We start from the raw sequence: 144,179 nt of genomic DNA on the forward strand, positions 1-144,179 counted from the left end.
TTACTATTACTATATATGCATGCATGTCTCATGAGATGTTACTAAAAAGTAAAAGAGAGGCGTAAGAAACCAAAGGAACATTCAAAACAAGTCGTACAACAAAATAAAAATGACATGTCCAAAAAAACAAAAACGATAAAAAGACAATCAACTGTATTGCACTATACTAGTATATAAAACTGAAAACTGATATACATGAACTCTATAGTTGTTAATGTCTGTGTCATTTTGGTCTTTTGTGGATAGTTGTCTCATTGGCAATCATACCACATCTTCTTTTTTATATCTACCAAAAACCGATGTTAATCTTAGGTGCTTCGGAAAGGTAAATTGAATGTATTTTGCTCAAAATGTCATGGGCACTCGCCGTGTTGCTCATGTTAGTACAACCCAGGTGATGAGTCTAATTCAGTAGTTCACATTCGAGGAAAGAGGACGGGATTGTAGTCACGAATTCAGTAGTTCACATTCGAGGAAAGAGGACGGGATTGTAGTCACGAATTCAGTAGTTCACATTCGAGGAAAGAGGACGGGATTGTAGTCACGACAAATAGAACATATAGAGGTCACCTGTAAAACAGATATTCCATAACGGTTACCCAAATTGTTATGGAGTGCGTTAAATTTTCGAAGGGATTATTTCAACTTCACTTGGAACTCTTGGTTAAATAGCTTCCCCTCTATTGATGTCATGATATGATCATGTTCAAAACGTGATAGGAAAAACATGCTTTATAATATTATATCAACTAGGGTATATTTTATATTTGCAGGCGCTTCTGGGATGATAACAAAGAACATGTAAATTGGGAAGGTGAAATCATTTCTTTTGTCATAAAACTTTGTTCTCTACCGACTTTCATTTCCAATTTCAGATTATAAGACAGACTGTATCTGTTGTATCATTTTGTCGGTTGAAAAGTGGCATTCAACATATATATAGTTGAATTTATGTAAATATTGAAACCCTTTTAGAAATCAAACACGTATGAAATTAATTAAGGGGGTAATGGCTCTACCTCTTTTTGATACACTTCGATAGAAGTTTTAAAAGACGACATCAAAAGTAATTGCCTTTTACATATGTATACAACGGACTCAATCCGCGACCTTATAACTTTCTGTATTCTGAACGGATTTTTTCCCAAATAAAATATTCAAATTTTAAATAAATCGGCACGTACATGTTTTCTGGTACGATCGAAAAGTTTAACAGACAAAAATGAAATAAAAAAAAAGTTTGCAAGCTAAAATACCAAAGGGACCAATACACAGAATCGTCAAAAAGCAACTTATTTGTTTGTGGGATTTGTTACCATACTTTAAGTAAAATTGAACAAATCTATATAAAGTTGAGGAAAAGACAATTCACCACTTAATTATATCATTACCAAAGATGTGGATTTATCTGGGTTGTAGTATTGCCCACGTCTTTGTTATATTATTGTGAATAGTATGGCAGGCACAGTGTATTCCATTTTATGAATATTCTCAAAATTATATCTCAAGAAGTAAAAAAATAATGATTATATCTTATCAAATTCGAACCCTTCCACAAAGCGGACTATACGTTGCTTAAAGCAAACAATGTGTTTAATTTTCTTTAAACACGAGAAACCAAAACGAAAAGGGTAACTAGATTTTGAAGTCCTCCTCTCTTTCTAGATGGTAATTCCAGAAAACACATGTACTCTAACTTTGTTGTGCATTAATCATATCATCATGACTTAGCTTAGGATGTGTCTTAACTTCTAAAGCGTGTTTATGACTCTTGAAAACATTTGGTGTCGACTCTACTGGAGGAGTTCCATTAATAACGTGTAGTATGCGCAAAATATTAAACTCGTACGTTTATAGTGATTCTCATCTTTATACCTGCTGGAACTAGAAAATAACTGCATACATCAACTTAAAAAATTGTTTAGCTGCTATGATGTCTTGTAAGTGGTCATTATAGCACATATATATAAAATGTATATAATATAACTGAATCTGGGTTCACCATATCGCATCTAAAGTAAGATGTTAAGATATACCTTTTCTCCCACATTTTTTTATTAGAATTTTAAATTCATAAAGTGAGAATGACGTATGTTAATTGTGTTCCAAAGTTTTTTTCCATAGCAATATGTCATGAAATGCACCAAGAAATTATTGAGAACTAACGATATCTCTTACCTACGTAAAAATCTTAATAGCTTGACAGTTACACGATTCAGGTGCAACAAAATACAATTCTTTTACTAAATCCAATATAACAAAGGCAGCTCAAAACTTACAATTTCTTAGATAATTTTGCAATGCATGTCTGGAAAATTTTAATGAAATGCATAAATCAATATTTTAAAGTCAAGGTGTGTTTCTTCATATGAGTCTACTTTAGTCCTAGTTTCCCGTAGTATAAAGGCTTATATCTTGCCCCAAATTTAGTCCTCATTTGAAAATTCATAATCATTCAGTTCTATTTAAAATGAATTGCCATACGACATTTCTAATGCATGATTAAATTAATCTGTGAAAAGAGAGATATAACAAACTCAATTAGAGCTTGATATAACGTATTGACATTTGTCTATTGTTGATGAAAGTATACTAACTAGTTGTTTCAAATAAAGAATTATGCACATTACATTTGTTGTGTATAGCTGCATGTGGACATATATAACATTTCTAAAGTTTACCAGACAAACATTACTTTTAGGAGCATAGTGTATTTCATCCCCTCCTTTTGACATTAAAAATCATAATTTTGCTTAGAAAATCTTTCAATTTTTTTTTAATAGCTGCGCTCGCCAGAAATTTTCCAATACTTGATAATAACACCCTCGTTCCTTTGTACCTGATTCCGCCATTGATTGTATTTCATATCAATAGAATATATAATCAAGAACTCTTTTTGAATGAACTGAAAAATAATTTTCTGGTCCTAGTCTAAATGAAAATGAATAATCTGGTCGCCTTTATGTTTGATATAAATATTCTGACCACATCAAATTTGCCAGTCCCCCACAGAATAAAATGTTCTTCCCCTTATGTAAAACAAATTGTTTTGTTGTCAGGCCTCCCTCCAACAAATCGATCTTGTAAAGTTGAGGCCAATTTGATGCCAGAAAAAAAATCATCGCCAGTCAAAAACATTATCATATCGCCTTTGGTATATATTTAAATTTTATGCACTTAAAACTTAATGTCTAAACTATTTAACCGTGTGGTTTTGATTAACACAGATGGGATAATATTCTTGCAAATTAAAAAAAACCTTTTGCATTGTATAAATTTAATATTCTTTACATCATAAAACTTATATCAACATTTACAACTGGGTTTACAACCAAACAAATGTCTACTCTCATATTTTTAAAGAACATAAATTGACAATAATAGAAATTTACATATACATTAAAATATTCAGTGCAAATTTACACAACAATATGATAAAATATTAAAATTAAACTAAAAATGATAGTGTCTGTCCGTTCAATCGACTATTCATAACTTCTTATGTGAACCATTTGGGTGTAAATAGCTTCAGTGACCAATAAAATTATGAGAATCCCGTTTATCAAAGTTAGAGAGTGCATGTACCTAAATGTTCTACACAATTATTAAGGAATGTTCTTTTTTTTATAAATATTTTCAAATAGTGTTTATTGGTATTTAAACTTGATAGCAATGTTTGCATTCAATTTATTTTTGTTTGGTAAGAGTGAAGAAAATTCCAGAAAAACCTTTCGATCACAACACATTTCTTGAAGTGTTTTTTCATTTTTACAACTTAACGTAGTCTCATATTAACTGTTTTGTTCCAAATGCATAAAACAAAAGTAACCTATCTGTTTACAGGTATGAGAAAATGGCAAAAAAAAAAAAAAAAAAAAAAAAAACAGAGAAGAAAAATCATGTTAGGAAGTGTCAGTTCAAGTATACACAACTTTAATGTAAAAAAAAACTACTAGGATTATAATTCCCAGTCAGTACGATACACATTGTTATTTACAAAAGCAATGGCGACTATGAGAGGCGGTACCCTAGGAAACTGATAGTCACAAGTAATGGTACCGATCACGTCGTTGAAATATAAACATATCTTTAATAGTTTAAGTGCGCGACATGCACGTATTTTTTTTAGGTTAGCTCCTTAAGAAATGCTCTAGGAAGTTTAAAACAGTAAAAGAATCCTTAAAAAGGAACAGAACAGAGAAGTCAAATTTATATAATGCCAACTGCTTTATCGAGTTGTTAACAAATGTAATGAGTTTCAATACAAAAATATATTATTTGTAAATTAGAAAAGTGACAATCAATACGGGGCGCCGAATGGGACTCTTGTGGTTTTGTACAAAATTCAATTCTGTTATAACAAAATCATTTTTGTCTTACAAAACTATGTAATACAGACTTGTTTTATGATTTTATGAGAACTTCATTTTTGTCATGACAAAATTCATTTTTTTCATGACAAAAGTCAATTTTGTCAAAAAGGTATGCAAATATAAACTTATTTGCATACAAAATTGACTTTTGTCATCTGATATGAAAATTAAAACACAAAAGTCAATTGTGTGAGACAAGATTCAATTTTGTGAGACAAAATTGACTTTTGTGACACAAAATTCAATTTTGACAATTTTGTCACACAAAAGTCAATTTTGTGACGACAAAATTGACCTTTGTGACGACAAAATTGACTTTTGTGAGACAAATTTCAATTTTGTCAATTTTGTCTCACAAAAGTCAAATTTGCATGTGTAACAAAAGTCGATTTTGTATGCAAATTAGTTCACAGAATCCAAACTAAACTAATTTGCATACAAAATTGACTTTTGTCGCCCAATTTTCAAATTAGGTACAAAAGTCAAGTCTGTGTAACAAAAATGAATTTTGTCATGACAAAAGTGACTTTTGTCCACTGAAAGATAATTTTGTAAGACAAAATTTTAAATTTGTAGTATGCTACAAATTTTGTTAAACTGAACTCTTTTTGTTGAACAAAAGTCACTTTTGTCGGTACAAAATTGAATTTCGAGTACAAAACCACAAGAGTCCCATTCGGCGCCCCGTAATCAAAGAGTTAATTAATTAACGCTCAAAATTCTAAAACTTTTTTATCTTCGTTTTTTTATGAATTGATACAGATTTTAGTTGGTATGACATGTGTTCCGGGAATAATCCGTAAAAAGGTACATGAAAACCAAACACAAAATCATCTAAGAGTACAAAAACCGAATGGATCAAATCAGAATAGCCTAATTCATGCAAAGTCAACTTCCCACGAGGGAGATATAACCTATAAAAACCATAACATGAGCACATGCTACTGACATCGTTAAATAGTACCCCAGGGACTGACATGTCTTCAAGCAACGGCAATGATTAAATGTTAGCTAATTCTTTAAATTTACAAGCATTCAATGTTATTTAAACCTAGACATCAAACCCGGACACAGTATAACCTTACGTACGTTTGTGAAGTCACCTCATCACTTGGATAAAACGTATCGCTTTCGCTACCGTACATGTTCTTATTGTGATTTAGCTTAGAACAAACAACCATATTATTTTTCTATGGAAAGATATATTCGAGACTATCATGAAAAACAAAAGGGATCTGTCTACTAGCAAGCCATATTGAATTTTTACCGAAAAATGACTCTGACAAGATCTCCATGTGACATAGCAGCAAGCTATAGCTATATACATCTATCTTGAAAATATCATTCCAATATAAGTAAATTCTTAAAATTTATGCATTTTGTGTTGTTTTTTTTTTTTATCGTAGAATTAGTCTACTAGTGTTCTCTGATATAACAAAAAAACAAAACCAAATGTATTTTGATTACATGCTAGTGAGTAAAAAGGTGTATATAATTTTAGTCCATTCGCCAGAAAGAGAAGCGTAAACAAATAATAATGTGGGTCGATTTATGTCCATCTCCAATTCATGGTTTCTTATTGTCCACCTTGGTATCTTCAAAACTTTTTCTTGTGCTGTGAAAATAACATGTCGAGAACAATAAATCACAGCCTAGCCAATAAATTATTGCTGATGACTTTTAAGACGCTCGTTCGTTAAGTGTAAATAGAATGTAACAGTTATTTACGATAAGTCGATTGATAGTGTAAATAGTTACTGCCTTAATGTCCTGAAATGGCATTTCTCAGAGAAAATATTAGCTATTGGTCGTAATTGACTCATCAGATGGAGATTGCTTGGAGCCTTTGTACAGTAATGTCATTGAACACGCGTCTTTTGTTTTTTATATTTTATATTAATTTAATTCTAACATACTTATAGCTGATTATGCATGTGATTTTTATGAATGTTGATTCTAATGTGAACCAAAGTGCACCTTTGGGTCGTTCATATGGGTATCTGTTTATATTTGATACAGGAAATGTTTTTCAGGTTAATATTATTCTCGTACTTTGACTCGGTTTTAGTTATAATCATATGTTTTGTCCACTTAATTCTGTTTGTCCTTCAATGCACTTTATTAAATGACAGTTGAAAATCGCTAGGAAATCGCGGAAACTGAGCATACCTCTTTTAAAAGATCTGTTTTCAAGTATCGTTAAATGAATCTATTATAAATTAGTGATATGATTTATAATAATACAGCGATGTTTTGAAAAGTTTTCCATCGATTTTTCAATCGGGACAAGTAAATTTTATTGCCCTCTCCAAAGTAAATAAAACCAAACGGCATTTGCCTCATAAAATGCAGTAATTATATTATACTGCATTATAGAAATAATATGTTATGCACAAACTACCTACTCGAACTATAGATGCAGACACATGTGATAAGTTATGCTAAATTGTAGCTTATGTTTTTAAAAGCATTCTTACTTTGCCGTCCTGTTTTATTTTCCTGGTTAATCTATGAATTATGGCTGATGGAAAATTCATTAATTTTTGAGGTGGTAAAATGAGATAAAGATCCAGCTGTATTTGACAAATATGATTTATGATATGATATCTTTACCGTTCCTTAACGTATAACTCGTGTTAACCGCCGCTTTTTGTCATGTTTTTATGGCTGTTGTCCTTCATTTTGTTTGTACGTCAAACTTACTTGAAACATAAATTATCATCTATGTCAATTTGAGTATCCCGGAGAATTACATGATACTTCTAAAAATGATTGCCGAACTCTAAAGTATGTGTATATGTTGTTTATTAAGTATTTGCAGCTTACTTTTCTTGTGTTCATTTAAAATACAACCACTGCAACTTATAGATAAATAAAGGCAGTGGCGTAGCTGGGTCATTTTTACGTGTACGCCCGAACTTTGGCGAGGGATATAAGGGGTGCCAACCGCTCAATGTTAAAGCACCTGCTGGTAGTGGGTTCGAAAGGGACGAAGCCCCCGAAAGCTATCGAGAATGAGATACCGTAATGATTCCTGTCGGTAAAAAATCATTGATAGCAACATACTTTTGAATCTAAATGGTTTGTTTGTTTTGGTTAAATTTTGTAATATGTTAACTTATTCATCGTGTTAAACTGGAAGCTAGCCTAATGCGGGTCATTGGTTTTAGAGAAAACGTCCAAACCAATATTACTTTTAAAAAAGTTTAAAGGGTGCCGTGAGTGAGCATACAATCGACAAAAGCACCTTTTAATGAGACGAAAACAAATATTTCAAAGAGGTGCAATATAAAAAAAATCTGGAACACCTGGGATTTCTTCCCTCAAAAAGTGAATCAATTTATCATTCCTTTAAAGGGATTTTAAAAAAATCTAAAACTTTCTTTTGATATTTTTTTCTTGATCTGGAATATTTCACGACAATCTATGAAGGTTTATAAATTGAGCATATAAAACAATTAATTGCGTAAAGAAGAGTCCGACTATCTCAGTGTCTATCAGAAAAGAACAGAAAAATGAACGAAAACAAATGCTTTCAAAATTTTAGCTTTAGACATTAGTCATAGAAAAAGCTTCTTCGGCATTTTCATAAAATTCGATGAAGGTTCGACAAGTAGTTAATGTAATTGAGAAATAACTAAATTATGACGCCGCTTTGTCTCGCTTTTGAGACATAAATCACAGGCTCGAAAACAAATACAAACAGCATATCGAATCTGAGCAAATAGTGAATTGCTTGAAATATAAGAAAAGTACGTAGAATTCATAGTAGATTCAGACTTTTACAAAAGATTCGATCAAATATATTAAATGATCTATTTGAATAAATTTAGTCCCTTTTTATTCAAAATTACAATCCATTGAAAAAAGAAGCACAAGGCTGATGTGCTTTTCACCAGTTTTTCTTATTCTATGTCGATTATTTGTTTTATTTTCTAAATTCAAGTGTACGCCCGGGCGTTTCAAATGACGTAAACGTAGCTACGCGCATGAAAGGACGATGTGGTATGAGTGCCAATGAGACAACTGTCCATCCAAGTAACAATCTTTAAAAGTAAACCAGTATATTATAGGTCAGGATACGGCCTTCAACCGGGAGCCTTGGCTCACACCGAACAGCAAGATATAAAGGGCCCAAAATTTTTTCTCTGTGAGTGAAAATTCAAATTAAGAAATGAATCTGTGAACTATGAATTTCTAAAAAAAAAAAAAAAATGACAGATAAAGAAGGCAATATCAAACTTAAAGTTTTACAAGTTTTAGCTTTCTAAGTGTATTTTTTAAGCTTTATGTCAGATGCTTTAGTTACAGTATATCTTGACAAAAAAGATTCCATAATTGATACATGATAATGTAATTCTTTATTTGCAAAACAGACAAAAACCAATTTTGGTTATTGCAAATGCATTGACAAAACAAACATGATCAAACCATGGAAGTATTATATTGACAATATAATACTTCCATGATCAAACATAATGAAAACTCGACAATATGAGATATGAAGACAGTTATTGTTCTCCTTTCCTTAGTTCTAATGACTCTTTAATAAAAGAAACAACTGCTTTTACATCATTTGGTGTTGATGGATTTAGTATAATCACGAGTTTATCAGTAAAGTTAAGTGTATTAAAATTTACATATATTTGTATATCATATTTTAGAAAGATTTCTCTTTTATTTTTATTTATTTTACAGTTAAAGAAAAAAATGAAATTCATCGTCATTTTACATTTTCTTTCATTTCGTGGTGTTTTGGTATATCGTCATGTTTCTATTAAGAGACAATGATCGCTTATTCTAAATTTGGTTAAAATTTTTCTTTGCTTGGGTGCGATAGGTAGTATTTCATTTGGTTATTTATTTTATCATCAATAAGAGTTTGATAATAGTTCATATAGCTCTTTTTTAATTGGGTTTTTAATATTTTAGTGTTTTAAAGTTTTAGTTTCCTCATGATAATAAGTAGACGGACAACTTATATATCACTTCATCACCGTCCAACATTGATGGTCTGGAGAGGGGATTTGTTCTTTTCCCTTTTAATTGTATAGATAATTTCCCTCTCTTCTATATAATTTTGCCCATGCATTATTATTCTCTATTCTTTATTTTTTTTTTACTTTATATTTCTTCTATTATTGACTGTAAACCGCATACAGACCCACAGCTATGAAGTTTATAATAGTATACGAACAAGATGTTCACAAGTATACCTTTCTTATAGCACAAAATAGACTTTTTTGGTTATATATTTAGAGGAAACAAACATTACATTATATAATATCAACTCCTTTTCTATTGCCATTTATTTCTTTTCAAATACAAGAACATTTTTTGTGAACTGATAACCAATAGTGGCATAATAATTCATATTGAAGAAGTATAATTTAAGATATAAAACCACTACATCATTGCTCCATTTCTTTCTTTGTTTAATCCAGCAACTTCCATCATTCAGACACTTTGGATAAAGTTGTACCAAAATAACCTAAATAATATATATATTTTGAAAGTAAGATGTGTGTAGGACCAATTTTGTGGGAAATGTATACTACTGTCTAACTGACCATGCAGATCCAAGTTAGTGGTTGTTTACCTTAAGAAGATTCTTCAAATAGGGTATATATTCTCAGGGATTGCTAGTCCAGAAACTGCTGACTGAACTACGTTAAATACTATATAGAATGATATTTGTACACAAGATCACTATTTTCTAGAATAACCTACATGTAATATACGACCATGGCAAAATGTTTTAAAACCCAAAATTCAAAAAGATAAAATTCGTAAAAGAGTGTAAACAAGGTGTCCTTAGTACACAGATGTCCCATCCGAACTATCATTTTCTAAGTTCAGTGGACTGTGAAAATGGTGTAAAAACTCTTATTTGGCATAAAATTAGAAATATCATATCATAAGGAACATGTTTCAAGTTGAATGGACTTCAACTTCATAAAAAACTACCTCGACCAAAAAACTTTAACCTGAAGCAGGACAGACGGACGGACAAACAGACACACAGACCAGAAAACATAATGCCCATAAATAGGACATAAAAATAAGAAAATATTTCACAAGAGAAATAAAAGACAGAGGGGTTTTATATAGGCCTAAACTGACGAAAAGGAAGCATATTATATGTGTATATATGTCTCTGTTAATAAAATATAAAAAAGAAGATGCAGTGTGAAATCCATTTCATGGTGCAATGGGTATTGAATATCTTTAAAGATGCTATCACTTCAGATTTCTACCTGTAATTACTAAGATTTAAAAAACAACTGCATAGTAAAAGTATTTGAACCAAAATTGTTAGTTGGAGCATATGATTAACTTCTTATCTTAATCCTTTTTGAATTAAAAAAACACAAAAACAAGTCTCTTTTGAAGTTCTTATACCAAGAAATTTGAAAGAACTACTTGATTATCTAAATCATTCAAGCGCTTAACATTATCATGTTATAACCGTAATTGAAACATCAAAATAATCATTGTCTCCAAACTGACAATGAGCAGAAACTCATAAAAAAAGTTGTTGACCGTAATAATGTAATTTCAGGATAAAATTGTAGAAATTTCTCAGGAAACTCATTAGTGTGCATCTCAAATATGCAAATGGAAAAAAATATGTAACCCTACACCTAGTTTCTGTGGGACTGTGGTCAGTCAAAGTCACCAATGGCAATCACTATATACATACTAGTGTATTCTGAAATATATATTATACTAGTAGCTAGCCACCAGTAAAACAATTGCATAATACCAATTATATGGCAAAGCAAAATGTGAGAATGTTCAAATAACATCAAAAAGGTCCATGCCTGTTTAAAATTACTGTAAATTCGATATTTTTATTATTGGGAAAAATGCGACAGGGTTTTATTCACAAAAATTTAAACTAGCCTTTTGAAATTTTTTATATAAAGTAAACAGTATTTGTCTCAATGTTGCAAAAATTAAAATCGCACCTTAAGTCTAAAATGATCATATTGTAATAATAAATACATGCATTATTTCTGAATTTACAATAACCGGTTTGATAGTCAAAATGCATCTTATTGTAATTTTCTTAATTATATTTACATTGACCAACAGCAATACACTACAATATATTGCAGATCTTTTCAAGATATAAATGTTATTCAAATATTTGTTTGAAAAAGACTGCTGCTCATAATTTAAATGAAAACTGAATGAATAATAAGCGGGTCTAATAATAATGTTTATGGCATAAGCAATAGTTGATATAAATATTCTCTTATGAATAAATAAACACAGTTCTTTATGGCCTTTAGAATATTTCATTTTTTAGTCAATGTTTTATCCTTATTAATATATCTGATCTCGTCTTTTGAGATGGACCTTGATAATATCTAAACCTTCTGTTGGGTTTGTAATGCTTTATCTTTAGATTTTTGAAATTCTGTGTAGAATTATAAGTTTTTAGTTTATCATTTTCCTTTGGCCATGGTAATTTATGTCTGTCTACTTTCAAGATAGGATTTTTTAATTGGACTTTCTTTTTTCAAAACATCATTTAAATATAGTTTTTTTTTTAATTGGCCTTTCTTTTTTAAAACATCTATTTAAATATATGTTTATTTCACAACCATTTATAGAATTCAATCTTTAGTTGCAACCAATATTTCCTGCTTGTTAGAGGTTCTCACAACAAACTGATATTTATACTAACATTTTAATACATTCTACAATGATAACAATGAATATATCATTCCAAAACAATCTTGCACAACATGATAAATAAATAATGAAAGTCATATCAATATGCAACCAGTCACATAATGTTCTCTTTCTGTCTAAAATAACATGGTCTGTAGGGATTTTCTCACATTTGCCATCTCTTGTTGTTGCTGAAAAAAAAAGTGCACATCATAAGTAAGAGTTTTTTTTAAACAAAATTTTAATGATACAAAATGGAAATTATAAACTGCAGCTCTCAAACATCCAACTCTGCACACTATAAGAAGCAGATAAATGATATGCTACTAGCAGAGGGAGATTGATGTCAATCATCTTTTCATGAATAAAAGAAAAGGGTACATGAAAATGTTCTTTTTTTTTTGTATAGATTGGAATTTTTAATTTTGACTTCTTTTTTATGAGTAACTCCATACAAAACAAAAAACAAATTTGTTTAGCAAATTATCAATATTTGTGTGTCAGTGTGGTATAATTTAAAAAAAAATATGAAGCAGCTTTTGCTTAGTTAGCTTAAACAGTAAAGGCAAAAAATTGACAAACTAAAACAAACCAATCTTTTTTTAACTGTGGAATATAGGAGTATGATTACATCTTTGCATAAGACAATTATACGAAATTACTACAAACTAAACTTAATAAAGAATTGAGTAATCATTAACTTACTGTATCCATTAGAATTCTTTTCTGTAACAGAGACATTTCCTTCTTCATTTCAGATTGTACAGTAGAATGCTGACTTTGATGACAATTGTCCAGATCTCCTATTCCCTGAAAAATGATTAAAAAAGTGAGGTTATGTCAATAGCTATATATAATAAAGTTTCTCTAAAATTATTTTCTGTTTCTTGGCTATGCAAAATGTTTCCACTAAGGAAGTATGAATGTAAAACTGCATAAAATTCAGCAGTTTCAGCAGTAAAGGGCATAAACTTCAATAAGGAGTCGACTAACAGTTTTGGCCGTTGTTGACTAATTTGTAGATCTTGCTTTGCTTATCATTTTTGCTTTCAAGTTTCCAAAAGTAACATGACAGACATGAACCAACAATAACTACTGATCTGCAGGCTCCTGATAAGGGACAGGCACTGAAACATGTTTATCCCTGTGACACATAAATAATGTTTGTGATGTTCACCCTAACATGGGACAGTTGTGTTACAGCCCAACCAGGCCTCTACAATAACTTTTTTTTCAACTTGTCCAGTAGGACAAGTACATACCAAAACTTACTTGTCCGAATGAAATTGTTACTTTTTTTTTTTTTTGTCCAAATTTTTTTAACTAAAAATAACCTTTTAACATTTTAAGTTGATTAAAGGAACAAAACAAATTTAAATAATAGAATAGAATTTGATGAATTTCTTTTGAAATACTTTTCAAAAAAATGAGTCAAGTACAACTGAATCTAGTCATGTCACAGGACTTAGGTTCTAGTTTTCACCAATGCCAGTCTCATCAGAATCTAAACATTAGGCACCACCTTATAGGCCTGTACACTCATTGGATTTGTATCCTGTTTTTTTTTTTTAGTTGAAAAAGTTTTATTCAAATGCAATCAATAAAAAGAAGAAGATAAGGTCTGATTGACAATGAGAAAACTCTCAACAAGAGACCAAATGACACAGAAATTTACAATTATAGGTCACCATATTACAAGTATTGTTTTTTTTTTTCTATTTATGATCAAATATGATTTTATGAATTTTATGAAATAATGGTGAATAAAAAAAATTTTGTCTATTAAACTTTGAGCTAAACCTGTCCAGGTAACGAACTGTACTGTAAAGTAACCTTATCTATAAAGCGCAGCATTGATTCGGATCAGTAAGACTAGTTTCTGAGAATAGTATACCTTTAATCTGTTAAAAAGTACCTGACAAAGAACCAGTTAAAAATTATCGATTGCAAGTAAACATGTTATAGAAAAAGGTTTTGCATTTGAATAAACAGAATACAGAAACATGTCAAATTAATATTTGTTTTTGTTTTGTTTTTTGTTTATAATTATACTTTAATCATCAAAGTTGGATGAAATTTATTTTCTGCAGAATAATTGTACTTGTCCCAACGGACAAGCTTGATACAGCTTTTACTTGTCCGACCTTTTTTCCCTCTGGTACCAGACAATCGGACAAGCGTTATTGTCGAGGCCTGCCAACATAAGAACAAACTATACCAGATGCTCCCCAGGGCGCAGCTTTATAAGACCGCAGACGTGGAACCCGGAATGGTTGGGGCAAGTATGGACACAACATTCAAGCTGGATACATCTCTGAATTTGGATTGTGATTAAATAGTTGACACAGCATAGGTTTATGACACAGAATGAATGTGGTCTAATGAACTTAAAAATATTTTCTTTGCTTTTGAGCAATAAACTATGCTGTTGAATATCAATCCTCTCAAAAAAAATTTACCCCCTCTCCAATTTTTCCCCCACCTCCCCCAAAGGGACACAGATGATGCCCCCACTAGCATATAACTTTATAAAAGGACATAACTTAAGAACTGTAAAAGTGAAGCTTCCAAAAATTGAACTTAAACTGAGTTTAGAGGTAATAAGCATTATATACACATTCATTAAATTTAGTTAAGACAAACTTAAGTTAAAGTTATAAGAAACGAGTGAGTGGTGAAAAATAATGTTTATCCAATTCTTGAACCAATGCATGTATATATCATAAACTTAGTCCTCTGTACACAATTTTCTCATATTTTACGCAAATATATCTTATAATCGTCAATTTTTTTTTCTCTCTGTCTGTTTTGATTTAACAAATATGACTGCTCATTAAATGCCGTGTTTTGAAGCCGAAGTTAACCAAATGCCACCTTATAGTAAACAAATAACAAAAAGCATGTGTGTTGAGCACGTGTTTAACATGTACACTCAGATAATTGTTTATTTTAAAGACAGATCCATGTGTATTGCGATCACCGGATTTTTACAAGGAGGGTTACGCTCAGGTTATTATGCATACGGAAAATATGTTGGCAAACTGCTTCCTGGAAAGGAAGCAATGAAAAATAAGTAAACTTCTTCTAAATGTGGACAAATTAAAGAATTTTCTTCAGAAAAAAAATATATGTACATAAGACATAAGTTGTATAATGAAAACTATCAATTTAGTTATAAAAAACATATGAATATTTTTTTTTTTATTTGAGGTTTCTTATGACTTTAAGTGAACAGAAACTAAAAAATTCTTCAATTATTCCACTTGTAAAGGGGCATAACCCTAGAATGGTAATCAAAGTGCTTGTAATCACTGAAAGGTAAAAATTGCTCTAATTTATCAGTTGGTAGTAAGGCCAAAAAAAAATATATGTCTGTTTCCTGTTTCCCGACCGACCCTGACTCAAAGCCCCCGACCCTAGATCTTTTTATTCAATTCCGGAAAAAAATCGTTTCAGGTCCGGAAAAATTCGTTTCCGGTCCGATCCAGATCTGTATTTTACTATACCCAAACAATCAAAATGGCTGCTCCCAGCACAAATGTGATACAATTAAGGTACCGACCCTGATTTTTTTGCCTTGGCAGCAGGAAACAGACATATATTTTTTTTTGGCCTAAAGTGAATATTGCATTGTATATTGTATATATATAGCATTGATTTAAGTTGATTTAACTACTATTCTGGAAAAAGAAAGATAACTCCAATTTTCAAAGAAGACTTCATAAAGTATCGGTTTTAGGTGATTCAACAACCATTCTGGACACAGAAAGATAACACCAATTTATTGTCTTGAAACTTCAAAAGTGCTTGTTTTTGGCCCCTTTTTTGCCATTTATTCCTAGACTGTTTGCCTCATAACCCTTAAAATAAATCCCAACCTTCTACTTATGGTATTAAACATTGTGGTACAATTTCAGAACAATAGAAATACTTATACACAACTTATTGTCCTGACACTAGATAAATGTTTGTTTTGTTGTAATTCCTTAACCTTAGGGACCATAACCCAAAAATCAATCCCAAGCTTCCTTTTGTGGTTATAAACATTGGGTTATAATTTTATTGATTTCTATTTTCTTATACTAAAGTTATTATCCTGAAACCATCCGTCTTCGGACGACGCTGACGACAACTTGATACCAATATACAACCGCAAAATTTTTTGTGGTCGTATAAAAATCTGTTGCAATTGGCTATTAAAGCTTAAAAGATACCAAGTTTTTGTCCAAAGATGACCTTACCTTAGAGTATTGTTCATGCAGCTGTTGAACTGTTTTTAGTCGCTGAGATTGTACAACTCTTGCTTGCTGAAACAATTTTTGTTGCTGTTTGAAAAGTAACTGAAAATAAAAATGAATTTTTAAGTACTTTCACTAGCTTAAAAAAAAAAAAGATCAAGGAATTGAATAAAACTTAATAAAAGAACGGAGTCCCAATATATCCCCCTCCTTGCACATACTTTATCATCCAAGTTACAAGGACAATAACTAAACAAGAATGTGTCCACAGTACATGGATGCCCCACCTGCACTATCATTTTTTATGTTTAAAGGGGACCGTGAAAATGGGATTAAATCTCTAATTTGGAATTAAGATTAGAAAGATCATGTCATAGGAAACATGTGTATTAAGTTTCAAGTTGATTGGACTTCAACTTCATCAAAATCTACCTGGACCAAAAACTTTAACCTGAAGCCAGTCCCCAATCAATATCCAAGGAGAGAAATGAATTAAGGCTTCAGAGCAAATGCAATGTTATATCCATTATAAGGCCACTTTTTTTTATTAGTTGGTTTACGAGATTCTTCTTAAAAAAGGAAGGGTAGGAGGTAAAAAAAAAAAATAAAAATAAAAATACCCGGTAATGAAAAAATATAAGGTAGGAGGTCGAAAAAAAAAAAAAAAAAAATGGAATTAATACTGTTTTTTTTTACCAAAAATCGAGAAACAAACAATGACATTACTCTATAGTATAATACTAACCATGTATGCAGATCATTTCATAAGCTGGTATTAATTCTTGCTGTTTTAAATAATGTGTTACAAGGAGTCCAATGTCAATGTAGAAAGATGAAAGCAGATACATATATGTCTCTGATGAAAGGGAAGTGTGTTTTCCAATTGCATTTATTTTTGTTCTGTGTATTTATTTATCAAAATTAAATCAGGGAGTGACAAATATCCTCATAACATAATACAATCTTATATAATACTCTGCATATATAAACATATATATTGGTACATATAAACATAATTTTTTTTATGCTATTTTACACTGCTAAGTATAAACTTATATCTCAAAGTGTCCTGTGATTGTCCCTTTTTATAAATGTCGAAGAGATATTAATTGTCAGACATTCTATGACAGCAATACATGTTCTGATTTTGTGTTGGGATCTTGTTCACCATATCCCATCTCTGTTCCATTAAATCTTAATGGGTTCGGTGGGAAGATATTTAGGCATTTATATAATAAGGTCAATTAATCAGACACCCATCCCTGGCAGCAAGTTAAAATATCCTTCCCTTTAGTTACATCTGGCAAGGCTATTTTTCTATTCTTTCTGGGACCCCAGGAAGCCTTGCCAGATGTCATAATTATTTGGACAGGTACCTCATATGTTTAATTGAACCAAAACAGCTCCTTTCGACGTGTTTCAAACTTTCTGATCAACACTTGAACAAAAATTGACCCGTTGTCAACCTCAATAACTGTCTGAAACAGGGGTTCAAATTAGCAGTGGTCCGAGGTCCAATAACTTTGCCGACAAAATTCCAAAAACGATCTCAAAAATTATTTTCATTTTTATTATTCACAACTGCGGTGTTAATTTTGTTCAACTGCTAAATTTACACCGAAAATCGCCAACAATTAATGTGTAAATCCAAGTATAGTAAAATCGTATCTGGTCCTCCATTTTCAACTGGTTCCTTTTCACATTAGATCATGGTGAAACGTTGACTAAACAGGGAAGCGCCTTTTTAACTGGTTCCTTTTCACCACATTAGATCATGATAAAATGTTGACTGAACAGGGAACTGCACAGTATTTTCGAATCCACTATGAGGGTCAAGGAAGAAAAGCCGCTCTTTTTTATTTATGTTTTTATTTTCATTTGTACTTCTTCAAACAGAAAAGGGTCGGCGGAATTAAAAAAAATCTTCAAAATCGTTTTTATTTATATTTTAAAATTGAGAAAAATAGGGTCGGCGGATCCGTAAACCAACAAATAAAAAAAAGTGGCCTAATCTATATTTACAAGGGGAATTGTTCTTTAAAAATATTTGATAAGTACTTTATAGCTTTGACTTATTTTCAAAAGTGTCAAAAAGATTGTTGATATAAACCTATGATAAAATTCTGGCATAAATTGAACACATGAGAACAATAACATTGCAATTTCCAGAAACCATTAACCCATATTTTCAAGGGGCACATTACAAATTGATGCACTTATAAGACAATTTTCCAAGGGACATAACTCTTTTAAAAATTATTGACAACACTGATTTTCAAATTCGTCCAAGACATATTGCTAATATAAATCTATGATTTCAGTTTACTAAAATTCTACCAAGAATTGTACACACAAGAGTGCTGATGATGCAATTTTCCATATAATTAACATTTCCAAGGGGCATAATTTCAATAAAAGAAATAATTAATCAGCACTGATTTATCAAAATTACCCAAGACAGACCTAAAACATTGCTGTTATAAACCTATGATACAAGTTACCTAAAGAGAGAATTGTACATGTGAGAGCCCAATCAAAACTGGATGGACACACAGACACCTGATATTTCCAGTTACCCCACTCACAACATGTTTTATATATAAGATGTATTACAGTACTGTAATCGAGCTTGTATAGTTGGCACTTTTATGGTAGATATTCTAGACTCTTAATACATTCAATTTTTGAAGGAAAAAAATTAAAGTGCAAATTACCTATACATGTATAAAAATTTCAACCTGTATTAAAAGGTCTAAAATAGTAAAATCATAAAAATACTGAACTTTGAGGAAAATTCAAAAAGGAAAGTCCATAATCAAATGGCAAAATAAAATGCTCAAACACATCAAATGAATGGATAACAACTTTCATATTCCTGACTTGGTACATAAATTTATTTTCTTATGTAGAAAATGGTGGATTGAACCTGATTGTATAGCTAGCTAAACCTTTCATTTGTATGACAGTCACATAAAATTACCTTTGTTAATATTTTTTTTTTGCATCACAGAATGACAATTAAAAATAGCATTTTAAGACATTTTCAAAAAAAAGATAAGGCCAAAAAAAAATATATGTCTGTTTCCTGCTTCCAAGGCAAATAAATCAGGGTCGGTAGGTCGGGATTTTTTTTTTTTTTTTTTTGCACTCCCTGTCAGATTTGCAGTCAGTTACATGTCATGTTTGGTTAGGGTCCTGTACCCCAAAATGATTTAATCCCTTTAAAGAAGCTTTAGTTGAATAATCCTCCCAGTGCTGACATTTTTTAAACCTTAATTGTAGCACATTTGTGCTGTGAGCAGCCATTTTGATTGTTTGGGCATAGTAAAATACGGATCTGGATCGGACCGGAAACGATTTTTTTCCGGATTTGAATAAAAAGATCTAGGGTCGGGGGGTTTGAGTCAGGGTCGGTCGGGAAACAGGAAACAGACATATATTTTTTTTGGCCTAACTATATGTATTCCATTTCTTTGCTATAGCCAAAGGAACTGATAACTTACTGTTAATTTCTCTTCTTGTTCTTTTGTTTTTTCTATATCTGATTCCCATTGGCCCAATACATTACTTATTTGTCTGTTGTACTCATCCTGGAGTTTTACCCTAAAAGAAAATTTAAAACTTCCCTCAAATATTAGCAAGTATATATATTATTTCTACTAATGAAGTACAAGTGAAAGTTTAACAGTTACCATTTATTGAACAGATAGTTGCATACAGTTTATAGTTGGCCTTTTATGATTTCCCATACATTCACATTATAGTGTATGCTTAATAATTTAAGGCCCTGCAACAAAGTTGTTGGGACCATATAGTTTTACCCTTGTCTGTCATTCTGTCAATCTCCAACAAACCATTGTTGTACGGAGTTTTTTTCTAAACGCCTTTAGATATTGGGCAGATTTTTGGTATATGAGTTAACAATGATGAGATACAGTTCAAGTTTGAGTTTTGTTCCGCTCCCCTAATTTTTGCCGAATTTACAGGCTTTTGACTTTGATTTTTTGTTGAAAATCACAGTAATAAACTTTTTTCCTAAAGGCTTTCAGATATTGAGCTGATTTTTATATGTGAGACTAACATCACGTTTGTTTCCACATGTGTGATTGAAATTGCAACTTTTTGAGACGAGGCCATTCTTGTCGTTTAGACACATCTAGTTTTTTATATTTTCTCTGAATTTAGGGGGCTCTCGGGTATAAATCAAATTTTTTTTAAATATAGGATTACGCTATATTTTTCAATAAATGAACTTTATCTTATGCTGAATAGAAAATAAAATAAAAACATGAGGTAACCGTTCATTTAAGCTCACAATCTGCCTTCAAAAGAAGCATACATATTTGTCAAGGTACTTTTTTTCTGTTGAACTTATAAGAGAAAAAAAAGGATGGCATTTTTGCACCAAAGGGAGATAATTTGGAACTTTTTCAATGATATATACATTTTAAAAGTCATCTGGGGCCAAAACAAATTGATTTTTCTGAATTATTTTTGTACCATATGATAAAGTAACAACTAATAAAGTAAAAAAATAAATTTGTAATGAAAATACAAATGTTTATTTTTTTTCTGAATTTTTATACCCTCGAGCCTCCTTAAGTGCTGTATTAATATTGTTTCTTAGAATAAATAACACTTACTGCTTTTAAGTTTTGATTTGTGTTACACATTTAGTTTTCATATTGATAACAACATAGCTATGCGTTAGTAAATCATTAAATGATCACAAAATCTAAAAATAAAAGTATGATAATTTATCATAAAGCAAAATAATCTTAAAAAATCCTCCCTGACAAACCTTTCATTCTTTTGTGTTGTCCAGATATCTTCTACCTTTTTGTTGGTATTTTTCAGTGAATTTTGAGTCAACTGTTCTAGTCTTTTCCTCTTAGCTACCATAGTTTTTGTTATGTCAGCTGAAAAAGAGAAAAACACAATTATCAGTGAGCAAGGGGTTTTGATTTTAAGCAGACTTATATACTATCTTGATTAAATCTCCCTAAATTTTTCATTGTTATCTAACAAATTCAATTTTTAGTTTTAGTGCATAACCACTTGAATTTTAATACAAATTTAATACAATAAAGTAAACTTAGGTTATAAATTGTGTTTGGTGTATAGGAAGTTTGAAGTATTGAAACTAGAGTGATACATGTCTTGAAATGTTTTGCAATGTGATGGTTAAAGTTCCATAACTCTGAAATCACAAATAAATCGCAACTACAATGTATAATAGAAAGTAAGTCTTAAAAACTGAGACTATAATTCAGTTCATTACAAAAATCTCTTATTTGTTGATCTTGTATTGATGATTATTTTTTCATATTGCAGTTTCTCTCTATCTTCTATAATTTTGTCAAAAACACAAAAAAGGGTAAATAAAAAGATCACCATTTAAGGGCAATTATTACTATAAGAGGTCTGCTAAAGATTTCCACAAAATTGGATTCATTTGTAGACCTTGTCATGCTTATCATTTTTGTTGTGTCTGTCTCTCTTTTATAATTAAAAGATGAAAAACATTTGGTGACACTAAACAGCAAGAATTAAATTAAGAGACCAACAATTTCAGACATGTTCACTTCTTTGTAGATCTAGTCTTTGCTTATAAATTTTGTCACTTAAAGTATCAATTGATCTCTATAATAGTTCTAAAGCTAAAAGGCAAAATCACTTAACATTGTCATTGAAGAGCAATTATTGCAATAAAGAGTCAACTGATGATTTTTACTATTAGACTTAGAAGATTTTAATGGTTGTTTTTAAGTTCGTATATATCTATGATAACATTCTGAAAATAATTATATAAAAAATAAAACACATTGAAAAATTGTAATTTTTTTTTTATCTGGTCTAGTAGATTGTTTTTGTTTTATAAAAAGTTTCATACTTTTCAAGTAATTATCCAAAAATAAATAAAGAACTGGTAAATGTTGTCATTTAAGGGCAATAACTCCTATAATTAGTCTTCTGACAGTTTTGATGTAAATTGACATTTAGTAGATTTCAACATTCTGACAATTTCTTCCCCTGCCAGATTTTATATCAATTTACCCAGCTAGAATTTACCCAGACAGCAAGGCTATACTTTGTTTAAGTCATGTTTACCATGCATGCTAACTAGATATAACACACACAATTAATAATTGTGGCCTGGTTTGGATAAATTCTTGCCAGTGGTTTCAAAGGAAAAGATTTATGTAATAATTAATGGACAAGGAGGAATGCTAAGTGATAAGAAGAAGCTAAAAATGGTTTCATCTGACATTTAATGGTCAATTTAGGACTTTCATCATTTGATGTTATGGTAGATCATTTATAATATTTACAGTTTCTCTTTATCTTTTATAATTTTCACAAGATTATTATCAATAAGATGTCACCATTTATTTTCTCATATAAGGAGTTGATCACCAGTTTTAGTTATTTGATTTATTTAATTTTAATAGAGATAACTTAGGTTTTCTAAAAGGATATACATGACTGAATTTGATTTTCAAAATGTTCAGCATAAATAGTTTTCAGCACAATTTGACTTAAAGAAAACTAAAAAGGTAAACTCACTAACCCAACTATCACATTTCCATCATCAGTGAACCCAGAAAACTTAAAAGATATGTTACTTTCAAACTAGATATGTAAATAATTGTATTTAAGGTGGTACCCAACACTTTCACTCAAATTAATTTGGCTCGTTTAATTTTCATAAAAATTTGATAAGTATTTACTTTGACCCTTTGACAAAAATATAAAAATTTCAAAAAATTTGAACCAACCATTTTGTCAGAAATATTACACTGCTTATATAGCAATTTGACAAACACTAATTTTGATCACTGAGAAGCTTAATATTCCCTTAACAACACAACATAATTAAAACGTTTAGCTGATTTTACAGAGTTATCTCTCTGTAGTGTTAGGTACCACCTTAATTTACTGTGTTCAAAAATAAAGGACAACTGTTCTCTCAGTGAGTTGTCAACAAATTATGCATAGATTCATACCTCCAAAGCACTCCAGCATCTTTTGCATTTCTTGTCTGAAAAATAAAACAACTCATTAATTTGCTTAGCCCCTGAAAACAAATTAGCACTGTTGAAGTCAATGTTCTGTACGAATTGTGACTGTTAAAGTTGAGTTTATGAGTCCAAATACCCCCCCCCCCCCCCCACTTCAGAAATTCCCGACTACAGCCTGATGTACCTTTCCTGGGCCAGGAACCTATAATACCTTGCTTGTTGTTGGTTAATCTTTTATTAATACTCAGCCCAATACTTTTCTCTTTTGAAGTGTTATCCATTTTTCAATTCATACTAGGCATTTTCTAGCTCATTGTTTTGTCTCCTTTGTTAGATAGTTATACAGAATCTACTTTTTTTTTATATAGACACATAAAACATAGAAAATTGAAAATTCTGAAGACCATAATGCATTTTTCATTGAAGGTGGATGAAAGGTTAAAATTATGGTATAAAAGGTTGAGGACCATACAAATTTCTCGTCATTTGATTAATGCAGTAACATCATGTATTTTTCAGCCACAATTCTTTTCAGCAATTCTGGATTGAATATTAGTTTCATTCACAATAGAGGTCTTGTTGCTTTTTTCCAAAAAATACAAAATAATATAAATAGTACCAATAATTTTTGCAGTTGATTTTTTGAGGTCTAAAGTAATTAATATGTGTAGTAGATGGTTCAAAATTATTGAGTTAAAAGTTAAGACATTTTTTAATCAAGCTCATCAAAATAAAGAAAAATAAAACCAGCATTTTTGCCAATTCCCAATCAGAGCAAAAATGTCATTACAAATAAATTATGAAGTCCTTGGGTCTATCATTTTCCATGTGGTAACAAAATTAAAACATTTACCCAACATCTTCATCTGGTCCACCCTCATTCTTCTTCTTTCTTGGTATGATAGGAGTTTCATCTGAAAACATGATATTATATGTAATACAGTTGTTTTTATAATATAAAGCTAAATAAGAAACATGAAAATACCTCAGAAAAATAGTTTTTTTTCATCATTCATGGTTCATGCAACTTTGTTTTTAAAGGTGGTAAACATTTTTTTTTCTTTTGTAAATAATTTTAAAAGGTACATGTAGTTGGTTTTCTAATTTGAGATTTTTTTACATTTTGTCACCACTCATGTCTGTACCTTTTAAAGCTTTTGCATTAATTAAGGAGCATATAATATATCAGTCTGTGTCAAATTGTGACTTTTTCTTCTATATTTTCAACTTAAAAATAGTAAAATAATAATAAGAGGGGGCACTCTCTCTAGATCCACCTTTGGTAAAAAGGCAATGTTGACACACTTGAGATCAATAAAATGTAAAAATAACATACGCTGAAAAAATATTGGAAAAAGTCGAAAAAAAACCAAAGCATCATCCATCAATTTTATTTCAGTTCTGTACAAATAAAGAATGAATATATAGACAGAGTATACTAATATATAAGTTAACAGCATGTTTTGAAGGACTTTATTATCAAGATGCTTGATTTCTTGATTGACAACATACATTGTATTTGTTATGTTCAGAGGACATGTTTTTCAACAGACTGTCGGCATTCCAATGGGAACAAACTGTGCCCCTCTACTTGCTGACTTACTTCTTAGGAAGAAAGATCAAAAGTTAGCAATATCCTTTAACCCTACTTTCAGCTATATAGATGATGTTCTTTCACTAAATAATTCAAAATTCGGTGACTTAGTATGTGGAACGCATCTATCCCATCGAACTAGAGACAAAAGATACTACAGATACAGTTAAGTCGGCCTCATATCTTGACTTACATCTAGAAATTGACAATGAGAGTCAGTTGAAAACAAAACTTTACGACAAAAGATATGGTTTCAGCTTTCCAATTGTGAACTTTCCATTTCTAAGTAGCAACATTCCAGCAGCACCTGCATACGGAGAATATATCTTCCAATTGATACGATATTCCGTGCTTGCATTTCCTATCATGATTTTCTTAATAGAGGGTTGCTGCTCACAAGGAAGCTATTACACCAAGAGTTTGAAATGGTGAAGTTGAAATCATCCCTTCGTAAATTTTACTGACGCCATCACGAGTTGGTTGATCGTTATGGAATAACCGTTTCACAAATGATATCGAATATGTTCCTTACGTCCTAACTACAATCCCCTTCCCTTTCAAGAATGTGACCTACTTAATTAGACTATTTACCGGATTTGTTATCACATAAGCAACACGATGGGTGCCACATGTGGAGCAGGATCTGCTTACCCTTCCGGAGAACCTGAGATCACTGTTAGTTTTTGGTGGGGTTCGTGTTGTTTATTCTTTAGTTTTCTATGTTATGTCATGTGTACTATTGCTTGTCTTTTTCATTTTTAGTCATGGCGTTGTCATTTTATTTTAGATTTAGGAGTTTGACTGTCCCTTTGGTATCTTCCGTCCCTCTTTCTATCCTGGAACATAAAACTACTTCTGAAGTTCTGGACTTGAGATGTACTATTTGTTTTTGTTCGACTTTGAATAAAAAAAGTATTTTAAAAATTCTTTTGCAGTAATTGCAGCCTTCTTTTACTTTAGGGGTCCAGACATTTTTGGACTTTACCCTAGGGGTCCCAATCCATTAAAGTTTGTGGTATGTAATTCTATAAAAAATTAGTTCCCTATATGTGACAGAATATAAGTTCCCCCATAATATTTGTTCCAAAGAACTTTTAGCATATAACAAAAGTTCCATTGGGAACTTTCCTTATATAATATTTTATCCAATGCTATAAGAAAATTTCCTTCAAAAAGGATAAAATATTACATAAGGAAAGTTCCCAATGGAACTTTTGTTATATATGCTAAAAGTTCTTTGGAATAAATATCATGGACCATGTTTTATATAATAAAAGTTCCAGGAATATTTGTTATATTATAAAAGTTCCAGGAATATTTGTTATATTATAAAAGTTCTAGGAATATTAGTTGTATTATAAAAGTTCCAGGCATATTGGAATAATGGCTATATTACAAATGTTGCAGGAATAGTTATCATGGTTATTAAATAATTAAAGTTCCAGAAATATTTATTATATGATCACAGTGCAGCATGCAGTAATAAAATATTGAAAATATGTACAGGTAAATGTCATGTGAGGTGAACATTAATTAAGAGGTAAGCAGGTGTAAAAAATCAAATGACACTTTTTCTTTAAAGGAACAAATATTATGAAACCATATGACATTTTAGTTCCAGGAAAATATCTTATGAAGGTGGAAATAATATAATGTAATGTTTGATGCCAAGAACTTTTATGATCCATAGTTTTGTTCCAGGGGAAACAAGTATTATGCGGAACAAATATATGTTCACACCACAACCTTTATAAAGATTTCGTACAACTTATATAAAGATAACTTAATTAGGACCCCTAAAGTAAAAGAGTACTATAATGCTTTCATTTACTTTAGGGGTCCCACAACCTATATACAAGCCAAAAAACATATGAAGATTATGGGACCCTCTATTTTTCAACAGTAATGTTGGGACCGCTAAAGTAAAGGAAGGCCGTAATTGCATTGAAATAATGTTCTGAGCACCTCTGATTGGACTGCTAGATTGACTGCTCTCTGAACCATTATTATCATCATCAATGAGTTGTTTTCCCTGCTCAAGTTGTTGGTTTCCATCAGCTTTTCTTTTCTGTGCTTTCGGCATCTTGTTTTGGTTTGTTGATGGAGTATAAGAAGATGCAGACGAACCATTAACATCCGGTAGTGCTTTGTTATTACATTACGCGGAAACACAAAGTCCGTTATATATCGTGGAGCTGCTTCATGATGGGTGTCGTATTTGAAGAATATATACTTTTTTATCTATAATTTATGTATGTGCATTAATAATTTTGTCCCAAATTGTAAATAATATCATTTTAAAATATTAGGACTGCGTGAACAAATTCATGCGCGGTTTCTACTTACGACTTAATTTTTGCTCACCTAGTCCAAAAGATCCATATATGGTATTGAAGAATATATATACTTTTTACCTATAATTTATGTGTGTGCATTAATAATTTTGTCTCAAATTATTAATAATTTCATTTTAAAATAGAATAGGACTGCGTAAACAAATTCATGCGCGGTTTCTACTTTCGACTTAATTGTTGCTCACTTGGTCCAAAAGATCCATATATGGTATGAGCTAGTGTCATAATCAGTGATATATTGATAGCCTTCGTCATTCATCGGTAGCAATGCTGCATACACCTCTCTGAAACTGAACAGATTTAAACCAAATGAGTGTCTATAAACCGTATTAGATTGACAGAAATTTTAAATTATACGAATACATACATGTAACCAGCAAATACAAATCTACGGGGAAACTGGGGGTACAGGATATCTCCCGGGTTCCGGCCATGTCCATCCCCTCCTTACTAGGGAGATGATTATTAACGGAGTATTACCGACTAGTACCCTTCGGACCAACGACCCTTCGGACTATTGACCTTTCGGACCAAAGAACTGATCCCTTATGGGTTGACTAGGGTTGCCCGCCCCCACCCCCCCCCCCCATTTTGTAGGAAAAATTTGGTTGATTAAACACAGTACACTCGAAGGAAGCATGACTTGGGCGACCCTCTTCTTAGGCAGTCAGCCCCTCCCCCCCCACATAAAAAACGATCTATCATACACAACAGAAATGATCTGGGAAAAAGACCCGGGGGGGGGGGGAGTAAACATTATGATTGGTTTTGAAGAAGGGAACCTAAGGTGCTTCTCAGTATCCAGTGAATTAAAAAAAAAATACAATACTTTATCTGCATTCAAATACTCATACAAGGACTTACAAGTCATTATATTTTTAAAAGTATAAGTTAAACCACAATGTATACTATAAATGTATTATTTCTGTGAAGTTTTTTTCACAAAAACTGTTTAAAAAAATCGGGGGATGCCAAATGGTATATAAATTCAAATTGCAAATAAATAAAGCAAGAAGCCAAATAAAAAAACTCAAATTTGAAAATGCCAAATAGTATCAAAAATGTATGCCTGCTTGTACTATACAGTCGGGTTGTGGGTTAGCTGGACTTTAAGGAGTAAGATATAGCTAACCACAATGAATGCCCACAGTGAGGCACCTATCTTTTCCTTCTACAGTAACGTAGTTTTAAGTGACCAATTTGACTTGAGGGTTTAAGATAGATTCATGGTATATCGCCATCTTGGATTGTACAAACACAGTAAAAAAACGGTCTAGTTATTTGCCCTAATCTGCAAATTTGGATACAGATTGGCAATGTATTTGGTAGATTGTTTATTTATTATAAAGAAAGCTTAGTGATTTATTGTATAATTCAAAATATTTAAACAAATATCATTTTTTTTGCATTTAGAATTATTTTTTTTTCAAATGAGCCATTTAAGGGAAGATAACTCTTTTAGAAAAAAATTACACTGGACTGATAGCGATTTTTTTTTTCATTTGTAGCAACAAAAAAAAAAACAAGTTCGTTGACATCCTTTTTTCTTTTTATTTTCTTGAAACATATTACAAATCCTATCTTTTCACAATTTATTTCAAAATTCTATCCCATAGATTTTTTTTTTGCAAACAAATGTGTTTTTCCATGAACAATCTAACCAAATTTAGGCAATTTTCAACGACTCATAGCTTAAAAGACAGCACGGTGACTCATACTTTTTATTTTATTTTGTAAAGAGCATAGTAAAATTTTCTTATTGGCTAAGTATAAGAAAATTCTGTCTCAAAATATATAGACTTATGAACTACCTTAAGTTTAACTGAGACAAAAAAAAGATTACCATTTTCCTGTCCACTGATTTTTTTTTAGCCACAAAACTCTTGAAGTTCGTACAAGTAATAGCAGATACATGATACATTAGGAGACATTATCATACCTTATAAAAAGTGGGTATATCGATCTATGAACCCTTAAGTAACACAGAGATCACTGTTTACGTATGTGTGAATCCTAGAAACGTTGTGCACGATGTTCCTACAACACGACGTTACACTAAAAATGCGGCGTCAAAGAGGGTTTTTGACTTCGATTAATTTTTGCAAGTTTTATTCGGGTTTTTATATGTTGTTGGTTGATTCTGGTTCTGTGTTTTTTGTGATATCATTTTATCATAAATTACCTCAAGTTGTGGAAATCAATTCAATAATGTTTACCCTTTAAGGTATTTCATCTGTAAATGCATTTACTGTCGCAAGTATAAATGTAGGATTGATTGATTGATTAATTGTTGGTTTCTTTACTCCGCATTAGCACAAAAAGGCTATATCGCGGCGAGTAATGTAGGAAGGAAAAATGTGACGGAAGTACATGTACATACGGTTTTCCATAAATATTTTTTTTTTAGATGTGCAAAACTTTTATCATAGGATGTTTAACTTTCATGTATATCATGTCATTGTAAAATTTCTATATCTTAATTCAACCCAAATACAAATATATCTGACACTCTGCAAGTAAATCGAAACATTTTTACCCTTGGTTAATTTGAATAGAATTGTATTTTCCCTGGCACGTAATTTGTCGAAATACACCCCTTCAATTACTTGAACCTTGGCTCGAGAATTATTTCCCAAGTCATCTAAAGTTGCTTGCTTAAATTGTTTTACTTCTGATATACATTTTAAAAGATAGAAGTCTACTCCTGAATTGTCCGAAAAAACGGATAATATAATCCCGGGTTTTATCAATTCAATGAAACGGTTTTCGTCGCTGTTTGGGATTAGTCTTTCAATTACATTTTTATATTGACGAAAAGTTCCGGGTTCGCTAGTACGGGAATTACTTTCATCACGACAGTTATCACATGAATAGCAGGACAAATTGCGAAGTAAAACATTCCTTGGACTTGTATTAAGTCTTCAAATATTGGTGAATGCACCTTACTGAAGTGACGACTTTAAATGATCTATTTCGTAGTACTTTCGCAACATAAATTAAAATTCGAATTTTACATTTAGAGGACTGTCTTGGTGTCTCCAATTTGTCTTTGCAAAAGTTGAACGAAGTTTATGTAATGAGATTTTTTTTCCCTTTTACCATTCTTTAAAATAAATCGTTAAAAGCTATAAACGATTAATAAAAATTGCAAAATTTAACCCGTGTCAAATCTATGTTTCGGCCAAAGTCTATAGCAACATGCACTATTCTTTTTTTTCGGCAGCCATAAACATCTTTTTTCCAAATTTCACCACACGATTTGTGTTAATTATCATGAACATTTAATTCAAACTTTTGCACATGTACGTTGGAAATGAGCGTTTTTCGGATTTTTCGACGTTTTCAGACGTTTGGACAAAATGACTACCGTTTTGTAATGTGTTGAAGAATTTTATTCCTTTAAGACCCAAATATGTAGTTTATAAGTAAAGAATCTTGGCATTTTGCACTCTTCGTGTATCTAACTTTTGATTTGATCAATTATAAATAACTTATTGGAATGTCAGTTAAAAAATACACGTAAACTACTTTGAAAAATGAAATATCAACTTGGACAAAATGGCTACCGCTTGAAAAACGACTGTGTAGAGAAGATTTTATAAAATCTGCAATATTTGAACTCACGAACAATGAGGCAAATATTTGTACTTTTGGTAGATGTTATTTTTTTCTTACTCTTTTTATTCATTTTCCGCTATATCTACATATAAAATTCACTTTCAGTCGTTAAGTTCCCGAAAAAACGTCGTTGGCCATTTTTCTTATTCTTGTTTAATATGCAGCCACCGACTCAAATGAATTTTGGCAAAATAACGGCTTTAATGACACAAAGAACCGACACATGCCAAGTTTCCGGAAGATCAGAGAATAAAAAATAGGATCACTATACATAAGAGTTAAACCAGTTTTTTATAAATGTAACGTTGGACATCCGTTTTTTTCACATAGCTTTGTTATTTTAATCCTCAAATATACTGGATATTACTTAGGATATGATCAAGAGCTATGAAAACATAATTTAAAACATATATTGAATTTGTTTTAATAGTGGTTCGTGTTTGCTAACATTTTTATTTTGTTTTGCGGAGGAAATTTCGAAGATTCTGTTTTAAATCCTAGGGGTTGTAGGAACAGCGTGCGTAACGTTAAAATGCCATTTTTGCTGTATGTGTAATATATTGATAATATATGTTGGTCTTGCTTATACTTTTGTCCATCAAGTTATTTTCTCAATTATAGTTATGAAGAAACACGGTGGGTATGGTTGTCCTGCGAGAGAACGTACTGTGCTGGTGATTCGGTCCTGACGGGTGCTGGTGGGTCCTGATTCTGTGCTGGTGGGTTTGTTTACATTGTATCAGAACGGCAATAAAACGAGTGTTTTGTTGCTTAATTTTTCTCTGATGCGTCATAAGTACCATGCAAAGTATATTACAACAATATTATATTGCAAAAGTCGTGCAAGTTCGTTAAACGGAATTGTCCTGACGATGTGCTGGTGATAAAAAAAACGGTCCTGGTTCTGTGCTCCTATGTCCTGGTTCTGTGCCTTTATATTTTAGTTAAACGTGGCATATATTCAAGATCATTGATGCTGTACTGTTATTGACTAATTAACTGTTGTCTGCTTTCTTGAAATTGACATTGTTATGAATCTGTTTACTGTTATTATGAGAGAAAAATTACCCCTATTTTTTATTCTTTTTAAAATTAACTGTAATTTTATTTATTGGCCTGTTAATGGAACCCTTCTTGCCCCCTTTGAAGATAAGAAAATATGTTTACGATTTTCGGGATAACGATCATTTTGCAAGATCACCAAAATACGTTGTAATTTATACAATACTTATATAAAGTAGATGATGTGGTATGTTTGTTGTCAATGGACAAATTTCCATAAGAAACCAAAGGAAATATGTGTTAACAACCATACGTCATTGTACGACCTTCAACAATAACCCATAAAATAAAAATGTAAAAGGTTTTGCATAAAAATGGAGAGCAAAAATATAGAACAAAGGACTTTCTGAACGTTTGAATCATATGTCTTTAGCAGCTTAAAACACATTTGTTTGTGAACAATTGAGTGCTGACTATAAGAATGACAATAGTATTGCGGATTTGTTTGTGTTTTTTTTTTGTAGGGGATGTGGGTAAGTTAGAGCGAGGTTACAGTGGAAGTGTTAAGCTTTGAATAGTTTCCCGTAAGATTTAAAAGTTTTTTTGTCTGAACGGTTATCAGGTATTTTTTTTTTCGAAAGTTCGATAGAACACTAAAAAAAAATTCACTATTTTATGAAAGAGCAGACTAGAATATGCCAGAGAATATGTCAGAGAATGAAGACGAGATAACCTAGAGAACACTAACAAAACTAAGATCTCTTAGCTTTTTCATTTCAAAATTCCAAAATAAATAAATATTTTTGATAAAGAATTACAGGGGAGGAAGTGAACAATGTGTCCTACTTTTCTATATTTAAATATTTTTATGAATAAAAATCAAATGTGCCTTAATTATAATTGAAAATGAGTAAATGGAAAAAATACCCACCTAAAATACACTTTTATTTTAATATTGGTAATATCACTAAGCTTTTAAGTTTAGTGTGTCAAACACACCATCTCTGTAGTAATGACTCCTTACTAAGATATTTCACTTCTCCATTTTTTTTCTGCATTTTTTTATATTGTGAATTCTTAGTATTATTATATTAAAATGAAGCCTTAATTTATATTTAAAAAAACTGAATCTAAAGCCAGATAAATCAAACATTTTTGTTTCCATCTATCCGTTTTCAGGACTTTAACAATCAACGTAAACACGCCTGGAAAGTAAAATGCGTACTCGACTGTCTGTAATCAACCATTTTTAGACACCCTCCTAAAAAACAGGCCGGGATAGGGGTTCAGAGATGCAAATTAAGTACTTAGATCAATATTTTATATTTTCGATTATGGTTTATCTCCCCCTCCTGTGGCCTGTCAATTACGAAAATGTGCAAACTGCAATAGTATCAAAACAGCACAGACAATGAATAATAGAGATATAATTTTGTACATTTACATGTATCAAGGGGAAACTTCTTGCAAAGCATTATTATTTATAGTTCATTATTGTATTTATTAGAAAAAGAGAATTTGGTGAAAATAAAATCACTATTTTTGTAGAAAATTCACAGACCTTTGTACAGAGATTTTTGTTATGTTTAGCATGGGATCAACACAAGGGTACATTATCTTTAAAAATCTATTTAAAAGTATTTGAAACTAACGTTTGCTTTGTTAATTGTGCCTTCAATTTCAAAAATTAAAATATCTCGTAACTTCATATTACCAATTGAGTATAAAACAAGTATATAAGTTTAAAAAAGAAATTCTTAGATTAAACACCTAGATTTAACTTTAAAAAGTCATAACAGTTTACAACAATACAAATCTACACACACAAACAACTGGCTTAATTTCAACTGATTATCAACCCGAATCGCTATAAGATCATAAATAAGCTCACCTGCGTCGAGGGGTCGTGTGAGGTTCATGTATTGTCTTGGCGTCCGTATTACAATTTACTTGACTAAATGTTACCAAATGATTTTTCAAGAGTGAATCTAGGAAAAACAATATTCATCAACAAACATGACCACTGTCTGTTAAAATGTATTCGAGTTTTTAGTTACAGCCGATTCCATTGAGTATGTAGACAAAGGTTATATCTTTGGTTAGCTTGCTTGTTAGCTAAACCGTGAAGTCATTGTTAGGTAAGGTATATTACCCTCCTTTCGAAGTAGCCTGGTCCTACAGACAGAAAGATGTGTCACTTGTCGGACTAGTCTACTCTTAAAGTAGGGTAGTTTACATAACCTAACAATGACTTTTCTGTTCAGCAAGCAAGATAACCAAAGATATTCCCTTTGTCTACACACTCATTGAAATCGGCTTTAATATTGCAAATGTTCAAGCAATTAGGGCAAAACTTACCGAGTAAAAAAAATCAAAATGTCTATCTACCTTGCACATTTCAGAAAATTCAGATCAGATAACGAAACTGGGTCCGGCAACATTTAGAAGCAATTTAAGATTTTGACCCTCACAGTTTCCATTCACCACAAATATTCTCGTTACAACGAATCATTTTAAATACAAAAATACCATTTGCAGCCTTTTGTTTATCTATTAATACATGTATACGGATAAAGTTATGAAAGGCAGCAGGGTCACCAGGGTGAGGAGTCCATGTCATCTGAAATAAATGCTAAGCATAGATCTAGAAAGCGGCAGATAGTCATGACATTAAAAAAACTCTCTTCTTTTCGACTTTTTTCTACACAAATTGACACATAAAATGAATTATATATATATAGTATTGTGGAATTTTTAACTTGTGTTCAATTCATTGGTTACACCTTTTACTAGGATAACAATCCTGTCAAGTATGAACTGGGTAAAATATTTCAGAAAAGAAGGTGGAAACGGAAAGTTTCCGTGCGTCAGGTGCAACAGCATAAGAACAGCTAACATACCTCGTCAGGGTGGAAGCTAAGGCAGCAACCATTTGATTTTCTGGGGAGGGGGGGGGGGGGGGGGCTATGGTTTTTTTTGGAAAAAAAAATTGTTTGTTTCACCCTCAGCTGCCACTATATGTAATGCTAAAATTGAAAGAAAAAAATTGTTTTCGACTTGTCGTGAAAAAAATAGATTGTTTTTCGCCGCAGGCGAAAAAAAAAATTTGTCCAGAAAAAAAAACCATAGCCCCCCCCCAGAAAATCAAATGGTTGCTGCCTAAAAAGTCCACGAAAATTTGATTTAAAACCTTTACTCGTTCCAACAAAGTTATTGAGATTTTACTGAGGATTTAACCATCTACGACAACAAAATTTCTTTTTTTTTAGAATTTACAGCTCTTCTATAAATATATGCAAAGCAAACCATTGATTAAATTGCTTGCTATGATTGTTTGGATGTTTGTAAACGACAGGTAAGTAGTCTGTTTACTATATACTACAATTTGTTTGGACAATAAACATTAACTTCAATTCCTGTCAGTTTGTATTTGTCCAATCAAATCCCAGTATGTATTGAAACTCCGCCTACCTATTGTTTGAAAACATCCAAGCAATTGAAACATAGCATGCAAGTCAATCAAAGTTTTTTTGCATGCTTTTATAGAAGAGCTGTACTATATAATGCAAAGAAGCGTTTAAGTCTTTCGCCCAAAAATACTATCAATTTCTTTTTGTCCTATGTAACTTCCATACCATTTCCTTCCATTCATCGACATGATCATTAAATTGAACTGTAAAATATTTCTTGGTACCTGCTTAATTCCTTTATAAGTCTTATGTAAACATAATTATGACAATAAATGTTGTGAGCACAAGATTCACTGAACATTTTTAAAGTTCTGCTTCATCAAACATTGAAATGTGAACTTAAGTTTTGAGACTTTTTTCATCGACACGATTGGGATTTTTGTATATGAGAACATGGTTTATCTATTAGTTGAAAATGCAGCTTTGAACTAGCTTTCAGTACCTGCAAGCATTCGTTATTCAATAATGTGTGTCTTTGTGTTATTATTTTATGTAATAAATTGTTGTGTTGGTACACCACTGTAACAATGAAGGAGGAAATGAGGAGGATTGGTTGGATGGAAGTGGGGAGGGGTATGCGGAGCGCTAACAAACATGTCTATGCGGCATGGGCTTTGATCATTGTTGAAGCATCAATGTAAGGGGCATTTAATATCTTAATAAACTATTCTTATTTTAGATACTATATATTGTTATCTGATATTGGACGAAAGATGTTGCCCTTTTATGTAATTATTTAATACAAGTTACGATCATTTGAAAACACACATTAAACAGCCAAATGGATGCACAAGAGCTAAAATAGGAGTCATAGATCCTATTGACAACAATTATCTGCCCAATTTTATTGATTTTGTAACATTTGTTTCAAATATGACCAACTTCTTATCCAAAATCACCAGCACCGTATCAGGACCCACCAGCACAATGACAGGACCCACCAGCACAGTATCAGGACATGAATAAATTGAGAAAATGCTAAATTTTAATAAATTGCAATGTTTTTTTCACAAAATAGTTTTGTCGTGTGGATTGCGGTATAGAAAGCGGACTCTATGAGCATTTTTGTTTAATTTTTTCAGTTCGAGATTTTCTGAAATTGAGCATTTTTGTGTTACGCTTACTGAAACAGTTTAGAGGGTCAACTTTTTAATGGTTTACATATGAACCCATAAGAAACAAAATTGAAAAATCTCAACTGTTTTCTTCCATTTTTTATGAGTGAAAACGTCAAAAATCATCATTTTCGTCTTTGTTTACATTTTTTCATTGATCACCAGCACCCGTCAGGACCAAATCACCAGCACAGTACGTTCTCTCGCAGGACAACCATACCCACCGTGAGAAAGCAACCAAAACACTACAAAATCGGCTAATAATCGACATTTAAAGGTCGGTAACTCCAAAATGATCGTCCGATTTTTTCTGAAAATTAATCGTAAGATTATGTATGTTAAACTTTGCTCTTATGCTTTTGATTTTTATGTATGATTTCTTTGCCATTTAAACAGTATTTAGTATTTCCCGCTTTCCTTGCTTAAAATAGCAAAACTGCATTAAAATCCATGGTAAATATTCATCACCGTCGATTACTTATTCTTTATACAAGGCGTTTCTTTCCGTCGCGAAGTAAGGAGAAAATTAGTGACGACTTCGATTGACGTCGGATGTCATAATATCTTCAGTAGCAACGTTGTTGTCGAGCGAATCAGTTTATATTTATTTTACGCACAGAGAACGGGGAAAAAAGAAGTTAGCGTATAATCTAGGAGATGAATCCGGAAATTAAAGAGTTGAGTAAGTATTATTTATTCTTATATATCTTAGAAATTTTATTATTGGATTGGGATATATCTTTTTTATGGGTTATGTTCTTCTTACTTTATTTTATGATGATATGATACCAAACCCGTACGTAACGGGAGGAATTGGGCTGGATTATCATATGATGAAGACACAGTATTCTACATTGACTAGAGTTATAGGGGACGGTTGAGATATCAACAAAACATGTTTAACCCCACCGCATTTTTGCGCCTGTCCAAAGTCGGGAGTGTCTGGCCTTTGTTAGTCTTGTATGTTTTTTTAAAATTTAGTTCATTTATATGTTTTGGAGTTTTATAGTATGACGTCCATTTACACTGAACTATAGTACACATATTTATTAGAGGCCAGCTGAGGTTCAACTCCGGGTGCGGGAATTGCTCGCTGCATTGAAGAACCATTGATACATGACTTCGGCTGTTATCTACTCTTTTGTCGGTTATTGTCACCTTGACATATTCCCCATTTCCATACTCAATTTTATTTAGTCTTGCATTTAATGTGTTTAAGTTATGGGGATATGAAGGACCTTTACAATTACTAGTATAATAAATATTTTTGGTATTTCACGAAAAACGTCTTACACATAATGAAGGTATTACAAATATACTCTTGATTTTAGGGTAATAACTAAAAGTTATGCTCAACTTATTTCCATTATTGAAATTAACAATGAAAAAATATAAATTCAAGAGTTCAAAGTTCGGAGGTCACCGAATTTTTATTCGGCACCATTACGAAAACAGGCTTTAGAAATTGATACATCAGTATAAAAGAATGTGAATTGGAAGATTATTAGACATACTATTTAGGAAATGCTGGAAAAATGGAAAATAAAATCAAACTTAAATTTTGTTTGAATAAACCTACTTGGATGAACCTTGTGAAGTGGACATCGGCTAATTAAACTTTTAGGTAAAATTGTGTTAAATTATGGTTATTATCGTCACATGATCTTTAATATATTTTATACTATTTTCAGCAATGGATGAAGATAATGAGATCTTTGAACGCAACTTGAGCGGGTTTACTCTATCTATATTGCATGCTGCTTGTAGTGAAACGGAAACAGATGCAGTGTCCGTTCAACAAACAAAGGACACTGAAACAGCGAGTAAAGAGGAGATAGAAGCTTTCTTTGGAGATTTCAGAACCAAAGAGCTTGACAGACTAACTGCAATAATTAAAGAACACAACGATGAAGCAAGTAACCAAGAAACAGCGAGTGAAGAAGAGAGAATTTCTTTCTTCAAAGATGTCAGAACCAAAGATTTAGACAGTATGTATGCAACCCTGAACACACAAGTCGACAAGGCAGAGAATCAGGACGTACAAGCAAAACCAGTAATTAGTACAGAGGAGATAATACAAAATCAGGCACTACATACAGAAGAAACAGCTAGTGAAGAGGACCGTGTAGCATTCTTTCAATCAGTTAGAGATGCAGAGCGAAAAAAACTTGTTGACGCATTTGAAAGAGAAAAAATATGGAAAGAACAAAGAGAAGAGAGACGCGCGAAAAAAAGACAGGAACAAATAAGAAAAATGTTTGAGGAGTTTCACAAACCAGCTGTGAGTCCACCATCAGCGTCATATTTGTCACCTGCGCAAGAACCAGGTCCATCCAATGAGCAGTACCATCAGGTAGACAATGATATCCTATTTTGCATCTTATTAAAAATATTAAAATAATGAAAATTATACAACTCAGGATGAATTGGTACGAAGTCCTAAATTTGAACCATAATAATACAATTGTTTCATTCGATCGCATTCAGGCAAGTCGTTGTTTATGTTGATAATGTCAACTTTTTTGTATTTATAATAAATTGTTAATAAGTTAGTTCATGACTAAGTGTATTTATTCACTTGATTACTTGAAAGTTTGTTTTGAATATTTTTAGAAAAGAAAATGACTAACGTATTACAAATGTAATTGCTAAATTATTGATTTCTTTATTTTAAAGTACCCAAGCAGCAGTAATGCTGAATATAATATCATGCTGAAAGCCTCAGTCTCAAAACTCCACGAGAGAGTGAAAGCTTTCGCCGAACAACAAAAAGATCTCCAGCAAAAACTTGAACAATCACATGCCACAAAACCCAGAGCGGACACAGATGAAAATAAAGAAAACAGTAAGATATTTTGAAATAGGACTATTAAAAGTAAGACGTGGAAACAAAAAACTAAAGAGTTTTCTCGTTTGAATTGTTTTACATTCAATTTGTCTTATCGGGGCCTTTTATAGCTGACTATGCGGTATGGGCTTTGCTCATTTTTAAAGACCGTATGGTGACCTATAGTTGTTAATGTCTGTGTCATTTTGGTCTTTTGTGGATAGTTGTCTCATTGGCAATCATACCACATCTTCTTTTTTATATTATAAAGAGGCTGTAAATTCATTTTATTTCGGCAACAACTAAGGTTAAGTTGATAATCTGGCCATACGCTTCAATATTTCAGTGTATTCGAAAAACATTTTATTCTTTCAGCTGAGATGAAATTCTAAGATTATTAATATTTTCTATACTATAAAATGAATTATGATAAAAAAACGGAATAGCTTAGCTGACTATTAGCAGACGAGATGATTCTCTGGGAAACTTAATACAAACTTTAACGTTATTATGATTTCATCAAAGTTCTAACAAATTCCATTATATTGTCCAGCATTGTTATTATCTACTTGTTATAATAATTGTCTTTATTTTGCGATATATTAACTTGTATTATTCAGATTTCATTAATTTAAACCCTTACAATTATTAACGTTAACTTACACATGCAACTAATAACGCATACTAGTATGTGTGATTTGGAAAGATGGAACATATTGACAAATAGAAAAAGAAGGAAACAACCCCCCCCCCCCCCAAAAAAAAACAAACAGAGCTTATAAAATTGCTTTCAAATCGGCCGTCATGCATCTAATAAGGTTATGTATTTCAGTGTTTACTTTTTATACATATAACAATAATTCAACTTCTTGGCAGGGATTTTCTTGTGTGTTACACATTTCCTATACGATTTGCTACTAAATCCCTACTTATATACAAAGAGTTAGTAAAATCGGCCGAAAATAGGGATTCGACAAGATCCTCTATTGATTTTACTTACCTTCTATGGAAACGGAGGGGGTCTGTAGCAACCAATATAACTAATATTATATTTTAACAAGTACGTGAACCAAATACAAAAGATGAAGTACTTAAAAACTATTACAATATATTTAATAGAACACATCAGCATAAAAACAAGAAGTGATGCAGAAATACTTTTAGTGGACAAAACCAATGACGTAAAGAAGACAGGCTCTGTCAGACGCTTTGTAAGCAGGATGTTCAAGGTAAAGATATTTTCATTAGAAAACTTATATTTCTGGTTAGATTATATTGCTTTGAGTTTTTTAATTGTCATATATCCCGTATCTCGTTTCACTACTTTAATGATCTCGTATCTAATTTCACTGTTGTAAATCTCTGTTCATTTGTATAAATTTTGTCTCGTTACCTTGGCATTGACCATTTACAATTAACACAATTGCATGATATTTTATTTTGATAAAAAGATAGCATTTAAATTTAGTGGTTTTTTTTCATTTCCAGAGAAGCAAATCAACGACAGCTGATTTCAGTTCTAAGCAGGTAGACCCAGAAGAACTAAAGCTAGATTTGTCCTTGTTAGACGATAACAAAGAGAAAGCCCTTGAAGAGGAAGGTAATAACCTCAATGTTATGATATTTCAAACAAATCAACGAACTTATATACTGTATAGTATATACTCGTTTGATGTTGTTGTTGTATTGTTGTTGTTGTTGTTGTCGTTTGATGTTGTTGTTGTATTGTTGTTGTTGCTGTTGTCGTTTGATGTTGTTGTTGTTGTTGTAATTGTCCATAATTCTACCAAGGCTTTTGAAAGTCTGAGTATATGAACAGCGTCAAGCGTATCTAGTGAAGCTTTTTGTTCGAAATTGCATGCACAGCTAACGGAAAATCAGTGCCTCCGTGTACTCACCACCCAAATAGACAATCAGTATCGATAGTTTTGCGATTGAAGCACGATTGTAGTGTATATGTGTTGTCATAAAATCATGATTGCAACACCTTACATTTAAAAAAAAAAAACTGATAATCTGAGTTTTTTTTTTTCATTTCGCCTGTCAAACGTTTGGTCTTAAGCATTTTATTGATTGATTATTACGGAAACATTTGTCATATTAGGATCGGTACCATCACATTGTATCGATTGAAATACAATAAAACTTAGTGTAATAATTTATTTTTATAATTTTTCTTTGATTTAGACCATCCAGATACAGCAAGAACATCAAACAGTGAATGGTACACACTCAGTGATATTGAAGAACCACCTAGGCCAAGGCTAAAGCCATTTTTTACTCCATTAAAAGAAACACACGAGACAACAAGATCAAAGCTATCTGGTTCCACCAATAATAAAGTCGCTGAATCAATGAACCAATTTCTGCTCAATGAACCAACCAAATCAGATCCGACTGAAATACCAGTTCACAGTGGTTCTACCAGTAGATTTCAGCGTTTCAGGAAATGGATTGCACGACTTTGCTGCTGCTGCTGCTGTAGCCAGAATGATGAAGATAGGGATACAGCTTGTTCTTGATTTAATGAGATGTTTTTTTGGTTCACTTATTAATTTTATTTGTTTATTTTTTTTTCTTGTGTTCAATTATTAAATTGTTTATTTTTTTCTTTTGTTCACTTAGTTAATTGTTTATTTTTTTCTATTAAAATTTTGTTTTGTTTTCAACCTGTGTTGTTTTTTTGTGTTTTGCAAATCTATGAAAATAGTTTCCATATTTAAAATAAAAATACAGCTCAAAATGAAAATACAATTAAGGTTATCTTTTAACTAAGAATTAGAAGAATGGTCACATCATGCAGAAAACACTCATTTACAAATATAAATAAGTTCCATTTGTCCGGCCCATTTTTTTTTAGTATTAAGCCAGAATGTACAGGTTGTTGTGCTAGCTAATGTCAGTGAGGTCTTTATACACATTACACCACTCGTAAATCAAAATATCAGATAAGAGTAAACAGGAAACAAGAAACAGATCCGAAAATGTCCCCATTTAGCTGTAAATCGGATGAATAGAAAAAATAATATTTCTTTGAACTACATGCACCTTCTAAAAATTTGATTCCTTTTACATGCATATTAGTTCGAATAATTATGACGTCTTGAAAAGCTATTATTTTTTTTTTTATATCTTTGACGCCTTACATCAACGGAAAGCGTCAAAGCAAAAATTTAAAAAAGCCTTCCAAGACGTCATAATTATTTGGACTACATGCATATATATGCTTTTTTTGGTCTAATTTACACATTAACATGCGTGAAACCGTGCCTACCAGTCAGCAATTTTCGTAGGAGGGTGCCCACAGACTGTCTAAGAGGAGGTCCGCTCAAGAGCTGCTTCTGTGATTCTTAAATAATCAACCAAATTGTTCCCTAAAAATAATTCTGTCCATTTCTTTTATAAATATGACTCTTGAATTTTTGACACATCTCTATTCTTTGTTTTGAAGTGTAATAGGCCTTATTATTAAGGATAATCCCTAGACTAAGGTCATGGTTGACATTCATTCTTCACAACCAAGGAACATCAAATGCTACACTTTGATTGGTCGAGAGCAATTTATATGTTCTAAATGATTATACATTATTCCAAGTTCATAATGTAGTACGTCATTTAGTAACTACACCGTTCATGTAAACAATTAATACGTCAATGTCACGTGATCACACACTTTTTGGACTGAGATAACACAAAAAAATTTGGTAAGTTTATTCATACCTAGAGTAATATTTATTATTATTACTATTTCAAAAACAAATTGTTCTCTTATTTAAAAATCAACAGAGAATGTGACATTTAATCTCTGATTTGTAGTGTATAAATGTGTCGTAAGAATATAATTCCACCTTTTGAACTGGTTCGATATTAACGATGACGACCTCTATATTATAAACGTCAATGTTGATTGATACTAGAAACTTGTATAGTGTATTCATCCTATTGATAATAGTCTTTATGATTCATTGCGATTCTACTTAAAAAAAGGATTAAAACTTAGCATTAATTTGAGTACATATATATATATATTTTACAATGTTAGATCTTTCACGGAACTATTTATCAAGCTATTAATAGTCCATGTTCTAGACAAGTAATAGCTTTTCTAAAAAGCGAAGCATTGAGAGTATGTTTTGTCTTTCATAAGAAAATATTCTGTACCTGTGTGAGCCATTCAATTCATAAAGAAGAAGGCATTGAAAGTGTATAACCTTACAGATTATTTAACCGTCTTAACATGTCACCTATAGAGTGGGTAGTTTTTAAGTAAATCTGAGGCCCAATCTTGATTTCTAATATAATAGAAATTTATAATTTGGAAAACAGGTTTATCCTTCACCAAAATAAGACACTGCTTCTTTATCAATGAATATTTTATATAATATAAATGTAATTTCATGGTAAGAATATTTTACCAAATTCAAATAAAATGTTTATTTTTGTAATCTCAGGAAGAGATGTGAATTTATATATATAGGGTTAAATATACTTCCCACAGTCCACCACAACCCCTTGAATAAATTCAGATTTTTGTTAACACAATTGTAATTTCAATTGAACGACAAATTAAAACTGAAGTTACTGTATATTACACAGTAAAATTATGATGTAGGTAAGTACATCTTATGGATGTAATTTTTAATCACGTAGTAGTTAATTGCAATTATAACATGTTGTGAAAGCACACATATTGATGGACTATCGGTCTACTAGGAATCATTAGCTCAGTAGTCAGTACTTACTTCGTGACTGCTGATGGACTATCAGTCTACTAGGAACCATCATCTCAGTATTCAGTACTTCGTGACTGCTGATGGACTATCAGTCTACTAGGAATCATCATCTCAGTATTCAGTACTTCGTGACTGCTGATGGACTATCAGTCTACTAGGAATCATCATATCAGTATTCAGTACTTCGTGACTGCTGATGGACTATCAGTTTACTAAGGAATCGTTATCTATTTATAATATTGTAGTCAGTACTTCGTGTTTGCTGATGGACTATCAATCTACTAAGGAATCGTTATCTATTTAGTCAGTACTTCGTGATTGCTGGCGAGCTATCAGTCTACAAAGGAATAATAAGCTCAATAATTAGTACTTCGGGACTGCTGGTGGACTCTCAGTCTACTAGTAATCATTATCTATTTATTCAGTACTTTGGGACCGCAGGTGAACTATCAGTTTGCTAAGGAATCATTAGTACTTCGTGATTTCGGGTTGACTATCAGTCTACTAAGGAATCCTGATATCAGTAGTCAGTACTTCGTGATTGCTGATGGACTATCAGTCTAAAAGGAATCATTATCTATTTAGTCAGTACTTCGTGATTGCTGATGGTCAATCAGTCTACAAAGGAATTATAAGATCAGTAGTTTAGTACTATGGGACTGCTGGTGGACTATCAATCTACTAGGAATCATAGCTCAGTAGTTAGTACTATGGGACTGCTGGTGTACTATTAGTCTACTAAGAAATCATTAGCCCAGTAGTCAGTACATCGGGACTGGTGCTTGACTATCAGTTCACTTGTAATCATTAGCTCAGTAGTCAGTACTTCGGGCCTGCTGGTGTTGGTCTATCAGTTTACTAGGAATCATTAGCCCAGTAGTCAGTACTTCGGGACTGGTGCTGGACTATCAGTTTACTAGGAATCATTAGCCCAGTAGTCAGTACATCGGGACTGGTGCTGGACTATCCGTTCACTTATAATCATTAGCTCAGTAGTCAGTACTTCGGGTCTGCTGGTGTTGGTCTATCAGTTTACTAGGAATCATTAGCTCACTAGACTGTACTTCGTGACTGGTTCTGGACTAAAAGTCTACTTGGAAGTATTATCTCAGTTGTCAGTACTTCGGGACTGGTGCTGGACTATCAGTTTACTAGGAATCATTAGCTCAGTAGTCAGTACTTCGGGCCTGCTGGTGTTGGTCTATCAGTTTAGCATTCCTGAAGTTAATAAAGACAAAAATTTATATGTAATTGTTATTTTCGTTTTGTTTTATACATTAGGCATACAGGGAAAATATTAATATCATTATGGCGACAGCATGTGGTTTGATCACTCCAGTAGAAAGGATACAGATGATGTTAGAAACAGATGATTTTTCACCTCAGAGTTCAGCTGGTTCTGTTGATAGCGGATTTACTGAAAACGAAGAAGGTTCCAATAGTGTGCAAGACATTCATAAAAAATGGGGAAATTGCCCACCAGACAGCAGCTCGTTACCTCCATGTCGAGTATGTGAAGAAAAGGCCTCTGGATGGCATTATGGTGCAAATACCTGTGAACCCTGTAAGGTATGTTCACACACAAGAAGGCAACACGTTTCAGATTTTGTCGCCTTTAACATTTAACTTTTTAACATTTTTTGATTCGACCGTCAGTGACGAGTCTTTTTGTAGACGAAACGCGTGTCTGGCGTAAATATAAAATTCCAATCTTGGTATCTATGATGAGTTTTTTTTTAATTTTAATTTTTAAAATAAAACAAAAATGACGATCATGCAATAATCTTGCATGGCTGTGCTAACACTTTAGCTGTATTGGCAAAACCTTTTAGAACTTTATTTGTCTGTTTAACTTTCTAAATAGATCCTTACTGACAGGTTTCTTGTAGATGGAATATGAGTCTGGCATTCAAAGTTATAAGCCTGGTATGATGCTGACGATAATGATTGTGATGGTGATGATTTTTTCCCCATTCTTTTTAGTTTCTTTTTCATTTGTAAGGCCTCGTTCAAATTATATGCACATACAAAATCATATCAATTTTTCTATAAAACTTGTTAGTGGTATTTATTTTATTGAAGTAGGAAAACGGAGGGTCGGTTGATAACAAAACTTCACGACAAAAGAGATGATTTCAGCTTCCCAATTGTGACCTTTTCTAAACCAAGAGTAGAAATCTACACTTTGTATATTTTACGGTTGCTTTCAAGAGTAATGGCATCGTTATGGAATATCTGTTTCACAGATGATATCGGATATGTTCCTTATGTCATAACTACATTCCTGTTCCCTTTTCATGACCGGCTTTGTAAAAACATGAGCAACACGACGGGTGCCACATGTGTAGCGGGGGTGACTTAACTGATCCGAGGAGATAAGAGTTTCTGCTCAAAAAGTGTCACACAAAATAGTGAAGGAGTGACACATGTTACATTTTTTATATGCATTTTTACAGGGATTTTTTCGTCGCTGCATTGTCAAAATGAAGAAGAAAGAAGAATACAAATGCCTAAAGGACAAGAAATGTAAACTTGGTGGTGGTAAAAGAATGTCTTGCTCATATTGTAGATATCAAAAGTGTTTGGCAGTAGGAATGTCTCATGATGGTAAGTTTCCGCTGCCTTTATTTTTGTTCATCTGATGAGTTAAGCCTTTTTCAACTGATTTTTATATTTCGTTCTTATGTTGTATTGTTATACCATTGTCCCAGGTTAGGGGAGGTTTGGGATTCCGCTTACATGTTTAACCCCTCCACATTATTTATGTATGTGCCTGTCCCAAGTCAGGAGCCTGTAATTCAGTGGTTGTCGTTTGTTTATGTGTTACATATTTGTTTTTCGTTCATGTCTTTACATAAATAAGGCCGTTAGTTTTCTCGTTTGAATTGTTTTACATTGTCTTATCAGTGCTTTTTATAGCTGACTATGCGGTATGGGCTTTGCTCATTGTTGAAGGCCGTACGGTGACCTATAGTTGTTAATGTCTGTGTCATTTTGGTCTTTTGTGGATAGTTGTCTCATTGGCAATCATACCACATCTTCTTTTTTATATTAAGTCATACGGGTCTAGATTGAAAGTAAAAAGATTATCCGCTTTCGCTTTCGGGGACCTATGGAATGGCTAAATAATTGCAAGTTACATTTGAATTCAATATAATGTTAGATAATACAAGAAATAAAAGGATGGATGGGAAACAGACAGACACGACAAAGTCCGGTCTTTAACTAAGTTAGCCAATTCGTTTGCGTATATCTATATAATAAGATCATGCTTGACACTATATAGACATACTTTGGAGGACATACAATGAAACCTGTAGATATATTTTTAATTGAGTGCCATGACGTTGTTGACTCCGTTGCTCTTTGGTTTATGTGCCATTAAGTTGTTGTCTCTGTTGCTCTTTGGTTTGTGTGCCATTAAGTTGCTGTCTCCGTGGATTTTTGGTTTGTGTGCCATGACGTTGTTGCCTCCGTTGCTCTTTGGTTTGTTTGCCATTAAGTTGTTGTCTCTGTTCTCTTTGGTTTGTGTGCCATTAAGTTGCCGTCTCTGTTGCTCTTTGGTTTGTGTGCCATTAAGTTGTTGTCTCTGTTGCTTTTTGGTTTGTGTATCATTTAGTTGTTGTCTCTGTTACTCTTTGGTTTATGTGCCATTAAGTTGTTGTCTCTGTTGCTCTTTTGTTTGCGTACCAATAAGTTGTTGTCTGTTGCTTTTTGGTTTGTGTGCAATTAAGTTGTTCTCTCTGTTGCTCTTTGGTTTTTGTGCCATTAAGTCGTTGTCTCTGTTTCTCTTTGGTTTGTGTGTCATGACGTTGTTGACTTTTTTATGGCCAGCCTGCGACTCTTTGTAGCGGAAGCGACATATATCGATTTTGCATTCCCTTGATGTCTGTATAAACATTAACGTTGAGTCTATGGGTTAAGTTTTGGACATCAATAACTTAGTAAATCATTTTTTTAATTTTTCATGAATCTTGGAGTGAAGCTTTCTTTTTATTTTTTATGATGAAAAGAAAGTGTCCAGATTAAAATTTTAAAAATAATAATTACATTTTGTTTTTCCATATAACACAGTATAATAAAACATTTAGATATATTCTATAGTTAAACAAGTAAGGAATAATTTCATAAATAGGGATGGATATAAGACCATGTATACCACCTTATTAGTAGTTTTAAGTGGCTTAACTACTTTTGTACTCTATAAAAGCTATTGTTTTATTTTTCTCTTTTATTAATTAAAATATTTTCCTTTGACAATTACAGCTATAAAGATAGGACGATACACACACGAAAAACGAACAAGCAACATTAAGGAAATAAAGAAGATTAAAGTGACAGAAAAGATAGAAGAAAAATCGTCGGAAATTTACGTAGATGATAAAGAAGTTGACAGTTTAGTTGAAAATTTAATTCAAATCGAACAAGAATTTAATGGTGAATTTATTGAACTGTTTGAAGCAGATGGACTGTTGGCATTGCAGAAGACCGTATATGTAGGTTTTTACATTGTTTAATAGTTCATGATATGAGTATTACATCTATGATATAACTATATATAAAAAAGAAGATGTGGTATGGTTGCCAATGAGACAACTCTACACAAGAGACCAAATGACACAGAAATTAACAACTGCAGGTTATCGTACGGCTTTCAACAATGAGGAAAGCCCATACCGCATAGTCATCTATAAAAGGTCCTGAAATGACAATGTAAAACAATTCAAACGAGAAAACTAACGACTTGGTTTATGTACAAAGCAATGAACGAAAAACAAATATGTAACACATAAACAACGATAACCACTGAATTACAGGCTCCTTACGTAGGACAGGCACATACTATACAGATTATACATATTTTACAAATTAATCGCCTAAAATTGATTCTTTCCTCAAGCATCAGGTAAAACTATGTGGTATAAAGTAGCAGGCGAATATATTTATAAAAACAGAGGACATCAAGGTCCACCAAAAAGGAAAGATGAAGAAATACATCACCATGACAAAAAAGAAAACAAAAAAAACGGAAAGTAAAACAACACATGCGTTTAACATAGTGCTCTAGTCGCATCCGATGAATCACTGGCTAGAAAAGTAGTACGGAATGAAGGCTATGACCAATGGAAAATTATTCTTTGTCAATTTTTGACAATAGCATTCAATTTAGGGTAAACCACATAATGATTGCGACCAAAAAAGTTCAAAGTAATAACTTCGACTAAATCATCAGGAATCTATGGTTTAAATTATTGGTTGTTATCTCTTTTGTATTTACATAAAGTCCGAAAGAAAATGCAAGTCATAGAAAATCGTTTCAAGAGAAGCATACTCCGTTCATAGGTGGTACTGGATTGTTGGTAGATAAGAATGAATAGACCATCATACAAACGATGAAATCTTCTCTCTAAAAAATGTTCGGTCTTTGCCAAACTCCATTATTTGAAAACATCCATTATTAGAAGAGCTTGACACTATAAATTTATTACTTTGACGGTATATTTTGTAAATAGTGATCAAAAAGAAAAAACATGCTAAACAGAGGAACAAGTGAACAGTTAGCTAGACTTTCATATTTACAATATATTTGTTGCATTTTGGAGGTAGACTTTTTCAACAAATTGTCGGCATTCCCATGGGAATAAACTTTGCGCCTCTCCTTACAGACCTCTTGAGTCGGAGTTCCTGCAGACACTTGTCAAAAACAAGAATATTTAAGAAGCCAAATCATTTAATTTCAAATTCAGATATATTGATGATGATCTTTCCATTAACAATCGAAATTGTCTGATTTGGTTCAATTAATATATCTTCAAGAACTATAAATTAAAAAAAACAATGGACATGGCTTCCTCCACCTCACATTTAGACTTATTCCTCGAATGTGACATACTTGGTCATTTCAGTACCAGAATCTATGACAAACTATACAATTTTAATTTCCCCCCATGTTAGTAGCAATATACAACTTCATCTGCATATGGAATATTCATTTCCCAAATTATTCGGTATTCAATAGCTTGCTGCTACTCAGACTTTTTAAAGCGTCAAAAGTGTCTGAACAGAAAGTTGATGAACCAGGGGTATGTCAAAGAACGTCTCGTCCTTTTCTTATATAGTTCATCGGCAGAACCAAGACTTGTTGATAAATATTCCATATCAACCTTAACAATAATACTGTACACGGTGGTATTTAAGTATAAATTCTAGGTACTGACGTTGTTTATCATCTTTTATTTGTATCTGTGAATATAACTTTCATTGTTAAAGTCTATTTTTGTTGATATACATTTGACGTGGCTCGGTACTTATACATCCCGTCGTTGTGTTGTTTTGCTATTTTTTGTATTTTGTCTCTCATTTTTGCTAATGTACTTTGTCTATAAACCTTTTGGTGTTTCATATGTTGACATATTTGTTTGTTTTTATAGGATTAAGATTATAACACAACGTTGACTGCTGTCTCCCTATTGTTGATATTTTTACCTATTTTGTCTGTATCTGGTATATCATTGTTCACTCCGAGATTAATCAGAAAAAAAAAAGTAGGACGTTCCTAAGCGTTCAAGAACTCAGAAGTATCAATTATTTGATGTTAAAATACATTACAAGGATCAACTTATGGTAAGTCGAATCCAAATTTGATATATTTATTGATCATATGGACTTCTGCATTCGATGTCCGATTTCAAAGCTGTAGTTAAAACAATTATTATAAACCAAAAAAAACTAATATAATATGATCTAAATTTTTTTTCAGGAAACATTTAAACAAAAAGAGGAAATATTTGGCAAGTTAGGATACTTACCCTCAAATGTGTACGACGAATTTTATAAAGCTACTGGTATAGACATTGATGGTCGAAAAAACAAAATGAGTAAAATAGCCGCTCACATGGATCGATTCATAAGAAATATGATAAATTTTGCAAGAAATATTCCCGGATTTAGTGCGTTGTCGACAACTGATCAGATTGTTTTGTTAAAAGGTATTTTTATTTATCAAGTTATCCCCGCACAATAAACAACAATTCGTCCTACAGTTTATCTGCTTTCTTTACATGAGTTTATCTATGTAAAAGTAGTTTATTTGAAAACACAATGGTGTTTAAATGTGATATATGTTTGTTCTGCAAAATAACCGTTACATGAATAGTTGAAGGGTAAATGTGTTTTTATAAAAAAAGAAGATGTGGTATGATTGCCAATGAGACAACTCTCCAAAAGAGACCAAAATGACACAGAAATTATTAACAATTGTAGGTCAACGTTTTGTCTAGTTGAACTCGTCACATGCTATCCTTTCCGGTGACTTGAACTAAAGGGGTAGGTCCGGTAAGGGCCGATTTTGGCCTCAAATTTCAGGTTCATCTGATGGAAGATTTTGATACTTTTTAAACACTTAAATGTCTTCTTCAGTCGATTCAATTAGTTTTTGTGAAATATTTGAACTGATGTAGTCATTAAAGACGCTCAAATTCAAGCTTAAATATGACAAATCTATCAAATATGCCATAATAAGTCACTTTTCAGATGGTTTTTGTCAAAAATGAAAGTGACCGAATCCGTGTTAACTCTCAACCTTTTTATATGTCTAAAATGATGCTAGTACCCGATACATGTGCATTATATAGTCAAAAGTAGCCTACATTTCACTAACAGACGTATTCTACTTTCCAATAAATAGCTAAAAACTTACAGTTTATCAGTTTTGTAAAACTGCTATATTTTGGGGCCAAAAAGGGGTTTTACTGGACCTACTATTTTAAGAGAGAGACATCCTAAGTAGGATCATAATCAGCCCTAGATAGTTATCTTATTAGGAATCTATATCACTTACATGTCATAATCATAAATAAAAATTTCAAATGCAAAGCCAAACTTTTATTTGGCCTTTAAACCTTTTTTTATTCGAGCGTCACTGATAATCTTTTGTAGATGAAACGCGCGTCTGGCGCAAATACAAAATTTTAATTCTGGTATCTATGATGAATTTATATACAACTACTTGGTTGGTGTCACTGCTGGTGGAGTTTTTATTCCCCGATTGTATCACCAGCCCAATATTCAGCACTTCTTTGTTGACATGACTTATCATTGATATGATCATAATTATAAATGAGCCTTTTACAAAACTTTTGAAATTCTAAGGCTTTTCTACCTCAGGAATAGATTACCTAAGCTGTATTTGGAGAAACATTTAGGAATGTTTGGTCCTCACTCCTCTTCAATCTCGTACTTTATTTGGCTTTTTTACCTTTTTGTTATTCGAGCGTCACTGATGAGTTTTTTATAGAAGAAACACGCGTCTGGCACAAATACAAAATTTTAATCCTGGTGTCTATAATGAGTTTATTTCTAAGTCTGTATGATTTCAAGTCACTCAATTAGATATGTGTAAACGATTATTTTTCCTAATTAAGCAGAATTTTTTGTTGTACGAATCAGTCATCAAAATACATTTTTCTTTCTGTTAACTCTATAAGCTTACCACATACGTAACCCTTCTCAAACTTAGGGTCAAATTAAAGGTTGCAGGAAACGGATTCAAATGAGATAGAAATATTTGCTAGCTTATTCTCCTTTAAGTTTCTGGACATCAATCACTTTGTCAAACATGATCATCCATACAATTTTATGAAAGTTTTCCTTATGGTTGTTAAAAATAATGTATGTAAGAAAGTTTTGATTTGTTTTTGTCGTTTTCCGTATTGTACTGGTATTTGCATGTACCAAGTCATGAATATGACAGTTGTTATCCGTTCGTTTGATGTGTTTGCGTTTTGCCATTTGACTAGGGACTTCCCGTTTTGAATTTTCATTGGAGTTCGGTATTTTTGTTATTTTACTTTTGACTAAATTGCTTCCACTTAACATACACTCTTGGCTTAGTTTTAAAAACCTCAGTAACTTCGTTAAACCATCCTGGTTTTTCTTTAACTTGGACAGAAGTTTCTTTAAGATAAAGAAATCAAATTCTTTTTACAACCAATGAGTCGATAACACCGCTGGTCGATGTTTTGTAACTAAGGGTATCAACAACCCAGGTAGTCAGTATTCATATCATATCATTGATTTATTTTGGTCTGTAAATTTACAGTTTACTCATTTAAATTTTGAATTATTCGAGGCACTATTTTTCTTCTCAATGGCAAAGACAGTTTTAATCGTATATGATACAACTTTTCGGATTTTTCTGCTTTAAATGAACTTCTACTTCGAATTTGATTTACCGTCCAACTGTTTTGACTTAACGAGTCTGGTCTAGACGATAAGTGTGTCCGATGTACCAAATCATAAGCATGTTGTCTTTGATGAGATGATGAGAGACTTAAACGACACATTATTTATCATACCTGAGTAAAATAAATGTTAACGTTAGCAAACTAGCCGTTAATACATGTAGTACTTTAATTTCAATAAAAATTGCCTCCATGCTATATAGTCTGACCATATCTGGAATGTGAAGATGTTGATGTATATTTATTCCGAAAAATAATCAAATTATAATAGTTTTGCGTTTAAATTATCGTTGTATTATTCTAGTTGTCTTCGACCATTTACAAAGGCGCATTCAACAGAATAAAAGGGTAACGTTCCTGACATGTTTTTGTTTGTTCTTTTCAAAATCGTGACATTTTTTTCCAAATTTATGTAAATTATAACATCTTGCTTTCATATAGCTGGATTCCATGAGTATTGGTTTCTTGAATTCCATCGAAGGGTTCATCCAGAACTGAGAGTAATTGTAATTACTGATCCTTCAACCCCCGGTATATTCGGAGCTCACCAGTCGGAAATGAGTTCCTTATTAAACCACAGAAACACAGATTATATGTTTGAGTGTGCAGCAAGTTTAAGAAAGTGTAACCTTTCTGCAGAAGAGGCAACTCTTGCGAGAGGAATTGTTTTAACATTTACAGGTATGTCTTATTACAATTTAGCAATTCAAATATTAATTAAGATATTAATTTTGGTGAATAGTTATTTTACTAAATGGATAGTGGGTGATTCTTTGCAGTAAAGTTAACCAACATTTGTGCTAAATGAACATAAGCTCCTCTGTATTAACTCAAACTTTCAAATTAGATTTATAACATACATGAACGTTTATATGAAATTCAATGGTCACATGTGAAACTATAAACAGTACATGAAAAATCGAACAAATTATCACAATTTCGGACCGGGTACAAAAATTGTCCTTAATTTAACTGTATATTGAATTTTGAAACACTAAGGATTTTCCACACCAGGCATAGACTGTCGTAGCGGTATTTGGCACAACTTTTCTGATTTTGTTCAACTTCATGTTTGATTTGTACTTTCAACTATTTCGATTTGAGCGCCAATGGTAAATATTTTTAATTTTTCTTGTGTACCTGGTATTTTTGGTGATTTTATGGAGTGTAATTCCCATATACATATTTATTGTATTAAATTATTTAATGCTTTTATAAGGCCGCATATCGCGTAAATGTTCTTTAATAGTGCTCTTACTGTGCAGGTATCTATTTGTTTTACCTCGTATGTTTTAAACAATGAACGAACTAACTTAGCCTATGACATTAAAACTTACATTATGATATACAGTTCATACGCTTTGGACACATTGAATATATAAAGTGGTTCCTTTCATTTTTTATATTTAATCTGGCTAATGAATTACTGCTACTCGTTCTATGTCTGTTGTTGTTAAACAGTTAAATAATTTGTATCACGTTTCTGTTCCATAGGGCTGTTTAAATCCGAATTTATGTTGGACATTCTTGTTTATCTCTCGGTTTTACAAATGTCAGTGTTTTGATGAAGTGTGTATGTTCTTTTATTCCACCTGTGTCCGCTTTAAGCTATTACTATCACATTGTGTCCGTCGTTCAGTAACTGTCCAGAATCATTTCCTTTGAAATTACTTAACCGAATAAACAAATCTAGGCTACAATCATATTAGGAGCATCTAGATTATAAAATGTGTCCGGTGACTCAGACTACCAGCCATCATGGCCATGAAGTCTAGAATAGTACATAAGGGTGAAATGAAAGTATTATTTTTTATCTTGTAAACTGTTAAAGATAGAGACAGGACCATAAATGTTCAAAATGATTAGATTTACCTGATCTCCGTTTACACCCAAACTGTCAGGCGTATACTATGTATGATGTCACATTTGTTTAGTAAAACACTGTCACCGTCACTGAAAATATAATCATTTTCCTAATTCGGAAGCGCTGTTTTATCTACAATCTATTTTTTAGTATAAGTTGTTGTGTTTGAGCTTTTAGCAAATGTTTAGTTTTGCCACTTTATTTAGGGACTTTCCGGTTTGAATTTTTCTTGGAGTTCAGTATTTTTGTGATTTTGCTTTTTAGTTCTATTTTATTCTCTTTAATTTTTAGCTCACCTGGCCCGAAGGGCCAAGTGAGCTTTTCCCATCACTTGGCGTCCGGCGTCCGTCGTCCGTCGTCGTCGTCCGTCGTCGTTAACTTTTACAAAAATCTTCTCCTCTGAAACTACTGGGCCAAATTAATCCAAACTTGGCCACAATCATCATTGGGGTATCTAGTTTAAAAAATGTGTGGCGTGACCCGGCCAACCAACCAAGATGGCCGCCATGGCTAAAAATAGAACATAGGGGTAAAATGCAGTTTTTAGCTTATAACGCAAAAACCAAAGCATTTAGAGCAAATCTGACATCGGGTAAAATTGTTTATCAGGTCAAGATCTTTCTGCCCTCAAATTTTCAGATGAATCCGACAACCCGTTGTTGGGTTGCTGCCCCTGAATTGGTAATTTTAGGGAATTTTTGCTGTTTTTGGTTATTATCTTGAATATTATTATAGATAGAGATAAACTGTAAACAGCAATAATGTTCAGCAAAGTTATATTTACAAATAAGTCAACATGACCAAAATGGTCAGTTGACCCCTTTAGGAGTTATTGACCTTTATAGTCAATTTTTAACCATTTTTCGTAAATCTTAGAAATCTTTTACAAAAATCTTCTCCTCTGAAACTACTGTGCCAAATTAATCCAAACTTGGCCACAGTCATCTTTGGGGTATTTAGTTTAAAAAATGTGTGGCATGACCCGGCCAACCAACCAAGATGGCCGCCATGGCTAAAAATAGAACATAGGGGTAAAATGCAGTTTTTGGCTTATAACTCAAAAACCAAAGCATTTAGAGCAAATCTGACATGGGTTAAAAGTGTTTATCAGGTCAAGATCTATCTGTCCTGAAATTTTCATATGAATCGGAGAACCTGTTGTTGGGTTGCTGCCCCTGAATTGGTATTTTTAAGGAAATTTTGCTGTTTTTGGTTATTATCTTGAATATTATTATAGATAGAGATAAACTGTAAACAGCAATAATGTTCAGCAAAGTAAGATTTACAAATACGTCAATGCAAAGGAAATGGTCAGCTGACCCCTTTAGGAGTTATTGCCCTTTATAGTCAAATGTTAACCATTTTTTCGTAAATCTTAGTAATCTTTTACAAAAATCTTCTCCTCTGAAACTATTGGGCCAAATTAAACCAAACTTGGCCACAATCGTCATTGGGGTATCTTGTTTAAAAAATGTGTGGCGTGACCCGGCCAACCAACCAAGATGGCCGCCATGGCTAAAAATAGAACATAGGGGTAAAATGCAGTTTTTGGCTTATAACTCAAAAACCATAGCACTTAGAGCAAATCTGACATCGGGTAAAATTGCTAATCAGGTCAAGATCTTTCTGCCCTCAAATTTTCAGATGAATCCGACAACCCATTGTTTGGTTGCTGCCCCTGAATTGGTAATTTTAGGGAATTTTTGCTGTTTTTGGTTATTATCTTGAATATTATTATAGATAGAGATAAACTGTAAACAGCAAAAATGTTTAGCAAAGTTAGATTTACAAATAAGTCAAACATGACCAAAATAGTCAATTGACCCCTTAAGGAGTTATTGCCCTTTATAGTTAATTTTTAGCATTTTTCATAAATTTTTGTAAATTTTTAGAAAATATTTTCCACTGTAATTACTGGGCCAAGTTCATTATAGATAAAGATAATTGTAGCAACAAGAATGTTCAGTAAAGTAAGATCTACAAACAAATCACCATCACCAAAGCACAATTATGTCATGAATTTATCTGTGTCCATTGTTTAATATGCACATAGACCAAGGTGAGCGACACAGGCTCTTGAGAGCCTCTAGTTTATATTATTATTAATTAATATTATGCAGGATTATTCAGACAGCGGACGACTGATCATGTACTGATGTCAAAGTTACATCATAGTTTTTTGGGCCATTTGTTTTATTTGAGTCTTTTGTAGCCGAAACTCACGTCTGGTGTACATAAGTTAAATCCTGAAACTATGATGAGTTTTTTTTGGCATAGTAAACGAAGTTATCGTCGCTGAAAATATGTAAATTTTCTTAATTGGGAAGCATTGTTTTAACAAGAACCAGTCTTTTATGACTATTTTATTCAAAGTAACAAAATTCCTACTTGTCATCTATGATATTGTTATACCGATTAAAATTTGAAAAGTTTTTTGTATAGATTTTTTAGAACAAAGGTCGTGACGTCTCTCGTCATATACCATGTATACGTTTATAACGTTAAAAATATATAGATATGGACTTTGGCAGATTTTCTGTATCGTAAAATATTATGTTTCAGAAACTTATCTCTAATTATAATGGTATTTTAGGTTTATTATACTTAGAAGTAAATGTGTTGGTGTTCCGTTTTGTTTTCTCTATAGATGATGTGTTTCCTCAGTTGGATTTTGACCCGGATTTGTTTCAGTTAAATCGAATTATGACTATTGAACAGCGGTATAGTAATATTATTTATTAAGACATTTTGAAAGGTATCACCATAGTTTTTACACTTATTTAATTTTTTATTAGATCACGATTTGGTTTATGCAAGACATGCACTATTCATTAGTTTTGATACATAAAAATAAAATAAATGTTTCTGTATTGTAGATCAGTGCACATTACAAGAACCTGAAAAAGTGGAGAAAATACAGTTGTATTTGATTAATTGTTTACGAAATGTAGCAAAGAAAAGTTACAAGAACCCAGACGAAAGACTCTGGAAAATACTTGACAAGTTTACACTACTTCGTAGCGTTTCAAACTATTTACGTGAAATGGACAATATCAAAGCTCAGTGGCCTGTGATGAAAGACCACCCTCTTGTTTTAGAAATAATTGGCACAGAAATTGCGAATCAATCAAAATGAATCAAAAATACAATCCTCTTATTTGCTTACTGTTAACTGTGTGCCAATCAATGTTTTATATTTTTCTATCCATGACCAATTTTATAAAATAAAGATATACATTATTACCTTGTTTGAAAGAAAAAACAATTTGTTCTTATTTTAAGCTGTAACACAACTGTCCCATGTTAGAGTTAGGATTGAGCTCTCACAAACATGTTTAACACCACAACATTCTTTAAGTGCATATAGTACAGTCGTTGGTTCATGTCTGTCATATTTGTTTTTCGTAAATTGTTTTGTTATAAATTAAGCCATTAGTTTCCTTAAATGAGTTTTCTTCATATTGTTAATGGCAGGGCCTTTTATATATATAGCCGACTATACGGTATGTTATTTATTCTCGATGTTGAAGGCCGTACAGTTTCCTATAATTGCTACAGCCTCTTCATATGAAACTTTGGTGGATACTTGTCTCATTTGCATTGATACAACTTCTAATTTTGATATATATCGTCATTTAAAGCCAAATCCTACAAGATTATTTTTGTTGAGCCTGCGACTTTTGTCGCTTAAAGCTTAGGCGGTGGCGTTAGTTTACCTCTTAAAAGATAAATATTTCACAAGATAGAAGACCTGGATCCTTCATACTTCGTATTTAGATGCCTTATGTTATGCAGTTTCCGTCTTTCGTATGCCATGGACGATACAGAACGTCTTGTTAACTACAAATGGAAAAATGAATTTAAAGAACAGTGCATTGAGTGTATTCGTATCAATATGGACAATATCATTCGTTTACAGAATCGTATAAACTTTGAAAATCAAAATTCGTTTGATAAATCGTTGAGCAATTTTACATGTATGATAGAGGACATTATATCGCCTTTCTTTAAAACGATGCCTTATGTTAACAATAAGCCATATAAATCAGCTAATCATTTTGACAAACCTTGGTTCAACACACGATGCAAGGAACTTTATCGATGTTATATCGATTATCTACATGTTTTCAATCGTTCAAAATCAATTGTAATAAAATTAACGGTATCAATTTTCTTGCACCAGATGCGCATTTCGACAATACATGTCTCTTCAGTGATGCTCGTGGCCAAAATATTTGAAATCCAAAGCTTATATAAAAGATGAAGAGCTATAATCCAAAAGGTCCAAAAAGTAGAAACCATACAAACTTAACTTGTGCAAAGAGGGAATATTAAGTTAGGGAACGTCGACTTAAGCGAGAATACCAACGTATAGAGGGAAATGCAATGGACTTTTTTAACGACCGCAAACATTGAAAATGTTTTGGTCGTATATTGGTATTACGTTGGCGTCGTCGTCTGCATCGTCATCGTCGTTGGCGTCGACGTCCGAAGACTTTTGGTTTTCGCACTATAATTCTAGTATAATAAGTAAATAGAAATCTATGAAATTTTAACATAAGGTTTATGACCACAAAAGAAAGGTTGGGATCGATTTTGGAGTTGAGGTCCCAACAGTTTAGGAATAAGGAACAAAAAGGGGCCAACATAAGCATTTTTTCTTAGTTTTCGCACCATAACTTTAGTATAAGTAAATAGAAATCTATGAAATTTTAACACAAAATTTATGACCATAAAAGGAAGTTTGGGATTGATTTTGGGAGTTGTGGCCCAAAGGGTCCAAAATTAAACTTTGTTTGATTTCATCAAAAAATGAATAATTGGGGTTCTTTGCTATGCCAAATCTAACTGTGTATGTAGATTCTTAATTTTTGGTCCCGTTTTCAAATTGGTCAACATTAAGGTCCAAAGGGTTCAAAATTAAACTAAGTTTGATTAACAAAAATTGAATCCTTGGGGTTCTTTGATATGCTGAATTTAAAAATGTACTTAGATTTTTGTTTATTGGCTCAGTTTTCAAGTTGGTCCAAATCGGGGTCCAAAATTAAACTTTGTTAGATTTTATCAAAAATTTAATAATTGGGGTTCTTTGATATGCCAAATCTAACTGTGTATGTAGATTCTCAATTTTTGGTCCCCTTTTCAAATTGGTCTACATTAAAGTCCAAAGGGTCCAAAATTAAACTATGTTGATTTTAACACAAATTGAAATCTTGGGCTTTTTTGGTATACTGAATCTAAACATGTACTTAGATTTTTATACGACCGCAAAAATTTTATTTTTTTGGTCGTATATTGCTATCACGTTGGCGTCGTCGTCGTCGTCCTGCGTCGTCTTGCGTCGTCGTCGTCGTCCGAATACTTTTAGTTTTCGCACTCTAACTTTAGTAAAAGTAAATAGAAATCAATGAAATTTTAACACAAGGTTTATGACCACAAAAGGAAGGTTGGGATTGATTTTGGGAGTTTTGGTCCCATCATTTTAGGAATTAGGGGTCAAAAAGGGCCCAAATAAGCATTTTCTTGGTTTTCGCACTATAACTTTAGTTTAAGTGAATAGAAATCTATGAAATTTTGACACAAGGTTTATGACCACAAAAGGACGGTTGGGATTGATTTTGGGAGTTTTGGTTCCAACAGTTTAGGAATTAAGGGCCAAAAAAGGGTCCAAATAAGCATTATTCTTGGTTTTCGCACAATAACATAGAAATCAATGAAATTTAAACACAAGGTTTATGACCACAAAAGGAAGGTTGGGATTGATTTTTGGAGTTGAGGTCACAACAGTTTATGAATTAGGGGCCAAAAAGGGGCCCAAATAAGCATTATTTTTGGTTTTTGCACCATAACTGTAGTATAAGTAAATAGAAATCTATGAAATTTAAACACTAGGTTTATGACCATAAAAGGAAGTTTGGGTTTGATTTTGGGAGTTTTGGTCCCAACATTTTAGGAATAAGTGGCCCAAAGGGTCCAAAATTGAACTTTGTGTGATTTCATCAAAAATTGAATAATTGGGGTTCTTTGATATGCCGAATCTAACTATGTATGTAGATTCTTAATTTTTGGTCCCGTTTTCAAATTGGTCTACATTAAGGTCCAAAGGGTCCAAAATTAAACTTAGTTGGATTTTAACAAAAATTGAATCCTTGGGGTTCTTTGATATGCTGAATTTAAAAATGTACTTAAATTTTTAATTATTGGCCTAGTTTTCAAGTTGGTCCAAATTGGGGTCCAAAATAAAACTTTGTTTGATTTCATCAAAAATTGAATAAATGGGTTCTTTGATATGCCAAATCTAACTATGTATGTAGATTCTTAATTTTTGGTCCAGTTTTCAAATTGGTCTACATTAAGGTCCAAAGGGTCCAAAATTAAACTAAGTTTGATTTTAACAGAAATTAAATTCTTGAGCTTATTTGATATGCTTTATCTAAACATGTACTTTGATTTTTGATTATGGGCCCAGTTTTCAAGTTGGTCCAAATCGTCCAAATCAGGATTCCATATCAAGTATTGTGCAATAGCAAGAAATTTTCAATTGCACAGTATTGCACAATAGCAAGAAATATCTAATTGCACAATATTGTGCAATAGCAATTAATTTTCAATTGGAGTTATCTTTCTTTGTATAGAATAGTAGTTGATAATATATGTTGGAAATTTGCCAGACATGACTATGATGTCATTTTCTATTTTTATTTGCCAATAACTTTATGTAAATAATTTCATTAGAAATTTGCCAATATAAAATGTTGCTGATGAAGCTTTTTTTCCTTATCTTATCTAAAATGTTTTTAGATAATGTATGTTGGACATTTGCCAGACATGACTATTTACATTTTGGATATTGAACCATAATAGTTTAATATTAAATTTAAAAACTTTAAATTCTAATTTTCATTTCTTAAACCAAATTCATAATGTGACATAAACCTATGTTGTGTCAACTATTTAACACAATCCACATTTATAGCTGTATCAAACTTAAAAGTTGTGTCCATACTTGTTCTCATTTCAGATTTCATCAATAAAAAGAAAATTTCTTCAAACATTTTTTTGACAGGATTAATATTCAACAGCATAGTGAATTGCTCAAAGGCAAAAAAAATTTTAAGTTCATTAGACCACATTCATTCTGTGTCAGAAACCTATGCTGTGTCAACTATTTAATTTTAGATTTAAATAAGTTTAAAGAAGAAATCTTTAATTGATTTGTAAAATCTTGACATTTGTTTTGTGTAAAAAACCCATATAATGTCAAAAATTTGATCACAATCCAAATTCAGAGCTGTATCACGCTTAAATGTTTTGTCCATACCTGCCCCAACTGTTCAGGGATCGACCTCTGCGGTCGTATAAAGCTACGCCCTGCGGAGCACCTGGTTTTATTTTGGGGCCAGTTTTCAAGTTGGTCCAAATCAGGATCCAAAATTATTATATTAAAGATTGTGCAATAGCAAGAAATTTTCAATTGCACAGTATTCAGCGAAAGCAAGAAATCTTTAATTGCACAGTATTGTGCAATAGCAAGAAATTTTCAATTGCACAGTATTGTGCAATAGCAAGAAATCTTCAATTTCACCGTATTGTGCAATAGCAAGTATTTTCAATTGCACAGTATTGCGCAATAGCAAGAAATATCTAATTGCACAATATTGTGCAATAGCAAGAAATTTTCAAATGGAGTTATCTTTCTTTGTCCAGAATGTAGTTGAATCAACTTAAATCATTGTTTTAAAGAATATACAATGTATATTCACTTTTACTACCAACTGATAGATTAAAACAATCTTTACCATTCAGTGATAAAAAACACTTTTTTACATTTTAATATTTTATGATGTATTTAAATGAGTATTTATTGTTGCAAACTCCATTAGAAATTTTAATTGAGATCAGTTTTGGAATAAGGGAAAGGGGAATGTGAAAAAAAACAATTGGAGCGGGGGGTTCAATTTTTTCATTTCAGATTTCATAAATAAAAAGAAAATTTCTTCAAACATTTTTTTGACAGGATCAATATTCAACAGCATAGTGAATTGCTCAAAGGCAAAAAAAAATTTTTTAAGTTCATTAGACCACATTCATTCTGTGTCAGAAACTTATGCTGTGTCAACTATTTATTTCAATTTTATTAATGAAAAGATATTATTTAAACCTTTGTGTAAGAATGTCAAAGTTCTATAAATGTGTACAATTATTGCCAGAACTTTATGAAACTTATATCATAGGATATTCATGTTTATGTCAGCAATGTCTTTGACAAAAGTTAAGGAATTAAGAGCTCATCAAATATTTGTAAAGAATTATGACCCTTAGAATATAATTATAAAGGAAATCGGATTGCATTTGCTCTGATAAGCCTTCATTTCTTTAAGATATTTTATCTTTAAAAGTTTTAAGGAACAAAAAAAAAGTTTTTTTTTTTTTTATTTAGAAATACATCGGTTGAGAGTTGCACAATAGTATATGGTGAAGTTTTAAAATTCTGATTTGGGGTTATATAAAAGTACTAACCATACAAAAGAAATCCGCAAAAAATCAGTCGGATGAAGAAATGAAATAAAAGATGCATTTCACAACTTTCGTATGTAACGCAGTTCAGGAGCAGAAGCGAATATAAAAATAGGACAGGATAACGAAAAGGAGAACAATCTATCACTATACCCCATCCACTGCAAAATGAAAGCAGGGGTTATGCTAAAGTTAAAAAGAACACTTTAACGTTAAAAATTGATTTTACACCAGTCCTCATCGATTTGTCAATTACATTTCAATTGTATCTCCTGAATTTGCATGTAATAAATGCCACTGGACTTTGAACCAGCAAAACATTTTTTTTTTACCAAAAGTAAATAAAACTAAAGGTAATCTGGGAAAGGCATGTAAATATAGCAAAAGATAAAGTGAAGTTAATCAAGCTGTTTCAACTCAGAAAGCCTGTTTATATTATTGATACAAACAAAATCTAGATTTATAGCTCTTAATACGATAAAAACGATAAAAACGAACAAATTGCAAGAATCGATTAACAAATGAATTGGTTCTGATGTAATAGTGATGGTGACTCTTAAATTAAGTTAATTTTGTTTCAACATATATGCAATTTCTATTATAACGGTTATCATAATTTTTATTAATTTAATTCGACATAACGTACATCATAAGCTGGTTCTCGGCTGACTGCTACACTTTGTTACAGAGAAGCGTAATACAAGCGGATTCCAGTTAACGTACATCACCAACTTCAGAGCAGGACCATCACGGTTTTTTTGCCCATATAATACACTCATGGGACCATAATTTGTTCATTTTTCTTGGAAAACTTTGTTCGTGTGTTTGATCGCTACCAAAATTTGATTTAAATATTTACAAATAGGAAATGTACGATGATAGTGTTATGGTACAAAGAAGCCAGCAAAGGTTAGTAGGAATTACCAACAAGCTGATTTGGCCTTTCAATTGTTTCGTTTCCCTGTCATTGGCGAGTTCTAAATGTATGTTGACTAATTTGCGTCACTTTATCGTAGTTAATCTCTGAAGAGTTTGTATGGGCTGTATTATTATAAGTAACTATTATGAACTGTTTTATGCATTTTGACCTTCAATGTTTGTGTTTTTTGGAAATAAAGTGAAGTTACAAGCTATAACATACATTAAATTGGCAAGTATCCGTGCAGCAGCAGTATTAAGAAGAAGATATGTTTCAGAAAAGGAAACATTTGCCGTGTAAACTGCTGGTTCCAAGTCCCAATAAAGAAGAAGGGAAGTCATTTTTTTCTTCTAATTGGCGCAATCGTATGTCTTATTTTTGGTGCAAATGATACCATGTAATTTTAAATCATGTGGCGCAAATGTAGCATTGGGGTAAAAAGTTGTGGCGCAAAAGGATCATTTTTGGCGCAAACGGATCTTTCCTGATTTATTATGTTTATGAAGTTAAGGTCCATTCAATTTGAAATTTAGTTCAAATTGTTCCCTATGATATGATTTTTCTAATTTTTATACGACAGCAAAAATTGAAAATTTTTTGGTCGTATATTGGTATCACGTTGGCGTCGTCGTCTGCGTCGTCGTCGTCGTCGGTGTCCGAATACTTTTAGTTTTCGCACTCTAACTTTAGTAAAAGTGAATAGAAATCTATGAAATTTTAACACAAGGTGTATGACTACAAAAGGAAGGTTGGGATTGATTTTGGGAGTTTTAGTCCCAACATTTTAGGAAAAAGGGGCCAAAAAGGGCCCAAATAAGCATTTTCTTGGTTTTCGCACTATAACTTTAGTTTAAGTAACTAGAAATCTATGAAATTTTGACACAAGGTTTATGACCACAAAAGGAAGGTTGGGATTGATTTTGGGAGTTTTGGTTCAAACAGTTTAGGAATTAGGGGCCAAAAAAGGGCCCAAATAAGCATTATTCTTGGTTTTCGCACAATAACCTTAGTATAAGTAAATAGAAATCAATGAAATTTTAACACAAGGTTTATGACCACAAAAGGAAGGTTGGGATTGATTTTGGGAGTTAAGGTTCCAACAGTTTAGGAATTAGGGGCCAAAAAGGGGCCCAAATAAGCATTATTCTTGATTTTAACACCATAACTTTAGTTTAAGTAATTAGAAATCTATGAAATTTAAACACAAGGTTTATGACCATAAAAGGAAGGTTGGGTTTGATTTTGGGAGTTTTAGTCCAAACAGTTTAGGAATAAGGGGCCCAAAGGGTCCAAAATTGAACTTTGTTTGATTTCATCAAAAATTGAATAATTGGGGTTCTTTGATATGCCGAATCTAACTGTTTATAGATTCTTAATTTTTGGTCCGGTTTTCAAATTGGTCAACATTAAGGTCCAAAGAGTCCAAAATTAAACTGAGTTTGATTTTAACAAAAATTGAATCCTTGGGGTTCTTTGATATGCTGAATCTAAAAATGTACTTAGAATTATTATTATTGGCCCAGTTTTCAAGTTGGTCCAAATCGGGGTCCAAAATTAAACTTTGTTTGATTTCATCAAAAATTGAATAATTGGGGTTCTTTGATATGCCAAATCTAACTGTGTATGTAGATTCTTAATTTTTGGTCCCGTTTTCAAATTGGTCTGCATTAATGTCCAAAGGGTCCAAAATTAAACTAAGTTTGATTTTAACAAAAATTGAATTCTTGGCCTTTTTTGATATGCTGAATCTAAACATGTACTAAGATTTTTGATTATGGGCCCAGTTTTCAAGTTGGTTCAAATCAGGATCCAAAATTATTATATTAAGTATTGTGCAATAGCAAGAAATTTTCAATTACACAGTATTCAGCAATAGCAAGAAATCTTCAATTGCACAGTATTGTGCAATAGCAAGAAATTTTCAATTGCACAGTTTTGCGCAATAGCAAGAAATCTTCAATTGCACAGTATTGTGCAATAGCAAATACTTTCAATTGCACAGTATTGTGCAATAGCAAGAAATATCTAATTGCACAATATTGTGCAATAGCAAGAAAATTTCAATTGGAGTTATCTTTCTTTGTCCAGAATAGTAGTTGAATCAACTTAAATCATTGTTTTATACAATATACAATGTATATTCACTTTTACTACCAACTGATAAATTAAAACAATCTTTACCATTCAGTGATAACAAGCACTTTATTTTACATTTTAATATTTTATGATGTATTTAAATGAGTATTTATTGTTGCAAACTCCATTAGAAATGTGAATTGAGATCAGTTTTGGAAAAAGGGAAAAGGGGATGTGAAAAAAAAATGGGGGGGGGGGGGTGTTAAATTTTTCTCATTTCAGATTTCATAAATAAAAAGAAAATTTCTTCACACATTTTTTTGAGAGGATTAATATTCAACAGCATACAGCATAGTGAATTGCTCAAAGGCAAAAAAAAATATTTTAAGTTCGTTTAACCACGTTCATTCTGTGTCAGAAACCTATGCTGTGTCAACTATTTAATCACAATCCAAATTTAGAGCTGAATCCAGCTTGAATGTTGTGTCCATACTTGCCCAAACCGTTCAGGGTTCAACCTCTGCAGTCGTATAAAGCTGCGCCCTGCGGAGCATCTGGTTGTATCTAAATTAGAGTTTATGGTCCATTGAACATAAAAATGATAGTTATGGTGGGGAATCCTTGTAATAGGGACACATTCTTGTTTGTACAATGTTCATTAAGCTCTGAATATCAGAGAATGTACTTCACAATCCTATTAACATGATTAATCATGTTAATTTCTCATCTTTTATTTTCAATTCTGTTACTTTTTTTCAGAGATGTTGTTTTTATGAAAAATAACTTTGATAGAAGTTAAAAAAAGATGTATTAGAACAATATAACTGGTAGACAACACAAACAAAAATAAAATGATATGACTGGAAAATCATCGCAATGAATACTGATATTGATAACAAGACAGGACCATATGTTAATACCCATGTTAAAGTTGGAACAAAACTTGCACTACAAGATGTAGCTGTAAAGGCACAATCAGAAATTAACCATGGTGTAGATCATACTGCAACAGGTTCAACACACACATTTAAGACAGAATATGGAGAGATGGAGGTATTGTTTGAGTACTCTGATGGAACGTTAGTGTTCAATAAAGATGCACGTCACGAAGGCTCGACAGATAAAGATTCTCTTCTGGCATTGAACTCAACAGCAACTCCTGCGGCAACAAGATGTGAACAAGTTCAACATATTTAATCTGTACCAAAACCAATACGAAGAGTTGCCAGTTCAGGTACCTGTTAACAAAGTCAATTGATTCATTCTGTACCAAAACCAATACAAAGAGTTTCGAGTTCAGGTACCTGTTAACAAAGTCAATTGATTCAATCTGTACCAAAACCAATACAAAGAGTTTCGAGTTCAGGTACCTGTTAACAAAGTCAATTGATTCATTCTGTACCAAAACCAATACAAAGAGTTTCGAGTTCAGGTACCTGTTAACAAAGTCAATTGATTCATTCTGTACCAAAACCAATACAAAGAGTTGCGAGTTCAGGTACCTGTTAACAAAGTCAATTGATTCAATCTGTACCAAAACCAATACAAAGAGTTGCGAGTTCAAGTACCTGTTAACAAAGTCAATTGATTCATTCTGTACCAAAACCAATACAAAGAGTTGCGAGTTCAGGTACCTGTTAACAAAGTCAATTGATTCACTCTGTACCAAAACCAATACAAAGAGTTTCGAGTTCAGGTACCTGTAAACAAAGTCAATTGATTCAATCTGTACCAAAACCAATACAAAGAGTTGCGAGTTCAAGTACCTGTTAACAAAGTCAATTGATTCATTCTGTACCAAAACCAATACAAAGAGTTGCGAGTTCAGGTACCTGTTAACAAAGTCAATTGATTCACTCTGTACCAAAACAAATACAAAGAGTTGCGAGTTCAAGTATCTGCAAACAAGGTCAATTGATTCAATCTGTACCAAAACCAATACAAAGAGTTGCCAGTTCAGGTACCTGTTAATAAAGTCAATTGATTCAATCTGTACCAAAACCAATACAAAGAGTTGCGAGTTCAGGTACCTGTTAAGAAAGTCAATTGATTCAATCTGTACCAAAACCAATACAAAGAGTTGCGAGTTCAGGTACCTGTTAACAAAGTCAATTGATTCACTCTGTACCAAAACAAATACAAAGAGTTGCGAGTTCAGGTACCTGTTAACAAAGTCAATTGATTCACTCTGTACCAAAACAAATACAAAGAGTTGCGAGTTCAAGTATCTGCAAACAAGGTCAATTGATTCAATCTGTACCAAAACCAATACAAAGAGTTGCCAGTTCAGGTACCTGTTAATAAAGTCAATTGATTCAATCTGTACCAAAACCAATACAAAGAGTTGTGAGTTCAAGTATCTGTAAACAAGGTCAATTGATTCAATCTGTACCAAAACCAATACAAAGAGTTGCGAGTTCAAGTATCTGTAAACAAGGTCAATTGATTCAATTTGTACCAAAACCAATACAAAGAGTTGCCAGTTCAAGTATCTGCAAACAAGGTCAATTGATTCAATCTGTACCAAAACCAATACAAAGAGTTGCCAGTTCAGGTACCTGTTAATAAAGTCAATTGATTCAATCTGTACCAAAACCAATACAAAGAGTTGCGAGTTCAGGTACCTGTTAAGAAAGTCAATTGATTCAATCTGTACCAAAACCAATACAAAGAGTTGCGAGTTCAGGTACCTGTTAACAAAGTCAATTGATTCACTCTGTACCAAAACAAATACAAAGAGTTGCGAGTTCAGGTACCTGTTAACAAAGTCAATTGATTCACTCTGTACCAAAACAAATACAAAGAGTTGCGAGTTCAAGTATCTGCAAACAAGGTCAATTGATTCAATCTGTACCAAAACCAATACAAAGAGTTGCCAGTTCAGGTACCTGTTAATAAAGTCAATTGATTCAATCTGTACCAAAACCAATACAAAGAGTTGTGAGTTCAAGTATCTGTAAACAAGGTCAATTGATTCAATCTGTACCAAAACCAATACAAAGAGTTGCGAGTTCAAGTATCTGTAAACAAGGTCAATTGATTCAATTTGTACCAAAACCAATACAAAGAGTTGCCAGTTCAAGTATCTGTAAACAAGGTCAATTGATTCAATCTGTACCAAAACCAATACAAAGAGTTGCGAGTTCAAGGATCTGTGAACAAGGTCAATTGATTCAATCTGTACCAAACCAATACAAAGAGTTGCGAGTTCAAGTATCTGTTAACAAGGTCAATTGATTCAATCTGTACCAAAACCAATACAAAGAGTTGCCAGTTCAAGTATCTGTAAACAAGGTCAATTGATTCAATCTGTACCAAAACCAATACAAAGAGTTGCCAGTTCAGGTATCTGTGAAATAGGTCAATTAATTCAATCTCTACCAAAACCAATGAAAAGAGTTGCCAGTTCAGGTACCTGTGAACAAGGTCAATTGATTCAATCTGTACCAAAACCAATACAAAGAGTTGCGAGTTCAGGTACCTGTTAACAAAGTCAATTGATTCACTCTGTACCAAAACCAATACAAAGAATTGCGAGTTCAAGTATCTGCAAACAAGGTCAATTGATTCAATCTGTACCAAAACCAATACAAAGAGTTGCCAGTTCAAGTATCTGTAAACAAGGTCAATGGATTCAATCTGTACCAAAACCAATACAAAGAGTTGCCAGTTCAAGTATCTGTAAACAAGGTCAATTGATTCAATCTGTACCAAAACCAATACAAAGAGTTGCGAGTTCAAGTATCTGTAAACAAGGTCAATTGATTCAATCTGTACCAAAACCAATACAAAGAGTTGCGAGTTCAAGTATCTGTAAACAAGGTCAATTGATTCAATCTGTACCAAAACCAATACAAAGAGTTGCCAGTTCAAGTATCTGTACACAAGGTCAATTGATTCAATCTGTACCAAAACCAATACAAAGAGTTGCGAGTTCAAGTATCTGTGAACAAGGTCAATTGATTCAATCTGTACCAAAACCAATACAAAGAGTCGCGAGTTCAAGTATCTGTAAACAAGGTCAATTGATTCAATCTGTACCAAAACCAATACAAAGAGTTGCGAGTTCAAGTATCTGTAAATAAGGTCAATTGATTTATTCTGTACCAAAACCAATGAAAAGAGTTGCCAGTTCAGGTACCTGTGAACAAGGTCAATTGATTCATTCTGTACCAAAACAAATACAAAGAGTTGCCAATTCATGTATAGAAGTAATTCTAGTTCCCTCAGTCAATTTCAACGAGAGGCCCCAGGAAACAATCTCGTTCAAACTGCTTGATGTTCCTTTAGTACAAGTACTGAGTTCAAGAATGAAATGTGATCTTTCGACCAAACCGCGTAATATTGTAGAAAAGGTTTCACATTTTCCTGAGAATGAGAAACACATCTCCACACCAGGATTTAGTGGTACCAACGAAATAACAACACTGGTTCCCTATGTCAAATTTCCGAACACTTTAAAAAAGAGGGACGAAAGATACCAAAGGGACAGTCAAACTCATAAATCTAAAACAAACTGACAACGCCATGGCTAAAAATGAAAAAGACAAACAATAGTACATATGACACAACATAGAAAACTAAAGAATAAACAAGTTACCTATTAGCATGCCTTCTTTCACTGCAACAACAAAACAGCCATTATAAGCTACTATTAACGCTAGAAAATCTACTGCAAGGTCTACACTTGATCCACACACGACACAACATAATGCAGCTTTAGGGTCAAAGGATTTAACATTGTAAAAGATCTTACCAAGCTTTGTTTCACCCTCTGCTACATCTTAGAATGTCTCACCCTCCGCTACATCTCAGAATGTCTCACCCTCCGCTACATCTCAGAATGTCTCACCCGCCACTATATCTCAGAATGTCTCACCCTCCGCTACATCTCAGAATATCTCACCCTCCGCTACATCTCAGAAAGTCTCACCCGCCACTATATCTCAGAATGTATTTAACAAATTAGTTCAAGGCAATATAACACAGAACCTTTCTTCCAAATTGTTACCGTTAAATGGGAAACCTACCGGTACTAAATATATAATAGTCAGACGTAAAAAAAAACTCATAGTACTACAGAAAGTAACAATGTGATTGAAAATCAGGATACTGGTTGTAAGTTGACATTGGAGCCCCAGAGTGCAGGTCATGTGGTGGATCAACAAAGTAAACGTTTAAAAGAATCATTCATAACATTGGAATCCTGTAGAAAAAAAATATGATCATTTAACAGCTGATCAATATGTAAATGTAGATCAACCCTTAAAAATAGAAAATGTAACTGCAACTGAATGTGGTCAGTTTGAAACTGTCATCACTCCTGCATGTACACCTGAAACTGAAGTTTATAGGCACAGTAGTTTGTGTCCGGAGACAGTTTTTACTGAGTGCGAGAAAACTACTTTAAAAATTGAGGATCCCATGGATATTGAATGTGACAAATCAATAAAGCTATGGTTGAATCGAAAGTTTGTCTTCCTGAAAGTAAAAATGTAAATATTGTTGACACCAAAAGAAGTGAACATTGTGTACCATTACAAATCATATTAAGTAGAAGAAATAATGCATTATTTATGTATTATTGTCATTTTGTTTATTTTCATTGGTTACATCTTCTGACATTAGACTCGGACTTCTCTTGAACTGAATTTTAATGTGCCTATTGTTATGCGTTTACTTTTCTACATTAGCTAGAGGTATAGGGGGAGGGTTGAGATCTCACAAACATGTTTAATCCCGCCGCATTTTTGCGCCTGTCCCAAGTCAGGAGCCTCTGGCCTTTGTTAGTCTTGTATTATTTTAATTTTAGTTTCTTGTGTACAATTTGGAAATTAGTATGGCGTTCATTATCACTGAACTAGTATATATTTGCTTAGGGGCCAGCTGAAGGTTGCCTCCGGGTGCGGGAATTTCTCGCTACATAGAAGACCTGTTGTTGACCTTCTGCTGTTGTTTTTTTTCTATGGTCGGGTTGTTGTCTCTTTGACACATTCCCCATTTCCATTCTCAATTTTATTGCCAGCAAGCATAACAAGGCAAGGTCAGCTATCATTACAAACACAGCCTCAAAGTCAGATATTAGTGCAAATTCAACCTGAAGGTCAACAAACAGAGCCTCAAGATGCGCGATTGGTCATGAACAAAGAACAAAAGTCACAAGGTAAGTAAGGTAGAAGATTGCAAACCATAGATATTTTTTTGTAAAGTAAAAACAAGTACATGTATTGAAAAGATTATGGAGATGTGGTCATAGTGGTATTTATTCCAATGAGACATCTTTCCATAGCGTAAGGACGAGGGTGTTATCGTCTTGTTTTTTTTTTGCTCAGGAGTTGCAGCCCTTTGAATTTCATTGCTTTAAAATGACACAAATGAATGTTATAGAAATTCAGGATAAAAATCTAAAGATAAAAAATGGCCAGAAATTATACTAATGAAGAGATCATGACATACTTCTAGGTAAAAACTTGCATATACAATAGTAGATTAGAAGGTATGTCTTCCAGTCTGTGTTTACTTATATTCTTTCTTCCCATATCAGGTTAATTTATTATTAAAGGATGTTTAATCAGATCAACTTTAAATTTACTAGTTGTTCATATAAATTGTGTAAACTTTTTACAATATGTCCCAAATAAGAGTTTTTACCACATTTTGAAATTCAATTATTACGGTCAATCTTGGTAAAGTGCACACCAACATTTATGTAACTGTGGCCACAAAAAAATAATACATGTGTTTCTGCTAAGGTGCTGAAAAAAGGGTAGGTAGGCAATATCATGTTATTTAACAAACATATTTTATCTGGTTACAACTAAGGAATATGCCTGTGCTTGTTCCAAAATGAAATAAAAAGTGTTAGGGTAGGCACTACAAATTAGGATAGGTAGGGTTAATGGAAACACTTGTATTATTTTTTTTTGGTCTTACTAAAGTAAGACTGGATCTGTCACAGTAGTGAAGTTGTACAGCAGAAATATATACTTGTATGTTCAGTAGTTGTTGTTTGTTGATGTGGTAAGTAAGTGTTTCTCTTTTCTCCGTTTTATACAGATTATACCTTTAGTTTTCTGTTTGAATTGTTTTACACAAGTCAATTAGGGGTCTTTTAAAGCTTTCTGTTCAGTGTGAGCCAAGACTCTGTGTTAGAAGCCGTACTTAGAACTATAATTTTCTACTTTTTATACCTAATGTTACAGGTAATTTGTCCTTTTTTTCAGAATAGTTTGAAAATAAAGTTGTTGAGTTGAAACGAAAATACAATTGAATGAATTGATTATATGATGGTTATTTACATCTTCAAAGAAGTTCTATATGATATTGTTCAAAATAGATACTTCTGTCAATTTTCTGAGCACAGCAATGAAGGGTTTAGCATGTTCAGTTGTTTGAATTGTGTTTAAGCATAATTATGATGTTTGACTTGGAAATTGGGCATATTACAATGTAGTATTTGTACATGCAAAAAACAACTAGAAGTGTATAAAAATTTATTGATTTTGAAAGTAAAAAAAAAATAACATGACTTCTAGACAATGATAGAAAACAAAATATGAAAAAATCACTAGATGCATCTAATTTTTGTTTTTATCAAATTTACTGTAATTTATGTACAGTTGCATGAATAACAGTAATTAAGCCTATGAATATGTAAAAAGTAAAATCACAAAAATACTGAACTTAGAGGAAAATCAATTCGGAAAGTCCATATTCACATGGCAAAATCAAATAACAAAACACATCAAAAACGAATGGACAAGAACTGTCATATTCCTGACTTGGTACAGGCATTTTCAAATGTAGAAGTTAGCACACATACGTTATAAGTTAATCAGCATTAATAAACAAAATTAAGACAAGTCAAATTGAATAAACATATATTATTAACAAGAATGTGTCCAAAGTACACGAATGCCCCACTCGCACTATCATTTTCCATGTTCAATGGACCATGAAATTGGATAAAAATATAATAAGGCATTAAAATTAGAAAAATAATATCATAAGGAACATGTGTACTAAGTTTCAAGTTGATTGGACTTCAACTTCATCAAAAACTACCTTGACCAAACACTTTAACCTGAAACATGCACTTTCATTTTCTATGTTCAGTGGACCGTGAAATTGGGGTCAAAAGTTTAATTTGGTTTAAAAATTAGAAAGATCATATCATAAGGAACATGTGTACTAAGTTTCAAGTTGATTGGACTTCAACTTCATCAAAAACTACCTTGACCAAAAACTTTAACCTGAAGCGGGACAGACGGACGAACAGACGGATGAACGAACGGACGGACAGACAGACGGACGAACAAACAGACAGACGGACGAACGAACGCACAAACCAGAAAACATAATGCCCCTCTACTATCGTAGGTGGGGCATAAAAATTAAAAACTTAAAATGGTGCTTTATGATTATTTAACATTGATTCTGACATCTTACAGGAACAATACCTGTACAATTGGAGATTCTGTAAAAAAAAAATGCATCATAGAAAATGAAGTAAATTATTTTGTTAATTTATATTGTAATGAAAGGCTTAAATGAGCAAAATGGTAGCTGTTAAATTTCTATCATGTTGAATTTTGATTTTGTTTATTTGTTTGCAGTTGTGAATATATTGTAAAAGAAATCATTTGCACAGTTTATGAACTTGACAGCATCATTTGTGCGAACTTCATAGAATATCCACATCCTTTCCAACTGCACCAGGTGATACCATCATAGAAAACCCTCCTCTTTGGTTGGTAGGGTCCGCCATGATAATATTTCCCATTCAAAAATGAGAAGGTTTGACAATTATCGAACCACCATCCTCCCTGATATTCTTTGGCACATCTGTAGGTGCCTACTAAGTCTGGTGTGGAAAACATCCTGTTGTTATTTTTTGACATTGAGTCTCCTGTATCCCCGCTGTAGCCACCGATGGATAGCGTGAAGTTTGTAGAATCCATCAGTTTGAAGTAGCTGTAGCGAGCAGTTTTGTTAATTCCTGCCCAATCTTGTAAGTTTACTGTCAGAATGCTGTTACCTGAAATAAACCAAACAGGATATCTATAGGACTATAACAGTAGGTAAGGTTAGGGGGTTCATCTTTTTAGATAGAAAGTTTTAATTTGAGAGATTTTTTTTTTAAACTTAAAAATGAGGAATCGTATTTATAAGTAATTCATAAAGTACATCATACAAAAATCCTCTTTTAGACATTAATAACATTTTTATAAAATCTTTCAATTAGATTGATTATACAATAGGTCTGGAGCTAGCATGTCAGTAACTGCTGATAGTCCCTTTTTGATTTATGTGTCATTGTCATTTTGCTTAGTTTCTTTTGTTACCAAATCTGACATTATATTCAGACTTCTTACAAACTGAGTTTTACTATGCATGTTGCATTTGTAGAGGTATAGAGGGAGGGTTGACATCTTACAAAACATATTTATAATATATGTTATTTTTGTGTCATGTTGGTCTCTTGTGGGGGAGTTGTCTCATTGACAATCATGCCACATCTTCTTTTTTATGTTTAACCCTGCTGCGTTTGTGTGGCTGTCCCAAAATACAAGTTACAATACGTCAAGATCCAACGCATTATCATGAGAAATACGCAGACACTTATTAAATTTATGTCTACACAAAAAAGGATGTGTGCATAGATAATTCCACTAACAATTTGGTGTTGAATTTATATTGTACTTATACTATAAAAAGATGCACTCGATTAAAATCCATTGATTTGCTTCAACAAGTTTCCTTTTGTTTTCATGTCTTTATTCTTAAATTAATTGTTAGTTTAAAATATTTGATGTGTTCATTAATTAACGTGTATATTTTTTGTTGTTTTGGAGAAGACGTTACTAAGGATACATTTCTTTCTAACACAAACGATGCAAACAACTAAGCGCGCACATGTTTTGATAATTTGTTTCTAACATACATTTGCAAAGTTTACACAAACTTTGACAAACTATGCAATCGCTAAAGATGCGTTTACAGTTTGTCGTCCGTCGTTTGTTAGTACAAACGCTACATTTGTTTCTAACTTTAACTTGATTAAACGATATATTTTTTCTACGTTTGTAAAATATCTGTTTACCAACAACATGTGCATGCATAATTGAAAGTTCAAACAAGGTCAGTAAAGACTTATTAAATGTTGTATTTGTTTTTACTTTCGAAGCGTTTAGAAAACAACAACAAACGCAACACAACGTTTACAAAATTTTGGTTAGAAAAGAAATGCAGTCTAAGTTGTAAAACTTGTGTCTAATCCATTTGTCATTTTGAACAATAAAATATGTTTATTAAAACTACAAGTAAAAACCTCGGGCCTTTGTGAGTCTTGTATGATTTTTAATTTCAGTTCATTTACATTTGTTTTGGAGTTTAGTTGTAAGTCCATTTTCATAGGACTAGTACACATTTTATTTAGGAGCCAGCTTTATCCCGCCTCCGAGTTTGGGATTTTATCGCTGTGTTAAAGACCCTTTGGTGGCCTTCGGCTATTTTCTGCTCTTTGGTAGGGTTGTTGTCTCTTTGACATATTCACCATTTCCATTCTCAATTTTATCTTACCTTGATGATTTGCCAAGTAGTATATTGAGTTAAGACCCGCCCAGTAATCTCCCTGAGAAGAACCAAAACCAGCTACGTAATCATGCCACATTCTGTTGAAGTTTTCTCTACCATCAATCCTGCGCTGAATTACATTGAAGGAGTTGTTTGGTGTATGCTCACAAATAATCTGAAATATAGAAGATTTGAATATGAATTAAATTAAAATGTAAAGTCAAGTAGAATAAGGCTGAAATCAACTTTATTGTAATCAAGTGATTTTGCCTCTCCTACAAATGAAGAGAATTTTTGCTATGTATTCATTTTCCACCTATTTGTCTGTCCCTCCTGTAGGACTACCAAGATAAACTTTAGTTGATGATGGTTAGTTACACCTGAGGTTTAAGGTATACCATGAAGGGTAAAATTTAAAGACTATCATGATCAGAAAAATTAGCACTTGTACTTTGCACAGAATCACTTCCACTGAGTAACAATACCAACTTAGTGGGTAATTTTATGTTTGAACATGATGTTTGGATATATTTTCTTGAAAAGTGACTATAAAGATTATAGAAAAAATATCTGATTGGGAAGTTGGATAACTATTTCACGATTGTTATGTTTTGGAAGTTACAGCAACTTTACTGTAGATTAATCATCTCCTGATAAAATTAAAAGAGTAATGAATTCAGACAAGAAAATTGGTAAAGACATGTATATTTGTATTTATTTCTGCCACATATTCAAACATACCAATGATGCTCTTTTAAGAAATGTTCATACCTTGAAGTAGGTCTTTGTTGTATTCATCCATAGTTTATACACACCACTCTTTTGGTAACCTCCAAGTTTTCTAGCTGCACCACAATCTAAACAAAATGATGTGGTAAATATTTAAAGGAGTTTATAAGTTTACCAATGTTTAATTAAAGCTATGAATTAGTGTACAAGTTATTATTTTTTGTAATCTTCTCTTTGCAGCCATTTGGCCGGGCATCTATAGATATGAAAAAAGTTTACCATAACATTCATTGAAGCATCACTTATTTTAATTCATTATTTGGATTTCTTCCTCTTTTTTTGGGAAGGGGGTCACATAAGAAAGCATCCTTAACCTTTATATATGTTACGTATTATCATAAATTACAGCTTACATTTCAATATTAAGAATGAACACAAATGCATCCACTTTCAGCGAAGACGGAAACAGCTAAAATTTAACTAAAATGCTATAATTGTGAAGATTTCAGTAATTTAGCATGACTTAATGATGCTAGTACCCGATATATGTGCATTGTATTGTCAAAAACAACGCATATTTATGTAGCAGAAACACTTCACTTTTCAATGAATAACTAAAAGTTTACATTTTAACAATTTTGTAAAACTGCTATATTTTGGGGCCAAAAAAAAGGAGTCTTACTTGACGTACTCCTTTGAATGTCTCTTTACCTATGCATTGCTTGAATTCCATTGAATTTTGTATAAATCTTTAAAACATAATATCAATTTACACCTTATAAGATTTATAAATCAGAAGGATATTTTTGGTTTTCCCTTGCAAAACATGAACTTCATAATAGTTTTCATATGAAAGACTGTTTGTGTTTATTACAAACGGCCTAGAGACAATATTTAAAACTAAAAATATTTCCACACAAGTACCTTATGAAGTTATATTCTAGATGAAATTAAATATTACCTTGGTATTGTTTATTATCATTTTCATTAACTGCCTCTTCATCCAGACCATTAACCAATGATAAACAAACAAACACAAATGCAAGTATCAATGTCTTCTTCATACCTATACCCATTTTAATTCTAATTAAGCTACCTGTTTAAATATAAAATATCAAGTCATATTTTAAACATAAAAACAAATTTTACTTTTATTATACATTTCCATAGCGCAAATACAATTAATTAAGTCAATTTAAAATAAAAATGTAAAAGACTCAATATAAATATATATTATATGCATCTTAATATTCTCACTATATTGTTATTTTTCAAAGGGCTGAGATTTTCCTCACAATCTCTTGTGTGGATTGAGACAGTGTGCACTCATGACCTTTTCTCATCATAATATATAGTTTTAAGATTTTAATCCATTATGATTTTAAACTATGAGAAAAAGAATTAAATACCAACACATCATATCAGATAATGATGAGTGATGCTAATTACATGTCTGATGCATTGTGATGGGTATAATCATTACTAGGCTGAGAATATGTTATTTATAAAGCTTGATAAATTTACTGGACAGAAATGCTGTGTCAGATTATTTTAACTTGCTAAGTCTATGAAGTCACAAGGTAACAATCCCAAGGGAATAATTTATGCATGCTAAATGTGCATATTCTGATCCATTCTTCATGGGCATGCATATGCATGACATATATGTTACATGCTTTGTGCACAATGTCAGGTGCATATTTAAGTAACTTAAGTCATTAAGGCTAGTCTATACCAAAGGTGTAACATTTTATTTATAAATTCTTAAATCAAATATATTTTATGGAAATGAAAGAACACAGAAATGTACTAACACTGAAAAGAATGTAGTTTTAAACTGAATTTAAAATACTCTGAATATTAAGCAATAATTATATTATTTATTGTAAAACTTTAATAATTATATTATTCATTGTAAATTGAATTTTAGTTACTCTTATGATATGCATAAAGTTAATGAAATAATATTAAATACATACTCACAATTGCTGTTTACATGTAAATTATATCAAAGATTCAAATAACTGTGAAAATAATATTTCATGCTTACAATTATATTACCGGTAACAGGATAGTCTCTCTCCAATCCAGGAAGTTTAAATAAAAAGGATTGAAGGAAATCGTGAAATAAATGAACAAGCAATGTGTCACTTAAAGTCACATGTCTATATTCAAGTGAGAGGAAGAATAACTTTTTTCATAGCTCAATATGTTTGAAGAGTCAATTGAGGAATCCAGGATTGAGTGTTGGAGTCACTTGGTGATAGACAAAAATGAAAATAAAAAATTAAACAATTAAAGATATTAAATATCAATATCCTGTTTAGAAAGTATTGCAATTGATTGCTTATTTAATTGTTGTAATTTTCAAACCCCACTTAGGGCATTATGTGTTTTGGACTGTGTGTCCATTGGTTCATTCGTTCATTTGTCTGTCCAACTTCAGGTTAAAGTAGTTTCTAATGAAGATCGTAACATCCAATCAACTTGAAACTTAGTACACATGTTCTATATCCAATAATATGTTTATTGTAATTTTAATGCCAAATTTAAGTTTTGACCCCAATTTCATGGTCAACTAAACATAGAAAAGGATGGCAGAGTGAGACATATGTGTACTTGGGACACATTCTGGTTTAATGCCCCATTTATGGGCATTATGTTTTCTGGTCTGTGCGTCCATTCTTTCATCCGTTCGTTCTCCGTCTGTCTGTCCCGCATCAGGTTCAAGTTTTTTGTTGAGGTAGTTTTCGACGAATTTGAAGTCCAATCAACTTGATACTTAGTATACATGTTCCTTATGATATAATCTTTCTAATTATAATGCCAAATTAGAATCCTGACCCCAATTTCACGGTCCACGGGACAAAGAAAATGTGCAATTGGGGCATCCGTGTACTATGGACAAATTCTTGGGTTTTTTTTATGTTTTTCTATATAAATATACCAGATTGATCCGGTACCAGTTGTTATCATCACATTTGTTATCAGATGTACTCTTGTCTATTATGGAACAAAACAGTCTCTCAAAGAAATTTGGTCATTCTGACCTGAAATTTTAAGCTTCATTAACTACTGTTAAGTTGTGCTTCTAGTGTAGATCTATAAGATACTTTATATTAACCCCCAATCATATCTTCCATTGCCTTATATTAAGGAGTAAGTTTCAGCTAATTTTTCAATCAGTAACCTATGTTACACATGCACATATATTGTTCGTGAGGCTGTATCTTTGAAAGTATTAAACCACTACCGGGAAAAGTAGTGATATTGACCAGTCACCTATATCTATTTGGCTTCCTTGATTTGTATGGAACATCCAAGCTTACATCTTATCAATAATAATAGTCAATTGTATTACTGTAGATTTATACCTCCTGCTATTCTTAAACTATTTTGATACATTTAAAATCTTTTTAACTGTATATTTGAACTTATATTCATCTATGTTAGTGAAAAAGACCAAGAAACAAGAATTTACACCAAAGGAGGTTGGCAGACTGTCTTCAAATGGAAGTCACATTGGACAGATCATGGGATTTAGGAACGGAAAATGTTGATATAGATCAAGAAGAAGTTGGTTTATCATCTAATTTACAAACAGAAATGCAGACAGTACAGATATAACATGATTCTGGAGACAAGAAGGGTAATTGTATATGTATCTGTCCAAAGTCAGGAGCCTGTATTTGAGGGTTGTCAATTGTTGCTGTATATCATTGTTGTTTTGTCCATTATTTTTTATTTATTAAATCAGGCTGTTAGTTTTCTTGTATTAAACTGATTTACATAGCTGACTTATAATGCAGTAAAGGTTTTACTTATTCTATGAATTCTTTTTGTTCAATTATGAAACACAAAATCATGGACTTTGCAAAGGGCATCATTGTATGCTCTTTCCTTGCAGTATCTGTAGTATAATTCCAAGATCAGTTAATATTGCAGAAAGCAAAATTTGTTACTATAAAAAGCTTTAATCTGATACTTTTATTTTACACAATATATTATATTTATCAACCATACTTTGTTAAAAAAATCTTTAAATACAGAGGTGGAGACTACTGACCAAAAGAGATCTAGAAAACGAAAATGTTTGGAAAATATGGAAAACCCCAGAACAGAGGTGAGTTCTCTATTATGCTTACTGGTTTTCTTTTTCACGACTGTAGAAGGGAGAATAATATAACTATAAAAAATCTTGCCAACTAATTTCTCTCTTATTATGAGTAATAGCTAGAACAACTATATCTGGTATATGCGTACCATGCAAGGTCCTCATACCTGTCGGACAGTTTTCACTTGACCTCGACCTCATTTCATGGATCAGTGAACAAAGTAAGGTTTTGGTTGTCAAGTCCATATCTCAGATACAATAAGCAATATGTCTAGTATATTTGTTGAACAGAAGGATTGTAAGGTGTGCATGTCCAACTGGCAGGTGTCATCTGACCTTGACCTCGACTTTCATGATTCAGTGATTATAGTTAAGCTTTTGTGTTTTGGTCTGTTATTATTAATTATAAAATTTAGCGCTAGTCCGGTAGTCCGGGACTAGTAAAATATGCGTCGGACCAGTAGATTTTGTCAGCTGGTGGTCCGGCGGACCAGTAGAAATTTGTTGATAAAAATCACTGATTGCATCGCAATCTCCGTTTGTTTACAAAACAATTTACCTGTGAAATCAATTACACGGTACTGGGGGGGGGGGGGGGGTATTACAATTGATCAAGTTAATTAATAACTCGGGTGAGCGTCCTTCACAACAATACAAAATGTGGAAATTTTTGGAAGGAGTTAAAACGCCGGACAAAAAAATTAAGATAACTGAAAATCAAAAGGAAGATCGAAATAAAGTGTACGAAAGTGACAAAAGGAAACGCAAATACCAAAAATCATGGGAAAAAGATCGTGAATGGTTACATTATATAGTAGATCGGAATTTTGATAAAGAAAATCATTGAGATTACCAAAGCCTTTATCAAAATCAGAATAAAGACTATTCCTTGGTTACTGTCTAACTTATGTAAACGAAAGCATCAAAATAAAATTAAACATCTGTCATTTATATTAGTGTTTGTCAAATTAATGTCATTTTTGCAGGACCAGTAGATTTGGAGTCGGACCAGTAGAGTTTTCAGTTCACTGGTCCGGCTGGCTAGTACACAAAAAAGCTTAAATTCGACCCCTGACTGTATGCAATATGTCTACTAACTATATTTGGTGTATAGAATGATTGTAAGGTATACATGTCCAACTGGCAGGTGTCATCTGACCTTGACCTCATTTTCATGGTTCAGTTGTCTAAGTTTAGTTTTTGAGTTTTGAGTCTTTTTTCTGATACTATATGCAATAGGTCAACAATATTTGACCGTTGACCTCATTGAATGTCATATCTTTTGGTTTATAAATCATTGTAAGAACCTCATCAACAATTGGTTTATTATATGACTTTTTATCATTAACCAATTTGCATGTATGTGCTCAGATACTCACTTCTTTTAAAACTGATCTTTGATTTTTCAACTAAATATATCATCTGCTTTTGCCAATTTTTTAAGTTGAATATTTAATAAAACTTACTAAAAAATACAAAATAGGAGAAAAAATAATACTGAAAACAAGAAAAAAAAAACAACCGAAAAAAACCTGGGAATTTACAGGACAGTTACAAGGACATTGTTCGAAATCTTTTATGAGCTTCTCATGATTTAAGTAATTGTGAATACATGTATATATAGTCATATAATAATGATTTAAGTCATGATGAATTTTTATACTTACCAAATGCACATGATTATAATCAATTGATACACAACATTAGGAAAAGAGTTTTTTCCAAGCCATACCATGAATAAAAGAATTTGTCGTGTGTATGTGAGTAAGAATTAGCGAGTGATTGGATGGGTGTGTAGTCAAATTACATTTGTATGTCTTGTCCTGTACATATTCTCTTGTTTTGTGTTTAACATGCTTGTAAACTTAAAAAAACTTTGATTATTATGAATCTGCATGTATATATCTATGTTGAAAAGACCCACACCTAGACTCTGGCTGTTGGAAATCCTCTTTAAATAAATAAAGAATTAAATTGAATTTAAAAAGAATTGGATCATCTAGTAATCTCATTTATTTTTACTTTACCAGGCAGAGTCCTCGTCACCTAAAATCAACAAAACTGGTGCAGATGATATTGGTAAAAATGATATTGTTAAACCTGGTACCAGTGATAAAGAAGATATTACAGGTACGTGTAATTATATAGAAGATTACTATGGACTCATTATTATTCGTTGGGTATCAATTTTCATGGATTTCTTGGGTGCGTGGAAACTACGATATTTCTAAATGCAGACTTTTTTGAAAGCCATGAAATAAAATATCCACGACAAATTGGAAAATTAATCAATCCACAGTATCTTGATGGATGACATAAAATGCAACATTTATTAAACCTTTTAGAGGTGATGGTCTATGCATATCATTTGTGTATCTGGTATTTATCACCAATGCAAGATTTACCATAAAATTAGAATGATAGAAACTTATTATTGCCCATAAAATGATGATTTTGACTTCTTTAAAGACTCCTTTTAAAAGTATTTAAAAAAACTGAGATAGATAGATACAAATTTAAACAACATAAAAGATCAGGAAAGTGAGGTTAAAAAAAATGTAACATAACTGAAACTATTATCAGTAATTCATATTTTATGCTCAAGCTACAGCTGAGGGTAGGGGGAGGGGGGCTTTTAGTTTTTCCCTTACATCCATCTGTCCTTCCACACATCCCAAAATTACTGTCTGTTTTCCATCTTAAGTTGTGTGCCAACCAATGTTATTAAACTTAAACACAATGCTAACATTGTTTAGCACAGATTAAGTTTGAATTAGATCTGGATGAAGTGAGTTTTACCGTTCTCAAGTTATATCCTTTTATAAATGAAAAAAAAAATCTGAATTTGTAATTTGATTTTTTTTCTATAGTACTGGACAGGATTAAACTTTACTCATGTCATGTCTTTATTTATTTGAAACAAAGATAAATTCTGCACAATTTTATGAAAAGTAAAAATTTAACAAAGGCTAAAAGGGGAAAATCAATGGTGTTATTACGCTTATAGTTTTGTTTATTTCAGTCAAGTATCTGGCCGTGTTCAAAAGAAAGAAAAATAGCGATACAATGACAGCAGGTTTGTAACTTTTCTTTTTTCTCAGCTGTATAAACAAATGTGTGGGACAAGCCATAGGCCCTTTCTTCAAATTTATACTTCAGTAACTTTAGAATAAGGGCATTTTTGATTATGTCAAGAAGACATAATTTACTATCTTGCTCAATTATTTCCGCACTTAATGCTGTTGACAATTATATAGAATATGAATAAAAGGAGAATTTATTAAAAATAATTACAATTGAGGATTATTTTAATAATTCTGTTGTAACAACCTTCATTCTGTATTAAACTTCACTACATAGTACTAGTCTCATGTACATCACCCAATGATAATGTATGTCTTTGAAAAAACAATTTTAAAAGCATACTGTGAAAGTATAAAGAATTCAAAAGCTCAGAATGACAGTGCAAATCTACACAACAACATACCTGCTTTGTTTTGTAATTTTTTTAAACACGAACATTAAAAAAACACTTTTGTTTATATTATAGGCAACTTTTTGATATTATGTTGTGTGAAGTATAGTATACGCAATGGGTCTGGCGTATGTACTAAATTTAGTCCTGGTATCTATGATGAGTTTATTTATATACTTCACACAACATAATACCAAAAAGAAAAACAACCCTCCAGTCCTATCAACCTCAGACCTGCCAACTATCATGACTTTCGCGTATCATCCCGATTTTCATGCCTTAACCCGAATTTAGATCGCGATCGTCAAACAAGTCAAAAACCCGATTTTCACAAAATATACCTGAAAAAAATATTGGAAGTTTTTCTGATCAATTTCCATGAATCTAAAATTTTACCTGGCGACATATTTCTGACAAGTTCACGACCCTTCGCTAATCAACAATCACACCAGATGTCATTATTGTTGTTTCTAGTAATCCCCTTATCTGATAGGTCAACATTTGCTGTAGTTTCAAGACAAAATCGCAATTAACTGAAAGACAAAACCTGTGATGAAGTCATTAGAAAGCAGCGTTTATTTTGAAATCCGTTTAAAACTTTGAAATTGGCAGACATGTTTTTGTTCTGATTTTAAAATCAACGCCATTTAGTATTCACTTCTACTGTAAGAGAACCTCTGAATATAAAGAAAGATTACTCACATTTTATACGTTTTCTCTGTAGATTATTACTGATGAACTATCTCAAAATCTTTTTTTATCCTTCTAACTTTTGGACATTTAGTTTGAGGTCATTTTGGTCATGGTGCAAAAATAAGAAGGTATTTGGAGGGAAGAAAAGGGGATATTTACCTTGTCTCTGTAATACTGATAGACTAACTCCAAATCTTTCTTCATCCTTTTAACATTAGGACATTAAGAGGAAAATCATTTGAGTCATGGTGCAAAGAGAAGAAAGTCTTTGAAGGGGGAAGGGGATGGTCTTCACTATGAATCCATTATTCTTAAATTCATTTTTCTCTAAATCAAGTTAGTTTGCCAATTAATATGTACAAGAATCATACAAATAAATGAAATCAAGGCTTATTAGCTCATCTTCAGTATAGCAAAGAAAACTGAAGAGATATGAGGCTATTTCAAAGAGATATGAGACTGTTTCAAGAGTAAAAGTTCATAGAAACGCTGCAACAAAATGTAACCCTTAAATCTGGTTGCACGCTAAATCCACCATGGAGATTTTCAAAATTTGGCTGGTCTAAAACCTTATCAACAAATTGACCACAAGATAGGTACGACACCTATACATCATGAAAAGACAAGAGAAAATAATTTCACTTTAATTAACTACATTCAACCATATGAAATTGTATTTATGATGATGGGGAAATGTTACCGATTGGTTTTGTTTTACTTTTGAAATTACAAATATGAAAAAGTTATAGAAATAAATCAAAATGTGCTTTTAACAACTGTAAGTTATCTTTATCCTTAGATTGAATTTTATGAATATTTAGATTGAAGCAAATACTTAAAATCATCAAATTGTGAATTCTGAAACAATTAGTTTTCATTATTTTTTATATATTTTTCAGGAGAAACGATAACGCGGAAAATTTGATGCTGTGGATACAAATATTAAAGGTGAGTACAATGCATATGCTAAGCAATTTTAATTTTACCCTGTTTTTTTTTGGGGGGGGGGGGACAGTACCTAATTGTATTCAGCTATCTTCTGTTCAAATTTTAATCGTTATTTCAATTTTGATTTGATGTAGTCTGCTATCATATGGACACTTTAAGGTCAGAGTCATTGACATTAATTGCACAATTATGCATTCTTGGTAATATTTTCAGAAGCATACACCAAAATGTTGATTAGGAATATTCTAGACAATTGAAATTCAACCAATGATGTGACGTTATTTTCATTTTGGTGTAAAAACAATGAGATTGCCCATAGTCCATTAGATTCTAAAAAGGCGAATTGCAGTCCACTAAGATGGGATATTTGAATTAAAATTTTTGAACAAATTGAGAGTATAGCATTAGAAGAGGAATATCAATATTGTATTTTAATAAGCTGCCATAATCAATTTGGGATTTTACAGCAATGATTATCTGTGTTACTGTGAAATCCCTAAAAGAGACAGAAAGAAAGACAAAGGTGTTTCTTTTTTGTTTGCATGAGCAATTGTTAAGTTTCTGCTTAAGGGAGTTCGTTTCTCAATTTCAACTAAATTAACTTTTCAAAACACTAGTTTATATTGATAGGGGATTAATAAAGGAATCCAAAGAGCAAATAAAATATGTGGGTCACCGATTTTGTTTTTGAGATATTAGCCGTTGGAATTTTGGCGGGAAAAAATTCTCTCTTGACTTTTCATAGCTTTATCATTGACAAGTTTAAGTTCTCAAAAACTTTTAAAAAATCATTAAAATTTTATAACACTTTTACAGATGGCTTGTCATTATACATATAAAAGATTTACAAAAAGAAAAATGGGCGTCACCGGGCAAATTTTTTAAAGTATTCAAATGGATAAAACCAGAAGAATCCGAAAATCTGACAAAAAATCCAAAGCTTGACAAGCCAGCTTCCTTAAGGTGGTATGTAACAGTGAGATAATTTTATATATAACTCTGTAAAAACCTGTTGAACTTTTCATTCAAATCTATTGTTAATAAAATATTAAGCATCTAAAAAATACATGTATCACACATTAGTAGATGCCATGAAATTAACCAAATCTTATGTTGTACTGTTATACCACTGTCCCAGGTTAGGGGGAGGGTTGGTTATTGATGAATATGCCTGTCCCAAGTCAGGAGCCTGTAATTCAGTGGTTTTCGTTTGTTTATGTGTTACATATTTGTTTTTCGTTCATTTTTTTTTACATAAATAAGCCCGTTAGTTTTCTCGTTTGAATTGTTTTACATTGTCTTATCGGGGCCATTTATAGCTGACTATGCGGTATGGGCTTTGGTCATTGTTGAAGGCCGTACGGTGACCTATAGTTGTTAATGTTTGTGTCATTTTGGTCTTTTGTGGATAGTTGTCTCATTGGCGATCATACCACATCTTCTTTTTTATATAATGATGCTTTGGCCAAAATATTTGAAATTCTAATACCTATTTTTGGTTTAAAAGATCAGTTTCTTAAGAGTTCATGTATTTAGTGGAGGTTAAGTTGGTACCAAACACCTAAAGAAGACATTTTTGTTCAATAAACTGAATGTAACTTTTTTCCTTTGTAATACTGGTTATTTCAAGCATTTCTATTAAGTTTTGTCATCATCAGTTCAACAAGTACGGAATAATTTCATAAATAGGGATGAATACAAAACCATGTATACCACCTTATTAGTAGTTTTAAGTGGCTAAAATACTTTTGTACTCTAAAAATGCTATTCTTTTATTTTTCTCTATTATTAATTAAAATATTTTCCTTTGACATTTACAGCTATAAAGATAGGACGATACACACACGAAAAACGAACAACATTAAGGAAATAAAGAAGATTAAAGTGACAGAAAAGATAGAAGAAAAATCGTCTGAAATTTACGTAGACGATAAGGAAGTTGACAGTTTAGTTGAAAATTTAATTCAAATCGAACAAGATTTTAATGGTGAATTTATTGAACTGTTTGAAGCAGATGGACTGTTGGCATTGCAGAAGACCGTATATGTAGGTTTTTACATTGTTTAATAGTTCATGATATGAGTATTACATCTATGATATAACTATATATAAAAAAGAAGATGTGGTATGTTTACCAATGAGACAACTCTCCACAAGAGACCAATTGAAACAGAAATTAACAACTGCAGGTTATCGTACGGCTTTCAAAAATGAGGAAAGCCCATACCGCATAGTCATCTATAAAAGGTTCTGAAATGACAATGTAAAACAATTCAAACGAGAAAACTAACGACTTGGTTTATGTACAAAACAATGAACGAAAAACAAATATGTAACACATAAACAACGACAACCACTGAATTACAGGCTCCTTACGTAGAACAGGCACATACTTAAGATTATACATATTTTACAAATCAATCGCCTAAAATTGATTCTTTCTTCTAGCATCGGGTAAAACTATGTGGTTTAAAGTAGCAGGCCAATATATTAATAAAAACAGAGGACATCAAGGTCCACCAAAAAGGAAAGATGAAGAAATACATCACCATGACAAAAAAAACCCCAAAAAACGATAAGTAAAACAATACATGCGTTTAACGTAGTGCTCTAGTCGCATTCGATGAATCACTAGCTAGAAAAGTAGTACTGAATAAAGGCTAAGACCAATGGAAAATTATTCTTTGTCAATTTTTGACAATAGCATTCAATTAATGAATGGCTATTATCTATTTTGAATTTATTGAACCATAAAACTAATTTTTGACTCTTCACAGTGAATAATCCGCGTAAAATGTGAAGAGTCAAAAATTAGTTTTATGGTTCTATAAAATCAAAATAAATTGTTGCCATTCATTATAAATAAATTTCATAAAAAAAGGCTCAAAGAACTTTTTATATTATGTATATTAACAATAACAACGTACACACATGTTGGCGTTTGAATACACAACGTCAGAGTGGGCGTGTCGCCAACAAAATTGACAACATTGAAAATAAAACTAAGAATTTTAACCAATCAGAAGACAGTTAAAACACCAAATTTATTTATTTTAAGGGAAAACCACTAAATGATTGCAACCAAAAAAGTTCAGAGTAATAACTTTGACTAAATCATCAGGAATATATGGTTTAAATTCTTGTTTGTTATCTCTTTTATATTTACATAAAGTCCGAAAGAAAATGCAAGTCATAGAAAATCGTTTCAAGAGAAACATACTCCGTGCATATGTGGTACTGGATTGTTGGTAGATAAGATTGAATAGACCATCATACAAACGTTGAAATCTTCTCCCTTAAAATTTTTGTTCTTTGCCAACATCCGTTTTTGAAAACAGCCATTATTAGAAGAGCTTGACGATGTAAATTTATAACTTTGAGATACCATACGGTATATTTTGTAAATATTGATAAAAAAAAAAGGAAAAACATGCTAAACAGAGGAACAAGTGAACAGTTTGCTAAACTTTCTTATTTGCTATATAGTTGTTGCATTTTGAAAGTAGAATTTTTCAACAAATTGTCGGCATTCCCATAAATTTTGCACCTCTCCTTACAGAGTCCTTGAGTCGGGGCTTCTGCAGACACTTGTCAAAAACAAGAAGATTTAAGAAGCTAGGTCATTTGATTTCAAATTCAGATATATATATATATATTTATATATATGATGATCTTTCCATTTACAATCCAAAATGTCTGATTGGGTTCCATTAATATATCTGCAAGAACTATAGATAAAAGAAACAACAAACAGCTTCCTCCACCTCGAGACTCAGACTTATTCCTCGAATGTGACATACTTAGTCATCTCAGTACCAGAATCTATGACAAACTATACAATTTTAATTTCCATAATGTTAGTAGCAATATACCAACTTTATCTGCACATGGAATATTCATTTCCCAAATTTTTCGGTATTCAATAGCTTGGTGCTACTCAGACTTTGTGAAGCGTCAAAAGAGTCTGAACAGAAGGTTGATGAATAAGGGGTATGTCAAAGAACTTATCGTCCTTGTTTTATATAGTTCATCGGAAGAACCAAGACTTTGTTGATAAATATTCAATATCAACCTTAACAACAATACACGGTGGTATTTAAGTATAGTTTCTAGGTACTAACGTTGTGTATCATCTTTTATTTGTATCTATGAATATTGCTTTCATTGTTAAAGTCTATTTTTGTTGATATACATTTGACGTGGCTCGGTCCTTATACAACCCGTTGTGTGTTCTTTTGCTATTTGGATGAAAAATTTTGTCCTGCCTTTCTTTTTAGCTGTAATCTCTGTCCTGCCTTTTTATTTTTCACTCTGTTCGGTCCTGCCTTTTTTTTTTTAGTTTATCCTGACTTTTTTTTACCTAAATTGTCGTCCTGACTTTTTTTTTAACTCAAAACTCCTGTCCTGCCTATTTTTTTCAAATTTCATCTTAGCCCCCCCCCCCCCATAAAAATCAAATGGTAGCTCCCTTAAGGAGGATTTTTTGTTGTACGAATCAGTCATCAAAATACTTCTTCCTGTTGGCTTCCTTGTTTCACGTTTTTCAGTTTTTACATTTTTTTCTTTCTACTAACTCAACATGCTTTATACCACATACGTAACCCATCTTACTTAGAATTAAATTAAAGACCGCTAGAATACGGATGCAAGTGAGATAGAAATATTTGCTTGTGAACCAATATTACACCAGTTATATTCTCGAACATTTAACTGAAATTGGTTGCTAAAAGCGAGATATTGTTCCAAAATTTTATAAAAGTTTGAAACAAAAACAAAATTATGTATCAGTTTTTGTCTGAATTTTGTCTAATTCTACTTATAGTTTCTAGACATCAATCACTTTGTCAAACATAATCATCCATACAATTTTATGAAAGTTTTCCTTATTGTATTTGAAAATAATGTATGTAAGATAATTTTGATTTGTTTTTGTCGTTTTCCGTTTTGTACTGATAATTGCCTGTACCAAGTCAGGAATATGACAGTTGTTTTCCATTCATTTGTCAGATGTGTTTGAGCTTTGTGTTTTTATGACATTTGACTAGGGAATTTCTGTTTTGAAATTTCCTCGGAGTTCGGTATTTTTTTTTATTTTACTATGATTAAGTTGCTTGCACTTAACATACCAACACTCTAGTCTTATTTTTTTTTTAAACCTTTATAACTTTGTTAAACCATCATAGATTATTTTTTAACTTGGACAGAAGTGTTTTTAATATCAAGAAATAGATTCTTTTTTTACAACCAAAGAGTCGATGACACTGCTGGTTCACGTTTCATTACCGAGAGTATCACTAACCCAGGTAGTCAGTAGTACATGAGATATCATTGACTTTTTACAGTCAATCAATTTACATTTTGAATTATTTGAAGCACTTAGATGTTTCTTCTCAATGGCAAAGACAGCTTTAGCCGTATTTGATACAAGCTTTCGAATTTTTCTGCTTTAAATGAACTTCTACTTCGAATTTGATTTTCCGTTCCAACTGTTTTGACTTTATCAGTCTGGTCTAGACGATATGTGCGTCCGTATATTAAATCATAAGAATGTTGTTATTTGTGAGTAGTCGAAAGACAAGAACAGGGTAAAATAAATGTTAACGTTAGCTAACTAGCCGTCAATAATACTTTTTTTATTAAATAAAGTTTTGCCTCAATTTTATATAATCTGACCATATCTGGTATGTGTAGGTGTTGATGTATATTTATTCAGAAAAACAATCAACTTATTACAGTTTTGCATTTAAATTATCTTTGTACTATTCTAGTTGTCTTTATAAAAAAGAAGATGTGGTATGATTTCCAAGGAGACAACTCTCCACAAGAGACCAAAATTACAAAGGCGCACAAATAAAATAAAACGGTAACGTTCATGACATGTTTTTGTTTGCTCGTTTCAAAATCGTGCCTTTTTCAAAATTTATATAAATTATAACATCTTGCTTTCATTTAGCTGGATTCCATGAGTATTGGTTTCTTGAATTTCATCGAAGGGTCCATCCAGAACTCAGAGTAATTGCAATTACTGATCCTTCAACCCCTGGTATATTTGGTGCTCATCAGTCGGAAATGAGTTCCTTATTAAACCACAGAAACACAGATTATATGTTTGAATGTGCAGCAAGTTTAAGAAAGTGTAATCTTTCTGCAGAAGAGGCAACTCTTGCTAGAGGAATTGTTTTAACATTTACAGGTATGTCTTATTACAATTTAGCAATTCAAATACTAATTAAGATATTAATTTTGGTAAACAGTCATTTTACTAAATGGACAGTGGTTGGTTCTTTCCAGTAGAGTTAACCAACATTTGTGTTAAATGAACATAAGCTCCTCTGTATTAACTCAAACTTTCAAATTAGATTTATTACATACATGAGCGTTGATATGAAATTCAATGGTCGCATGTGGAACTATATACAGTACACACGAAATCGAAAACAGTATCACCATTTCTGACCAGGTACAAAAATCGTTTTTAATTTAACTGTATATTTTTTTTTATTTTTGTTTTAATATTGAACATATTTAATTAATAATCACCTGTTACATCAACCCTTAGTTGCCCAGGGAAGCAGCTAAGGGGACAATTTAACTGTATATTGAATTTTGGAACACTAAGGATTTTCTTCACCAGGCATAGACTGTCGTAGCGGCATTTGGCAAAACGTTTCTGATTTTTCTGATTTTAAAAATGTTCAACTACATATTTGATTTGTACTTTCAACTATTTCGATTTGAACGCCAATGGATAATATTTTTAATTTTTCTTGTGTACCTGGTATTTTTGGTGATTTTATGGAGTGTAATTCCCATATACATATTTATTGTATTAAATTATTTAATGCTTTTATAAGGCCGCATATCGCGTAAATGTTCTTTAATAGTGCTCTTACTGTGCAGGTATCTATTTGTTTTACCTCGTATGTTTTAAACAATGAACGAACTAACTTAGCCTATGACATTAAAACTTACATTATGATATACAGTTCATACGCTTTGGACACATTGAATATATATAAAGTTGTACCTTTCATTTCTTATAATTCAATCTGGTTAATGAATTACTGCTACTCGTTCTATGTCTGTTGTTGTTAAACAGTTGAATAATTTGTATCACTTTTCTGTTCCATCGGGCTGTTTAAATCCGAATTTATGTTGGATATTCTTGGTTTTTTTTCTCGGTTTGAAGAATCAAATGTCAGTGTTTTGATAAAGTGTTTAATTTTCTATATTCCACTTGTGTTCACTGTAAGCTATTACTATCACATTGTGTCCGTCGTCCATTAACTTTCCAAAATCCTTTCCTTGTTTATTACTTAGACGAATAAAACATATCTTGGCTTCAATCATGTTAGGAGCATCTAGGTTATAAAATATGTCCGGTGACTCAAGACTACCAGCCATCATGGCCATGAAGTCTATAATAGTACATACGGGTAAAATGAAAATATTATCTTTTATCTTGTAAACTGTTAAAGATAGAGACAGGACCATAAATGTTCAAAATGATTAGATTTACCAAATCTCCATAAAGATCAAAACTGTCTGGCATATCCTTGTAAGAGTTATTTCTCTTAAATGGTTGTTTTATTTTTCTTTTTTGTCTACTGTAGTAAACACTTGTATAAATGAAAAGAATTTAAAGCTGAAAGGATTAGCAAGAAAAAAGAAAAATGTTTACCCTTGTTTGTATAGGGCAGAAAAAAAGCATGTTGGAGAATATTTTTTGGTTCTATAACCGCTTTTAACTCGTGCATTCATTCGCTTTCTAATTTTTGTTTTGTCTACATCCAAACTATTTGTTATTTTCACATATGTTGCCGTATATAGCTGTTATGCTAATTTTCAAATCTTTTCAGAATGTCTCTTCATCAGGAACACTCACAGTAAAAATAAATAAAACCAAAGATATCTAAGTATCGAAGCACGTTCATAGTCGTATTAAAGCTGTGTTTCATCGAACTCTTTGTTTCATTGTTGTTTGTTTATTTTCCCCCCTCATTTTACGGTTTTGTCTCCCTTATTTCATAAATGGATGTTTTCACACAGCAGGTTTTTTTACACAGCGGACGACATACTAGGGTTGGGATCCCGCTAACATGTTTAACCCCGCCACATTATTTATGTATGTGTCTGTCCCAAGTCAGGAGCCTGTAATTCAGTGGTTGTCGTTTGTTTATGTGTTACATACTTGTTTTTCGTTCATTTTTTTTTTACATAAATAAGGCCGTTAGTTTTCTCGTTTGAATTGTTTTACATTGTCTTATCGGGGCCTATTATAGCTGACTATGCGGTATGGGCTTTGCTCATTGTTGAAGGCCGTATGGTTACCTATAGTTGTTAATATCTGTTTTATTTTGGTCTTTTGTGGATAGTTGTCTCATTGGCAATCATACCACATCTTCTTTTTTATATGTATGATGTCACGTTGTTTAGTAAAACACAGTTATCGTCAATGAAAATATCTAATTCGGAAGCGCTGTTTTATCTTCAATCTTTCTTTAAGTATTAGTTGTCGATTTGTTTGTTGTTTTTGAGCTTTTGTTTTTGCAATTTGATTAGGAACTTTCTGGTTTTTTTTTCTCGGAGTTCAGTATTTTTGTGCTTTTACTTTATAGTATTAATTTATTCCCTTTAATTTCTTATAAGATTATTTAATTTGTTACTATTTGTTTAACTTTTACTTTCAATGTGACGGATTTGTCTCCCTTACTTCGTTTCTGAATTATTTCATATTGCAGGAATATTAAGCGAACGACTGATCATATAGTGAATGTAAAAGCTAAGTTTTTTGAGGCTTTTTTATTTTTTTTTATTTGAGTTTAATTTTTTTGTTGACGAAACCCTCGTCTAGTGTACACACGTTAAAACCTGATAACTATGAAGAGTTCTTTTTGCAAAGTAAAACGAAGACATTGTCGCTGAAAAAATGTAAATTTTCCTAATTTGAAATCATTGTTTTAACAAGAACCAGGCTTTTAGGACTATTTTATTCAAAGTAACAAAATTCCTACTTGTTATCTATGAATAATGATATTGTTATACCGGTTCAAATTTGAAAAAAGATTTTTAGTACATATCTCGCGTCCTATAAGTTTATAACGTTGAAAATATATAGATATGGACTTTGGCAGATTTTCTGTATCGTAAAATATTATGTTACAGAAACTTATCTCTAATTATAATGGTATTTTAGGTTTATTATACTTAGAAGTAAATGTTTTTGTTGTTCCGGTTTGTTTCCTCTATAGATGACGTGTTTCCTCAGTTGGATTTTTGACCCAGATTTGTTTCAATGAAATCGAATTATAACTATTGAACAGCTGTATAGTAATATTGCCTTTATTAAGACATGTTGAATAGTATCACTATAGTGTTTATACTTATTTAATTTTTCCTTAGATGACGATTTACTATAGACATGCACTATTCATTGGTTTTGATACATGAAAATAAAATAAATGTTTCTGTATTGTAGATCAGTGCACATTACAAGAACCTGAAAAAGTGGAGAAAATACAGTTGTATTTGATTAACTGTTTACGAAATGTAGCAAAGAAAAGTTACAAGAACCCAGACGAAAGACTCTGGAAAATACTTGACAAGTTTACACTACTTCGTAGCGTTTCAAACTATTTACGTGAAATTGACAATATCAAAGCTCAGTGGCCTGTGATGAAAGACCACCCTCTTGTTTTAGAAATAATTGGTTCAGAAATTGCGAATCAATCAAAATGAATCAAAAGTATATTCCTCTTGTTTGCCAACGGTTAATTGTGAGCCAATCAATATGTTTTTCGATCCATGACCAATTTTATAAAATAAAGATATACATTATTACCTTGTTTGAAAGAAAAAACAATTTTTCTTATGTTATGCTGTAACACAAATGTCCCATGTTAGAGTTAGGATTCAGCTCTCACAAACATGTTTAACACCACAACATTCTTTAAGTGTATGTAGTACAGTCGTTGGTTCATGTCTGTCATTTTTGTTTTTCGTAAATTGTTTTGTTATAAATTAGGCCATTTGTTCCCTTAAATGAGTTTTCTGCATATTGTTCATGTGAGGGCCTTTTATAGCCGACTATACGGTATGTTATTTATTCTCGATGTTGAAGGCCGTACAGTTTCCTATAATTGCTACATCCTCTTCATATGAACCTTTGTGGACACCTGTCTCAAATGCATTCATACAACATCTTCTAACTTCTAATTTTGATATCGTCATTTAAAGTCAAATCCTACAAGATTATTTTGTGGAGCCTGCGACTTTTGTCGCTTAAAGCTTAGCCGGCGGCGTTAGTTAACCTCTTAAAAGATTGATAATACACGAGCTAGAAGACCTGGATCCTTCATACTTTGTATTTAGATGCCTTATGTTATGCAGTTTCCGTCTGTCATATATGTCCATTGTGTTTGACCGCATTTGAATGGTTCAGTGACTACTTGGAAAAATTAGTATTCTTATTCCTAGCAATAGGTCAACTATAGTTAGTGTATAGAATGATTGTAAGGCGTATATGTCTGTCTGGCAATAATCATCTGACCATGAACTTATTTTCATGTTTCATTGGTTTTTTTTTAAGTTATCCTTGTTTAGCTTGTTTCTTCGACGTGCTACAGTTTAACTATATTTAAAGCATATGAGGTGTATGGAATAATAGTAAAGTGATAATGTATCTCCAGTTGGGTTTATTTGACCTTGACTTCATTTTCTTGAATCATGTTAAATTGATGGCATAGTTTTAGTAAAGCTTTATATTTAGCACTATCAATATAAATGGTAAATACAGAAGGCGACATATTTCAATTTGTGCACTCTTGGTACGATAATTTTAAAGAAACAAACAATGTGTTCACATACACAAACAACTAGTTTAAATTGTAATGGAAAAAATACATTTAAGGATGTTCTTAGGAGAGGTTTTGGAATTTGTGTCAAATGTTCGGACTCCTTGTTTTTTTTTCCCATACAGTACAATGTAAAATAGTTTACCCCATAACACCCATTTGTCTTTTTACATAAGACTTAATAGCTCATAAAGGGTCATTTGTCAAAATCTAAGGAGATTTTTGATTTGTTTTATTTTGATTTAAAACCCCAAAAATACCAATGCAAGAGTCAGCTTTTTCCCGCCATATTTTAAAAATCAAATATATTGAAAAAGAGCTCCATGACCTATCAATAGTTTTAGCTTATGTTGTTCCTTAAATAATGCTTTTTTACTCAGAGTATCAATTTTAAATTTTTTATTTTTTTATTTTCACCAACCATCACCTAAGTACATCCTTAAAGAATTCACAATAATGTTATTCATTAATTTCAATCGACATGATTCCTAAATGACACGATGGTCCTTACAAATAACTTATTACTGTTTTTTTTCAAATGCATGATAAAATCTATTTCAAGTTTTTTTACCTCTATTTTATGAACAAACAATCAGTATCTTTTGGAACCAGTTATCCTTCTCTGCATGTGGAATTGTTCTTTTTATTCTTATAAGACTTCGTAGAGGATTTTTTTTATTAGAAAAAATCCAAGAAAATACCAAAATATTTAGTCAAAAAAAGGATAGACAACACACCGCCCAAATTCAATGACGAGAAACCCTTAAATAATTATCAAAGGTACCAGGATTATGATTTAGTACGCCAGACGCGCGTTTCGTCTACACAAGATCATGCAGTGACGCTCATATCAAAATGGTTATAAAGCCAAACAAGTACAAAATTGAAGAGCATTGAGGATAAAAAATTCGCATATGTTGTGCCAAATACGCTTAAGGTAATCTATGCCTGGGATAAGAACATCCTTAAGTTTTCGAAAAATTCAAAGTTTCAAAACGATACACAAAAAAGTGATAAGTTACATAAATTGGTATTTGTCATAAACCATGGAAGAAAAAAAAAGAATTGTTACGACCAACTGAAACCTTAGTCTTGAAGTTTGTGACATAGATGTTGTTTAAGCGTCAACATTCGTACACTGATACCAGTAAAAGTTTTGAAGCGATAATTAAACTTTACCATGAATATCCCTTGGTACATGGCCGTTGAAAATCAATTCATATACTCAATCCAAGACTTTCGTTATTAGATCACATTGGGCAAATAGGATGGTCTGACAAGAATGCGACAACTGCATTCATCCAAAATAATATGTTTTCGCTTAAAAAAACTGGTCTACAATCTGATGGCCAATAGTCGCTCTTCAACTTACTCATCAAATCCATAAACATATCATCTGAGTAGATGTTTTGTATTTTAGATTGGTCTCTTATAGCATCTAAAAAATTTATCTGATTACCTTAAAAGACCCTTTATCATTTGACGTACAGGCAAAAGAAAGTAGCTACAAAATTATGAAATTCCCTAATCAAATGGCAAAATAAAACCACAAAACACAAAAAACGAATGGAGCGCTAAACCTCTCGCTTGTATGACAGTCTCACAAGTTACTGAAAAGTAAAATAACAAAAATACCGAACTTTGAACAGACTTTAAACAGGCAGACTCTAAGCAAATTGTAAAATCTTAAAATCTCCAACAGATCAAACAAAAGGATAACACCTGTCATATTTCTGACTTGGTACTGGCATATGCTTATGTAGAAAGTGGTGGATAATACCTGGTTTAATAGATAGCTAAACATCACACTTGTAGGACAGTCGCATAAAATACCATTATATTGACTAAGGTGTATGAACAAATAAAACAGACATAATAGGTAAAAATGTCAAAATAGGGGTACAGCAGTCAACATTGTGTTATACTAGTACTTTGAATCACTATAAAAACAAACACATATGTCAAACATAAAGACAAAGCACATAAGTAAAAACCACAGATAAGAATACAAAAATTTACCATATCAAAATAACACAATAACGGGAAGTACCAAGCCACGTCATATGAATATACAAAAATAGACATTAAAAGTAATAATTTACAAAGACAACAAACAAACAAAAATACTACAACAACGTCAGTACCTTGTATTTATACTTGAAGACAATGTATTATTTTTAAAGTTGACATGGATGTCAGGTCATTAAAGATTGTATATTTTGGCTTTAATATTGATTCACTTATAGGGTCTTTGCATCGGAACTAAACACATTTATTCAAAAACCAGTTGTTGGCATGACACGGGTTATGTTCTTCTCATATATGTTATGATGGTATGATACTAAACCCCTAACGGGAAGGATTGTGCCTGATGTTCATATGATGAAATCATAATCTTTCAGTCAGTTTAATTGAAGTCTGGAGCTGGCATGTCAGTTAACTGCTAGTAGTCTGTTGTTATTAATGTATTATTGTCATTTTGTTTATTTTCTTTGGTTACATCTTCTGACATCAGACTCGGACTTCTCTTGGACTGAATTTTAATGTGCGTATTGTTATGCGTTTACTTTTCTACATTGGCTAGAGGTATAGGGGGAGGGTTGAGATCTCCCAAACATGTTTAACCCCGCCGCATTTTTGCGCCTGTCCCAAGTCAGGAGCCTCTGGCCTTTGTTAGTCTTGTATTATTTTAATTTTAGTTTCATGTGTACAATTTGGAAATTAGTATGGCGTTCATTATCACTGAACTAGTATATATTTATTAGGGGCCAGCTGAAGGACGCCTCCGGGTGCGGGAATTTCTCGCTACATTGAAGACCTGTTGGTGACCTTCTGCTGTTGTTTTTTTTCTATGGTCGGGTTGTTGTCTCTTTGGCACATTCCCCATTTCCATTCTCAATTTTATGGAATATTTATCATCAAGGCCGATGAACTGTTTTAAGAAAAAGGACGAGACGTTCTTTGGCATACCCTTGGTTCCTCAACTTTTTGCTTGCTAAAACACTGATGACGTTTTACAAAGTCTGATTGCTGCTTCAAGCTCTTGAATACCGAATGATGATTGCTTGTGTCAGATTTGATGTATAGGTCTACAAATGAGGCAAAGGAAGCCGTGTCTGTTGTTTCTTTAATTACTTGTTCTAGATGATATAATAATATTACCAAATCAGAAAAGTTTGGATTGTTAATGGATAGAACATAATCAATTTATCTTAATGTGAAATCAAATGATATGGCTTCTTTGATTTTCTTATCTTTGACAAGTGTCTAAAGGAACTCCGACTCATGAAAATAAGAAAAAGTCGACAAGGAAAGGAGGCGAACAGTTCGTTCTCATAGGAATGTCGACAATTTGATGAAAAAGTCTACCTCCAAATTTAACAAATATGTTGTCAATAGGAATCTCCAGCATACTGTTGACCTGTTCCTTAGTGTAATGCAGCAACAAGCATGCTGGCGAATTCTCAGTTTGTGTAATGCGGGGTTCAACATTGCCGATTATTGCTCCCGTTTGAGATCAGACAGCGATATGAAACGAAAAGTGAAAAAGTCGGATTACTTTCCTCAATTATCTGGAATTTCCTATCATTGTCTGAACGCAGTCGTTTAATTTCGTAACAGATTCCTACGGGTCGGGAAGGGTCCGAATAGTTCGGCGAAGCACCCCGATAGTTAGGTGCGTCCCGTAACATTCGGGGAAACTCGGCCGATTTAGTCTAGTCGGATTACAATCGTGCCTATGTTGTGACAGATTCTGCTGTATCGGATCAAAATCCTAACAATTTTCTGTGTATTCTGGACGTTGTCCTGTTGAACGGGAATGATCTTGAGAAATTTTGCATTGCTGTTTTTCTGCCGATTGAGTCCAGATTGCATCCATATCTTGTGAGGATTGCGAACCATTTTTGCCGAAACCGTTCCGGATCAGTCCCGTTATTAATACGAAATTCGTCAATAATTCCGACAATAACAGAATATAATACAACTGAGACCAGACAAAGCCGTTTGCAATGCGATAGAGCGGACCTTTATAAGATAACGTTCCGACAGTACCTGCTCATCCTGATTATGCCGACAGTTTTCGAACGGATAACTTCCGTCAGCGTCGGTTCACTGTCTGGTCACTATCTGATCTCTGTCGGATTACATTTGGTAGAATCGGGACGCAGTCGTAACATACTCAGTTGAATTTTACCTGGCGAAAGATACAAATTGGATTAGAAGCGGATTGAGAACGGGATTATCGGGATACATTCGCTTGGAAATGGTTGAATATCGACGCTTCCTGAACAATATCTGATTGTTGTCGAGATTTAATTATTTGTTTTACAAATTTTAATTAAAGTTTGAATTTTCATCCACGATTCACAGTATCTTGATCAGACTTTTGACAAATTTCAATCGGGAATGGTCCTGTCAAGGACGGCAGTAAAAATCGTGAATTTGTGACCCAAGCTTAATGATAACACGAAAAAGGTCAGGTAAATCACAATTCATTTGAAATCTTTATTGACATTTTTTTACAAAATACATGATATATGCAATTCAATAATAACAAACATTATTAGACAAGCTAACAATTAATAAGTTTAAGAGCATATATTTTTCTTTTTAAGGTAGTAAAGTTTGATGATTTCCAAAATTGTACACGTCAGACTTTTCTTTACATTGTTTGATTATGAAATATTTCATGCATGCCATAGATTTGTTAAAAACTCTCAAATGATCCGAATAGCTTTGTTTTAATCTTATTCCAATTGAAGGGATACTATAAAAGAATATGACAGTCCAGGCCAGCAATATAGAACAATGACTTTGCAATGTTTGATACAAAACCAGTATATATGTTCAAAATCAAAAGACATTTAAATTATTATTGTAATATGTGTTTTCCATGTAAAACATTTTGAAATAGTTACATTTAATAGTTGCAGTGCAAATCAAACTTGATTTTAAAAGAAGTATAAATTGCAAGAAGAAAGTATGATTACTGTCGACACAGGCAATGCTTTGACAGTCACATGATATGAACAACATAAAACGTATCCACGTAAAACATACGTCTTACATTCAAACAAAAAGAAAAATTGCATTATTATAACAACAAAATAAGTAACTATTACAAAAACAATAACAATAACAAACAATATTTATATACAACTAACTTAATGTTAAAATGTGTTATACGGTTATATTGATAGCACCATGTAATTACTATGTACATTTTACTTTCAACAAAAGCACTGACTATACCATACATTTGTACGTCTTAGTAGGTGTTGAATGTGGGTTCATTTTATTTATTATTTCATATTGATTACACTTTTGTTCTCGAAAATTATTGCAAATGGATTTAACGTGATGGAATTTTTTATGTTACAAAATTTCGTACCCAGCATTATTGAACAATGTTTACAGTAAAAGTATATCCGAATTTTGGACAATTTCATAAACCAGTAATTCTTGTCTTGAAACATTAGCAGGATAGAAAAGTATTTCAGGCACCTGCCAACTTCCTGTACAGATTTTTGGTTTAACCCAATAAATGGATAAAAACGAACTTACATATTGATTGAATGTTTAAAACACATTTTTGACAATACCATTTACGATAAATTATTTCTCGTTTCATGAAGATGCAGGGCAGCCTGTATATTTGATGAAAAATTAATTACAACATTGTTAGAACATATACCTGTATTTATTTTCGGTAGCATATACCCAACTACTAACTATACTTATAACAGCTGTACAAACCCTTTTCACCATTTTCTCAAGATAATTTGAGACAGTTAATAGCACAGTTCGATTTACATGATCATAAATTAGATGATTTTTATTTACAATTAAAAACAAATATATACAAGTCAGATATCACAGTTATTCTCCATGGTGGATTTTTATGTTTTCCCGCAAATGATGTGTTGTCATGGATTTTTATTGGCTAACAGCGAATTGTCTCTGAAAAAAAAATTAAGAAATTAAAAAAAACAAAAGGTAAAAGAATCATTTCTTGCAGTGTGATATTGAAATATCCAGTCTGTTTGATTTACCTTCTAATGCAGTGGGATTGTAACAGTGGCTTCGTTGATCGTTTATAGTCATTACTATGAATATATCACTTTTTTAGTTAAAAATTCTCCTGACCAACTCTTTTTTATATACCTACTGAATGGTTTTTGGCTAGTAAGTATCCGCTCTGAACATGCATTTGATATTTGCTGGTTGGCGTGAACCCTTTGACAATCAATCTATCCAAAACCATTTAAGGCAGAAGACCTTGGTTAAGGGAAACAACTCTATAAATCATCAGTACGTTTGTGTCAACCATTTTAAAAAATATATTCTTAGCTTCTAGGTTACACAGATTAGTTTCAATCTGTTTCAGGTAAATGCTTAAAATATGTTGATGAACTTGACTGTTGCAAACGCATAACTGATGTAAAGAGTTATCTCCCTGAACCAAGGTCTACCCCCTTAAAATTAAAAGACATCATAGAAATAACTAAATCTCAATGATAAACGACAGCTTTTATATTCTCAATTGGGAACGGTGTCATTCTTGTTTGAAACATTGCTATGATTTCATTGTGATTTTTCATTATACAAAACAAAACATTGAAAACTAATGACTTAGCAACACGAATCCCACTTCGTCCTTATTGATTCTTTTTTATTTTTTTTTATTCGAGCGTCACATGTCAGTCTCTTGTAGACAAAACGTGCGTTAAGTCTTGTATAGCGAGGTTATCAGTAGGTCGCATTCGAGTAATAAAGAACAGGACTATGGTTAATACAATAGGAATATATCCATCGTCATCTGTGAAACAGGTATTCCATCACTGCTTATGTACCGGTCCCAAAACAAATACACCTTGAAGGAAATAATAATTACCTGATCATTTTATTTCTCCTATTTTCTTTGGTTTTATTTCTCTTTGAGTTGTTCTTTCTATTTTTTCTACACCGTTTCCCTTTCTTCCTACGACATTTCTGGTTTCGTTTACTTCTTGCTATTTTCTTTTCCCAATTCTGAAAAACAATTGATATTAACTAACCATCGTACAGTCATGCAGGTATGCTAATTAAGGCGGAAATTTCAGAAATTTTGATAGCTGTTAATTTAAATAAAGCCATCACTTTATAAGTGATGAATTATTAGTCCATAATAACTGCATATTTTACAAAAGTCTAACGCTCAAACTCTTCCTGGTTTAAGTAAGACGCTTTGGGTTAATTTGTTGGGTTCTTTCTAGTATGTTTTCAAAACACTCGGTTCTAGTAGTTTCCCGCCAAAATTTATTCAGAAAAATGTTTCGGTTCCCAATTTTGTATGTCCAGTTTTCATCAACGAAAGAAACATAATTTGATTTGCTTAAAGAGTAAGACTTAAAAAACAAAGACAATTTTCAGGGGTGACTAAAAAGCGGTTGGGTCGAGTTATAACTAGAGGCTCAATTGACTCCGAATGTGATCGCTTACCTATGATACTTGTATGTGCTTTTTAAAGGTCTTGCTGATTACTCGTTTTTTAAATGTTTCTATCTATCTATTAAAGTTTTTTATATGATGGTGCTAAACACAAACACAAAAATGGTAGAACTCGTCATTAAAGGGCATGCAATACATTCAAGAAGTCGATCAACGATTTCGACCAATCGAAGTATTTTTAGATCTTGTCTAAATGATAATTTTGGCTTTGAATGATTACTTTTATTATTAGGGTTTTCAAGATCATACATCTAAGGGCAATAACTTATTTATCATATAGATATAGTGTGTAATACAGAAGTCAGAGCTCAACATTATGATCATCTTTGCCCTTGTCAGATTTGCTCTGCCTATGATGCCTTCTAAGATCATAGACACAAATTGCAGTTTGCCCTTATGTCCTATTTTAGCCATGTAGGCCATGTTAGATGGGAGGCGGTCTCATCTGATACATTTTTTAATAACAAGATATGCTTATGATGATTGATGCGTAACGTATGGTTAAAATTGCTGTAATTTCAGGAGAAGATTTTTGTAAAAGTTAACAATGGACAACGACACGGATAAACGACGGTCCCCTTCAGGAATTTCGTCTGTCGTTGTCGTATGGCATATCTTGATGTTGCTTTTTCAATTTTGAGAATTGGGTGTTGATGGCAAATTTTTATTTGTTTCTCAATAGTATTTCAAATCCTTGTAAACTCATGACGATTGATATATCATATAGACACCTGTGTATTGTTGAAGACCGCCATGTGTTGCCATCTATGATGTCTTTGAATAATTTTGTCGTTGGGTTGCTTATTTGCCATTTCCTGTGTTTCATTTACCAAAAAAATATTAATAATAGCTTTCTCCCTGATCAGCATACGAGGAAACACATAAAATACATCTTTGGTGATCCCAAAGTGTTTGTTTCACTAACCACTGCATTTCCCAATTACTGCATTTTCGAATTAAGTTTAATTGACCATTTTGAACTTTCAACGCGTTTTCTGCAGTAAGTGCATTCCATAGTTAAAAATAAACATTATCTGCTGTAAAAAGACGCATTAGAAGTGTCAGGGTTTGTATCGAGACGGTTTTCACGATCAGGCAGAAATTTACTGCTATTTTAGAAATTTCGTCCAATTCAATATATAGAAACAGGTTGCCATGCATGTTAACTACAATTAGTAAATTATAATATCTGATAGCAAATATTTTAAGAATAGATAAACGACAAGCAAAACAAAATTAAACAAAACATTAACAGCCCATTATCACTGTTTAATGGATGGACAACATATAATAACAAGTCCCAGACGACACGTGTAAAAACAAAGTTATTAAGGGAAATTAACCAGAAGGAGCGGTTAGATAACATTTTGATTTTTTTCTTCCTGAAAAACAGTGTAAATATTATGATTCCGAAAGGTTTTTCTTAATTAACATTCACCAGAAACTATCAAAGACGATTATTGCAAAGCCACGCCAGCAAACTAAAAAGTATGACCATAATGTATGTTGTAAATAATACGTTTTTATTGTATTTAAATATACAAGATACTGGTAAAGTAAACCAATATTTTTAGGTACTTCGGCGGGTCATAAAACCAACCCCAAACTGCAAAGGTGTTAAAACCATCGAGAAATTTGACAAATGAGATTCTTACACATCCCATAGGCAGCTATATAAAGTCCCGAAATGATAAATGTAAATCCATTCAAAAGAAAACTAAATAATCAACGAAAATGAAATATGATATTCAGGAATAAACGACAACCACTGAATTACAGCCTCCTGACTTGGGACTAGCACATACGGGTTAAACTAGTTTGAATGTGCCAACTTTCACCTAACCAGGGACAGTGTTGTAACAGTTAAACATAAAAAAACAAACTATAAAAATCACTTGAAGGAATTCATTTGATAATTTCATGAAACTCAAAATTCGACACTGACAGAAAAACGTCATTTGTTCTTTGAAAGAAAAATTTATTTAAAAGTTGTCTCATTGGAAATCATACTACATCTTCTTTGAATGAGTTGAGACTTCTAAGTAGCATATCTAGGGTATACAGTGCACTTAAACAATTATAATTATAAATAGAATACTGGTTTAAAGCTCTAGAAAAAGGATGGGTTACTTAAATAGTGATCATCTACGTATTGTTTGACTAACCTTTATCCGTCGATCTAATTTGTTTTTCCACTTGACGGATAAACAACTGTCTAAAAACAAAAGTCTTTGCGTTGATAAATCTTCATATCCAACAATTAGATACTCCTTTCTCTTCGTCAGTTCCGGACAAACACACGTGGAATTTGTCCATAATTCTATACTACTTCCTTCCTGTATGTGTACTCTGGTACTTCGGTAAACTTTTACGACAGTTACCCTGGTAACCGTATTAATGGTATTGGCAATGGCTTGCCCTTTTACGACTCCTCTTATCGCTAAAATAAACAAATTCATTTTTTTAAAGAAACAAAATAGACGATGTGAAAATCAGTTTGTATAGAAGCATTATAGGCGATGTAAGATATACAATTTGTATAGAAACAAATGAACGATGGAAAATACAATTGTAACGACATTCTTTGACGTTTACTGCGTTTCCAGAACTGTTCTTGTTATTTTGTTGTCATATGCTGATCACACTCTTTCGTAACGCGGCAGATACAAAAAGTATATACAAACTTAAGCGGCAGATACCAAAGGGATATCTAAACTCAAGCGGCAGATACCATATATACAAACGGACAAACGAAAAAGATCAAATACCTGTTAAAAATGTATAATATGTGAAGAACGACATGCAACTGCAGATAAAGCGCTTTGCAGGAATGTGTGATGGCTGAAACATTCATCAAACACAACTTTTTTTTGTTTTAGTTTCTATCATGAAATATGTCGTTATTATTCTGAACATTATAAGTGTTCATTATATCATGGAAGTAAAAAAAATCATTATTACTTCCATGATTATATCTATTAAAGTGTTTCAACGTCATACTTTATTTGGCTTTTTATCATAGTTTTTTTTTTTGATTCGAGCGTCACTGATGAGTCTTTTGTAGACGAAACGCGCGTCTGGCGTAAAGACAAAATCTAATCCTGGTATCTATGATGAGTTTATTTCCATCTAGTTTTTCCGTTTGTTTGGTTTATTAAACATATTTGCATTACATATATTTTGATATGTTTTAATCGTCAGTTGGACAGGTGTAACAGTTTAACTATTCTCAAGGAAAAAACACCTGCGTTCCTCCGACCCCGTCATGATTTGTTAAGCAAAAGAGAGACAGCGATATCCCGACTTATTTAAATGTTCATTCTAACACACCACCGATCTACTTAAGACGTTTAAAGCATGCGTGCTGATTTGAATTTAAATTTGTAAAAAACGTTTATCTTTTTAGTTCGATAATTTGTAAATATAAGTAGGAATTTAACGTTGCTGTTTAAATTTAATTAAAAGAAAAGGCGCAAGTACTTTTTGTTAAAATCATATTTACCTAATTTATATGACTTTTAATCTTAAGTGAAAAAATGTTTGTTCTGCTGAGGACTTTTTATATTTACTTTAAAAGAAAAGTAGATTGAAAAGATGAAACAGAAAAACTTCAAATATTATCTATGCGAAATTTCTTTTCAAAAATATGTTCTCAAAATTCCTTAAACATGCGTTTGAAATATAATTATAAAGACTACCTTTTTTATTGTGTAAAACTGTTGAAATTGCCATCTGTGAATTATATATATGAGCGTGATATTTAAGTTGTACCCATACACAAAGAAATCAGTATATATCGCTGAACAATCAAACATACTTTAAATGAGGTGTTAGCAGATATATCAACCCAAGAATATCATATAAAAAAGAAGATGTGGTATGATTGCCAATGAGACAACTGTCCACAAGAGACACAAATGACACAGACATTAACAACTATAGGTCACCGGACGGCCTTCAACAATATATTTACTAAGAACAAAGCCCGAGGTCACTAAATTATTTCCTTTTATTACCATGAAAATAAAATGCACATCAATATATTTCTTGCATTGTATTACCTACTCTAATTCTACGAAATAGGAATAAAAAAATGATTGTTTTCGTATTTCTTATATTTTAAAATGTTAATCGAGTCGTTTTGTTTGATGCAGCTGTGTACCGGGAAATAGAACTTATTTTTGTTTGGATGTAATTGTAATTGCTTTTTCAATGAAAATTCTTTGTTTGTGTTATATAAATTACTCTTATTAAAAGTTAACACTTGATTTAAATTTGTGCCATAACAAAATATTCATCACACTTTACGTCGAGCAGGGTTATGTTTCTACTGTTTGTGGACTGATAGTCCCAAAAGAGTACCAACGGTATTTCAATACTGACGAGATTTTAATGATAAGTTTGACAGTAAATTACTAGTACATGGATCATGTTATAAGTAAAGTTCCAGTACACACCAACTAAGGTTCTTAACTTGGGCGATGCTCTCGACATAATTACTTTCTAAATCCTCTCAAACTTCGTATTTTATTTGTCTTTCTAACTTATTTAATTCGAGCGCCGATGAGTCTTGTTTACACAAAACGCGCGCATGACATACCAAATTAAAAGACTTTGGTACATATGTATCTTTAATGAGTTTTTTTCTAACTTCATATCTCCATATTTTGTATTCATCTTTTGTGTTGTTATTGTATTAATGTATTTTGTAACGATATAATACGAACACATATTTCCCTTAGTTGAAATTAAATCAAGTTAACTAAAATCGTCACAGAAATCCATTTTGATAAAACTTCACAGTCATTCTATCTACCAAAAAATCGCAATCGGAATCACTCTAGCTATTTTGAACTTTACAGTTCAATCTATGATATATCTAATTGAAATCTGATTAATCTAATGAAATAGTACTGTGTATTGAAAGAATTGGTCATCTGAGGGTAGATTTTAACTGCTCCAAGATCAAAGAAAAATTATCGAATTTCATCTTGTCGCCAAATTTACGAAAACAATTCGGAATTGTTCAAATATTGATCAGAACTAAGTGAGGACTAGATGAACTCGAGATGTAAATGTACAAAACGAGAATGAAAGCTACAAACATAAAAGAATAAATACTGAACGTAGATAGAGTTTTACGGATAAATTAATAACATATTCACCAGATTTATATCAAAATGGGTGATTAAAGAATTATATAAACATCAAAGGATTGTTTTAATTGGGAAATGGCGTGATCCCAAAATAGTTTCATTTCTACAAAACATGCTTTTCCTTTGGTGCTTTGTTCATGTATGAAGTCTATATTGACCAATGCATACGGATTTGATAAAAAACGAGTTATTTACGAAGTACTTAAACAATAAAAAGTAATGTAGAAAACTCATTACATTGGAGTTCGAGTAGTTATTCAATACCAAATGTTATAAAATTGAAAACGAAAATGGGCAATGTGTCAAAGAGACAACAACCCGACCATAGAGCAGGCAACAGCCGAAGGCCACTAATGGGTCTCCAATGCAGCGAGAAACTCCCGCACCCGGAGGCGTGCTTCAGCTGAATGGCCCTTAAACAAAAGTATATATACACAAGAAACAAAAGTTTTTTGAATGGATAAAATAACCAGCTTGGTGAATAGAAGAACGTCAGGCATGACAATCAGAGAAATTATAACCTTAACTCTCATCATGTAGTTGTACAAATGTATCATACATTTACAAATGAAAATTATACAGTTTATAGCATACTTACAAAAATGATATTTTCCTTTTCTATATGCCTTTCTTTTAAGCTTTGATTTTCTGTTACACCTGCAATCTGATAACAAATAATGCAAATTTAAAAACAAAATAGACAATTTCCTGTTAAAGGAGAAGGTAAATGCTTAAAACATCTTCCTTAAATAGTGTTAATACTGATATCAAACGTTTTGTATTGACAGACATGTTCTTATGGTACATTTGACAAAATACTAAAGCAAATAAGTAATTCGATCAGAAACTATATACAGAAAATATCATGTCCGTTTTATCGTTCATTATAAAAACCAGGGATTTGGAATGATTGAAAATGAGACAACTATCTACCTGAGTTAAAATCAATGACTTTCCATATATGATCAAAAACGAAACAGCAAATAAACCATGCATCTAGGATCTTGGGCGCATTTGATAGAATAATTAAAGTCTGTGATAAAGTATGTTTTTCTTTTAGGAAAAAGTTCCGACCCATTTAAGTGGTTGATCATAATGTTTACCCAGACGCTGTAAACTGTATGTGTGTAGTCGGGTTGCTGACGCATTGGCGCACACACCACTAACTGTATTTGTGAAGTCGGGTTGCTGACTCATTGGCGTACACACCACACCTCCTTTTGTTTGATTTTAGGCAACTTGTTTTTATATGAAGCTGGACGTTTTAAAAATTTGATGTGTTATTACTTATTTTTTATTTTAAGAGTAAGCGTACGTAACATTATAAATTTTACAACGTACGGAAGTGGTCAAAGTACTATAATAGAAAATGTGTACAAAGAAGACACCGGTTTCACCAAATATGCTTAATTAATTAATTATACAACTAAATATTTATTAACCCAGTTTTTATTCTTTTGATATGATCATAAAGAACGCACAACATTACGAAAGTTCAAAATGGCAAGCTCTATCATGGATGTTTTGTAAGTTAATAAGTATATGTCACACAGAGACGTATTATTGTCAAAAGAAAATGACAGAAATAAAACCTCGTTACTGTCATATGAAAGGGATTTTGTAGACAAGAACATAAATAAATAATTATCATACACAAACTATGCATATGAATTAACTGTTTCAACAAAGATTTCCCCTTATCTTATCCGTAATCAGGAGATAAAAGGAAGAGAAGATAAACTCAAAATTAAATATCGTTTACAAACAACGATGAAAGGTTTAGTTCGCGTAATAATACGCCACAAGGTGTTAATAGCTAGGTACAAATTATATTTCGTTTGACACATGCCCTGGTGGCCATTTACAAGCGTAACTTAATGTACCGTCATCAGAGGGTCAATTTAGTTTAATAAGAGGGGACCAAAGTTAACTATAGGAGGGAAGGTTTACAAAAATATTAATGTCGCCATTATGTACTTGTTATAGAATCGTTCAATAATAGATATTCAAGATAACGAGGACAATGATAAGGTACTGTGTGAAGGAACTAATTATTAAACACTTGTAAGATCAAACTAATTTATTAGATATGACTATTTCCTGGTCTATATTAATTAGCACGATATGAAGTGTTTTATTCAAATACCATATTTCGACCTTATTGATTTTAAAACAAAGGCTAAAAAATTTGAGTTGCATAACATATTACAATTGTATGTAACTTGAACTGTTGCACTGAGAGTACAGACCGAGAAATGGTCGAGTGAAAACTGAAATAGTTGATGGGGATTCGTATGCCAACCAATAAGACGACTTGACTGTTGCACTGAGAGTACAGACCGAGAAATGGTCGAGTGAAAACTGAAATAGTTGATGGGGATTCGTATGCCAACCAATAAGACGGTTGATTGGCGTAAACTTTACCGTTCTTTCAGTTCGCAAAGAACAGCAATCAATAAGGTTCGTGTGCGTTTATCATTTTAGGTACATCGAAAGGTAGATTGTGATTTAAGTAGGAGCCATTTATGCTATAACGTAACTAACAGAAATATGTAAAGATATACCTTCATAATAACTTTCTTTTGATAAATCAAAGTCTGTAATTTTGTTGTTTGGTCCTCGACTGTCCAGTTTTGACTTATCTTCTGCAATGTAATTAAAAACATTTTAATACTGAACACAGTTAACAAAGGGTTCATGGCATGTAAACTCCATAGTTCTGAAACATCCATTAGTTTGCAGTAATAAAACCAAACATACGCTGAAAGATTCGTATAAGAGAAATTCACCAGTTAAATCTTTAAAACAACAAAAATAAAGTGGAACTTACATGTTATATATAACATGCATTTATTTTATCAATACAGTATTATATTGAGTTAGTTGAAGGGTGTCCGTATTTCAGATATATCGACTGTCTGTTAGGATATCAAACCAATAAACTCATTTAGAAGACCGTTTGTTTTTTTCTTGAATTTGTTTATAAAAAGATTTTGTTGACTTCTAATTCTGATAGCCAAAATAATTATTAACTTTTATTAAAGCACAAATTATTTAAATAAACTCATCATAGATACCAGGATTACATTTTGTAATTTACGCAAGACGCTCGTTTCGTCTACAAAAGACTCATCAGTGACGCTCGAATCCACAAAAGTTAAAAAGACCAAATAAAGTACGAGGTTCAAGATCATTGAGGACCAAGGTTCCTAAAAGTTTTGCAAAATGCAGCTAAGGTAATCTATTCCTGATATGGAACTAGTACACTAAAAGCTTGCCTCAGAAAAGGAAAATTCACAATACGAAATTTTAATCAATACAGTTGTTGTAAAATTTGCATGGGTTCTCTGATTCAACGGGAAATGTTAGAAATAAATTGTGTAGATTCAATGCTCACTTATGTTCTATGTTAATGTAATGATCTAAAGCACTTAATAGTTCGTCAAACCAAGGCAAATTTGTAACGATGTTCATGGGAGCTAAACTCACTGTCATTAGCCTTGACAAAAACACCATACAAAAGTTTCAAAAATTAAAGAGAGGTTTCGTTCGTAACACGACAGGTGTGCTTTTCAAAGGCTTCATGTCCATTTTTCAGTTACTAAAATTTCAGATTTAATTAAGTTTTTATTCAGTAAGTTTTTATCACTTCTTACTTTAAATACAGTTTATTAAGTAGAGATGAAGAAAAACTTCAAAGGATCCCGCTATCTCCTATTTTGACAAAAATAACCCCCTACACTTCTTTCTAAATAAAATTTGTCGTCTCAATTTTAAATGTAATTTCCTTTAACTTCAAATATATCCCACATCAATTATTCATATCTTATATAGTCAGGTCAACGATGTAAAATGAAAATTTAAGAAAATCGACACGTGAATTAGACAATTTGTCATCTCAAATACTTGATGACATTTCGTACCTTCATATCAAAAGAGCTGAGGGTCTCTGTCATCTTCACGCAACATAGATATTTTTGTTTGTTTCGTATGATTGGCGTGAAAAGCAACGTTTGAACTGAACTTTACAGTGAAGATGACAAAGACATTTACGTATAAACATTGTCAGTATGTAAATATTTGCAATTTGAAGCGTCAAATGATTTCGACTGATCTTAATCCAATTGATGTTTATAAAAGTAAAGCGCGTGTTAGGTCTTAGCTTACTACATCAATCAGAAACACACATCCTGTTTGATGTCCAATACACAAGCCATTTTAACCTGAAGTACATTTATTTCGTGTAAATTCAACACTTGAGGACAGAATTAACAAGTTCAAACATTAATTTAATTTAGATTGTATGATGAAACAGAACATTGTATAAGTATAATTCAGTTACTATGCGATATATTTTAGAAGTTTATTATTATTTCAAATATAGAAAAACATATATAATGACAATACGAGTATATATCCCAAAATAAAATTCCATCGCTTAACAATTATAGCTAATGGCATATATACTTCTTATCAAGTTGTCTTTTGGATTAGTTATCTCTTTTACTACTTTTTGTGTTAACTTATCGGCTTAAGGCGTAGACAATGATTTACATTTGTATCTGCTTGCGAACAAGGTATTGTTTTGCATATATTGCACATGTCGAATCTCTAAGTCATATATAACAGCATTTTATATGAATTGAGGAGTGATAACTTGTATTCTAACTAGTCTAGGATATAAATTGTAAGGTTAAACGAGACAATATTGGCAAAGTTGACCTTCGATGGATCTGGCTATTCTAATATGCCTCTTTTCTTTAGCATATATAGCTATAGCTTCACATGGTTCAAGTACTTGTATTTCCTTAGCTTTAAAAATTGGGGTTTGAACATTCCCGAGGAAGGTAAATCCAGTAAAGCACTCCAGTTCGGTCGCACAAAATTTACAAAGTACATGTAATTTTCAATCCTCAAGCCAGCAGTCATGAAATGTCTTATAGAACCGAAAATTCATACAATATTCACTTCGATTGGATCTGGCTTTGACTGTTCGTTTAAATAATGCATTGGTTAACATTAAAAAGCCATCAAATAATAATTAAAACTCTAGATTAATTTTACGCAATTCACGTTTTTATTTTTTTAAACACATCACACATTTACTTGTCTGTTTTATAGACTTCTAACTCCAGTTTGACATGTGCACATTCATTGAAGACAAACGCCCTGGTTTTCATGTGTGGTCTTTACTGTCGGGAGACGTATTGGTAATTATGGAAATATTTTGCAAACCGATTAAAAACTATCCCAATACAAGTATTGCAATTGTAGAAAGCTTCACCCTCAAATATTGTATGTTTTCAGCCAAACTATAAACCAATATTAACTAAGCCTTAAACCTTATCAACAAAACAATTAACACATCAATGCTTGGCATCCGTTTTTTTGTGTGCTTTTATTTTTGTCATCCGTGAGAGGTTGGCTGCGTATGGTGGCAACCGTTTTTTTTTAAATTTTTTGCCAGTTGTTCTTGTCATATTTTAACTATATAAAGGAAAAGGACCTGTTTATTATTGATTCATTTCCCAAGCACGGTCATATTTTTATTGAAGAAAGGGCGACAAAGGAACCGCCAAATTAGCCCAAGCATGACTTAAAGAAAGAGATGAACAGATAAAAAAAAACAATACACAAAAAAAAAAAAAAAAAAAAAAAAAAAAAAAATACGATTGAGCCAGACGAACTTCTTGCAATTAGAACCGATAATTAACTCACGTGCTCACGAAATATTAGTAGTAGAATCAACATTTACCCAGAAGCTTAATACGCTAACTTGTAGGTTCTGTCATCATAGTATCATATTTCAACTTATTAATTCAAATTTTGATGATGGATCAGCTACAAAGTAACAACACTTGTTCAGCACCTCATAAGGAACATTCATGTCATATTTGGTTTCATGTTCAGAATGTAAAAAGTTTAACGACGACGACGCCGGACGACGAACGCCAAGTGATGAGAAAGGCTCACTTGGCCCTTCGAGCCAGGTGAGCTAAAAATGTACAAGCGAAACCTTTTTGTATATGTTTGAGACATATTAGGGTTGGTGAATTGTTTGATTCAAGGAACAAGTGATCAAGCTGTTCTAGTATTTATCTAGCAATGCAAAGGTAGATGCCATATGCAATTGTGTATAGTTTTAGCATTATTTATGAAATAAATATTGCAGCTTATCATTTTAAACTATGCTAATAATATGAGAGCGTTCTTTTCAAATGTGGTTAAACAAGTCAAATAAAACTTTATGAAATTGGTCTTAACCTAACTGAAACAAGGGCAAAAATTATAGTTTTATTATACGTCTATCTCTGATTTTATGTCTGAAAATTTGATTTTCGTGATGAAATAAAATGATTTGCATAAATTTCAATCATATTCTGACCAAATTATTAATTTATGTGAGCTGAATGTCATAAAAATTGACAAAGTATAGTTTCCACGTTTCCTTAACCAATACGAAATAAATAATATTTATTTGTTTTGTTCTTGTTTTATTGCATTGTAGGGTTTTCGAAATCTTCAACTTTCGGGGGTTAGGATTTACGTGAGAAGTGAAAGAGGGAAAAGAACGAGGAAATGCGTTTAACTTGGTTAAATAAGAACACTTTTAAAATGTTGAAATTAGATTCTGAGATAAAATAATACTAACTGTTTCCTAAAGAAGGAACAATAGCTGCAGGTCTGACACAAACTCCTCTATCATATCTTGGCAGCGACGAACAGTCTAAATATTCCGGCCATGAAATATTATGTTCATTCAATATATGTTCACATCCTGCACGTGCTTCTTCGCAGACACTTCGACATGGCGGGATAGGTTCAGACTGAAAGTTTACTGTACATATAGGTGCATACATTGCACAAAGATAAAACAACAAAACGTCACTACATTTTTGATCCACTAATTCTGTGAACTGTTCTATTTGTAACTTTGCATTCTCTTGTGAACTGTGATGAAGAAGATTTGGCATCCGTGTCATGTTGTATTTCATATGTTGGCACATTGGTATCTGTATCGGTTCACAGATGTCTTTCCGTCTATTGTTATAGTGGTTCATAATACCGAACGACAAATCAAAAACTGTAATCATTATCAGCGTATATCTCTCCATTATTTACAAATATTCGTCAAATATTCACGATATTTTGTCACATTAATTTCATTGATAATAAATTTATTATTATTATTTCTCTTGAGTTGCTTATCGGAAAAAGCTACTTTCTTGGTTCAGCTTATTTATACATTCTTAAAAGAAGAAAAAAACCACGTGCACTTGTTTTCATTCATAAAATTGAGTGGTGATTTTCAGGTGAATTTATAAATCATCATAACGCTATAATCCATTTAATACTTAATCATTTGACAAATCCATTCATAAAAATCTCGCAGACGACAAGGCTGTTAATTCCCGCCCAGCAAACAGTCATCAACGTCGGATGAAAAGGTATTAATTAAATTACAAATCAAAAGTGATAATTCCAATCAGTAAATTTAAAATTTAAATCGTGTCTGTAAACTTTGACAAATTAAATTAAATCCTATGTGCTCGTCACTCATAAAGAATTATGTTATTAGAGAGGCGTTTCTGGCGTATTCTCAAACCACGCCTTCGTAATTTTTATGAATTACTAAAGTTTACGAACAAAATTACCCTACTTTCCACTTGAAATATTAAAGTTAATATACGCAAATATTTGAATTAAACAAATCCAACAAACAAAATACATAAATCAAAGAAAAAATATCGGATTTCTATTTGTTTGCATTGTACACGCTCATCTGAAATATTTGTGATATATTACCCTTTAATACACCAACTGACCCCTGGACTAAAGAGAAAAAAATAGAATCAAGATTGACAAACATCACTTCAATACAAAGGAGTGATTAAAATTCCTTCAAATTTTCCATTTACATTTTTGGGCTTGTCATAAAAAAAAATGTTTTGATTGTTTCAAACCACAAGTTTTTATAATATAAATGAATTTATAATTTTAACTAATTAATTTCGTTTTTCGATTACATTTACAAAGACGAAAAAAAAAGTTAAATGCACATAAAAGATAGTTTATTATGATTTGTTAAATGCATAGTGGACCACAAGACAAAAAATAATCACGCGAAAAATGTTAAACAGTTCATTTAGCAGTCGGTGCTCTCAAATTAACTTCTAATACTTTTTATAATGTTATAATTCAGTGCGAAAACATATATGATGGCATGGGTTTTCAGTACAAATTATTGGAAAAAAAATATTTTAAACAAAGGATTAAAATGGTATCTTCTTTGGCTAAATCAAGCTATTCGAGTACAACGTTAAGTTTGAAATTGGTTGAAGTAGCAGAATAAATATATATATATAACTATTACATAGTTCATTTCGTTGAAGTAGTATACATTTTTGTTCAGGGGCTAGCTGAAGCCAGTCTTCATATGTTGGAATTAGACCCCATTTTGTGGCCAAGGGACGTTTTCTCCTATTTGGACGGGTTGTTGCATCTTTGACAATATCCTCGTTTCCATTCTCAATTATATATAAATATATACATGCTACATTACTAATTTTGGGGCCTTTTATAGCTTGTTGTTCGGTGTGAGTCAAGGCTCTGTGTTGACGGCCGTACATTGACCTATAATGGTTTACTTTCATAAATTGTTATTTGGATGGAGAATTGTATCATTGGCACTCATACCAAATCTTCCTATATCTATGTATATGTACCTCTAAAGTCAATTTGGAAGAAAATAGTCTTTATCCAATCTTAGCATGGAATCCGGAAAAGGTCATACCGTATAGGTTTCAAATTTCGATGAACTGATTTCATCATGTTAGATATTATTTCTAGTAAAGGTTCTAGGATAAATAAGTGAGAAAAAGGTAAGAGTGGTCATTCAGACTGTCATGTTCAATCTGGTTTGGTTACCATAATGGAAAAAAAAACCCTGTTTAGCTTAGTATTTTGGTGTATCTTTACAATTTTATTTTTCAATATAGTGCGAACATATATACAAAATGTTAAATTTAAACTTAATTCTACAATTCATTTAAAATTATATTCATACCCCAAAAATCTAGTTAAATTACCAATTCGAATTTTGATACTTAAAAATAAGTTAATGAGTTTGCTTCTATCAAAGACGTTTCTTCGGCTGAGCGGGATATATACATACACAGCCACAATCGATTGAAAATGTTTATTTATTTTTATTTTATTATTTTTTTTTGGGGGGGGGGGTATATCCAATGTCTTTTTTAAGAAAAATATCAAGAATATCATAGCCTGTTAGTTAATGAACCCTTACAATTGCCGTTTGGGGGTACCTTGGATACTTGAACTTTCTACTCCATACAATATGTCCCCATTTCCGAAAGTAGTTCCAATTTTCCTCCCTCTATCCGGCACTTTACAGAGTCTACCATTAGTATTAATTCATCAATTGATCCTGTCCCGACTGTTCATGAAATATATTAACTGGACGCTATAAGAAAGCATTATTAAATCAATCAATCAATTAATCAATTATAGCTTATTTGATTTTTTTCATTAAATATTTTTGTATTGATGGCAGACTTTTTGCATATGTCTGTGTTGAATTGTTTGAAAGCGGACTGATTTATAGCTTGCTATATGATAATGCATATGGTTGAAAATTTTTGTATTGATGGCAGACTTTTTGCAAAGGTCTGTGTTGAATTGTTTCAAAGCGGACTGATTTAGAGCTTGCTATATGGTAATGCATATGGTTGGCAAAAGTCTGTCACTTAAGACCATATCTTGACCACTAAATAAATTTTGTTTTATTTTGTGAAAATTTAATGGTTGCTGTCCCTTTGGCAAAAAAATCTCAGCAAATTTCAGTAAGTAGTTTCATTATTACTTACATATAAACTGTTTTTAATTATTGCTAGCATAACCATATTTTTTCTGAAGTTGAAAGCACAATAGCCTCGGCCGGAACAATGTTTCCTGCGAATAAGATTTGTATGATTTTCAAGCGGACAATTGTACACCTTTGGTTGATTGTTTTTTTTTACAGAGAATGTACCACACAAGTCGTATGTAAATTTTCATCTGAAGCTTCATTCATAATTTGATCAAGAAAAGGTGCACATTCTGTGTTGTATTTCCAAAATAGTAATTACCAGCCAGCATGTACCATCTTATTATCCATGCATACCAGCCAGCGTGTACCATCTTTTTATCTATACATATTTTACATGCGGTGAGATTGGATCTTTGCGGTATGTCCCCATTTCACACTGTTTAATCCCAACCGATTACCAGCAACAATTGTCAACAAATTTATATAATTATTCACAAATATTCTATTCAACCTGTAACATTAGAATTCATTTATATTAATTTAAAGCTTAGAACATCGTTTTATGTTAAACATTCTCCCATAATATAAAATGTGTACATTCAGGGGCCCAGTTCAAGGTATAGAAAACAAAATTTTACTACGATTAATATCATTTTATTTAAAATCAAAGTAAATCTGTTATAACCTATGACGAAAAAGTATGTTATTTTTTCAACAAAAGCATTAAACTTGATCTAGAGAGTGGTTCACCAAACAAAGTTGTTTAAGAGGCTACAGCCTAAAAATAGAAAAGGGGTAGATTTTAAAAATTCCTAGATAATCATTAGGTTATTTTTTGTTATCTATTTAGCAGCGTGGTGCACAGTATCTGGTTGGTTTGCTTCAAGTGTTTTCGATTCGTGTATGCATGTTAAGCCTTGAAACGCTTACACATTTCTATTAATCAAATAAAGCAATCCGAAATCGAAGTCGGTCGATTCCGCTGTCAGTGAACTTTTGGTTCGGAAGGTGTGCCCTGTTTTCAATGTTTTGACAGACACGAACTGTATCACACATATATTATTGATACTTGTATATGTAATCTTTCAAATTTTTTTTTATTATCTTTGACATTTATTTTTCCGAGATTGGTCTATAAAAATGCTTCGTGTATAGCATTTATGGACTATTTTTTCCCGGCATTCAATTCCTAATTTGCCACATCCTCCCCAAATGAAAGAAAAAAATACATTATAGGGAATCACTCATCTGTAGGTGATACTGAGAAATTTACCTGCAAATTAGGGGCATCACTCGGCTACAGGTTCTGTGTTGCGAAGAAATTAACCTGCACACTAGGGGCACCACTCGGTTAAAGCTTCTGTGTTGCGAAGAAATTAACCAGCACATAAGAGGGTACCACTTAGCTAAAGCTAACGTGATGCAACGAAATCAACCTGCAAATCAGGGGCGTCAATCGGCTAAAGCTTATGTGACGTTAAGAAATTAACATGTACGTTAAAGACATCACTTGTCAAAAGCTTCTGTGGTGAGCTTCTGTGGTGGGAAGATACCAACCAGCTGCGTAGGAGCATCACTCGACTTAAGCTTCTGTTATCCGATACCAGCAAGCTTCGGAGGGGCACCACTCGGCTAAAGCTTCTGTGATCCAACGATTTCAACCAGCTTCGTAGTGGCATCACCTCGGCTAAAGCTTCTGGGATCCGAAGATACCAACCAACTTCGTAGGGGCATCAATCGGCTAAAGTTTCTGTGATGAGAAGATACCAACCTGCAAATTAGGGGCATCAGTCGGCTAAAGCTTCTGCAATGCGAAGAAATTAACTTGCAAATTATGGGATCACTCGGCTAAAGATTCTGTGATGAGAAGATACCAACCAGCTTCTTAGGGGAACCACTTGGCTAAGGCATCAGTTATCCGAAGATACCAACCAGTTTTGTAGGGGCATCACTCCGCTAAAGCTTCTGTGATCCGATGACACCAACCAGTTCGTATGGGGCATGACTCGGCTGAAGATTCTGTGATGGGAAGATACAAACCAGCTTCGTAGGGACATTACTCGGCTAAAGCTTCTGTGATGGGAAGATACAAACCAGCTGCGTAAGAGGACCACTCGGCTAAAGCTTCTGTGATGGGAAGATTCCAACCAGCTTTGAAAGGGCATCACTCGGATAAGTTTGTCATCCAAAATATACATAAAGCTTTGGGGGGTGCATCACTCGGCTAAAGCTTCTGTGAGCCGAAGATACCAACAAGCTTCGTAGGGGCATCACCCGTCTACGCTAACCTAAAAGTAAAGTGTCATTTCAATTGTTCCCTACAGTGGGCCCCAGTGATGATAGTCTAGCTGAGTGTGAAATGAAGTCAATCAAAAAGCCATCCCATCACAATACACGATTAATACTTAAATTTATACTTGGCTGATTCTATCTGATTTAACTTTAACATCAAAGACATTCAACAAAAACACGTGTATTTATAAACACTTCCAGCGTGTTTGTACAACTTCGATCAAATTTAACATAGGAAAGTACAACCGAGTGAGGCATGTTTTATCAGCTTAAAATGAAAAGCGACACGCTGCGGAGACCAATTTGAAATACCGAATTCTTTTAAAGTCCCGAAAAGATCAAAGGCATAATCGAGATCACCTTAAGTTCATAACAACGTGAAGTCCACGTTACACGATTTTGTTATTGAAATATCAAGACAAATCGTAGTTATAAACACCTCGTACTACTCGCGGAACTAAATCTGTAATTTGTACCATGAATTTTAATGAGATCTTCAATTTAAAAGTAATAATTGTGAGATTAATAGTTATCACCCTCGTATCTTTTCTGTTAGTGTGAAATATTTTGTAATCGTCCCCATGAATGCGCCACAACGACTGCTCCCACGCAGCTCTTGCTTACGATGCTGTTAATGGCCATATATCAACATATACCTGTATAATGGACTATATGTTTTTGTACATACAAAGGGTATTCGGAATTTTACAGTGAAAATTTGATAAAATATAGATAAGAAACGGCATGACACAAAAACTATTTTTAAGGCATATATTGCAAAACAAACAAACAAACGAACGAATACTTTATTAGAGTCTCTTATAACAAAATATAACATTAACAAAACAATTTATAAAAGAGCCAATCTAAAATAGAGTTATGAGAGACTGTAAAACACACATTAAAAATACTTTTATATTTTATATTTAACTTATATCAATATCTCTTAGCATAAAACACAATAATATTAAAAACACTAATTTCTAGAAAAACAAACTCTTACATTGTAGTTATAACGTGTATAAAATACACTTTCTCATGGCAGGTTTGTCAACTCTTTCAGCATGAAACGTAAATAAAATCTGCAAATTTAAGGCATTCTAACATCACATGTTTTCCATCTTCAATTATATTCAAATCGTTTTTTTCCACAATTAAAACAACACCTTTCATTTACATTTATATCTTCATATCTGCCAGTTTCAATTCTGCCCTTAACAAACATGAAACGCATGTCATCCTTTCTTATCTTCTCTATCGTTAACCAAACACTGTGATAAACATGTAATATTTGACACTGTAACTTAACCTGGCAGACAACAGTTATAACCATAGTTTGATCAGCATCACCAATAAAAAACAACAACAAAAACCCGATATCACTTTTTTTCTGAAACGTCTATGTTTGTCCCCTGCAATATTTATTTCAACCCTGAAACATTAGGAATCTCAACTCTGTTCCAACAAATTATTATCTTTTAAAAATAGTAAGACACCAAAGATTTGAACATTTGTTTAGTTCATGATTTTTTTTCAAATAATAAAGTGTTTGATTTTGAATATAAAGATATGGAAGTGTTTCTAGCGTAGAGATACTAAAAATAAAAGCAAAAACAAATTTGATATACAAAGAATTTCTCGTTCCTGTATAATGTTGAACACGTGGTTTGTTTTAAAGAGGAAATAATTGTTTGCCAAGAGAAAATCCCGTGAACATCCCTCCCCTTGACTTGGTCTATTCGATATGTTCCCATGCTGGACAACTACAAGTATTCGAGGATGCAATCGTCACGGAACTTTGATTTAAACATAAAAATTAAATATTGTAGTATGATTGCCAATGAGACAACTCTCCACAAGAAACCAAATGACGGCCTTAAACAATGGACAAACCCCATACCGCATAGCAAGTTTTAAATGGCCCTGAACTGTAGCTGAATTGAGCGAGATGTATTATTTCGCAATCTATTTTGGTAAATCAGTGGAGTTAAGTGCTGTCAAGCAATTTTTCACTTATAAGACGCTCCATTCGCAGACAATCGTAGACTACGTTTTGTAAGTCTTAGTTTTAGACTATGATCATCCTTGATCAAAATTTATTGACCATTCTCATATAAATAATTTTTGCAATCAGTTGGCATATACCACATGACATAAGGCAACAGACTTCAAGGTTTCCAAAATGAAATGACCAAAAGATTTATTATTAATCATACACTTCGTCGTGGTAAAATCAACTATGAATAAAATTAGATGTATATGCTACTGAGTTAGTTAATCATAGTCCTCTATTTAGAACTTATAATAAAGTCCAACTTCGCGGGAGGAAACCATTTGTTTATTACTAGACACATACTAAGATGTATTATCGTTTAATGCGGCCATTTATGTGCATGAGATCCTTTTCCATCCAATTTATTTTTAATTTATAATTCATAACGAAAAATGATTGTGTCTTAAAGACAAATTTCTAAGTTAAAATTTACAATGACAACGTAATGATAATGTAATTTCTCTTCTTTGAAGTAAGTTTTATATAAACTTTAATTTCTTTGAAGTTTTTCTTACATAGATTTTTCTTTCTAATATTAAAACCCTTCAGGAATTCGTCTATTGTTAAATAATTATTCTCTGTCCTTTTTGTAAGATGATATGAAAGAAACAGAAGCGATACGAAGCTATGTTATTCGAGATACTTCATCAAATTTCGGTGTGTTGTCATTAAACATTAAAGAGGATACATTTATTTAGCTTGTATATAATGATTAATACCTCCAACTAAATACTCTTTTCCTTTCTTATATCAAAGTCCCCTTTCTATTAAGTCATAAAGAATTTTCATATGAAAACTTTTTAATGTAGACTCCCGTATGAATCACATAAATGAATACACGCGTCTTCAATCTTAAATACATTTGTTGCTAGACCCTTGCATGGAATATGGAATCCAGTATGAAAAAATGCGTCTGTCCCACAGGTGTACTACAACATCAAAGCCTGGTTTCAGAATATAAAATATTTTTGTTTACTTTTACTTCTTGAACTGGTTTTTATATTATGAGTATTTTGTATTAAAGTATGAGAACTTTATATTTTAATGTTAAAATTTAACACGGATAATTATCGTTATATGGTTATGCCTTCACTTGTAATAAAATAGGTCTGCACCACACGAGATTAATACAAGCGACGTTAAAAGTCAAAGGGTTTAGTCTGTTAAAGACAAAACGAGGATACATGCTGTGTACAAGATTATAATATTATCTTAAAAGGCCCAACACCTCAAGCATCCTTCATTATATACATATAATTTTATGTAACATTCTATTATTTTTAAAAAATAGCCATGCTCGCCTCGAGTGTGGGAGATCACTAGTCATGGCTTTAATCTCCAAGTTGTGTTAAGCCAACAATTAATACAATTCTGCATTTACTGTTGCTACGCTATATTATAGGAGAGAGTCAACATTGACGGCTCATAGTAAGAATCATGCTTTCTGTGAACAATACATGACCATGTCAATTGACATATTATAAACCCTCTCAGTGTGATTTTTAAGCACATAGTAGAGTAAATGTATTTCTCATTAGCAGGTTTTCATCCAGAATACACCTGTTATATTAGCCGCTGGACGTTTAAGCAGTACTAAGTATATCAAAATTCCAATCTTTAGAAATTTTTTTATTGAAAGCCAAACCCTGCTAAATTCTAATTTATACAAATATACAAGTAGATAAATACAGATTTTGAAATCACATTTAGTTACCTTTTGTAACCTAGACGAGTCTAAACACTTGCAAGATAGTTTTTCTCTCAATATTTTCTCATGTTCAGACAATAATCAAAAAGTGAAAAAAGATATAAAAAGTTGAACCTAGAATATACAGAAATAGTTTCGTAATCTTGTCATGGGCTAAGATCGGCATTACATTGAAGATAGTATTGTAACGTTCATCCGACGATGAACGACACTGTATCGTATTCAGTACAAAAAAAAAACAAAACTGGCTGTATTTTTCTTCGCTGTTGTATTATTGAGTGGTCAGATACTAAACTTACATTACTAAAATTCCCCGCGGTAGTTATATTAAGTTTCCGTTTTGGACTGTAAAAAGTAAAATATCAAAGAAACCACACTCCAAGGATAATTCAAAACGGAAAGTCCTTTATCACATGACAAAATCGAACGCTCAAACACAATAAACAAATGGAAAACAACTGTCATATTCCTGAATTGGTTCATATATTTAATTCGTCTGAATATCAAGTAAACAAAAAATGTTAGCAATTTTTGTTCTTCCCTTGCAGGAATTCAAAAATTTTAAACTAGTAGACAATTCGAACTCAAGCTACTGAGATATCGTGGGGACCATATTGTCTTGCACTGTGCCCGACGCGCTAGATAACTCGACCACATGGATTCGTATCCTTGTAGCTTTAGGCAGTCAGCTCTTTTGATACTCTAATGTGTATATTTCTCTGAATTTTGCGTATATAGTACGATCCCTTCCTTGGATATAAATTAACAGTGTCTTAGAATTGAATACCGAAATTATAACTTTCACTAAGACAGGCGAATAGAAATTTACCTTAGGGCAGTGTATAACTTTATCAAGAGTTGTATGTTAAAATTTGTTATGAAAGGCCAAAAACCAAAAATGAAAATTTAACGATCTTATATTTTTAGACATTTCTGATATCAGCCCAGGAGTAAAGAAGAAACCACTCAATTGTTTTGTTTTTTATATTATTTAATCTAAACAGTCTTTCAAGCTGATATCTCATTTAATCAGTGACTGGGTAATATAAATATGGTCACTGTAAGTCTTCCTCTGGCAGGCAGTTAAACCGTTGCCAAGGTAAGGTGTTCGTTTGATTAAACGAGATGTATAAATGCACAGCCACGTCCATTCAGAATGGGACGTTAAATCCGATACCTCGTGTATAGAAAGTCCCACACTTTCTGTATGTAAATAACCCGTACAAAAACTCTCCGAGAAATTCGTAGATGGCTTGTTACAAGGCCAAATGATCATTTCTTTATCAAAAATAGTTCCGATCGACCCCCTTTGCATTTATTATTTTACTTTTTTTCTTCATGCGCATGTTTGAAACTTTTGCCTCTTGACGTTAAGCATATATTTCATTTATCATTTCCTCAGTCATACAACCTAATCTCTAATTACAAGAGACAAACAAGCAGATATTTTATGTCATTGGTTATATATCCATATATCTCAACCCTACAACGAATCGACCTTATTTCGCATTTCCTAGTACATCTGCCACTGCAGAGGAGGATTTTGAAAATAAATAACTCAGGCTTGATAATCACAAAAATAAATAGTTTGTTCTGTGGTAGTTAGAAAATATATTACCTGACTTGCAGTGTATTGAAAATAAATAACTCAGCAGGTGTAATCGAAAGTATGAGATGACACTAGATTCTTCATAAATTCATCTTTTTTCCACAAAAAATTCGTAGCAAAATAATAAAAGTATAAATATTATTTAAATAGACTTGAAATGTTTAAAAATTGGTTTCATTTAACTTGAGATATATTTTCACAGAAACACTTACCTCGCTTTTATGGCAGGGCATAACTTAACATTGAGGCAAATGCCTCATGTAGGACAAAACCAAACGCTTGTCTCCATATCAAATTGCGTTCACGGCGAGTGCCTTGCAAGAAGCAAGTTCTGTCAGACATAGCCCCTGATTTTTCGGGATCAATGTTTCTCATTTATTTGTCTTTTGTTTATTAATTGCCCTTCTGTATTCTGTTAGTGTTGCATCCATTTTGTATTTTAGTAATTTGTTATTAACTTGATCATCAGGTCTTTTGGTGTTGTCCCTAGAAGCTAAAGTCTCACACTGAATCTATATATTTTGCTTTGAGACCAAAATATTGTAAAAAAAATATTAAAACAGAACTTGCATTTTCAGACTGAGAAAGGGTCTTGGGGAACACCAAGATAGCATGATTTTGTTCTGCAGCTTCTTGAGCATTCAGTGGTTCCACAACCTTTCAAATAAAATGTTTGCCTCGCTCTGCTTGGCGAACTATATTTGCAAATACTTTTAAAAAAGACTAGATACAATCAAACTTTAATACTGTGTATGTATGCAATACATGTATATGTAGTTTGGAATAAAGAAGATTTATTTCTGTAGAGGATGATGATTAATTCTGATTAAATGGTACATAACTATACATGTATTATTTATAATAAACAAATAATGTAAAAATTGTATGTTTTCGAATATCATAAATATAGATGTCAAAATAAATAATCAGTCCCTTGGTTTAATGAAAAAGACCAATCTTGCTTCAATATTGCAGAAAATAGATTACCTGTCCTCTTAATTTAAAAAAATAATTAACCGATCCAAAATAAATCCTCCTGCCCCCTAGAGTATCAAATGGTCGTCCCCTTATTCGTATTTGGCACAACTTTTGGGAATTTTTGGTCCTCAATTCTCTTCCACTTTGTACTTGTTTGGCTTTATAATTTGGTTTCTCTGCTATGAATATTCTTGCGTGTGATTGTGCTGCAATTCTGTCATGTAGTGGTGTCATTTTAGAGATATTTATTTTTAACATTTTCATTAAGCGGGAGATTTGGCTAGCCATTAAACCAGGTTCCATCCATTTTCCCTAAACATTCCCAGTACCAAGTCAGACATATGGCAGTTAATACTAAATAGTCCGTTTCTATGTGTCTTGGCTTTTGTTTTTATTGCACTTTTGTGTTGCTGTTGTTCCTTTGTTTTCCTCGGTTTTGCTAAAAAAAAATGTAACCTTGATGGGTTTTCTCTCAATCGATTTATGATTTTTATACGCCCGTCGTCTTTTAGACGGGACGTATTATGGTATACCGTTGTCCGTCCGTCCGTCCGTCTGTCGTACCGTCCGTCTGTCCGTCCGTCCGTCCGTCCGTCCGTCTGTCCGTCCGTATGTCCGTCCGTCGTCCACACTTCGGACAATAACTCAAAAACACTTTCACCAATTTCCATGAAACTTAAGTGAATTGTTTATATCTATTGACGTAAGCTCCCTTTCGTTTTTTTTTAATTTCAGATTTTAAGTTTTGGATTTATGGGGCTTTATTCATAAAAAAGGGGGGATTTTCAACACTTCGGACAATAACTCAAAAAGGCTTTTACCAATGTCCATGAAACTTTGGTGAATCGTTTATATCTATTGATGTAAGCTCCCTTTCAATTTTTATAAATTTCAGATTTTAAGTTTTGGATTTATGGGGCTTTATTCATAAAAAAAGGGGGACTTTCAACACTTCGGACAATAACTCAAAAAGGCTTTCACCAATGTCCATGAAACTTTGGTGAATTGTTTATATCTATTGATGTAAGCTCCCTTTCAATTTTTATAAATTTCAGATTTTAAGTTTTGGATTTATGGGGCTTTATTCATAAAAAAAAGGGGGATTTTCAACACTTCGGACAATAACCTAAAAAAGGCTTTCACCAATGTCCATGAAACTTTGGTGAATTGTTTATATCTATTGATGTAAGCTCCCTGTCAATTTTTATAAATTTCAGATTTTACATTTCCGTGTTGTGAATTTTTATGCTTAAAAAAGGGGGGATTTTCCAATTTTGGGACAATAACTAACACTTTCACAAAAATTTATGCAACTTTGATAAATTGTTTATATCTATTGACATAAGCTCCCTTTCCATTTTTATAAATTTTAGATTTTACGTTTTCTTAAGTAATGAATTTTTATACTTAAAAAAGGGGGATTTTATGAAACTTTGGTGAATATATTAATGTAACATCCCTTTTGATTTGTATATATATTTCTAGTTGATCATATAAATTCATTTAAAGCATAAAAGACAAGTTAAAAGAGCAACGGGCGTATCATGCGCTAAAGCGCAGCCCTTTATTGATCAACGGTATACAACTGTTGCCTTTAGTGTTAACCTGGTATCTCATTTTATCTCGTGTTTTATCGGTCAAAGCAATATCGCATGTCATCTGTCATCAAACTTGATATCTCACTCCAGCAGTCAAATAAATTGATTTCTTATTTTCAGTTAAAAACGCAATACCTCATTTAATCAGTCAAACAAATAAATATCGCATTCGTCAGTCATGCAACCTAACTTTTTAAACTTCGTTGGATAGTTATCCTCATAGCAATTATACAACATCCCCTTTTTTATATTGGTGCTGCATTTAATCAATCGTAGAAAAGAATGTATCATTTCATTGCACAACCTGATCCCTCAATTCATCAAGGCAAACAACATAAACTTTCATTTTTCTCAGTAAGTCATCCGGGTCTCTCAATATATCATTCAAACAATCTGATCTAGCAGCATTTCCTCATTCAAACAAACCTCTCCAATTCTAGCATTCACAGAACTTAATTTCTAGTAATGTATTGTCAGTTTTCTAAAAAATATCATAAATATTCAGCGTCAACTTCGCAAATGATACATTAGGGAATAAACGTTTTCGTGGGTTATGAATAAGAATTAGCAAATAAAATAATAATAGATACCAGGACTAAATTTTGTGGTTTTTTTGTATACCCAGCCGGTGTATCTACACCAGACACGCGTTTCGTCTACAAAAGACTCATCAGTGACGCTCGAATCCAAAAAAGTTTAAAAGGCCAAATAAAGTACAAAGTTGAAGAGCACTGAGGATCAACCCCCCTAAAAAGTTTTGCAAAATACAGCTAAGGTAATCTATGCCTGAGGTAGAAAAGCATTAGTTTTTCCAAAAATTAAGGTAAATAATTGGAACTACCACAAGAATAACATGTCACCATACATGAACATTTTCTATTTATCCCTGGCAGAAAGTCTTTCCTTTTACTACTTTATTGTCGCATGCTTGGCAAAGAAGCATCGAGTGCCAATTTTCAAGTCTTTGGTTTAACCCAGTCGGGATTCAAACCTCCCGCAATAGTAATATTCTTTCTTGATAATAAATTCATCTCACATAGGATTAAAACTGTGTATGACATAAATGCATACAATCTACAAAAGACTCATCAGTGATGCACGAATACAAAATAGTTAAAAGTACGAAGTTGAAGAGCATTGAGGACCCAAAATTCCAAAAGGTTTTGCCAAATAAAGGTGAAGTAGTATAACGAGATGAACTCGAGGCGAAGCAACGAGACCACCGAAGTGGTTCATGAAATATTGGTATTGCACTTTTAAGAATCAGATAGTTGGTAGGTGCTGGGGGGAAATAAGAAATAAAAAACAAAAAAAACCCCGATAATTTACAAAGTTCAAAATCTCTGTTTAAAAAATATGTTTATTATTTTTAATTTGCCTCTGGCCACCAACGTTATCGTCCAATTCCAATGCATGTACCTACGACATTCTATAGGTACTACTAACCCTTGGGCTATAGTATGTATAATCAGGTGTGCACATATGTTATCGTGTAGTCCCAAGGTTGTTAAATTAACAATTAACAGAGCAATGATTGTAATGCTATCGCACCATCTCCACCCTAATAAATTGGTATCATATTTTATGATCAACTTACCTTGTAAGTAAAGACAGATATCATCTTCAGGTTCTATGATCTTATTTCATATTCATTCATAGTTTTGGCGTTAAGATGTTTCTTTGGATAGTATGTCCTTGATTTTTATGAATGGTACATTTTCACTTTTTAACCATTGCGTGTTATGAATCATTAAATTGTAACCCGAACCCTTGTCTTTTTTAAAATGTTCACCCAATAGAATTAATAAAATGATTTTCAAAAAATTCTCAGTCTTTTTATAATTACATCTCTTTCAGTTAAATTGCGCTGGAATTAATTTTAAAAATATTTTCCCTTTTACAAGTTCGTGTTAGCTAGTGATGATGCAAACGTTATTGTTAACTGTATAAGAAGTGTGACCAATTTTAACTGCACTTACTCCACTCATTGAAATTTGAATATTAATCAGTCTTCTTAATATGCTGAAAAGATTTACAACCATTTAACTTATATCTATGAATAGTCAAAGGTTAATGAATTGCCGTTTGCAACTGATTTGAAACAAATTGGATCAGGAAAAATATCTGCAGTTTTATATAAAATAAATGAGAACACTAAAGAGAAAAATAAAATGGTATATATCAGAAACTCATTTTTTTTTCAAAATAAAATTATATTGTAGGAAAAGTTTTAAGAAATTTTCCTAAATATCTTTGTTTGCGTGTTATTTTTCAGTATATGGTTTAAACACAAGAGTTTATAATGACATTTCTTCAAAACTAAGTCAAAGAGTGCAATTTAAAGCTTTTTCCTCAAAATAATGATTTATAAAAAAATATTAAGTTACCATTATGTTGAAAGAATATCGATCGATCGAAGCTTCCCGAATTCCAACATTGTATTTTTTTTTTGGCAGTAAGTTCAGTTGAGTACTTTTGTCTCTTTGGAAAAGATTAATTTGTGTTTATTATTTTTGAAATGTTGTTCTCGACGGAGAAATCTCTACACGTACATAAATTCTGTAATTCCAATTCACAACCTTAATTTGCTCGTTCTTATTCATTACCCAAGAGAACCTAAATTCGGTAATTCTTATTCATTACCCAAAAGAACTTTAATACCCTTATTCTTTTACCCCCCCCCTCCAAAAAAAAAAGCAAAATCATAAAAATACTGAACTCTGAGAAAAATTCAAAACGAAAAATCCCGCATCAAATGGCAAATCAAATGATAAAACGCATAAACCGAATGGACTGTCACATTACCGACCCGGAGAACCTTCATTCGCTAATTCTTATTCATTACTCAAGAGAACCTTTATTCGTTAATCATGTATGTAAATCACATTTCGTCATCATCACATCCTCCTCCTAATCTTTGTTATTCTTTCTGTGTCCCCCTCCTTTTGTCAATATAGTTTAGAAATATTTTTGTTGTTTAAATTATAGGGAAAACGGTACTATTTATTCTGCCATAGGCGACAATACTAACATTTTCTAAATTTACCAGTTTTTATAATAAAAACCTGGATACAACTGTTATGTGTGTGTACTTTATTACTGTATTCTAAAAATTGAAGCCAAATAGTATCATGACCAATTTCCAACGGAGCTTGTTTATGTTATCCATGCCCACCGTCATTTTGCACCAAATTCATGAAATTTTGGAAGCCTTTTCGAATAATTCTCTAGAAAATATTTCAATAGGTTTTAAAATTTATATTGTAAATTTACACACTGCAGTTATTCATAGATAAATAAAAAAATATATTGTACCCTTACATCCAATCACAGTGCTCCTAAGTTGACTTCCTTCACCTGTCTTGGATACACAAAAGGCCAACCTAATGCTGGGAAAATGTAATACTACCGTTTTTCCTATATATTGCATCCTTACGTTCAATTTGTATTGTAATATATTGCATTGTTGGGAAGACTTCTTTAGCTAACTTAACCTTTAAACAGACTTATAAAGAAATATACTCATCATAGATACCAAGGCTAAATTTTGTATACACGCCAGACGCGCGTTTCGTCTACAAAAGACTCACCAGTGACGCTCGAATCCAAAAAAGTTAAAAAGGCCAAATAAAGTACGAAGTTGAAGAGCATTCAGGACCAAAATTTCTAAAAGTTTTGTCAAATACAGCTAAGGTAATCTATGCCTGAGGTAGAAAAGCCTTAGTATTTCAAAAATTCAAAATTTTGTAAACAGTTAATTTATAAATATAACCATATCAATGACAATTCATGTCAGCACAAAAGTGCTGACTACTGGGCTTGTGATACCCTCGGGGAAATAAATCTCCACCAGCAGTGGCATCGACCCAGTGGTTGTAAATATACTTATCATAGATACGAGGGCTAAATTTGTATATACGCCAGATGCGCGTTTCGTCTACATAAGACTCATCAGTGACGCTCGAATTCAAAAAAGTTAAAAAGACCAAAAAAAGTACGAAGTTGAAGAGCATTGAGGACCAAAATTCCTAAAAGTTTTGCCAAATACAGCTAAGGTAATCTATGCCTAAGGTAGAAAAGCCTTAATATTTCAAAAATTTAATTTATAAATATAACCATATCAATAATAATTCATGTCAGCACAAAAGTGCTGACTACTGGGCTGGTGATACCCTCGGGGAAATAAATCTCCACCAGCAGTGGCATCTACCCAGTGGTTGTAATTATAATCATCATAGATACCAGGGATAAATTTTGTATATACGCCAGACGCGTGTTTCGTCTACAAAAGACTCATCAGTGACGCTCGAACCCAAAAAAGTTAAAAAAAAAAAAAAAAAAAAAAAAAAAAGGCCAAATAAAGTACGAAGTTGAAGAGCATTGAGGACCAAAATTCCTAAAAGTTTTGCCAAACACAGTTAAGGTAATCTATGCCTGAGGTAGAAAAGCCTCAGTATTTCAAAAATTCAAAATTTTGTAAACAGTTATTTTATAAATATAACCATATCAAAGGGATATAGTTGCGCTACTGTTGTCACGTCATTAAAGATGGCATATTTTTAATTGATCCACGCATAGGGTCTTTCATATAAAATATACACCTTTATTCAAAAACCAGTTGCTGGCATGATACAGCGTATGTTCTTCTCATATACTTTTAAATTATTTTATGATACTAAATCCATAACGGGAGGCATTCTGTCTGCTTTTCATTTGATGAAGACACAATCTTTCAATCAGTTTAATAAGGCCTGGAGCTTGCAATACAGTAACTTCTAGTAGTCATTTGTTAATTTATGTTTCATTGTCATTTTGCTCAGTTACTTTTGTTTCCAATTTTGACATCGGACTCGGACTTCTCTTAAGCTGAGTTTGACTGTATGTATACTGTGTGTTTAACTCAAGCGCATTTTTGCGCCTGTCCCAAGTGAAGAATATTTTTTATTCTTGTATGTATTTCAAATTTTAATCATTTATATGTTTTAAAGTTTAGTGTGGCGTCCATTTTCATTGAACTAATACACATTTTTGTTATAGGACCAGCTGAGATCCGACTCCTCTTCTCGCTGTGGTGAAGACAAATTTGTATCCAACAACTGTTTTCTGCTCTTTGGCCTGGTTGCTGTCTCTGACACATTCCTCTTTTCCATTATCGATTGTTTAGTTGGTCTAATCCCTTTTGCTTTGGGCGAATTCGAAATGTTTAAACTAAACGAAACTAACAGAACCTAAAATTATTTGAATTGATAATTTTCGTCTTTTTTTCCGAAACAAAAAGTATATTATATCAACTAGTCAGTTCTTCTTAAATATTTTTAAGCAACCTCTGGGTCAGTGTAATCCAAAATTAATATTGTATAATATTTACTATTACGTCTATATAACAACTTAGTGTTGAGACATTATTTTTAATTGGGTTTAAATGGTATTTGAGACACGCACATATGTTTGGCCTATTTTCTTTTTTTTAGTTGAACCAAAAGGGGGATATAATATAGTGAGCTATCCACACCCTCAGTTAAAAAGCATAAGTAAGCACGGGGTGTATAAAAAAGCAGCAACGTCCATTTTAAATGCAAGTAGGGAATTGTCTAGCTTATTGCGAGTTTAAGAACAATGACAACAATGCTTTGAAGGGCACATATGTTACCTGATGTACTCAATCAATACATCATCATTTTCCCTTACAAGTCTTGAATTCCCGTCATTTTTCCAAATATTGAGCGTCGCACCGTTGTTGGTACTTATTTGACAACAAAAAGCTTTTGAAAGGTTCTCCATTAATATGTTATGAAATGTTGCATATAAGCCTTAAACCTTCTGTAATTTTGTTATTAATATTGAGACGAAGTTTCAGTCTATCATGAAATCAACATTATAATTGAAATTGATTGTTAATTGCTGATTCTACAGTGGTCACTCGTACTAAGAACAAGTTAAGATTGTTAAATGCTTTTTTTTCAAGGCGTGGAAAAGCGCAGTTTTCTTTCCAAAAGTTCAATACAATTTGACGTATCAAGGTATATATATATATATTCAATTACTGAGGTTCTCCTATAATTATAGATAGTACTAGTCCATATTTTGGTCTACTTATAATTATATATTTCCACAATGACAGACCGTTTTAGTTGTAGAATCAGTTGACGCAGTTTTAATGTAGAAATCTTTTATCTGATGAAGATTTTGTAACTTCGTCAATAAAAAACAAGAACTGTATATCTATTTAGAGGTCTTCAACGAAGTGTTAATAATTTGCGGTTTACCAAGGATACAAACTTAAGAATTAAAATCAGAAACTATGATTGTTTCTATTAGCAAAATTGGGTACATAAAACATACCAAATGTATACAATATTAGACCAGCAGTTTTATAAATCTAGGGAAGAAAAAGACTCGTTATATGCCTTATAATTAATTTTATCCCATTTGATTTCTATTGATATTTTACATTCAACATTAAGTCAGTATTAGGCCGATGGAAACAAACGCCCAGTTAACTTGCTAGTCTTTTTAGATTGAGAATTATTTTAAAGTATGAAGGAAAAAGGATTGCATTAAACCGATGTCTACTTGTACCAGAAAAAAAAACACATGCAAAAACCATTTTTCAAATTATAACAACAATCATTGTTTGCATGTTGTTACTGAGACTTTAAAGTTCATTAAGATTTTTTTATTTTAATTTGTTAAAATTTGAAATATCTTCAACTATGCGTAAACACTATTGAAACTGGAACCCTTTTTTTTTTTATCAATTTTTATCAATTTATCGTTAGGTTATTGGGAGTCCGTAAGTTACATACAAGTGGCTGGTATATACATTGTAACCTCACCAGTCGGAACGGACATTTTCCATATGTATACAGCACACATACCCTTGAACACATGTACCGTCAGCACGTCGATATTATTAATGATAGCCCTGTTTATTTATCCTGATCATTCTTTGGATTGCAATCAGTAGAACACGTTTCTCGCTGACAAATTACATTGTGACCTGTGGGACTCCGACCCCCCTTTGATCAAAGGCAACTCTTCACCAGATTGAGCTAGGAAAAAGGTATTCCCTTATTCATCGATTACGTCTAGTCTTTCATTGCAAATGAAAATCAAAACTGTCATCTTTTTGTTATTTAAGTAGATTTTATTTGGTAAATGCCCATGTAGACAAAACTCGCGTCTGGCGTATTAGATTATAAGCTTAGTACCTTTTGATAGCTATTATTTGTGTGTTTCTTAGTCCTGTCATGTAATGTTGTCATTTTAATGTTATATTGAACATTGCCATAAAAGCGGGAGATTTGGCTTGCCACAAAACCAGGTTCAACCCACCATTTGTTCTTGACAAAACAATGATTCCGGAAACGTATCTTGTTTGCTCGCACCATCGTCTTCAGAATACACATATTTTTATTATCACAAGTTTTTCAAACTTTTGAACTCGGTTGCATTGTTGTGTCTTATAAATATGTTCCGATATCATCACGGCAGAAATTATTAATACATGTGGTCTTACTTAATTAACTAGTGCACACTCGATTCTGACAAGGACCCTAATATGTGAAATGGTTGGTCACACAATGTATCCAGAAACTTCCATCGTTTTATTCATCCGTGAGCACTTTCCACTAAACAATGACCTTAAGTATCCAGTCGTGATGTATTAGTTTCACCAACCCTAATCTTTGCTATAAGACTCCCTTAATAAACAGTGCATAATAACTCAGACATTATTTTTCAAAACTTGATTAGCATCACATAACTCTTTCTCTCCATCAATGACCCAATGCACCTGTATCGATGACTGTAGTTAAGCTTATTAGCACTAGTCTTTAATATTTGCTGAATAATCCAAGCGTCATTATTGGTATAATATTGACCAAGGACATGAAAATTGTAGCAGTTTCCATGATAAGATTGACGAATAAACTTCCTTTATGAATTGCTGTATATGATTACGAACATGATGATGGAAACTTCTCTGCGCGTAAGTTCTGCCATGCATTAGATTCCTAATATACTGTCGTTTAATACGCAAAAAGTGGATTCCTGTCGGATCAATTAAGTGCCCTATAAATTGGTCATCAATGACTTCACCAATTCTTCTTTGAAATGGACTTCTTTATACTCATATTTTTATCTTCACAAGATTGAAATTCTCCTCAATGGATTGGCTCGCTGTGCCTTTTCAGTTTTTTCTGATAACATCATCACCAAAATGATTAAATAGAAGTGGCCTTAAGCAATTTACTAGTTCACCAACGACCCTGACAATGTCACCGATATGTGAAATGTAAAGGTTGGCCACAAAATATTGTTCTATTCATTTATTAGAATTTCCACTACACAATGCACTTAAGTATCGTAATGCTTTGCTTATTGACTCCTTTGGATGAAAAAACAGGGCATACCAACTTAGACATTCATTTTGAAAAATTGATCAGCAGCAAATAATCCTTTCTCTACAACAATACAACAATAACATAGACTCATGCATCCATAAAGATAGTTTATCATATGAGCATTGATCTTATATATTTGTTAAATAATAACAGGGTTATTGTTGTAACTTTTAGTATATTATTGACCAAGGAGATTTAGGTCGTATCAGCATGTAACAGTTACCACTATGGATTTAACTAGTCATCTTCATTTATTTATTTCTGAAGGTGATTGCGAAAATGATGTCGGAATGTAGGTCTGTAATGTATCTGTAAATCCTACTAATAAAGTAAAAACCTCATCAAGGAAAATACAAATTAGAATGTCCTTCATCAAATGGCAAAATCAGAAGCTCAAACACATCAAAAGAATTGATAACAACTGTGTCATATTCCTGCCCTGGTACACTTCTGTAGAATATGATGGATAAACCCTAGTTTTAAAGGTAGCTAAACCTCTCAATTGTATGACAGTTTTATTAACAAAGATGTCTGAACAAATCAAACCGACATAAACGGAAAACAATCCATAAATATCATGCGTCGAAGCGCTTTTCGGAATTTACTTTCAACTGGAACGCTCAAACCCGAATTTTTAAAAGCCAATCAAAAGAAGGTGTACAGCAGTCAATTATTTGTTATAATCTTAATCACTTTAAAAACAAACAAATATATCAACGAAGAAAAACGAAAAAGCTGATATACAAATCACATTCGCGAAAGACAAGAATTAAAAAAAGCACAATAACACAATAACGAGATATATAAATGAAGGCAACAGTAGTATACTGCTGTTCGAAATTCATTAATCGATAAGGAAAAAATAAATCCGGGTTACCAACTAAAACTGAGGGAAACGTATCAAATATAAGAGAACTACGACACAACAGAAACACAACATTAAAAGGAAACACACACAGAAACGAACTATAATATAACAATGGCCATTTTCCTGACTTGGTACATGTAATTTTAAGAAAAACATGGTGGGTTGAACCTGGTTTTGTGGCATGCCAAACCTCCCGCTTATAACATGTATAAGTACCAAGCCACGTCAAATTGATTTTACCAAAATAAACTTAACAGTAAAAGTAATGATTAACAAAGACAAATTAAAAATATCTATACGATATTTAAATGATAAACAAAGTCAGTAGCTAGAATCTATACGTCAAGACCATCGTGTATTATTTGTGAAGTTGATACGGAATATTTATTAACAAGGTCTAAATATCTTCCGATGATATTTTTTTAGAAAAGGACGAGTCTTATCCCAGGCATAGATAACCTTAGCCGTCGTCACTGATAAATCTTATGTAGACGAAACGCACGTCTGGCGTATCAAATTATAATCCTGGTACCTTTGATAACTATTTACACCACTGGGTTGATGCCACTGCTGGTGGACGTTTCGTCCCCAAGAGTATCACAAGCCTAGTAGTCGGCACTTCGGTGTTGACATGAATATCATTTATGTAGTCATTTTTATAAGTTTCTTGTTTACAAAACTTTGAATTTGTTCGAAAAACTAAGGATTTTCGTATGCAGGCATAGATAACCTTAGCCGTATTTGGCACAACTTTTTGGAATTTTGGGTCTTCACTGCTCTTCAACTATGTACTTGTTTGGTCTAATTACTATTTTGATCTGATAATCACTGACGAGTCTGATGTAGAAGATACGCGCGTCTGGAGTATTAAATCATAATCCTTGTACCTTTGATAACTCTTTACCCCACTGCGTCGATGCCTCTGCTGGTGGACGTTTCGTCCCCGAGGGTATCACAAGCCCAGTATTTAGCAATTCGGTGCTGACATGAATATCCACTTTGTGGCCATTATTATAAATTTCCTTTTACAAAACTTTGAATTTGTTCGAAAAACCAAGAATTTTCTTATCCCAGACATAGATAATCTTAGCCGTATTTGGCAAAAATATTTGGAATTCTGGGTACTCAATGCTCTTTAACTATGTACATTGCTTGGCTTTATTACTATTTTGATCTGAGCGTCACAGGTGAGTCTAATGTAGACGAAACGCGCGTCTGGGGTATTAAATCATAATCATGGTACCTTTGATAACAATTGGACTGTACTGATATTCGCTCAAAATACCTTTCTCATGAAACCTAGTGATTTATATTTTGCTACTTTTCTTGCATTTATTGACGATTCAATTTACACGAGATATGGCAAGTAATTGGATAGATTTGTGGCATATACATTCTGTCAGTAAACTTTCTTCGACAAAATATCAAGTTAGTTTCTAGTCGTTTATGTGATATACAAAACCGTAGACGACAAAATCGAATCAAATAGATATAAATGATAAAAAATTACATATACAACACAGAAAATTGAAGCAAAAAATGTCCGTTTATAGATTTAGAAAATCATATGGAAACTTAGATCAGTTAACCTTAGATGGATTTGGCTATTTCCAGGGATATTTGTCAAAGATTTTCAATTGTTTCGGTCCTTATACATCCTCGACTTTCAAATATTTGGATTTGAGCGTTCCTGATGAAGCTAAATCCAGAAAAGCGCTTCGAACGCATGCAATTGTTAAATCATTTTTATCACACAAACCCATGCAAAACTGGAGCTAATCACAGTTGATAATGAATAGCTTTTGTTCCATTTGTGGCAGCGTCCTAATTATTCAATAAATAAAAAATCTGACGATACATTGCATTAGTATTGTATTTGGCTTCCTGCACTGGTATGTCTATTTCTGTCTCATCCTAGTCAGGAATATGACAGTTGATTTCCATTGGTATGATTTGTTTTAGCTTTTGCCTTTGCCATTTGATAAAGACTTTTTTCTTAAATTTTCTTTGGAGGTCGGTATTTCTATTTTTTTACTTTTTTCCATGTAAAGTGAACAGTGAAATAAGACTATTTCATCACCGCAAAATTATATGATCAACAAAAACAAAAAAATTAAGATTTTGCTAGCATTGACGGGATGCTACATGAACTTTGACCAGTCAATCCTCCACTGTATATTCCCATGTCAAGACTAAGAGAAGATTCATATACGAAAATACAGTTTAACTACGGAAAATAACTAATAAAATAACTGGTTTTATAGTATGATAAAAAAATTAAGGCTTATAATCTAACGAAGTCAAAGTGAGAATCTATTATTTTTGTTTTATCTAAAATTAAAAATCTGGATTCTCATCAAACACAGAATGAAATCATCATTAATTAGTAAAAGAATATATAGTACATACATGTATATTCAAGAGATAAAAATGATAAACAAATAATAAGAACACTGTGTTGTTTTCCTCTTCCAATTTGACTGACCCCAAAATTACCACCTTACAATCAATAGTGTTTATAATTACAGTATTCGTTCGAGTCAATATTATAAGCGTATGGATTTTTTTTGCTTTGTAAGGACGCATCATAAAGTTCCAAGCATACTATTTTAAGAATCACTTAATTTTTATAAACTTAAATGCTTATAAGGGCTCAAATACTTGTAATACTTGGGTTTTATACTTTTGATTTCTTTTGGTAGTATATATCAATTGTACGATTAGCATATATCACTTTTATCATATGGAAAAGCTTCCTTTCAAAAGCATATTTGTGATTGAAATGTGAGCGACTCAAACTTCTTTGCTCTTGCCTTAAGATTAACAATAAATTACTTCAGTATTTAAGGAATGATAATTCCTTGTCATACTCTATATTCATGTTATATGTGTAGACCATATTTGTCAAAATATTTACACCGAGATTTACCGATACAGTACAGATCTGTAGTACTTTTAATCAGACATATACGATATGCCATAAAAATAATGAACAAAAATAATATGTTCTAGATAGCAAGCAGCTTCACGATCAAAACCGTACATGTTTGAAGAATGATTTAAATGAGATTCCTCTGGGTCAACACCAACAGAAATATCCATTTTGAGTTTCTATGTCATATTAAACAAAATTGACCGTTGCAATATCAACTGTCACATCAGTCACGTGCATGTTTTATTGGAATTAGAAATGGCTAAGAGAAAGATGAACATTATGCAAGAATCATGTTTAGATTTAATTTTAAAGTAGAGTTGCAATGATAGTTTAGATTTTATCCTTTATTCATTCTTGAGTTATATAAAGTGCTAATAATCAACATTTCTGTAACCTAGAATATTTTTTTCCATGACTTCAATCGGGAAAATAACAAGAGTAATTTTACATAACCACGTACTTGTTCTTGCTTCTTAAGTCGAATCAGACATTTTACCATAAATAGACCAATTTATTACCACTATCAGTACTCATTTCCTAAAATACCAACAATCAATTATTCCGTTTAATATTTAATGAAACATTAATCAAGAATTTAATATTCCATCAGATTTATTCTTTTGTATGAAAAGTTGGGGGAGTTATTCGAAGCTGTAACATAATTAAACTCTTATCAGACGTTCGTTTATTTTACAAGGCGTTTTATTTTGAGGACCGTATAGGAAATGATATATTGTAATTTTGAAATTATATTTTCATTTAAGTATAATACCATAAAGATGAAAGGAAACCCACGTATAGACCCAGCAAACAGTTAATGACATCATAATCAGATACTTTGGTGTTCAGTTATTCAAATGGTAAACGTTATTAGAATTTGTATATGCCTTGTTTATTCCCCTTTTAACGATAGAAGAGGGACGAACGACACCAGAGGGACAGTCAAACTCATAGATAGAAAATAAACTGACAACGCCATGCTAAAAATAAAAAGACAAACATATAAATAATAGTACAGAAGACACAACATAGAAAGCTAAAGACTACGCAACATGAACCCCAATAAAAACTGGGGGTGATCTCAGGTGCTACGGAAGGGTAAGCAGATCCTACTTCACATGTGGCATCCGTAGGTGAGGGCATTATATTTTTTGATCTGCGCATCCGTTTAATTGTCTGTTCGTCCTGTATCTTGTTAAAAGCAGTGTTTCATCAACAAGTTG

The 144,179-nt window shown here is 32.3% G+C and overlaps 5 protein-coding genes across 8 annotated transcripts; 2 read left to right on the top strand and 3 right to left on the bottom strand.

The window, feature by feature from the left end:
- Positions 1-12,058: 12,058 nt before the first annotated feature.
- Positions 12,059-27,064, bottom strand: LOC143083816 (synaptonemal complex protein 3-like). Its single transcript, XM_076260190.1, has 8 exons — positions 26,876-27,064; positions 24,170-24,230; positions 23,302-23,336; positions 21,096-21,213; positions 19,798-19,897; positions 16,298-16,396; positions 12,762-12,866; positions 12,059-12,247 (listed from the first exon to the last, which is right to left on the bottom strand). Exons 1-8 carry the CDS (start codon positions 26,991-26,993, stop codon positions 12,194-12,196), a joined length of 690 nt encoding a protein of 229 aa, XP_076116305.1. The 5' UTR covers positions 26,994-27,064; the 3' UTR covers positions 12,059-12,193.
- Positions 27,065-37,048: 9,984 nt separating this feature from the next.
- On the top strand, positions 37,049-41,965 carry LOC143083817 (uncharacterized). Its single transcript, XM_076260191.1, has 6 exons — positions 37,049-37,151; positions 38,161-38,822; positions 39,146-39,314; positions 40,416-40,525; positions 40,785-40,896; positions 41,484-41,965. The coding sequence occupies exons 1-6, from the start codon at positions 37,127-37,129 to the stop codon at positions 41,816-41,818; spliced, it is 1,413 nt and encodes a 470-aa protein (XP_076116306.1). The 5' UTR covers positions 37,049-37,126; the 3' UTR covers positions 41,819-41,965.
- A 953-nt stretch (positions 41,966-42,918) lies between these two features.
- On the top strand, positions 42,919-97,018 carry LOC143083818 (retinoic acid receptor alpha-like). Of its 2 annotated transcripts, none has more exons than XM_076260192.1 (7): positions 42,919-43,000; positions 45,311-45,598; positions 46,486-46,636; positions 48,296-48,525; positions 50,790-51,018; positions 93,135-93,374; positions 96,660-97,018. In XM_076260192.1, the coding sequence occupies exons 2-7, from the start codon at positions 45,338-45,340 to the stop codon at positions 96,917-96,919; spliced, it is 1,371 nt and encodes a 456-aa protein (XP_076116307.1). In that variant the 5' UTR covers positions 42,919-43,000; positions 45,311-45,337; the 3' UTR covers positions 96,920-97,018. The 2 variants fall into 2 exon arrangements, with proteins under 2 accessions (XP_076116307.1, XP_076116308.1); XM_076260193.1 differs by lacking the exons at positions 93,135-93,374; positions 96,660-97,018 and adding exons at positions 53,713-53,952; positions 58,012-58,375.
- Positions 75,199-80,112, bottom strand: LOC143083819 (fibrinogen-like protein 1). 3 transcript variants are annotated; one of them, XM_076260195.1, is made up of 5 exons: positions 80,002-80,112; positions 78,913-79,047; positions 77,994-78,079; positions 77,229-77,397; positions 75,199-75,684 (listed from the first exon to the last, which is right to left on the bottom strand). In XM_076260195.1, the coding sequence occupies exons 2-5, from the start codon at positions 79,025-79,027 to the stop codon at positions 75,299-75,301; spliced, it is 756 nt and encodes a 251-aa protein (XP_076116310.1). In that variant the 5' UTR covers positions 79,028-79,047; positions 80,002-80,112; the 3' UTR covers positions 75,199-75,298. The 3 variants fall into 3 exon arrangements, with proteins under 3 accessions (XP_076116310.1, XP_076116309.1, XP_076116311.1); XM_076260194.1 differs by having other exon boundaries at positions 79,931-80,024; XM_076260196.1 differs by having other exon boundaries at positions 79,935-80,007.
- Positions 97,019-102,511: 5,493 nt separating the features above from the next.
- Positions 102,512-118,231, bottom strand: LOC143083820 (secreted frizzled-related protein 3-like). Its single transcript, XM_076260197.1, has 6 exons — positions 117,334-118,231; positions 113,246-113,326; positions 111,280-111,345; positions 107,691-107,965; positions 104,930-105,066; positions 102,512-103,995 (listed from the first exon to the last, which is right to left on the bottom strand). The coding sequence occupies exons 1-6, from the start codon at positions 117,794-117,796 to the stop codon at positions 103,962-103,964; spliced, it is 1,056 nt and encodes a 351-aa protein (XP_076116312.1). The 5' UTR covers positions 117,797-118,231; the 3' UTR covers positions 102,512-103,961.
- Between the last annotated feature and the right edge of the window lie 25,948 nt (positions 118,232-144,179).

This window comes from Mytilus galloprovincialis, chromosome 7 (genome assembly GCF_965363235.1).
Source record: "Mytilus galloprovincialis chromosome 7, xbMytGall1.hap1.1, whole genome shotgun sequence".
NCBI lineage: Eukaryota > Metazoa > Mollusca > Bivalvia > Mytilida > Mytilidae > Mytilus > Mytilus galloprovincialis.

Coding starts and splice junctions, on each gene's coding strand:
- LOC143083816 (XM_076260190.1), bottom strand. CDS start 26,993: ATGCCGAAAGCACAGAAAAGAAAAGCTGATGGAAACCAACAACTTGAG. Junction 16,397..19,797: donor AACAAGAAGAGAAATTAACA/GTAAGTTATCAG, acceptor TTTTATTTTCAG/TTACTTTTCAAACAGCAACA. Junction 12,867..16,297: donor TGCATGAACAATACTCTAAG/GTAAGGTCATCT, acceptor ATCATTTTTCAG/GGAATAGGAGATCTGGACAA.
- LOC143083817 (XM_076260191.1), top strand. CDS start 37,127: ATGAATCCGGAAATTAAAGAGTTGA. Junction 39,315..40,415: donor AGATGAAAATAAAGAAAACA/GTAAGATATTTT, acceptor TATATTTAATAG/AACACATCAGCATAAAAACA. Junction 40,897..41,483: donor GAAAGCCCTTGAAGAGGAAG/GTAATAACCTCA, acceptor TCTTTGATTTAG/ACCATCCAGATACAGCAAGA.
- LOC143083818 (XM_076260192.1), top strand. CDS start 45,338: ATGGCGACAGCATGTGGTTTGATCACTCCAGTAGAAAGGATACAGATG. Junction 45,599..46,485: donor ATACCTGTGAACCCTGTAAG/GTATGTTCACAC, acceptor GCATTTTTACAG/GGATTTTTTCGTCGCTGCAT. Junction 93,375..96,659: donor AATTGTTTTAACATTTACAG/GTATGTCTTATT, acceptor TCTGTATTGTAG/ATCAGTGCACATTACAAGAA.
- LOC143083819 (XM_076260195.1), bottom strand. CDS start 79,027: ATGGGTATAGGTATGAAGAAGACATTGATACTTGCATTTGTGTTTGTT. Junction 78,080..78,912: donor TGATAATAAACAATACCAAG/GTAATATTTAAT, acceptor CATTTTGTTTAG/ATTGTGGTGCAGCTAGAAAA. Junction 77,398..77,993: donor CAACAAAGACCTACTTCAAG/GTATGAACATTT, acceptor TCTATATTTCAG/ATTATTTGTGAGCATACACC.
- LOC143083820 (XM_076260197.1), bottom strand. CDS start 117,796: ATGGAGAGATATACGCTGATAATGATTACAGTTTTTGATTTGTCGTTC. Junction 113,327..117,333: donor TGTTCCTTCTTTAGGAAACA/GTTAGTATTATT, acceptor ATTACATTGCAG/AAGATAAGTCAAAACTGGAC. Junction 107,966..111,279: donor AAAAGGAAAATATCATTTTT/GTAAGTATGCTA, acceptor TGTTTATTTTAG/CGATAAGAGGAGTCGTAAAA.